The sequence below is a fragment of the Lipophrys pholis genome (genome assembly GCF_963383615.2).
Source record: "Lipophrys pholis genome assembly, chromosome: 12".
Classification (NCBI taxonomy): Eukaryota; Metazoa; Chordata; class Actinopteri; order Blenniiformes; family Blenniidae; genus Lipophrys; species Lipophrys pholis.
The window spans coordinates 17138289-17260504 of record NC_137641.1 but is presented as its reverse complement, the minus strand read 5'-3'; the positions used below and the strand labels follow the sequence as shown (position 1 = coordinate 17260504).

At 41.8% G+C, this 122216-nt stretch overlaps 4 protein-coding genes across 6 annotated transcripts in view; 3 read left to right on the top strand and 1 right to left on the bottom strand.

The window, feature by feature from the left end:
• Positions 1 to 17374: 17374 nt before the first annotated feature.
• On the top strand, positions 17375 to 86518 carry vldlr (very low density lipoprotein receptor). 2 transcript variants are annotated; one of them, XM_080477243.1, is made up of 20 exons: positions 17423 to 17878; positions 33135 to 33254; positions 38415 to 38537; positions 45937 to 46059; positions 47736 to 47944; positions 51951 to 52113; positions 52825 to 52947; positions 54132 to 54254; positions 57290 to 57409; positions 58876 to 59001; positions 60405 to 60576; positions 60696 to 60920; positions 61087 to 61205; positions 63956 to 64095; positions 66311 to 66452; positions 67711 to 67860; positions 79139 to 79183; positions 83644 to 83721; positions 83814 to 83983; positions 85437 to 86510. In XM_080477243.1, the coding sequence occupies exons 1-20, from the start codon at positions 17800 to 17802 to the stop codon at positions 85470 to 85472; spliced, it is 2586 nt and encodes an 861-aa protein (XP_080333369.1). In that variant the 5' UTR covers positions 17423 to 17799; the 3' UTR covers positions 85473 to 86510. The 2 variants fall into 2 exon arrangements, with proteins under 2 accessions (XP_080333370.1, XP_080333369.1); XM_080477244.1 differs by lacking the exon at positions 79139 to 79183 and having other exon boundaries at positions 17375 to 17878; positions 85437 to 86518.
• A 2017-nt stretch (positions 86519 to 88535) lies between these two features.
• Positions 88536 to 94351, top strand: kcnv2a (potassium channel, subfamily V, member 2a). Of its 2 annotated transcripts, none has more exons than XM_080476834.1 (9): positions 88536 to 88832; positions 89252 to 89389; positions 89839 to 90017; positions 90104 to 90287; positions 91864 to 92055; positions 92144 to 92398; positions 92494 to 92610; positions 92683 to 92808; positions 93737 to 94351. In XM_080476834.1, exons 1-9 carry the CDS (start codon positions 88707 to 88709, stop codon positions 93989 to 93991), a joined length of 1572 nt encoding a protein of 523 aa, XP_080332960.1. In that variant the 5' UTR covers positions 88536 to 88706; the 3' UTR covers positions 93992 to 94351. The 2 variants fall into 2 exon arrangements, with proteins under 2 accessions (XP_080332960.1, XP_080332961.1); XM_080476835.1 differs by having other exon boundaries at positions 88688 to 88832; positions 90146 to 90287; positions 93737 to 94163.
• On the bottom strand, positions 94342 to 103231 carry pum3 (pumilio RNA-binding family member 3). The gene is made up of 18 exons (XM_080476833.1): positions 103182 to 103231; positions 102290 to 102357; positions 101773 to 102123; positions 101375 to 101561; positions 101155 to 101230; positions 100856 to 100949; positions 100376 to 100442; positions 100042 to 100216; positions 99844 to 99947; positions 98802 to 98880; positions 98613 to 98711; positions 98023 to 98076; positions 97855 to 97935; positions 97602 to 97744; positions 96457 to 96679; positions 96298 to 96385; positions 96077 to 96167; positions 94342 to 95359 (listed from the first exon to the last, which is right to left on the bottom strand). Exons 2-18 carry the CDS (start codon positions 102354 to 102356, stop codon positions 95230 to 95232), a joined length of 2109 nt encoding a protein of 702 aa, XP_080332959.1. The 5' UTR covers position 102357; positions 103182 to 103231; the 3' UTR covers positions 94342 to 95229.
• A 2917-nt stretch (positions 103232 to 106148) lies between these two features.
• The window catches only part of cfap44 (cilia and flagella associated protein 44), a gene marked incomplete at its 3' end in the record, with an annotated part of 19236 nt that continues 3168 nt past the window's right edge, over positions 106149 to 122216 (top strand). The window contains exons 1-30 of the mRNA XM_080477615.1: positions 106149 to 106261; positions 106738 to 106900; positions 107026 to 107134; positions 107224 to 107440; positions 108200 to 108314; positions 109143 to 109307; positions 109905 to 110066; positions 110519 to 110566; positions 111101 to 111200; positions 111941 to 112035; positions 112199 to 112408; positions 112785 to 112895; positions 112974 to 113126; positions 113313 to 113486; positions 114409 to 114551; positions 114836 to 115115; positions 115579 to 115634; positions 116440 to 116602; positions 117046 to 117176; positions 117678 to 117877; positions 117953 to 118097; positions 118242 to 118395; positions 118628 to 118869; positions 119102 to 119207; positions 119332 to 119535; positions 119663 to 119855; positions 119942 to 120037; positions 120389 to 120519; positions 120614 to 120730; positions 120945 to 121146. Of these exons, the coding sequence (XP_080333741.1) occupies positions 106179 to 106261; positions 106738 to 106900; positions 107026 to 107134; positions 107224 to 107440; positions 108200 to 108314; positions 109143 to 109307; positions 109905 to 110066; positions 110519 to 110566; positions 111101 to 111200; positions 111941 to 112035; positions 112199 to 112408; positions 112785 to 112895; positions 112974 to 113126; positions 113313 to 113486; positions 114409 to 114551; positions 114836 to 115115; positions 115579 to 115634; positions 116440 to 116602; positions 117046 to 117176; positions 117678 to 117877; positions 117953 to 118097; positions 118242 to 118395; positions 118628 to 118869; positions 119102 to 119207; positions 119332 to 119535; positions 119663 to 119855; positions 119942 to 120037; positions 120389 to 120519; positions 120614 to 120730; positions 120945 to 121146 (4468 nt within the window). The 5' untranslated portion in view covers positions 106149 to 106178. The remainder of the gene's footprint in view (positions 106262 to 106737; positions 106901 to 107025; positions 107135 to 107223; positions 107441 to 108199; positions 108315 to 109142; positions 109308 to 109904; positions 110067 to 110518; positions 110567 to 111100; positions 111201 to 111940; positions 112036 to 112198; positions 112409 to 112784; positions 112896 to 112973; positions 113127 to 113312; positions 113487 to 114408; positions 114552 to 114835; positions 115116 to 115578; positions 115635 to 116439; positions 116603 to 117045; positions 117177 to 117677; positions 117878 to 117952; positions 118098 to 118241; positions 118396 to 118627; positions 118870 to 119101; positions 119208 to 119331; positions 119536 to 119662; positions 119856 to 119941; positions 120038 to 120388; positions 120520 to 120613; positions 120731 to 120944; positions 121147 to 122216) is intronic.

Sequence of the window (122216 nt, the reverse complement as noted above, 5' to 3'; positions counted from 1 at the left end):
CAGACTCCTCACAATGATGCTCCATGTCATTGTTGTGTGGAGGCGGCCTCGCCACATGACGTGGTGACCTTCGTATTTCGCTGTGGGGGAGGGGTTAGCAGATGCTGAGTCAGTTTAATGAAAAGTGAGAGCTGGCTGAAAGAAAATGGAGTGACGTGTAGTGTCATGGAAATTGTAATTTATCATCACACATTACTTTGACAAAACTTTTTATGCAGTAATGCTGTAGATTAGAAGTGACAAACATAAGGTTCATGGGCTCGGGCCGGTAACGCATTAATTACTAACGTGTCTCATCATATGACCACTTTTTCCACTAACAAGTAATCTAACGCGTTACTATTTCCAAAACCAGTAATCAGATTAAAGTTACTTATCCAAGTCACTGTGTTACTATTGTAGCGTGTAGAGTTTCTTGTCTGCAAAGCCGCTTTATTATTAAACAGAACCCGGTCGCTCCTCCGAACTGACAAGACACACCCAGTGCATGCCCGTTAACCTGACCCGCCCCCTTCCTCCACTCTCAGCCAATCACAGGCCAACTCACTCAACACAAAACACAAACAATGGGAACAAACTAAAATCATCAATAAAACTTAACGTTGCAATTACCCCCCTATTTTTCCAATCAATGGGGAAGGGGCATTTTAAAGGTCGTATAGAGCACTGAGTGCAAATAAATAGATAAATGGTGCAACAGCAGACTATAACTATATCTCCGGGTATATAAATATCAGTAATAGTAAAGGTCTTATAATAAAACCATCAATCAGTTTTAAATACAACAAAGAATGAAGGTCAAAGGTTAAATAAAGTGTCAGTAGGAGGCCAGGCAGTGATTTTTGGTCAAACCGGTAGTCATTTTTATGTTGACATGGTGGGGCGTGTTGTCGGCAGCTGCTGAAAGTAACTAAAAAGTTACTTGTAATCTCACTTTGTTACTTTTAAAAACATTTAATCAGTAAAGTAACTACGTTACTTTTTAAAGGAGTAACTAGTCATCGGTAATCAGATTGCTTTTTCAAGGTAACCGTGGCAACATGGCCCATGAAGAACTCAAGGCGTGGCTAAAATCCCAAGATGGAAGGTTGATGACATCACATGATGTGACCACAAACTTTGGCTTTCATGTTAACAGAGGGATCATAGTCACATCTTCACACTACCTGTACACAGTGGATCACTTTTTTTCTGTCTCTGTATAGAAATATCTCCAAAACCTTTGACTTCTAGGCGCTAGAAGTTACATTATCGTGGCACTATCCAATTGGAACTATTCCAGTAGTAGGTGGTGCAGCTTGGTGAAACGAGTAGAAGAGGAAGACGAGAAAGAATCACGTCAGTTATCAGAGACTATAAGAGAGGTAGGAAACAATGTAGATAGATAAAACAAAAAAAATAGATAAAAGGATGCAAACTGCCATTAAACCCAAAAGAAAAATAGTACGTCTCAAAATATGCAGCTTTTTTAAGACATTCGTGCTCTGTTGTAACTTTTCTACAATTTTTTTCCCCAATGTATATTTAAACTTTAAACTTCTTCATAGGTTTAAACTTTTTTTTTTAATATCTAAACTTTTTAAAATGATTTTTAACATTGAAGTGGATGGGAAAACCCTTCAACTTACCTTTAAACCCCTTGAACTTTGAACCACTACAGGTTCACCATACTTTCAGCTAGAGACTTCAATTAACTTTTAAAACGTTGCCACATCTGTCCACTATTCTGGTGACATTCTCAGTCGCAGTCCAGCAAAAAGCGAGGACCCTTTCAAAGCTGTTGCAGCTTTAATTTTAATATTAATATTAATATATTTTTTAGGGGCACTCAATGGCGCTTACATAAAGAAACACAAATAAAGGAAAAATAAAATGAAGAGTTTATGGAAAAGCCAACGATGTGACAATAGCTTGAATATGCTTCCATATACATAAATATAAAACAGTTTTTCTGTCCGTATTTCACTGAAAACGTCCCGGTACAGTTCTGCTAATGTTGGCAGCATTAACAAGAAGTTAGCTCATCTTCGCTGTGGAATTCATGTAGCTTAATGTGGTTTTATTCCTCCATAAGTCACGTCCAGGAGGAGTTACAAAACTTCTGTTTTTCTTTCAGACTAGCATCGGACGCAGTATTACTGTAAATTACCAGCTTCTGATTCACAGCTGCGCTTCAATGACATCCAGGATGGACAACACACAGTGGATCATCGTGGACAACCAGGTGACCTGATGCCGTTTCCCACCTTTACTCTGTGTCCCGTGTCATGTTGCTCTTTTCAGTGAGGCACACTCCCAAACACTGGCCTGTAAGATTCCTCATCTGGAAAAACCCAGAGCAGCCTCATAGATCACATCCACTAACTGATGAAACATCTAGAATGACTTGCCTCGCCAGTGTTCATAATGTTACAGCTGGTTTGTATATATTTATTAGTAACTGCGGCTGGAAATACATGTACAGGCTCTTTACTTTACATCACTTAACTCAGCTGGTCCCCATATATACAACAATGATCTCTAAACTGCAGACCTCAAGCATACCCACAAGTCTTTCTGTTTCTTTTGAGGTTTCTGATATTAACTATGTCACTTTTAAAAACTGTATAAAACATTAGTTTTCAAAGTTCACAGAGGTGCACTAAGATATCTGTCGCTGCGAGAATGATTAGATGCTGCTTTTAAACGAAGTCCTCCTTTCTTTCTCAGACTCTTAACGGTGTTTGGGTGAATGGAAGGCGTATACCTACGTCGGAAGATTTTCCGATTCAGGTTGGAGATTCGGTAGAGATTAGCGTGCCTGGGAATGGAAATGATCCGGAGTGTAACAACGGCCTCGCCCAGCAGCAACAACCTAACATATCGCTGACCGTAACGAGGCAGACGGCTGGCAGTCGTAATAACCTCAAGAGGGAGCGGACAACGGAGGACGATGAGCCGTCCACTTCGCAGCCAAAGCGCCCCCGCTGCTCCTTTGTAGATCGGCCCTGTCCCCTCACCGTGAAACGTCAACGGCTGATAAGACACCTGAAGCAGAAGGTGCAGGAGTTGGAGCAGCAAGATGGTGACCAAAACAACAGCCTCGCCCAGCAGCAACAAGCTAACATATTGCTGTCGGTAACGAGGCAGACGGCTGGCAGTCGTAATAACCTCAAGAGGGAGCGGACAACGGAGGACGATGAGCCGTCCACTTCGCAGCCGAAGCGCCCTCGCTGCTCCTTTGTAGATCGTCCCTGTCCGCTCCCCGTGAGACGTCGACGGCTGATGAGACACCTGAAGCAGAAGCTGCAGGAGTTGGAGCAGCAAGATGATGACCAATCTCACTGGGTTGGCAATGACACCCCCAACCTGCTGCAGATGTAAGCCACCTTTTTAAAAGGAAAAAAAACTCCTAACTATTCAACTGTGTTCATTTTTAACTAAATTTTTCATCGACTCTGAAAAGTTCATTTTGATGACAAAGATGTAGAGTTTAGTTTGAAATTGTGTTACAACTATGGTCAATAACACCAATGTAAAGATTAAGACAAGTTCCATTTGAAGGATTTTTCTCTGTGACTCCGGTCAAATAAGTGACTTAATGTTTTTAGCTTAACAGTTTTCCACATTATTAACGTAGATTATGGGGAAAATGCTGTTTTGTAAACAAATGTGGTGTTGGTGAAAGGTACCCATTCTAGTTTTGTTTGTTTCCAGGTTCAGTCAGGACATTGCGATGTTGAAACAGCAGGTCGCTTTGCTGGAAGGACGGCACAGCGTTCGAGGCCTCCATGCAGCAGATCAGGTCGCGGAGGAAAACGAGTTTCTGCAGATGGTCCATACCAGAATAGAGGAATTAGAGGAGTCTTTAAACAAACGTAAAGAACTGCTCGAGGTGAGATTTTGTTCGAGACAGACGTCTTTAAACAAGAAAGTAGAACTGGCTGCCATTAAGAAAGACAAGATTCATGTTACACACCAAATGTTGCCACCTCACATTGTTAAAGAGTTAAATTATTACAACTCTGCACGTTGTTGGTCTGAAGCAGTATATTTTAGAGTCATTGTGCTTCGTAAGAGCTTATCTAACAAACAGGTTCAACTTTGTTGTTTTTTTCACATCCAAATGTCACGTCTTCCATGTCCAGGAGCAGAAAAGGAAGCAGCGGGAGCAGATTCTGAAGCATCAGCTGCGAGACGCCTTACAAGAGGTATGAAGTATAAAACGATAGAGAAATACTTATGTAAAGAAACCTAACAGTTTAACAGGGCATTCAAGTATCCACACAAAAATATAATGTTTAATGTGCTAGGTTTCAAATGTTCATTTTGTGACGATAATTCTTTCTCATAAACTCTGATCGATTTAAAATACTGCTAACACTTCTATCTGATTAGATCGGCTCCGTTTGATTGAAATTACGATAGAATAAGAGGAGTCTCTGTGATCCTGTTTCTCATCCGATCAGAGTTCCGACCCTCTGTCACAGCTTCTTTGTTACGTAAAATGAAAAAACCGTCAATTGCATCTGCTCTTTTGCTTTTAATGCATCTTCAACGTCATCAGCAAAATAAGATGATGCAGGGAATCATCGGTTATCAACAAAGATTAGAAAATGTTGTGCTGGCCAAAAACCAAGAACTCAAGGTACAGTCAAAATGATTTGATTATTTTTATATTATACATTTTTAGCAGGTTGCTGATTTTCTTCTTCTTCTTTTTTAATAGAAACAGAAAGAAGAGGCGAAGGTGCAGATAGACCACATAGTGACACAAGTCACTGAAGTCTTGGAAGATGAACTGCTGTGTGTCTTCTGCATGGATTTTCTAATCGAGGTGAAGTTGGCTTTCTTCACAGTGTTTTTATAGAGAAGCTGAACTCGAGATGAGTCAGACTGAATGACAATTGTTCTGCGGGATGAACAAGTCAAACTATAATCTTGTGTTATTATTCCCTGCAGACCCGCGTCCTGAACTGTGGCCACAGTTTCTGCCACCAGTGCATCGATCAGTGGCGTGGCTTGTCCAACGACTGTCCCGTCTGTCGAACGGTCATCCGGTCTCTGACGCCATGCCGGGCGATGGACAATTGCATCGACAGCATGTTGGAGAAGCTGAGTCCAGATGTTAAGGCGAGACGGCAGGAGGTCATCAATGAGAGGAACGCCATCAGGTGCGTTCAATTCAGTGTCCTTTAGGAAATCCATGACTGCCACATGTTTTTGGTGATGTCGGGCAGATGGAAGCAATCTGCTGATTAGTCTGATCATGTTCTGTCTTGTTATGGTGGAAAGGGACTTTTTAATTCCACCATTAGTTTACTACTATTACTGTATTGTAGGAGCCTCAATGCACTTCATTGATGTTGGTTAAAAAGATAAATAATAATTTAAGTGATTTGATTTAGAAGGAATTAGGAGGATTATTTACAGGTATTTTCAGTTCATCTGTGCAATAATGTAATGAGTTCCAAATTTAAAATATTTGTGGTTAATCTAAGTGGATAAAAGGATCATTTATGTGATATTTGCACTGTTTGGAAATGGGGAACTGTTTGGTGTTTTCAACTAGCTGTGTACCTTTAATTGCTTAATTGAGGCTCAGGAGGGAAGAGTTATTGGGATTTACCTGAGGACAGGCAGTCAGACAGGCAGAGAGTGGAGCCACACCGTTCTCTCCCTCTTTTCTTCTCATTAATGATTCTTACCTGGATTTAACGGACTAACTTTATAACGTTGAACACCTTTGGACATCTTTTCTGTACCACCCCATTTTTTTGTGTGCATGTGTGTGTGTGTAAGTGAGCCTAAGTAAACTGTTATACTTTATCTAGGGATTTTATCGATATGGATCAATGAAGCTAAGGCTTCATTCAGTGGAAACGGCTCTGCACGGATTACTGGATTTTTGGAACGGCCTGACTGGAAAAGGATGCTGGAAGAAGGACTTTGCACGGACATTATGGAGGTTGTGGGAGGAGAAGATATCAAGCTGCAAGTTAGATCTTGGCTGGCTTTCACTAAGGATTATTAATAGAAGCCAGCTCACAAGCACATGGCAGCTCAGTGTGAGCGTCGCTTTAAAAAAAAGCACGAACTCACTCAACACTTCAGAAATACGGTCTTCAGAAATGTATTTTGAAATGTACTTTTTAAGAAGGGGGATCGGAGGGTGTGTTCCAACTACAGGGGGATCACACTCCTTTGGAGAAAGCGTTCGACCGTGTCCCTCGGGACGTCCTGTGGGGGGTGCTCCAGGAGTATGGAGTCCGGGGCCCTTTGTTAAGGGCTGTTCGGTCCCTGTACGCCCGGAGCAGGAGTTTGGTTCGCATTGCCGGCAGTAAGTCGGACCTGTTCCCAGTGCACGCTGGACTCCGGCAGGGCTGTCCTTTGTCTCTGTTCATAACTTTTATGGACAGAATTTCTAGGAACAGCCAGGGACCGGAGGGGGTCCAGTTTGGAGACCTGCTCTTTGCAGATGATGTGGTCCTGTTGGCTTCATCAAACCTGGACCTTCAGCGTGCACTGGCGCGGTTTGCAGCCGAGTGTGAAGCAACTGGGATGAGGATCAGCACCTCTAAATCCGAGGCCATGGTTCTCGACCGGAAAAAGGTGGCCTGCCCCCTTAGAGATAGGGTGAGGAGCTCAGTCACCAGGGAGGAGCTCGGAGTAGAGCCGCTGCTCCTCCACATCAAGAGGCGCCAGCTGAGGTGGCTCGGGCATCTGTTTCGGATGCCCCCCGGACGCCTCCCTAGGGAGGTGTTCCGGGCATGTCCCTCCGGTAGGAGGCCTCGGGGCAGACCTAGGACATGCTGGAGGGACTATGTCTCTCGGCTGGCCAGGGAACGCCTTGGAGTCCCACCGGAAGAGCTGGAGGAGGTGTCTGGAGTGAGGGAAGTCTGGGCATCCCTGCTTAGACTGCTGCCTCTGCGACTCGCAAAGAAGACCATTCTTCGTGAGAAACAAAGCTTCCGACAGGTCGTGCACCTGAACGCATCACTCAAAGCCGTCATCTATGAAGTGGAGTTTTAACTTTACGGCATTTTTGTTTTCAGATATACATTTCTGAAAACCGTATTTCTGAAGACCGTATCTGAGCCGGTACATGGCTTGCGCTCTGAGCAGCTGCCAATGTTTATGTATTTGTGTCAAATAAACTTGATATCTTATGTTTTTGTGTCAAATACACTTAATAATCCTCCCAAATATGTCAAATATACTTTGAAATCCAATCCTTCAAATCAATAATGCTGAAAAAAAATAAAAAATTGTTGTGGACGAGTTGTTCACCGATGCTCACAGCCACTGAGAGTTGCAATTATTCACTTAACGCTACATAATAGTGAATGACACTAAAGGACTAAATGACATTGAAAGCCCCACCACTCACACTCATGGTTCTAAAAACCCTGATCTCATAAATATATCTTCCGTTTAAATAATATTATAGCGACAATGTGGGGGACGATATGTGTGTGTGTATGTGGGGGGGGGGGGGGGGGGGGGGTGGAAGTCACTGACGGACCAGCACTTGATAGTCTATGTCAGGCCATCACTCAGCACTACATGGAAGACTTGGACAACACAGCTCATATAAAAGCACTGTCTAACAAGCTTCCTTATGAGCTCAAAGAAACTTGGGAGAAAGTCCGCCTGTGACCTACAAGAACAAACAAAGAAAAGAGCGAGGGTCAAGGATTTTGTCAACTTCGTCAACAAACAAGTCAAGTATATATTACAGCCGCTCTACGGAAACCTAAAAGAAACCAGCACAGGCACAAAAGACCAGTCCGACAGAAACCAACACTGCAATATGCAGAGACATTCAAGCCTAAGAAAGTATTCACAACTGCAGTTGTTCCCCCCAGAACCAAAAACAAAGTCAAGACGGAAACTGACAAACAAGCAACATCAAAAACACAACCTGTCTCAGTGGACGCCAACAGCAAGCCTTGTGTTTGTTGCAAAGGAGAGCAACGAGGAAAAGAGCAGATGATGTTAAGCTACCAGTGCAATAATCTGCCTTGAACAACTTTAAATAATCTAAAACTATGGAGATATTATTGGTGAAAAAGGTTTGTGTACTTGTAAAAGTGAATTTGTAGTTGTGTACCGTGGACTCAGGAGAGAGGATTTTGTCCCGCAGCCAATCAGAAGAGGGGATCAATCTCCGCCATCACTGGCTCTGCTTCCTGATCAGTTAAGGTCAGTTTCATTAATGTAATGCTGAATCATCTAGCGTCTCAGGGCATTTCTCATATGGAGCAGGTCTACATCTTACTCTTCATTATATTCAATATATTAATATGATCTATCCTGTGATCAGTCCCGCCTGCTTGGCGCTGCTGGATCTTGTTTCTGAGGAGCCAAAAGACAAAGTTTCCCAGTTATGTGGCGTTAATATAATATAATATTATATTTTATATAATATAATATAATAATTTTATATTGTATGCCAAAACACCACATAATTCATTGACTTGATAAATAACTGAACAGTGGTTTGGAGGCAAAGTTAAACACCTTACCCGTTCCATCGATATGTGTTGTTTCTAGCTGGTTTTAATGAGAAAGTTGCCAGTCTTAGCACATTTTGTTGCATCTGTTTCCAGGTTCTTTTTCATTTTCACCTTCTCTACTCCACCTTGTTCTTTCTATCCATCTGTCAAACCCACTGACCGAGTGCACGGACTTGTTACGTCATCAGGGTGCGTCTGCAAAAAAGACGCTGTTAGTGGACATGTATATGTCTATAATAAAGTTTATTTTAAAGAAAAGAAGCTGCCAGTGGAGGGAGGCGGAGGTGGTCCGGGAACAGCGGGAACAGCGGGAACCGCGTGTGATCAACCCAGAGCTGTGAAAGAAAAAAAAGAAAAAAGTGAACCCCGGTACTGGCGGCCCAAATATCAGACCGGCCGGGCCCACCGGTAATTGTCCCGGTCCTCCCGATTAGACACTCCGGGCCTGGTAGCAGACATATTTTTTAAGTGGTTATCATATAAACGTATCATAAAAAGATGTGTGTACCTTTATGTTGATGTTCAGTCTTTAATCTCAAAATAATAAAAAAGTCGTTCAGTGCTACCTACTGGTCATTCTTGGTATTGTAGCTGGAATATATTTAAAGCAGGGGTGTCAAATTTATTTCAATTCAGCGGCCACATTCAGCCCATTTTCATTTTGAGTGGGTAAAATACTGCCACAATAAGCTTTAAAATCAAACTTTCAAGTTTTCCTTTGTTGTGATGCAGAATACACATTATAAAAATGACAATATCTTTTTCAAATCTAAGCAATTATTACCAAAAATGATCACAATCTCAACATAGACACAATTTTAATGAAACTTTCTGGTCCAAATACAATGAACTATCGCAGAAATTTCTACCGCTGTTGCATTTTGCATGTTTTTACAAATTCACTGAAAGCATGGCTTTGAGGATAATACTAGTTTGCTCGCTTTCATAGCCACATCACCGACAGCTCAGCTAAGGTCTCAGTGTTTTGTTGTTTCTGCTACTCTTGGAAATTTGTTTTTATAAAATGCTTTTCCTTTCTTTTAATTTTTTTTATTTTTTTACCATTTGCTCAGTGGTTTGGCCAGTTTGAAGCCTCCTGCAGGCCGGATATGGCCCATCGGCATTTTCTTTGACACCCCTGATTTTAGAACCTTTATATTACGGAAACTAATGATAATGGAAGCTGTTCTGAATATCATTTGTACTTATATAACATTACTATAAACTAAATTAGATGAATTTAACTTAGTTGTTAGATAAACATGCTATTTCTATTTTGAACTCCTGTTATTAATGCATTTTTTTTAACCACACACAAAAGGAATACCCCTGGGAAATAATTGTATTTGTTGCCCCAGGAACAATTAATTAAGTTTTACTTGGTGACTCTTAATGTACCCAGACCACAGAGACAAAGACTACAGAGAAAGTGGATGTAAACATGTGTTTGTCGATACTTTTGATGCTGAAAGTTTAGCAATTTGTTTCTCATAGGTTTACCACGTAAATAAGTGTAGCTACTAGGGGATAAGGGGTAGGGCTATCTGCTGATAAATATCACAAATTATCTGATGAATGTCACTGTAACCACATATACTGAACGAAAATATAAATGCAACACTTTTGTCTTTGCTCTCAGTTTTCATGAGCTGAACTCAAAGATCTGAGACGTTTTCTATGTATGCAAAAGGCCTATTCCTCTCCTGTCTAAATCTGTTAGTGAGCACTTCTCCTATGCAGAGATAATCCATCCCACCTCACAGGTGCGGCATATCAAGATGCTGATTAGACAGCATGATTATTGTACAGGTGTGCCTTCGGGTGGCCACAATAAAAGGCCACTCTGAAATGTTTCAGTTCTGCTTTATTGGCATTGACACAGACACAGAATGGGTTCTTTGGGCTCTCAATAAAATGACCAAATGAACTGACACAGCCCAGAAACCGATGGAAAACAGATTGGAGGACACATCTCCACCTTCCTCCTGAAGTCAACTCCCCAACGCCAATGTCGTCCACACTGGCTCCACCAAGTCTGTCATTTAACTTCACCTCCTGATACCCCAATGAGAATAACGTTTTGGTTTTTTTTGCCATATGGAAGGTTGCACAGATGTACCAGTCGTAAATGAAGACGTCATTAGAAAGCTAACGCAGCACATTCGCTAGGTCAGAGGTTGCAGACAAACATCGTCAACAAAATACTGTCAGCCGACTCGGAGCCATTCTCCGAGAGGCCTCGCAGAACTTCAAAACACTACATTTCAAGATGTCTCATAATATCAACTACAAAACCCAAGCTGAGATATCGGTGAAGCTGCCATGAAAGCAAGCAAACTAGCATTAGCCTCAAAGTCATGAGTTTGTAAAAACATGCATAACGCAACAGTTAGAAGAGTTTTTCGGGGGGATATTTCACTGTATTTTGCACCAGAAGCTTAATTGAAATTGATGTCATGCTGAGATTGTAGTCATTTTAAGCAGTGATTGTTTGGTTTGTGAAAATATAGACATTTTCATCACGTATACTCAGTGCCACAATGAAGAAAAACTTGAAAGTTGAAATTTTAAAGTTATTCTGGTACTATTTCACTGGCCTAGCCCACACAAGATGAAATTGGGCTGCATGTTACCTGGATTAAGGTGTGTTTGACACCCCTGATCTCTATTATTGATATCAATGATGAAACCTGGGGTGTTCAGACTGCAGTGACAGCTTGGTAATGTTCCTAATGTGGCACCCTGTTAGCCACTTACAGCTTGCTGCTGCTGCTGAGAAAACATAGGGAAATCCATGTAATGGTAAAAACAATGTGACACCGACAAGACAGAAGATATCTTCTTTAAAAAAGTGGTGATGGATCTTTTCCCCAGTCAATACTTTGTCTGGACATGCTCCATTTTCCCCAGATGACATGTTGAATTAGAGGGGGTCCAAGGGTCCTCTTCCATCAGACCCCTAACAGCTGACATCCATGTGGATGTTATTTTGACAAGTAGCAGCTACCTAAATATTGTTGCAAACCATTTGTGTACATTCCTCTTTGGGTATTTAGGGGTAATCATCTGATTGCAGTGGGTTATTTCAGCACCCTGCAGGAAAGCTAATTTCTTCAGGAATGAATTACAAAAAACAAAACCACTCTGACGTGTTTATTTGGCCCCCAGATTTCATCAGATCTCAGTAAAAACAAGCCTCTGTGGTATGAACTGGACAAACAAGTGGCTCCAAGGAGCCCCCATCGCAAAATCACCATCATCGAGCAAGGTTCCATGGTTTGATGGATTTGGTACTTTGGCTGCAAAAGGAAGACAATATTATATAATGTTTTGGCTGATAAGAAATCTGTAATGAAATGAAATGTACCATGTGTTGTGCGTGTTCTGCGTGAGCCATGAACACTGTCGGATGAGAGGAAGCAGCTCTGACTTGTCGCTGTCTGTGGTGCTGAAGTTCACCTCAGGTCCACAGACACTAATGAAAGCGTTTTACAATCCTTGTTGTTTTCCCCTAGAATCCCTTTTAAAAACTGATAAATGTCGTCAAATGGGAAACTGTGAAATGTCAAATTGTGTTAGGCCACATTCTCTGGTAATTCATCAGCTTAAAGAAATTTACAACAAGCATTTATCTCACTCTGCATTAAATGTTCATTCTGCTGCAGCATTAACATCACAGCCTCCTCTTTGCTCTCTGTCAGCGACTCAAACTTGAAATCCTAAAGAGCACTCAGTTTTTCTCCCTCACAAAGAGATGAAGAGGCTCCCTCCCTTTGGCAACAAGCGTCTTCAGAAACCTGGCCCAGATACGGCCGTGATTAAATGTCTGCTTTCAGCCAGCGGTGAGCCCCTGCTGCTCCTGCTGAGACGAGGATAAAGCTGTTTGGTCTGCTGAGGTATTGATATCTGGAGGCTGCGTGCAACCCTCTGCTCTGGAAATGTCGCCTCTCAGCTGGATTGGAGCACACAGTGCAGGGTCGTATTTTTCCACGATAGGATGGATGATGGTTCCTTAAAAAAAAAAAAAAAAAATGAAATCCTTCTGGGGTCTGGTTTTTACCAAGCATCTGTTCCAGACGAGTCACCATTCTTAATGTTCCTGCTGCATGTCCAAACCTGCTCTGCTGCTGTGCTGCTGGACCTGACATTTCTCTTTGCAGTCCTTCCATAAGACACACAAAAAAACCACAAAACTATGTTTTTAAGTCTTTATATTGTTTTGTTTCTGTATAAAACCACCAAACAAGTGGATTCACAAAGGTTTACGTGTGTGCGTGCGCACACCTTTGTGTAGAATCTGGATGAATAGGTCAATTAATCAATCAGTCCTGAGGCATTCCTCAGGGTTCTCTTCTTGGCCCTTTCTAGTTCCCCTGATATCTGCTGCATCTCAGCTATCTCATCAGAAATTTCAAGATTTTTCCTTTAATGTCTTTGTTGGTGACATTCGGTTTTATGGCTCTTCTAAGCCTGACAGTATGTCAACATTATCTGCTTTGCTGGAGCTTGCAAACTGAAAGCTCAGACTAATCTTTATGGAGCAGTCAGGTCACACAACACCTATTCTAAAGTCGCTGAACTGGCTTCCAGTAGATTTCGGGGTCCAGTTTCAAATGTTGCTTGTAGAGCTCAAAGAGCCGCTGAAGCCTTGTGACTCCATGAGGACACTGAGCATTCCTGGACAGGATCTATCATTTGTTCCACAAATCAGACTGAAAACTGTCTGATTTGTGTCAAAGCTCCCAACTTGTAAGTGGGATTTTTTTTTCCAACTGGGAACTTGAGTTTGGAGCTTCAAGAACACACTATCTGCTACAAAGATTAAATTTTGTTATCTTGCGGTGTATTACCACTGACTTCACTCTAAATCCTCTATTAATGATGAGCGCAGAGTGGAGCAGGTTTCACTACATTAAATAAAATAAAAAAAAATAAAAAAAAGCACTTGAAGCAGGTCAGAGTTTTGTGTCAAAGCGAGACTTCATCCCTCCTAATGAAATAAGAGCAGAGATTGGATTTAGGCTTCAGCCGTCTGCCTCACTTTACACGTCCCCGATGGTTGGACCTGCAAATAGTGTTTCAAACGACAGGGTCGATTTCCATCCTTCAGATCTGTGTACGTTTGGAGAGACGTTTCCACTCACAGAAGGATACAGTGGTTTGTGTGCGTCTGTGTGTTTTCAGGAAGCGTAAAAATCTGGGACAGACCGAGCCTTGGGGTGCATCAGCCCTCGCTGTAGATGAGGCTCAATCCTGTGATAAGAGCTACGAGAGCGTATAAACCCTGGCAGCAGTCAGCCCGTGGGAAATACCAAAGGCTCGGTGATCAGAACGGGGAGAAATAGCATCAGACAGACGAATGGAAGGAAAACCTAACAGCTGAGTTTGGCTTCAGGACGTTAGGACTCACGTCTTCTTTTTGACGTCTGCTCACGCAAAGTGATTGACAATGAAACACTGAGCGCGTGTTGAAAGTTGTTCCAATCCCTAGCTGGTAAATTGAGGCTGAGTCATGTTGAACAATGAGGGACAAATAAAAATAGCCCCCTTGAATCAAAAAATTCAAAATACTGTTGCCAGATGAAGACGAGATTAATGTTTACGCACAATTGAAATTGTGCCTTGATCTGTCTTTCTGTAGATACGAGAATATTCATTCATCTTATATATCACTTAATCCAATTCATGGAAGCGGGGGGGGGGGGGGGGGGGGGGGGGGGGGGGGGGGCTGAAGCTGATCCCACCAGAGAACTCACTCACATTCACACCAACGTGCAGTTTTAGGTCCTGTTTATACAACATTTCCAAGTAAAAATGCAAAACTGTCCTTTTATTTTGGCGGTTAGTTTACATGACGACACTGCTGGGAATCATTGAAAATGCAACTTTTCTCGGGCTCCGTCTCCATGGAGACGACAGAAACACTGTTACTGCCCTACAAAGTAGTTTGACTCCTGCACATGTGGGAGTGGATGGACAACAGCAATAATGGCAGCCTCCAGAGTGGCAAGTCGTTCACACTTCAGTCGTTTCCATTGAAAATGGACATTGTTTTCAAAATGTTACAGTGTAAATACGAAACTTTTCTAAAATGTAAACACAAAAAAAAACTATGTGTTTTCACTTGAAACATTGTCAACTTGTAAACTGGACCTTAGAGTACCCTGATGACCTGAAAAACGTGTTTCTGGACTGCGAGAGGACGGATTACTCCAAAAAACTTGACCAGTGTGTATAGTAACCAAATGAACTGTGAGCATGAACATCAGGCAGAACGTTCATACACAGCCTCTCACAGGCTCTGCTGTGTGCATCTTCCTCTACCTGCCACCCGTGTGTCTGGGCGGCTCCACCCTTTACGGGAAGAGGGATGATCGGCTCTCAACGACCTGCAGCCGAGGCCAATCATCCCTCCTCCACTGCAAGGTTTCGACTTTACTTTGTACATCGATAACTCCAGATCTGGACTTACGTAGACCTGACAGAAATGTAATTCCAAACAAAGCTGAGGGACACGCTCGTTCTAATCGTCTCTCCTTACTGTTACCTAACATCAACACGTCAGGCTTCACACATACACACATACAAAATACCAGTGACAAAGTGACGACTGGTGGATTCACGAAACTGCTGCGCTCAACTGATTCTATTACCATGGTGAGAATGTTTCTCTCGTGTCTCAGATTCAAGGAAAATTTAATTAGTTCAATTAGTTAAGCTAATAAATTGTTCTTCAATACTTCCAGCCAAACCTGCATGCGGAATCATGTCACAAATATCACATTGCAAAGCATTATGGGATTGATCCACTGACTGAATGTGATTATATTCTGGGTGAATATGAACCCATACATCTATCTGATCTCTCAATCATGAAAAATGTAATCAGACTAACAAAAGACCACGTATATGAATTTGTGTCCATGGATTCTATTATTAAGAACAAGTTTGTAATTTAACATATTTTGAAACATATTCACCATCAAGAGTTTAAGTTTTTTTTTAAATTCTTTAGCAAACAATACGCAGGGAAATAATGGCTTATTTAAAAAATAGAATAAAATCTGTATGTATGCATTGTATTATTATTATTTTGAGGTTTTGTTTGGTTTTCATAGCAATATGTGTAATGACAAATAACTGTTTATTATATATAATAAAATTTGTACTTCTGTGGTTTATTCTGCTCTCAACTAGTAAGAAAAAGTCACTCTGACCTTTATTTATTTTCATTTTATTTTCAGACGTTTCGCTCTCTGTAAGCACTCAAATTTATGTGTTGCTGTATTGTTTTATTGTCCCATGAAGGTAGTGAATACTGAGCCAAAGACATCGTGAAGCCTTGAGGGATCACATAACTCAGAAAAACTGAGGAGCGTGTACACTCTTAAAAAATGAAATAAATCAAGACAAACTCTTTCATTGATTTGCTGACTCATTTGTGGCCCAAACAAATTCAAAAGGAGAAAAGTTTTGAAGTGGTCAAAGCTCTATAATCTGTACATTTCCCAGTTTACCCGACAGCTTTTACACTAAGCAGGATGTGAAGTTGTGATGTTTACATCAAACTGTCGCAAGCCACGCTGTGCAGTCAGAAATGATTTCAGCACCACTTACTGGGCGTACTGAAAACAATGTCCGTTTCCATAGCAACGGTAGAACCTGAACTTCCTCTAAATCTTTTGGTGCCCCATCCTGCCTGGTGCCCATGGGCACATGTCTGATGATGTTAACAGTAAAAATCCAGCCCTGTTTTATAAATTCTGGTATGTGTATTTTGGTGTTTGTGTGTCATGTACACACATAAAGTTTTCTATATTTTTAATTTACTGATATTCATAAGCACAAAAAATATGTGTTGCTTTGTACTAGTGAAGGGTTGAACGAAAGTTGGGGTGAAGGTTATGTTTTTGTCTGCATATAATTATTGTTACATATGTATGTATGTATGTATGTATGTATGTATGTATGTATGTATGTATGTATGTATGTATGTATGTATGTATGTATGTATGTATGTATGTACAGTGTGATGCCAACTTTTCGCTAAAACTATTGCCCTGAATAGCATGAAATCTTCAGGGATGACTTATCTTTATCCGAGGATGATTCCATTGACTATTGGGAGCGATTTGGACAAAGGTCAAAGCCTTGGTCTAGAAAAGGTCAAACACGTATTTTCATCATAACACGGTCAGTGTTAATCAGACTGATGTCAAACGAAGGTCAACATTTTCAGTTTTCAATTTCTTATCCTCTGATATGCCACATGATGCAGTGACATTATTTCCCTGGATAGAGGTTGGGGGTCAAAAGTCGTGGGGGGGGGGGGGGGGGGGGGGGGTTACATGGATATCATAAAATGTGTGTACATCTGTGTCAAACAGTCACGACATGCAGCAATTCAAATGACCAAGACAAATGATGGAAGGAGTGGTGTGGTGGATCAAATAACCTTGTAATACATTCGTGTTGGTGAAGGTATGCGATATATATAGATAGATAGATAGATAGATCGATATATATAGATAGATAGATAGATAGATAGATAGATAGATAGATAGATAGATAGATAGATAGATAGATAGATAGATAGATGGATAGATGGATAGATGGATAGATAGATAGATAGATATATAGATGGATAGATGGATAGATAGATAGATCTTGTGTTCATGGCAGTTCTGTTCATGTTCATAAACTCCCGTAAAATATGATTTTCTGTTATTTGTGGTGGAATAAACTTGTAAAAAGCATCCCATACACACATAATGTTCTTTATTTTTTTATTTTCATAAAAGTAATTGCGTGCGAGAGTAGGCGTCCATGTGTTGCTGTGATGTTTTAAGACGTGACGCAGGTAGTGAAGGGTTAACACTGATCCAAAGACGTAGTGAAGAAGAAAAAAAAAAAAGAGAAACGCTCCTCAGCTGTGACTGTGTGACGGGCTCCGAGCAGCTCCACGAACTCACCGGGCTCCGCTCGCGCTCTGCTCGTTACCGTCAATTTGAGGAAATGGATTTCAGCTCGAGCGGGGGGGACGGGCCGCGCGGCGCGTGGTTGTAGCGCGACATCAAAAGGCGCGGCGGCCGCTCCGGTTCGGACACTGTGACGCGTGCAGCCGCTGACGGAGGAAGCGGCCGTGTTGCTCTGCTGCCCCGTAGTGTGTGTGTGTGAGTGTGATTTGTGTGTGCGTAGTTTGCGCGTGAGCCGGCAGGAATTAAAAGGACCGAGCGAGTCCAGCGCGAGCCAGAGGCAATAACCCCACGAGCGCTCAGCTAGCACACCGCACACACCAGAGATGGTCACGTCCGCACCAGGGATCCTGCTCCTGCTGCCGGTGCTCATCTGTCTCCAGCACTGCGTTAATAACGTCCACGGTAAGTGTGTGTTTGTCTTAATGTGTGTGTGTGTGTGTGTGTTGTGTCGTACCGGTGAGCTTAGCTAACGCGAGCCGCGCTGCGCACACCTGTCCTGGCCGCTCCTTGAAGGAATGACCCGGCTGCACCTTCTGCTACAAAAACGCATAAAATAAATCTACTTCTGTTCAGTTTATCGTCGTAAATGTCTTAAAATCACTCATTAAATCTGTGTGGGTGTTTGTGGGAATTAAACGTGTGGGGGGGGGGGGGGGATAAAAAGGCCCAGCTTGGAACCCTTCATCGGTGGGCAATTAGCCGCGAGCAGGGCTCCTCTCTCCCGGACTCCTTGAGAGACAATCCCCGCTGTGTCTCCGGAGCGCCGTCGGCGTCCATTGCCTTCTCATTTACTTCCACTGTGGGATTCTCCCTCGTCATCTCCACCCCCAGCGAGGTCGCTAATTTATTTATATATTCCTGAAGTGGGGAGAGGGAGAGGGACGGCGGTGTGAAAAATGAAGACAATCATGTGGGGAAAGTGACAAAATAAAACCATATCTCTGTTAAAGGCGACCACTGTGGTCCAGGAGTGGCCAATTATCTCCCACAGTGCAATCAAATGAAGGCATGATCACGACCTGAGTGGCCTTGGTTAAGTTATTATTCCAATCTGGAGGTCCAGTACTTGTCGAGCAGAGGTGTCCCTCTTTCCTGTTGCGTGGCTTACAAGCTGCTTGGGTCCAACACACCTCATTTCACATGTTTGTTTATCACATGTGTCATTAAAGCTATTTAAATAAAGCAGCACTGCTGCAACCATCCTGGATCAGGATTCAACATTATTTTTCTACTCTTCAGTACAGAGAAATGTGCTTCAGTGTTCTACCAGAAAGGCTCCTGGAGGGTTTGTGTCCAGCCCCTCATTGAAATCTGTTATGTAACAGCAGGACCAGGGTTCAAGACCCCCTAGGCTACACAGTTCCTTCTCCCATCTGTTATCTGCAAAGGTAGAAATGCTAATTTAATGTCACGCTGCTCGCAAATGACGCATAAAACATGGAAGAAATCCACGAAAATCACCAAACACTTGGCATGCTCTATTAGTTCAATTTAACGAGATAAAATGATTTAACCTTCCATACTAGTACTTGTTTGGAATATAGATTCTTCAACTTATGAGCTGTTCCTTGAGACCCTGCCGGATTAACCCCGATCCAGAAATGTCATGCCGTCTTTTATCACATGAATGAAGTGAGCAACCTGGTTTGTATTGATTGTACACTGAAAAGATCTTTGGTTGTTGGCTTAAACTATAATTCATTTTGCACATCGATGATTACGTTAAGTCTTCATTCGTGTCATCACAGCTGGCTTTACGAGTTAAATGAAAAGGCTGACCCATATTTTGAACAGGTTTTTGATTTCAGTGAACTTTTTGATCGGCTATCAAACACATTTCAGCCACATAGAGACCAGTTTAATCTGGACTGAGTTAAATGGTGCCATAACCACCTTAAATTCAAACTTGCAAGTTTTTGTTTGCTGTGGCTCACAGTATACGTCAGGAAAATGTCTATTTTCAGAAAACCAAATAATTGCAACCAAAAATGACTACAGTCTCCCGATAAAGCCAATTTTGATAAAACCTTCTGGTGTGAAATGTCCAGAAAAACTTTCTCTCGCGGTTGAAATACATGTTTACAAACTCGCCCTGACAGGCTTTGAGTCTAATTCTGTATGCCTGCTTCTTATTTCTCACGCCGGATTTTAGGCACGTCGCCGCATCGTTGGGATCATTAACATTAAAAAGCATATTGAAACGTACAGGAAATCTGGGAGTAGTGTGCTGACTTTTAATATTTCCGCAAATTGTTTCTGCAGAAAACTGAAAAATTGGCCAGTTAAAGCTGATGGAATTTTGGTGAAAAACACACAATGGAGGGAATACTGGTCAGCAGCGAGTGGCAGGCACACACTAAACTTAAACTGGAATTCTCTCGTACTCGTTTCTTTCATCGCAGCATCACAGATCTCTCAGGTCTGGTCTCAGTGTTGTGTCCTACTCTGCTACTCTGAAGAAATTCCCTTTTTAAAATCCTTTTTTTTTTTTTTTTTTTTTTTAAGAAATGTTTACCGTTTGCTTGGTGGTTTGGCAGCTTGGATTGCAGCCTCCTACTTCGGCCCACGAGCCTGATGTTTGACAGCCCTGCTATAAAGTCGAAACGGCCATAAATTAGTGATTTTTTTAAATGTTTAAACAAAGCCGTTTGTTTTCCCATCACTCCCAATGTTGAGCCTTTTGTTAATATTATGGTTTTCAGACGGTTCTGCGAACATGGGTTGGATGGAGCTGCATTTGTTGAGTCCTTCAGCCCCGCGCATGCACGTGTAATTATAAATCAGCTCGGAGAGGCTGTTTGTCTACCCGTGCTGCACAGATCTGTGGCTTCTCTCTTGAAATCCCACCTACCGTGGAAAATCGCCTTTTGGGGGGGAAACGGTGAATCAAAAGCAGTGCTTGTAATGTGCACACACTCCACATAGCATGTAGCCACTGCTGCCTCCTTCTCAGCACCAAATCAAGCTCAAACACACACACAGATTGAGATTGTATGAGCCTGCTTGAACAAGAAGCAAATGAGTTCAGCGGCGAGAGCAGCAGCAGCAACAACACTGGCCTGATTAAAATGGATGTATTTTTTTTTTCTCCCCCTCCTCCGTGGTTACTGTGATACCATGCTAGACCCAGATCCTCTGCTACAGGAGGAGGGGGAGCTGCTATGTGGGGGTGCGCTTGATTCTTGGAGTGGGTGGGGTGGTGGACAGGAGGAGGAGGAGTAGAGCGCTGCAACCCTTTCTGTTACTGGGGAAAATTGCATTACCATGACCTCCAGTGTGACAGCAGTTATATAGCACACAATGATGCACTATTTAGGACGGGAGACGGCTCATTTCAGCTCCGTGCCTGTTGAATAGGTGCTCGCTAATGGGACTAGCAAGTCACTGAATATCATGAGAAACTGTTTTTAAAATAACAGGCTATTTAAGTTAATAATAGATACACCTTGCTGATACCCGAATCAGTTTCTATTTTGACATTCTGACATGTATCGGGACAAAAACATATTTTGGTAAAACAATAAAAGTGAGTGATAATTTAGAATAATAATGACTTTTTTTTTAATGCGGATTCACTGATGCCACTTTTTAAAGAACGAGTACTAACCTTCAGCTACTTGCTGATGCGAGTATTTGATTAAATGCCACGTTTGTTTCAGTTTAGATTTTGGCTTTCAGATGTCTTCTACACCACAAATGCCCTCTGAGTCTAGGCTGCTCTTCCCTTCTCATGGCTCTGAAAGCTTCTGTTAGTTCTGTGGTTTAGATGGTGTTTTTAATCATCTTTTTGGTGGTGGAAGATGTCATCAGATGACTCAGTAAAGCATCAGTTTCTTCCAGCTGTTTGTGCTTCCAGCAGCTTGTTTGGGCTGGAGATTGACCTGGTTTGGATACTTTTTCAGGCAGAAATGGAGTAAATGAGGTGATCGATTGAGAAAAGACAAGCAAGTTTCTAATTTTATGTTTATGGCTTTATTAGTTGTGTAGTCGTGTAAGAATTAAAATAAGTGGTGTAAGAAGATTCGAGGGAGAAATGGATTTGTTTGAGCTACCTCTGCTGAAAGACCTTGACTGCACAGGTTTTTTTTCCCCAGATGCCATAAAGGCTGTAATTCACTGAATTGGTGTGTAACAATGTGTTTCAGAAAGTCGTGTCTCGGTTGTGTGTCATCTTTAAAGATATGTTCAATTCATAGTACAATGTTGCCTTCTGAAAAGTTGGCTCAAGGTATGTGACGGAAAAAAACTTGAATCACTGATCATTTCAGTCCAGAATTTCAAAGCTGAGCCATTAAACAAGGTTTCATTGTGAATTCATGCAGAAGGGGTTTTCTTCTTGCTTTTGAAGTGAGTCTTTTAGTGTAGAATTGAAAATTAAAAGCTGGACCTCCCTCTGCAGTGATCACTTTACTTTGTAGTGTAACTTTGATCAGAGAGGACAAAGATGAGAATAATCAGCGGTGTTTAATACTGGATCTGACTAAACCTGAACATCTACTATTGTGGTGTTTTTCACAGCAGGTGCCCATTAATTATAATTTGTGTGTTTTTGATTATATTTGCTGATTCTTTGATATTTCCATTGGTAGTGAGGAGTAGCATTATTTTACCCGCTCCTAGGTTTTCAAGTGCAAATGGGAAAACTTTCATTGTGCTTCAAGTGTTTGTTTACAACGGTGCTCGGCGCCACTAAAAACAAAACTTTTTGAAAGCTGCTCCCAGGGTGGAGCATTTTGAAAATGCCCCGACTCTCTCTGTGGAAACAATATGAAAACACAACTTCACACCACGCATGAGCACCTCGGTCGTAGTAGATAGTTCTTCTGCACAAGTAAATCGACAGGAGCAACAATGGCGGTCTCCAGAGTGTTGTGACTCCCAGTCCATGTTCTGCTGGAACTCTTATAGTTGAAAGTCGCCAGAAACGGCAATCCAACTTTGTCTGTCTATGTGAATGTCTGTGTACCCGCCATTGTTAGTTTAGCTTATTGTTCTCTGCTTGTGTGTGAGGTTTCATTACAAAAATGAACAGTGTTTCTGTGTAAAGGGGCATGGTTTTTAAAAAAAAAAAGTTGCTGTCAATCTTTTCTGTAACAAAATGTTGAGTTTTAAACCTTTTGTGGACTTTTCTACAACATTGAACAGAAGTTTAATGTGTGCTGCTTTTTCCAGTTTTCTGTAGCGTCAAGATTTATTGTCGTGAAGTGCAAGTGTGTGACTTGTTGGAATGTGTTACACTCCTCCACTAAGCCTTGGTGACTAATGAAGTTTTACTTGTGAATCACAAAATGTAAGATTCATATTGAATGGATGAAGCATTTTGGAATGCACAACCATTTTGTTTATTTCCAACTAAAGGCTGTGAAATAAATCTGTCCTGAGAAGTTGAATAAATGAGTATGTAGAAATTAATCTTGAATTAATAATTGAGCAATTTTTCTTCTCCTTATGAAGCAGCGGGATTCTGTTCAAATATTCATTGGGTAATGGATGGATTGGTAAACCAAGTTAGCTACTGCAGCATTTGTATTAAAGGGAAACTTTGGGTGATTAAAAGGCTTAAAACAGTGAGTAGTTTCTGGAAGGGGTGGAACTGAATGTCTTTCCTTTCTGATGTGCAGATCTGACATTTCGGGCTGCTTTTTTACAAAAAAATAGGAAGATGAATGGCAGATTTTACAGCTGTAGTCTGTGTTGTAGGTGTAATTGGTTCCTCAAATATGAAAGTTGATTTCCCTCTGTTTATTAAAAAAAAAAAAAAAAAAAAAAAAACTTCCATCCACTTTTTTCTTCCGATTCCAGATTGTACTCATCATGTATAGTACTTGTTTGTTTTTTTGTTTTTTTCATCACATATACTCACAACAAAGAGTTTAAATTAAAAGGTTATGATGTCACTATTTTTACTGGTCCGGCCTGCTCGAGATGAAATTGGACAGAGTGGCTGCTGAACTAAAATGTGTTTGACACCGCTGCCTTACAGGGGGACGTTGTGAAAAGGCTGTTGCTTCTCAGTTTGCATGATTTCTGCACCCTTCGTCATGCATGTATTCACAAATCCACCTCATCATTTATGTTTCGGTGCTACTTTGTCAGCAGTTATTCTGTGACCGTAGCATGGCTGACCTCACGGCTCGTCTCTGTGTTGTTTATATCTGTGTGCATGTTCATTTTTATACGGAGCAAGGTCATCCATCAGGCAGAATTTTTGCCCCCGGCTGATTGTTTGCATCTACAGGAAAAGTGTTGCTGCCTCTGAAACTCCTATTAAAACTTTTGTGAAAACATCAGAAAGACACTTAAGTTGAAGTCAGCAGGAACAGTTGTGGTCTCTTAACTTTGCAGCCTGGAGCTTCCTCCTCTCTTCAGCTGTCTGCAAGATCAGAGTCTGACATTGCAAAGAAACGGTAGTAACTATACAAGTTGGTATACTCTCGGTTGCTGTGCTGATCGTGCAGCTGTGTGGTTTCCCACACGGCAGGTCGATGGGTTTCTGTGTAGATGCCTGACTTTCTCCTACAGGAGCCAAACACATAGCTGCCACTGGGTCTCAGTTACTCGATCTGTTCTGCTTGCTTTTGTGTTTTGTGTAGGATGTAGTTGGTGACAGTTCTAAATACTACTTTAAACTCATTACATAACGCCGGATACAGCTTTCAAATTGGTTTTCTCCTAATCTACTTTACCCCCTACAGATAATACGTCTCTGTGCTCCCTGAAAGCAGCCAGTGAATGTCGGTGTAATTTAAATTCCCGCACCCACGTTTTCACGGTCGCGTTATCAAAGAATCTGTTAATAAATAAGCAGCAGGCGGGAGCGAGCGTTGATAGATGGATCTGGATTCAGCAAAATGAATTGCTGGTATTCGCCTGCCGCACGGACGTTCTGCCGGCTTTGGTTTTCTCAGAGATTTGTTTTGATCAGCACGGTCATCGGGAGCCCCGGGCATTCTTCATTTCTACCCTTTTTTTTTTTTTTTTCTTCCTCTCCTCATCACCCCCTCGGCTCCAGCTCTGTCAGCGTCTTGCTGTGCGTCAGCAGCGATCAGCAGGTCAGGCCGATGTGATGAGTCTTGAGTTTTTCTGTTGACGTGAACCGTCGGCCTCTGGAGAGAACAGAAGTTCACAGGATCTTTTAGAATAGATCTTTTAAATGCTGATTCACATGTAATGACTCAAGCGACGACTGCAGCTGAGGAGGAATGTTTCTCACAGGTTACACTCCTGAATGAATTTTTGAGCAGAATGCAATGTTTTTATGGTTAGATTGTTGTGATGAGTGTTTTAAAAAACGAAAAAAGCAGAATTGACCAAGGAGCTCCACAGACATTAGAAAATTCAGTTTGCCCTTGAACAATTCACATCATGCATTGCAGTTGAATAAAGCTGCACCTGCTCTGTGTGTATTTTACTTTGAATCGGTTGTCTGCTCTCTGAAGGCCGTTGATGGAGCAGCTTCATCCATTGATGGGATTCACAGAACAGAATTAATGCCGAGCTACTTCAGCTGGTGTTGAGCTACCCGGTGACCTTTGGAGGCTGAACACTCAGGCATGAGAAATGAGCTTGTAAAGTTGTTTAGTTTCTGCATGTGCTCGCTGGACTGATGAATGCCGGTGAAGCCTTTTAATTGCAGCGTCTGTATGTGAGGGGACGCTGCAGAATAAAAGATGGTCACAGTCTGAAACCTCACATTTGTGCTGGATCCCTCTTATTACTGTAAGGCTCCTTGGGCCAAGACTGGCCCCCCAAGAGGTTTCAATCTGGCCCAGGAAACCCATCATTAAAATTGGCTTTAGGTTGAGACGGGAGTAGTTTTTGGTACAAATTACAAAACCTTCTGCTAAAATATACATTCCATCATGTACACTCTGTGCCACAACAAGACAAAACTTTCAAAATTAACTTTAAAGGTTATTGTGGCACTATTTTACCTGTCTGGCCCAATTAAGATTAACTAAAACCGCTTTGTACGATGGGCTGTGAGCATGAGTAATGTTTCGTCCTGAGGAGAAATGTAGAAGCCATAGAAAGAACTTTTCCTACCTTGAAAACGGCTTTTAAAATAAAGAGGGAAACAACACAACTGTGGTCACAGCCTGAAAATTTGCTTTGATTGGTTGGGTTTTTAACATCTAATGCTGTAATCATGTTGATGATCATTGCATTGCCCCCTCCCCCAATAGCTCATGGTGTGCTCCATTTTGGGAACCTTGGTATGAATAATGCGATTGCAACATGACATTCAATAAATGCCTAATGCATGATGTTGCCTTTGAGATGTGCTCCTTTTCTTGGTTCCAATTTTAACCAGATCAGCATAGAGGATTGAATATACATTTTGTGGCAGCATTCGGTCTTGTGTTGTACAAGAGCGACCTGCATTGGGAGAAGTTTGGCCACATGGTTAAAAATGCTAGCACAGTGCCTCGGGTGACATGAAACATTCGCATGCTGATCAGCTGTGATTAGTCGCCTGAAAGTACCGCAGTGAAAGGGCACTTGGTTGGACTGGTTCTTTAACTGGTCCAAAGTGATTGCGCCTCATTGTGAGCAGTTGTGGGGACGATTAAAGGTTTTCTGGAGAAGCCACTACTGCGACACAGCGTATAGATTTTCAGACAATTGACATGGAGCCGGCCAGAGAAGCACTCGAGAAGCAGCGAGACGGCAGGAGAAAGCGGCGACTCCACAGCTCAGTAACTTTGAGTTTCCCAGTCACGTTGGCAGGTGAGCCAAAAGGTTAATTCTGTTCCCTCCTGCTGGTGTGCATGTAAGCGCCCTCTGTGACTGACTGCTTTAATGTCAGGAGGGCGAATTTGCCTTTTGTTTCTTGGGAAATGGCAAATTTGAGCAGATGACTCCAGCGCTGCTAATTTTACATGCCGTTTGCAGTTTATTATTGGAGTAAATCCACTCGTGGTGGGATCAGGGCCCACGGAATCCAGCTGTGAATGAGAAGCTCATATGATAGCATCATTTTCTGATAAGATGTTCAGCTGTGCTAAGTTGTACTTTACACAAAATAATTGGCCAATCAACCCAAGCTGCTGGATGGGTCCCAGTTAGCATTAGCAGTGGGATACTCCTGTTAAACTGAACGTAACATCTGGTTTGACGATACTTTCTAAACATCAGTTGCTATTCATGCAGTGGTTCATATTAGCCGTTCAGTCTGTACATCTGAGCCTCAGAAGAGGCTTATGAAATGCATTGAGTCATCTGTCTGCTTCCTCTTCTTCAAGTAACTAAATATCAGTTATGTTTTTCTTTTCTCCTGACCTCATCAAAAAAAACATGTCCTGACGTAAATCAAGCTTGAAGATTCCCTTTTTTAAATTGTATCCTTCTTGTTAAATGTTCCTGCTTTTAAAAATGAGCTTAAATACCAGCCAGGCCCTCACACTCCTGCTTTAAGTATACCGTTACTGGACTGCTTCCAAACCTGTACATAATCATACAGCCCAGTGAAGTGTGCTGTATGGACAACAGGCAGCAAGTCATAAATCTCAGTTTGTCACCTCACAAAAAGCTGAATTATTGCTTGGGCAAAGTTAAAAGACTGAAAGGAGCAGAAAATATTAAGTGAAACTTCTGTGATTCCCTGTGAAGGGGAAGTACAACTAATCTCAAAGTAAATCTGCAGAAAATGGTGAATAAAACTGGGTAATAGTCCCCAAAAGTTGGTGTTGCAGAATGCAGTTTTTTTTTATTCTGGGTGACTCGTCTATAAAACTACCATTTTGGTCGTCTGTCCATACAAATGTCTGTGTACAAGAGTCTTTGAGTAAAATGTCTTTGAATGTTTGTAAAGAGACTTATCTGAAAAACAAAGATTGAAAAAATGATTCCCTTTTTGACCTCATTTCTAATGATATTGCCTTGGGACCCCCACCCCCCCCCTCCCATGTCTAACCTTGCCTGAATAGTAAGTTCTGAGTCACTGGATAGCAACCAGCCTTTCATCTTTTTCCAACAGTCTTGAATATTGCAGCAGCTGTACTGAAATTGGATGCATTGAAGAGCCCCCCCCCCCTATTTGAAATTACTATTTGTCCACTGTCTGTGGATGTGTCGGCTTCATTGCCGGGGGAAACAAAAGATTTCTCTCCCTCCATTGTATGTTGCTGCTAATTTGTCCGATGGGCCCATGTGCCAATGTGTTGTGATTAGGATGCGCCGTGATCTGCTCTGCCTTGATTGTGGCGATTGAAATGGTAATGTGAACAAAAGGTCAGCAGTCCGTATTCTGTAACCTGACTGTGGTTTTAAGTACAGCTGGTGCAGTGTGGTTGAATGGAAAGCTGCTGGCTCGCTGCGTTTGTGGAGGATGAATGAGGAAGGACCTTTCCTGTGAGGCTGGTGGATGTTGTTGGCTGCCTCGTTCATTCAGCAGAATAAGCTTGACTCCAAAAAAGACTTGCAAAGGTAAAAGGTACAAAGTTGTTTCTGGGACCTTCTTTGTTGGACTCTTACTGCTCACAAGATTAGTGCCTATTAAATACAGCTATTTCGACACTTCCTAGAATTAAAGCCAGACCTGGCAAACTGCCCATTGCCTTTCTTAGTGAAAGTCGGTGTGTCCACAAGGACTGCATGATATTTGGTTAACCTGATAATGTTGAGCATTATCAGGGTTACAAAACTCCAAGAATTTGGAGAATATATGGGAATTAATGGGGGGTTTCTCGGAATAAACCAAGAATTTATCAAATTGACGTTTGCCTCTTAATTTGTGAACTTGTTTGTGGAAAATGTATTAGTAGTCCTTACTAAAACTACCAGATTCCATGCAAGTACAGTTGAATATTTATGCCATTCTTCAATCACATGCAGGTAGCTCACAGCTCACTGCTGGGCTGTTGAGGCCACGCCCCCTATATGCACCATGCATTCCTCCATCACATGCACAGACCATTTCTACAATCCTGGATCACTTTTGAGCCCAGAACACAAACATCGAAGGAAGCCACACATTTGAACCTGTGAATTACAAAGTAAACTAAGTTTTGATATTATATGGTGATATATTTGTATTGCTAATGTTTAACTAAGGGGTATTGAATTTAATAATTCCTATGATGCATCACAAGGAGGACTAGGATAATTCTGCATTGACACGGCAACAAAACATAATTGATTATAACGCATATTTCCAAAATTCCCCAGCTTAACTTCCCATGGAAATTTACCGAACGTTTCCATTCTTTTGCAACCCCAATTATTACGTCATGATTTTGATCTGTGTATTGTGCATGTTGACGTCATATTAATAAGTTTGCAGTATGTTGTGCTGCCCTGGTGTTCACCAGTACTGTAGACTTTTGTTGAATCAGGGATCCAGTTGGAGCTCTGCAGCCTTGCTGAGACATGAAAGCCTCCAGGGGGAATAAAAAGCTAAATCAAAGTGGTGGAGTCAAAAAAACCTGAAAAATGTTTGAACTTGTCAAACACAACATTGAATCCAGTGGTTTAGTTTTACCAGTTCCCCAAAAGCAAGATGCTGGCTGAATCTGTGTACGGCCCATTATCTGATCTTTTTTTAATGCGATGTGTCCAGAGAGTGAATCTAATGTGAAATGTTTGTCCTTTATACCATAATGCAGTGTGTATGTTAAAACCAGGCTTAAATATTCAATCAGGTTCAAAATGCGATGAACTTATCTGAAATAACTGCTGCTTCTAACGATGCTCAACCTAATAAACCAGGATGGATATTTCTGCTGTTGAGCACGATTTATTTTCAGGAGTTTATTCACAGGACCCCTGTTAAGATGGAGTACTTTTCAATGACTGTAGATAATGTGACTGTAGATATTGTGTCAACGAACAATCTCCGCAGGAGATACTTGCCCTGAGATGAGTTTCATCTCCGCATTACAGTATTAGGTTTGACTGAAGTGTATTTCAAACACCCACGAGGCAAGAACTAAATGAAGCTGCTTCCCTGTGAATTTAGTAAAATGTTTTTGAGGCTGTAATAGAAAGGCAGGTCTCGCTCTTCTGATTGCACAAAAATAACATGCATTTCTAAAATTACATTGAAAACCGATTGTAGAAATGTCTCATTTAATGCATCACAATCTGGTCCAGCCATAGCCCAAAGTTAGATTTTCATTCAGCTCCTAAGCCTCCATCCTAAAATTACTTTTCTTTTTACGCAAATGAAATAAATGTAACTTGCAATTCCTATTTTTGAGTCTTGGAGATGGTGTAAGTTGACATCGTATAATCAACTTGTTACGAATTGACAAAACATTTTCTCCCAGAAGACAGAATCTGATTATCTTCATAAAAAAAAAAAAGTGCTAAATGTTTCTATTGTGTGGATTAATTGAATCGGGGGCTGTTGAGCCTCGGGCTCGATGGGTACATACAGATGCTACCACACCCTCTGAAGTGAAAGTGTTCATTAGGATTATCATTTTATTTCTGCTGATGGTTGTATCTGCCGACTTAACGAGATTATCAGTAAAATGTCAAAAATTACTTCAATCTAGATTTAGAGGTCTTAACGATTTGAGCTTTAATTTTGAGTTTTGAATATGTGGCTGCAAAGTGCTCATTTTGGTCACAGCTATTAACATGCAAGACAGCTTTGACATTATAACCTCTCTGAGCGAAGGCTAATATTTTTATAAGGAAAGGGTTGTTTTGCTTGATGGGAGTCATTTTCAGAGAAGACTTCTGTAATATTGGCAGAAAATCTAATGCTGTGCGTCTCTATATTTAAGGTACACTTGTAGTTGATTCATCAAGATTAGATTGTGTAATATGCCGCAACCTAAACAAAATACCGCCTTCCTCCTTTGGCATAAATCCAAAATAAGCCTTCAGCGGCGCTCCCCTGTTTATTTGTAAGCTGTTGACCAAAAATAGTTATAAAATCAGAGATTTAGTTGTAAAACTAGTTTGTTTTCCTTTTTCTGCAAGCGTTGCGAATGTTGCAAGGAATAGTCTGCGATTGATTGTCTTAATTCAGCAGCATGAAAAATGTCAGGAAATCCTGCTGTTTAGATATCTGAGGGTTTTCTGCATCCTTAGACTGGTGCTTGCTAACCGTTGTCTAAATGAGACCAGATAGTTGAATGTCTAAATGTCTATTCCCTGTGGCACGCTGGCGCTGCTCATTGAAATGCACACTGTCAAATTCTTAACTTTAAGGCTGTGTTGACACTTGTGCGGTTATCTGGTGAGAAGCAAAGCTGGGAAACGATAGAGAAAAAGGTCACGCTTGTCTGGTTTGCTTCGGGCTCACAGTGACTTTTCAGAAAAGAGACCAAAAGATGTAAACAAATGGCTGCTGTAATGTTTGTTTTTCTGTGGCTGGATTTTTTTGTTTTTGTTGAGAACTTGGCAATGGGATAAAAATGGATAAAAAAGTTATTTCTGTTTCTCAAGGGGGGGGGGGGGGGCGTACTGAATTATCACATGTGAGATTTTCATACTTGATAACTTGAGGTTAATGCTTGAAGCTAAAATATAAGATGTTAAAATGCTGGTTTTGATATACCGTATATCTGTTGAAAAATACAAAGCAGAAAAAAAGAAACGTCTCACTGGTGCGCAAGAACATTTGTTTTTCCATGTCCAGATGTACCTGCATTAAGACACCCAGCAGCTCCTGAATCAGAACCTCCAACTTTTAGTCCGCGATGAGCCGTCTTTGTCTTCATTACCGTAACTGTTTCTCTCCCTGTCTCTTATCATGTGTTTCTCACTCTGAACTGCTCCGTTTCTGTTTTTAATGCAGACGTTATAAGTTTTACTTTAAAATCTGCTGTGGAGCTTTTTCTTTTTCCTCTGTCTGGTAAATACGGTAGTAATTGGGTTTTTCTGTGGTATTGTAGCGGCATTCTCTGGCCATGCAGTGAAATCTCGTGGTCACAGTTGGTGTATATACCAGTATAGTAAGAACCTACTTGTACAAAATATAATTGGCACCACCCCAGCCAAACATAACATTTTTTTGTGAAAACGTAATTTCCACCCTTTTCATGATATTCTTGATCCATGAAACCTCACATAGGATATTACGGTTAGAATGTTTACCACTATTAAGCCAATCTACTTTTTTTAAAATGTTTTATTACTTGTAGAAATTCCATTTTGTTTCCCATTAGTGTGTTTTTCAGCATTTTGACTGACAGATGGGGCAAATAAAGTGTAGCGTGATCTCTGGCAATGAGAGTTTTTACTCTGAGGCGGTGGAACATTTCTAATGATGGTGCAGAATAATTTCAGTGGCTTATGATTGCAATCAGTTGATGATGTAGTGATGCTGACATTTTCTCACGGTACACTCTGTGCTGCTCCTTTAAATACTGCGGAGTGCACCAGGCTGTTTATAGAGCGGGCCTTCACTTACAGCTGCATTAGCTTATCAGACATCAGAAGGTGAGGCCGACCTGGACCTTCACATAAAGTGTGTGAGACGCTCTCCTGCAGCGTTTCAGTCGCGTGTTGCTGCTTCATTTAAGAGCCTGAAGCTCTTCAGGTTGAATGAAATCGGTGAGATGTTGCACTCTGGAGGAGCTGCTGACCCACTTTGAACAGCTTCCCTCTCAATGCTCTTTGAGGAGTGGAAAGCTTTTGTAAACGACTGCTGTGAAATGTAGTCCACTGATCTAATCGGTGTGTTTTATTTCCCACCTAGACGGACCACAGAGTCCTCGGCACAACATCAAGGTCACACAGTGTTATTTTGAGACTTGGAGTCGTTGCAGCCCCCAGGACGACAAGCTGCTCTGCCCCCACAACCTTTTACTCCCTGGAAAATCTGGACTCTGAGTGGATCTGGAAATGCTGCACAATATATTTATTTATTTATTTAATCAAAATGACACGATTGTGATTATGAAAGGAAGGTTCACAAAAATACTTTAACACTTTCAGACAGAGTTCTACTGATATGATTCTCTACAATTAAAGGGGGCAGATTTTCCTTCCAAAAGGCGTTGGAAGTTTCAAAAGGGATTCGTGAAATGAATGGTTCATGTTGCAATCTTTACCCTTAGAGACTTTCAGCACTTTTATGGCCGTGACCTTTCGACTGTTTCTGCACTTTGTCACATCTTGAGGAGTTTGTTCAACACTTCAATAGCTCTGACATGGGATAAAACTCATTATAGGACTCTGTTGATTTTCAGGAAAAAACTGTGAAAGACTCAGTTTTCATCCACTGGTCCATCGCTGCTCCTCCTGGGGCCTCGGCATTAATTATTGGGAGTACTTGGAGAAAAAGTTGCATGACATTTTCTCATATTTAACCTTCACATTTGAATATGAAACTGCTATTGAGTTTTCTGTGATTGATCACAATAGTAGTTTTTCTCAGTCTTTCTGTGGTTGGTAGAATTCAGCGCAGACATTAAACAGTCCTCACTTGTCCCGATCTATAAATGCTGGGATTTACTGTTTTATAGTCTGTGGATTCCAGGTGTTTTGGTCACGGCACTTTATGTGAAACAATTGTCTGAATGACTCTGGAAATCCAGCTAAATCGAGTGGCAGCATGTGGGTTCATTGAAACGGAAATTACAGGGAAATACTACTCTGGCTCCAAACAAAGGACGATGGTGGAAAATGAAATCTACACAACTGCACATGCTCAGATGTGAACTCTGAACCATTTCCATGTGTGTGTTTCCCCATGCAGGTACCAAGACGGAATGTGAAGCCAGTCAGTTTCAGTGTGGGAACGGCCGCTGCATCCCCTCCGTGTGGCAGTGCGACGGCGACGAGGACTGCACTGACGGCAGCGATGAGAACTCCTGCGGTGAGTCGATGAAAACACACAGGACTGGGGAGGGGAAAACCGTGAAAGGTTTGGACACGAATGGAATGAAATGAAATAAAATACTATATACAGCCCTGGGGTCCAGAGAGAAAGTGGGGCCCAACTGGGCAGGCATCGGAGGATGAGAGGGGGACAGGGCAAACTCCCCCCAGACCTACCCCACCCCCTATTACACCTTTTTATATATATTTTTTTTAATTCATCTCCCTGTCCAGGCCTTCTTGCAAGCTCTGGGCAGCCCACATATCTTTTCTCAATTAAAGCATTATTCTCTTTCACATAGTCGGAACATCAAATTATCAGTTCAGTCTGTAAAGATGACGGAGCAACAGAAACCACACATACAACCGTTTTGGTATTTGGTTAATGTAAAAACTGTCAGGAGTAAAGCTGTGGTGAATTCATGTCATCTGGATTTTATAACCACTTTTAAAATGCACTAATTCAAAGCTGGATAAATGGATACTGCTTTATTGTCATTCATACATTTTCATTGTAGGCGCACACACAAAACTTTTATCTGCAGAAAGCTCAACTTAGGCTTTTAAAAAGTGTCTATAAAAACACATTTAAAGCAATGAATACTATTGTTTTTGTAAAGTGCCAACGCTGCATAAGGTGACAGTTATTGCTCTGGATTATTGCATCATCCTCAAGACCAAAAGACTTATTTGCAGTTCAAGAGTCTTATGGCCTGAGGAATGAAGCTGTTGCAGAACCGGGTTGTTCTGCATTTCAGGCTGCGGTTCCTCCTGCCAGAGGCCAGCAGAGAGAAGTGTCCGTGGTGTGGGAGTGTGCAGGCAAACATTCAAAAACATCGTGAGACTGCAGAGTGTCATGACTCCCACATTCTCCGAGGACTTGGTAGTTATGTTCCTGTCCAATGAGTTCCCAGCCGATTGAACTAAAACCATCACAATCTGTCAACCATGAGATCTGATGCAGACTAATATGGTGGCTAATGTTCAAACATTCCGCCAAATAATCGCACCCGTCAGTGGAAAACAGGCTAGTACACGGTTAGCGTTGGTGTTTTTCTTAAATAAAAAGTGCTTTGAGCTTTACTTCTCTTCCAAAATGGCCAAAAGAAATCCCTTCCTCCACTTGATGACCTGCTACAAGTCCTGCCTGTCTGTTTGCTTCTCCTGGGATCAGTCGCCATTTCATTTTCAGTTGTGTGTTGCCACAGCCGGGCTGGAAATGCATTATTTACACGGCGAGCATGGCCTTTGATGGAGTGTAGGCGAGCTGAGGACGATCCATCTCCGTTTCAATTAAACTGTTTTTTCCTGCCAAAGTGAACAATATGGAGATGAAGCTGTGAAAGGAGTCAGAGCTGTATCTGGAACGTTTACCTGGCAGGGTGGCATATTTCATTTTGACACTGTAAGACGAGTTTAACACAAACTCTGCTGTTAGTTCTCACTTCTACTTTGGTATTAAATATGATTACACTTTAAATGAAGCACCACAGAATCCAGAGGTTGATTCTCTCCTCAGTCAGATTTCCTTTGAGATATTATCTGCTGTACATTCACCTCAAAACATGTGAGTGATGTGGAGGTGTAACGCAGAGATAAATACAGCTGCACTTGGCTGTGACGCCTCTGCACCGCTGACCTGGAAAAGTTTGATCCATTTATGGCTCCTCAGACTTTCTGTCCCCCTCGAGCTGCAGATGACAGTCATTTAGCGTGCTCACCATCCTTTTATGCTTCCTATTCCTCTTCAGGTTATTGCAACAGCTTATGTGTGAAACCAAGAAATTCCAGCTCTCAGATCGTTATTTGAATCTGATTGTGGTCACATTAAAACCCTGCTTCAAGTGGAAATGCATTGTTTTTGTCTTTTCGTTTCAGAAAAGTTTTGCGTTTATACGGCAACGTTTTGAAAATGATGTCCGTTTCCACGGAAATCGCAAAAATTTAAAAAATGTAGCCACTAGTTGGGGCTGTTTCTTTGTAATGAAACCACATATAAAATTTGCTCTAAACAAAAACGATGGCGAGTACAGGGACATTCATATGAACAGACGATGGCGTTGGATTGCTACTCCGGGTGACTCAACTGTAAATCTACCAAGTCCCAGGAGAATATGAACTGGGAGTCTACCTGTTCGAGCGTCTACTACAGCCCTGGTGTGCATGGGCAGTATTTCCGCCGGCTCCAAGGAGATGAAGCCTGAGGGTTTCCAGAAAGTTGCATTTTCCTCGTTCAACTCTTTGTTTAGAGTGTTTTCAAAAAGTTTCACTTTGGGGGCACTTTTCAAAAAACTGCATTTTCTGTTACTATACCCGCCATCGTCACGACCCACAAAATATAGTTTTGCAATTTTGCCAAGTCACAATTTTTAGTTGTATAGTTGCATACAGGCATGCCTACTTTCATTCAGGAGTAGATGGTTTCTGTTCTCACTGTTTCATACACGCGACATTCAGAAATCACCGTCTCAGCAACGCTCCACCATGAGTCCTCCCAGCGTCCCCCGGGACAGGATGACCTGGCGATGGGAAGGTGGCCCATAGAGCAGAACTATTTATAGATCCCGTACTATGTGTGCGAGTCCAATACTGCGATCTATCTGGGTCAGATGGTGGTGTCGGGAGAGATGGAAGAACAAGTGAAAGGAAAAGAAAGCAGAGGGAATAGAAGAGCTGATTTTTACTACAGGGCAGGAAAAAACCTATGCAAAAGAAAGTGGATTAAGGATGCGTTCACACTCATCAGAGTCCGTTTTTGTTGTGGATGTGGAAGCACTATCTTCAGTGAAACTGTGGATCAAACTCGTGCATTTATAAAAAGACATTGAGGCGTTTCAGCTTAAAGTTTTGGCATAAATGCAAACTATCCACAACACACAAGAATAGTGTTCAGTAAACACCTCATGGAGCTGTGAGCTCAAGTGAAAACTCAAAACTTCCTGTGGGTTTTATTGGTCCATTTATATGATAACGGCGGTTTGAGCTACTCAAAATGCAACTTTTTAAAAACTGCCCCCAAGATGGAACTTTTATGAAAATACTCTGACACGATCTCCGCAGAAACTGCAGATATGCTACCAAATGCGCACCACATCCTTGGTATATAGTTATCCTGCACATGTGCGAGTAGCTGGACAATGATGGGTGCCAGTGTCTCATGACTTCCAGTCAATATTCTCCTTGGTCTTGGTGGTTTCATAGTTGTCACCCATAGCAATCCAACTTGTTCATCTGTCTCTGTGAATGTTATGTGTACTCACCATTGTTAATGTTTATAACTTATTGTTCTATGTGTGTGTGGTTTTTATTACAAAAACAAACTGCACCCACTAGTGGCCTAACATGAAACATGCATTTCTGTAGAAACTGACATCATTTTCAAAACGTAGTGTTTCCTGAAACGTAATCGCCAAAACGATGCACTTTCACTTCAAATGTTACGTAAATCGTGTCTCAATCACTCAATCTAACAATGCAGCAAAGAAATTTGTGATCCAAATATAAACTGAATTTGGCAAGTTAACCAAGTAACCCCGACTTATCCTGTCCTGTAGTACCGCTCTGAACCAGAAGATGGAGTTTTGAGTCTTTTAGCTTCTTAAGCAGTTGTAAGAATAAATTATCTGGATAAAGCTGGACTGATGGCAAACTGAACACTACACAGACACATTGATGCAGAAATTCTGTCTTTTAAGACGTTAACATTTTGAACATGTGATCTCACTGGCTGCTGATAAGTTCATATGCAGATCAGGGATGAACAGTAGAGTTTCTTGATGGCCCTCCACGTTCCCGAGCAGCCAGCACTTTTGATTCTGTCTGGCGTCCGGTCACTGCGAGATCAGCCTGTTTAACTTTCAGCCCAGACCGAACCGAGGCGCGTGCATATGGGAATTCTGAGACTCTAAATTTAATTAATAAAAGGAAAGAGAGAACGGCAGGTTGGTAATGAGCCCCACAGCGGCTGGAGCTTGAAGGAGGGATTTGTATTCTGGTCAGAGAAGCTTTAACAGCCTCCAGTGTCTTTCACTCATACATGCCGCTGTATACCAACGGCTCAGGAAGACGATCCGGGTATTTGTTCTCTTGAATAACCTTTCTAAGGATCTTTGACCTTGTGGATTTTTCTTATCAAACTGCATCATAGTGGATGAATGATTGCAGGAGAAACATGGACAAAGGTTGAAACCATTAAAGTGTGGGTGCCTATTAAGTCTTACTCCAGAGCTGGACAGGTTGAACAACTTTTGACATTTTCCCTGTTTGGAAAAAGTCAAAATGTAGCTGAGACCAGGAATTTCCTCAACTTTAGAGGTCTGGAGTTGTATTGGCCCCATTGCACAACATTTTCAAGTGAAAATGTAAAACTTTTTGGGCATCTGTTTGCATGGCAATGGTGCTTGAGACAATGAACAACTCAGAGCTGGTCTCCACTCTTTTTTTCTTTTTTTTTTTTTTCTTTTTAATTTCTCAAATAATTTAAGTTTCCAATTTACTTGATGGTTTTGTGAGCTGGATTGGAGCCTCCTTACAGGCTGTTTTTGGCCTATGGGCCTTATGTTTGACACCCTTGCTCTAAAGACTTTTCTTCTATCTGTTGAACAGCTGTGAACACTGGAAATTGTTGCCATCTGATTACTATTGACAGCCAAACCAGCCAAGTTTCACACTTAAACCTCTGCATACTTATTGACACTTGGAAAGCTGTCCAAAGTAACAATTTCTCAGGGTAGCGGTCTTGCTATCAGTTCAGAATGTTCTGTAATGATCCTGCTGGATTAAAAATGTACCACACATACAGGATGAGTGCCCTGTGTGTTTGTAAAAATGTTCCAGTATGGATAATAATGCCACAGGTTGAGAAGAAATGGTGTTTTGACTCATAAGACCAAGCTCCTAAGAGAATTAAAAAACCATGAGCCTGGATCGTGAACTAATGAACTAATTATAAATGTTTGAGCTGCAGGATGTGAAGCGTAGCTATTATTAACTCAGAGTAATTTTGTGCTGCATACAGAGGATGGCACCACAGTTGGACAATGAATGAGTCACATCAGTTAACACAATGCAATACTTTGTTTTCCATGAACAGATATTTTGATCAGTGTGTTTGAGATGTTTGTTTATTGTGCATGACGATTTTTGTTTTGTCTTCCAGTGAAGAAGACGTGTGCCGACGTGGACTTTGTGTGTCAGAATGGTCAGTGCGTCCCGAAGCGGTGGCACTGCGACGGGGAGCCAGACTGCGAGGACGGGTCCGACGAGAGCTTAGAAATCTGCCGTAAGTACAAGTTTGGCCTCCCGTGTGTGAGGATGTGTTGGCGGGCTGCTCGCTATAGAGCCACGTCCACTGTCGGCACCTTGTGTGAAACCATAAAGGTGCTAATGCATGAAATATGGATCAGGTAATTAACCTACATCCCACGCACGGTCAGCATGAACCCCACCGCTGCTTTTAATGCAGAGTAAATGTGTTTCATGATGATTGATTGTTCCTACTGGATGTGCATGTGGAGAGAAGACTGCAGCACAGGTCAGCTGCTCCTGCTCTTTGTAAAGGACTTTAAAGAAACACATTCACTTTCAGGATTAACAACAAGGGGAGATCTAAGGAGCACTGATGTGTCACGGGTTTGTATACATGTGTCACACGAAGTCTTAATTACTGCAGACGTTCAGTGAAGTACCAAAACGACGAGGTTGAACTGACCCAGAAACACATTCCTCCAACCTACTCAGACTCTTTGACCGAGACGCTAGGCCTCACTTTTGCCAATGGTAACCGAGAAGTCGTACATCTGACTGCTGTCAAAGTCGGACCTTCACATTAGGAAAGTCTGTTGGAGCTCAGAAGCAAATGTGGTGTTGCTTGACAAATGTACTTCAGACTTTTGACGTTTTTGGTTTTTCAGCAGCAATAATTTAGGTCCAACACAAACTCTATCAACCTGTCCAATTAATTAGCCTAGCCCCTATAATTTACCAGCCACGACTTGGCAAACTAGATAGGCTCGGTTAACTATGAATTGTTTTGCACTGTTTACCTGATTAGCCTCCCATCTTGCAATTTACTTATACCAGCTAATCGACCAGCTTATGAATGGAGCTTGGTGCTTTTATTCATCCTAAAATAACTACCGCATCAAGAGCAGTTATAACTGGAATGCTACAACTGGGTTTCTTCCGAAAACCTGCAGCTTCCTGAATTAGGAATTCTAGCATTCTAAGAAAAGAAGACGCCACAATAATTTAATATTTAAAGCAGTGATGTAGCTTTGCCTGCTGTTTGTGCCGGCGTGACATAATGAGCCTAGCCTTGGTAATTCACCAGCTCTGAACAGAAAAGGTTGAAGTCGGTGGTGTGAAACAAATTTTAGTTCAGGGGCCACGTGCAGGCAAATATCGTCTGGAGTAGGTCGGACCGATAACCTAGTGCCATAATAACCTTTAAATTTTGACTTTAAACTTTCTTTGTAGCGCAGAGTATATGATAGTAATTGTTTGGTTTTGTGAAAAGATTTGTGCAATCTCAACATGAAGCCAATTTTAATCAAATGTGCAAAAAAACCTTGTAGAATTGTTGCATTATGCATGTTTTTACGAATTCTCCCTGATAGCATCACTTTGAGACTATCTTGTCATCAAACTAGATGACTTTCATGGCAGCATCACTTATACCTCGACTCGGGTCTGTGTTGTCTGCTACTTTCAACATGAATTTCTAAAATAAAATTCTTTTCATTGAAATCTTTACAATTTGCTTGGTGGTTTGGCTGGATTGGAGCCTTTTACAGGCCGGTTTTGGATCCCCTGGCTTGCTCAGTCACTTGTCACAGAAATGCTTCCTCCTATCACACCATCAGAAATTTGTTTGTGTTGGGCAAACCTGTTTTTTGTAATCAAAATCTTCAGACTAAAAATGGTAGACAAGTTCAGATTTTCAATCTCTTGAAACTAACAGATTAACAAATTAACAGCGTGACTCCCACCCTGCTGAAAACTTGCTTAGAAACTATCATTTCTGCTAAAAGTCCCCATTTAACAAGCTTTTTCTATTCCGGTTAAATGTTGCAGATGAAATTGAGACATGATGGGATATTTCTTTGCTGATTTGAAGTTTTGATTGCTGGACTTTTCTCCATTATGTAGTAAACATCTTTCCGCCAGTTGCCTTTGGGATTATTACCTTTCAAGTCGGCATGGCAAACAACATTCTTGACTATCAAAGTGCATGAAGGAGACGTCCTGCTGTTCCAAGCACAGCAGGAATTCAGCGGGGCACTTAAAAGCAGGGGGCAGGGGCAGCCCCATCAAATAAATAAGTTGTTTAAAAGGAAGTAAGAAAGGCTACTGTGCTTTAAATGGCATCGCTGCGACAGTGAGGTCTGGAATGGATGCTGATCGGAATCAAAGAGATGAATAATGATGGCAGGTGTTTTTGTACTACGCTGTGTTTTAATGAGTCTCTCTTCCGGTCGGCTCAGAGATAAATGAACTGTGTCATGAACACAAGGGGAGGATAAAGACCCCTCATCAAACAGCCGCAGGCTCCACACACCACAGCAAAGTCTGGAAGTTTCTCAAAGTACAACAGAGTATGCTCTGTAAGAATATCGGGAGGTGTTGAGAGACAGAATATGATGATAGGTGATAACAGCCAGGGCTGCGCGATAGAACGATAAAGTAGGATTTTATAGTTTTTAAAAAGTGCTTTGTACTTATTGCATGAATAAATTGATCAGACTTTTGCCATAACATTCACCATGAAAGTTTACAATGTAACAAAAAATGGGATTCATTTCAAATTGTAATGGACAAAATGATTTCTTATCTGGTCAGACATCGTTGAAATCTGGGGGCAAGAGAAAGAACACTGTGAATTCAAAGAACAAATCTCAAAGCACAAACTTATCAACACCAGCAACTTAAGTGTTGTTGATAATCATGTTATACAAGATAATTGTAGATTCACCTAATATCACTTCTCCATTTTTATCAAAATACCAAGACACACCGAGTTACCAGAAGACAAACCCGATGTTTCACTGCTCTTCGTCTTTAAAGCTGCAAAACTTCAGACGAAGTCGCTGAATCAGTGAAGAACTCCTTTAGAAACTTAAGACTTTCAACTTAACTCTGGTTTAACGTCACAAGACCTAAAATGCTCTTTCGATGAATCAATAATAACCCTCATACAAAAACATCAGAACATCCATCAGCTCAACTATCAGACGCCTGTAGCACTGGTCTACCGTCAGACATCGGTCTTCATGAGAAGAATCTTGACGATAAAGTTAAACCTCTTTAATGGAAACAAGTATGATCAGTACTGGTCCTTCCTGAAACCAAAACCTTGCCATATTGGAGATATTACTCATTTTCATGCACAGATATCACATTAAGGTTATATAATCTGCTCGCTGCTGCTGCTCTGGTAACGTTTAATTCATTGTAAATCATTAAAGACTCACTTTGAATGTGCACAGACCTGCAACAAACCGTTACCTTATAGTTCAGTCGTCATCCGTAGTGAATTTATGACTTTAGCACAACCTTTATCTGAGGTGAATAAAACTTCTCCAGTACAAGCTGCAGAAAGTTTCTAATCACTACAGAAAGCCCTACTTGATTCAATATACATCTATCAGCCACAACTTTATGACCACTGATGGGATAAGTGAAGACCATTAATCATTTTTGTGTGTGAACTCCAATGGGCAGGAAGGGAACATCTTGTCCTCTCCATTGTGTTATAAGAAGGAAATTTGGCAAGTTTAAGGATGGAGGATTTGTGAATCTCCAGACCACTAACCGCCCACAACAGCTGCAGTTTTGAAGTGGTCCAAGGAAGGAAAATAGAGCCGATTGTGAAATAATAGTGAACGGTTCTCATGTCTTTCAGTAAATTATGAAGTTCGGTCTTTTCCAGGAATACCGTTGCATATAAAATCCTTTAAACTTCCCCTTTTTAATGCTATTTTGTTGCACAAAATGAGTTCAGCGTGTCCTGTAGAACCTGTTGAACTTTTAAAATATTCAGATAATTCACCGTTTTGCCTTTTACATTTTTTTTCTGCTGCACATTTGAAACCCAATTTTGGATCTTTGCATTATTTAATTGCCGGCTGCGAACTTGACTGATTCAAAGTGCTGCTGAGCCATTTGATCTTCTCCTCTTGTAAACTTTGATGGTCTGTGTGTGTGCGCGCGTGCCGGTCAAATGAAGGTCTTGAACTACATTCCACTTTTGTAGTCATGAGTGTGTGTGTGTGTGTTAATGGTGTGAAGTTCCAGTCATAGCTGCTGTGGCGGACGTGCCAGTCAGCTTCTATCGCCGTTATGTCACTGTGCCGTTTGACCAGCTGTTACACGCACACACGCACACACACACACACACGCACACGCACACACACACACACACACGCACACACACACACCAGGTCTTGTTTCTCTCTGCAAGCACACTTCTGCACATTTTTTCCATGAATGACCCCGCACTCTGATGCTTGGGTCTTTTTTTTTTTTTTTCTCGTATCTCTGAGAAGTGCAGTCGGTCGTTTGAGCTTCTTGCCGACAGGTTTCTCATAACGATCAAACACATGTCAACCTTTAACCTTCAACATTAGCGTTTGGATTACAGGTTCAACACAACTGCTGTCATGAGCTTTATCGTAGGTGTTTCAGGACCCGTTTACACAACGTTTTCAAATGAAAATGGAAAACGTTTGTTGCTTTCTGGGGGGCCATTTACACCGCAACGGTGCTTAACGCAACCAACAGTGCAACTTTTTGGAAACTGCTTCCAAGATGGAACTTTTGGAAAATGCTCTGAATTTGTGGCTTTTTGAAAACGTTGCTACTGTGAACTTCTCACCATGGCCGAAGTAAATGGTTCTTCTGCACGTGTGCAAGTTGATGGGACAATAACAATGGTGACTTCCTTTGTCATGACTCCCAGTCCATATTATCCTGGGACTTTGTTTTTGTAAGTAAACGACACACATGACCTAACCCTATAAAACTACCAACGGTGACCCCACATGAAAACGGTTTACAGGTGAATGGACCTCATTTTGAAAATGTTGTCTTGTAAACGCGAACATTTTTGAAAGGAAACCGTAAAATCGATGCATTTTCACTTGAAACAAAGTGATGTGCCCGTCTGCTTTCGCCCCAACAGCGTTACGTAATATGAGACTGGTGTCAGATTACAAGCTCTGGTTGCAGTTAAGCATGTTTCAGCGCTGCTGAAAGTTGGAGGATGAAAGTAGAAGGAATAATCATTGAATTGGGTTTCATTTAGCACCAAGACGTTTGACCCCAACCCTTAAAAGAACGCATTTGAGGAAAAACACTTGATCATTCTAATAACGTTGTCGAGTACTGCAGTAATATTGGAGTCTCATGGAAAGCACTAAGTGGCGCTTCATGTTTTTCTCCTGCTCCATTTCTTTAGTTGGACCAGAGACTTCTGGATCCAACATTACATTTATTGCTGCTCAGCCAGGTGTTTCTTTGAGCTTTCCACATTCGGGGCACAAGTGTTCCGGCTTCTCCACATTGTAAGTGGACCCCATTTATACAAGCCAACAGTCGATTTTTAAAGTTATGTTTACCGACTCAAAAAAAACTGGGAACAGGAGTCTTTCATGCGTTGATGCCGTCAGTTGAATGACAAGAAATGTACTATGAAAATACTACAAATTGGACCTTGTGTTTTCTGTAGGATACTCATACATGATGCAGTCATTTAGTTATAATGAATAAGCACATTATTAAATCAGTGCTCTTCATGGTTTCACGATGTCTGAAAATGGTCTTTAAAACTCCTACATTTGACTTTAACAAGTGTGCAGCTGCTTGTTTCTTGAGCTGCGTGTGCGTGCCATCGACACAATGTCAACAATTCCCATTTGATATCCAGGAAGCTAATTATGCAATTAGCAGCCTGCTGTAATTGATGACTTTTAAATCATCTCAGGTAGTCAACATTTCTCCGTGAAATCATAAATTATACAGCGGAAGTCATGGTAAAGGCCGACTCATACTCCATAAGAAGTTCGGCACTGCGGGGTCCTACCGAACAAAATTACGTAATTTCCTTTGGCCAGCTCCCTCTGGCTGAAGAAATTTGGTTCAGCTGTGCCAACCGTCCTGGCCGAACTATGTTGGTACCGCACTGCCGTGTGCTGCGCATGTTGCGCATGCCTGTTCCAGCTCGCTAATGACTATCAGTGATAATTTAATCATATTTAACCTGTAACCTCACTACTGTATGAGCCCTGCAGCTCGTTAAAATGTCAGAGGGCAGGCTTACGTGATGCACCTGAGCGCATCACTAAAAGCTGTCAGCGCCTGCAGTTAAAACTGGACCAACATCACGGCACGGACAAAAACTCTCTAATTACTGAAACAGTTCAGAGAAATGTATTTCTGAAAGCATTGGAGGCGAGAAATAACCTGTGCAGTTAAAACGCCACTTCAGACGTGTGGCTGCTCTGAGGGGGCGTGGCCTGCGAGTTCCTCAGTGTATGAACAGTCCTGTCGAAAAAGCTTTTTCGCTGCCGTATGTTCTTTTTCTTATGGCTTAAAAAAGGGAGTATGCAGGGGCCTTAATAGCACAACATGGCTTCTGTCCCAGCAGACTGGATTGAGGAAGTCCAGCGTAGCAGTGCATCACCTGGCCTATCAGTAAAAACTATAATTCAATAATTCATCCATCGGTAGGAGCCACTTTTCAATTCATCTTCTGCCCCAGCGAGCAGCTCTTATCGCAGCACAGCCAGTATCCACGCAGCCCGCCGCTGCTTGTTATCTCCTCCCACGGTGGAATATCGCAGCGATAAGAGGCAATGCACATCTGCAGGCTGAAATATGATAGAAGAGGAGTGCTGTATGTATGCTCAGTGGAAAACCCTCAGTATGTAGGAGGATCAGGAGGTAGGTTTCATGCTCCTGCAGCAGGATGCATCAGATATGTTGTCAGTTATTTAGACCATTTTTTTTTCCCAAGATACAGAACCAATAAATGGCTCAAACTATGCACATCACCAATAAAAACCGATCATGGGAATTTACTATGATGGGAAAATATAACAGTGTACTGCCACAAGGTTTCTATGTTTGCACCTTGTTGCTTAACCGTGGCGTTTTTGAGCAATTTGGAGGGTAGTAGGCTGAAAAGAAAACATGTTCCGGCTTCAAGGAGAAAGTCAGTGATGAATTGATAGTTTGTCTGCATTCTGTAACAAAACAGAGCAACATGTGCTAAATTTAGCCTCCAGGAAGAACATCAAACTCTCCAACAATTAAAAGATGAGTGTTTCACAGTAGAATATTTTAATGTCCTTATACTTCACTTTAGAGTCTGATCTTTGATGGAAGCATATGGGTCTAAACTAATGGATTTATGATATTTGAAAACGAGGCATTGACGTATTTTTACACACATAGAGACACTTATTTAACTCTATAGTTGCACCTCCAGTCAGGGTATGTGAGTACTTCATAATTCGGTTAACTGTGTTTGCCCAAAAGTAAAAGAAAATTAAATTTTTTGAAAGAGTTTTTGTTGAACTGGGAAAAAAGACACAAAACATGTGACATTGCTGTGCCGATGGACTGGAGGTATAAACGATGCAGTGATGGTTTTATTTACTCGTTGTTGTTTGTGTTTGCAGACATGCGGACGTGTCGTGTGAACGAGTTCAGCTGCGGAGCGGGCTCCACCCAGTGCATCCCCGTCTTCTGGAAATGTGACGGCGAGAAGGACTGCGACAGCGGAGAGGACGAGATCAACTGTGGTGGGTGGACGTCCCCTTTATTTTCACACGACTTTGGATTTGGCGCCACAGCATGAACATGATGTATTTGGGGAGAATTTGGATTGAGCTGGCATGTTTTCCTGACCCAGTGACCTTGAGATAAATTCAAGAATCCCGTAAGTTGTTGTGCTCATGCCAAGTCCTTATAGTGAGTAGGAGTAGTTAAATCGAGTACATAGTACTCACAGTAGGACTAACACTGTTGCCTACTTGAGCTTTATTGAGGCTGTAGGTGTCCTGAAGAGTTAATCACTGATCTAAACCCTTCACAACCACTGTGTGTTGTGAATAGATTTGATGCTAAAACGATGTTCACACCCAGTCAGGTCCAGTTTTTGGAGAGCCATGAGGAGTAGTTGGTGGAGTTTTGGCTGTGATGGAGCAACAGAACGGGATGTTTATTTTCTGCTGATGGATGAGCGCTCCAGGCCAGATGTCGATATTGTCTGCCGTGGTCACTGGATATTTTCTGGCTCCCTCCTCCCATGGATTCCCGAAAAGGGCTGTAAAACGTCTGAATACCACTGTGGATTATCAGAAAGCTGATGTGGACAGAAAACGCTGTCCAGCTGCAGCGCTTCAGTTCGCTCTCCTCCCTCATTACCGCTGCGCTTTTACACAAGCTAACAAGCCTGTTGGAGTTTTTCAGCAGCTCTGGCTTATTAAGCGTGGCAGCTGGTGTCCTGTATGAATGCCTCTATCAGTTACCCCTCCTCCAGCTGTTTATTCACAACACGTCGGAGGGTAAACACACTGGCAGCGTTTTCCTGTGCGGACATTCCCAGATAACAAGATGTGAGCGTGAAGTGCCGCCGCAACATGCCGCTTCATACTAATGAGTGAACGCAGGAGATTTGTGCAGAAGGGAAGGTTGGTCCGCAAGCGACTTGATGATTGATGGGTTTGCACAGTCGACGTTTGTGCCGAGAGTGAAGGATGTTATTGAAACATGGCGATATTGAGTGTGTAGCGCGGTGTGCGTCTGTGCAGCTGGAGTCTGGTTAAAGAAACCTCCCGTGGTGGTTCACACTAAATCTGCAGCTCTGTTGTCCTTGAATGACGTCTCGCTGTGATTTGCTGCAGTGCACGTGATCAGGCCGTGAAACGTAGGAGTACATTACATGGCAGGAGCCAGTCGGTGTGGCAGTCCATCTGTTCAGTCTCTTAGATTAAATACTAAACTGGACTTTACCTAAAAACCTGTTACAGGGAAGAGAAGCAACTCGGTCTTTACAATATTAGTATTGTGGTTAATCCAAACATTTAACTATATATATATATATATATATATATATATATATGATGATGTTTATGCTGAGATTTTAACTTGTTCCAATTTCTTGAAGAGAACAAGCACCAATTCTTCACATTACAATAATGGACAAACTTGAATACTTTGTTTTCCACCAACAAATTTCCTTTATTGATTTTCTATAATAAAAATTACAAACTCATTAACGTAGAGATTGCAAACGGTCACCAGCCAACATGCTTGCACTCATTTTGTCAGACTTTCCAATGGCAAAGTCCTTCCTGTCAAAACGTCATAAAGCTGTGCAGAAAGTCTGACGGAAGACGCCGCCGCTGTGTTGAATAATCAGGTTTTGTTTTGACTGAGCTGTTGAACGCCGCTCCTCCCCTCTCTCTCCCTCTAGGAAACATCACCTGCGCTCCTAACGAGTTCACGTGCGCCAGCAGCCGCTGCATCTCCCGTAACTTTGTGTGCAACGGCGAGGACGACTGTGGCGACGGCTCGGACGAGCTGGAGTGCGCCCCGTCCTCCTGCTCGCCCAGTGAGTTCCAGTGCGGGAACTCGTCGTGCATCCCGGCCAGCTGGGTGTGCGACGACGACGTGGACTGCCAGGTAAGAGCGCAAACACACGCCATCGAGAAGAGGAGAATCTGTAAACACAGTTACTCAGCAAGGAGCTGTGAGCTCAATCACACTGTTAACAAGCAGATTTGGTGAATGAAGTTCCTGTTTACATTAGAAGTGCATGACGACAGGAGTCGGTGACAAAGGTTTGTACAAAGCAAACGTTAATGGATGCACTTGAATGGTCTTTGTTGTATTTGATGACACTAGGGTGTTTAACATTTAATTGCTGATGGGTGGATGACCTGTGACAACATGTGAGAATGGCTTCATCATGAAGATTACTGCTTTGAAAGGAGAAGCGTGTCATCCTGGCTCATTTAGGCTCAGTTTTTAAGAGGAAATAAATAATGTATATTACGGGCATCAAACATGTTTTAGTTCAGCGGCCACAAACGGCCCAGTTTTACCTTGAGTGGGCCGGACCGACAATAGTGCATTAATAACTTTACGGCACAACAAAGAAAACCTTTAAAGTTTAAAGTGTACACATTGAAAAGGTCTATTTTCATAAAACCAAACAATTACTACAATCCCAACATAAATAAAGTTTAACTGAAGCCTTCCGATGGAAAAATACAGTGAAAACTCCCCCTGACATGGCTTTCATGCTAATTTGATTGCAATGAGGTAGCTAGCTAGCTTTCATGGCAGCATCGCTGATATCTCAGCTCAGGTCTCAGTGTCGTGTTGTGTCTGCAACTCTATAAAATTGTGTTGAAAAAACAATGCTTCTTTCAAGTTTTTCCAATTTGTATGGTGGTCTGACGACCCAGATTGGAAAGTCTTGCTGGCCAATTTTGGCCCACTGACTTTGTTTCACACCCCTGCTATGCATCTTCAAGAAATATTTTTAGACTTTTGGGTGTGTTATGTATGTTTTGAGTTGTTTTATTTAAATGCACATTTGTTTAGTTTTACTTCCCTTTGATGATCCAGTTTTTTTACAACCAAAACGTCCCTACTTTTTTACGTTTTAATGGTTTTAATTTTCTATTCATTCCTGACTTGTCATCACTGCTTTTTTTTTTTCCATTTTTGCCTCGCCAGTCATGTTTGAATAGAATTAACCTGCCTGGAAGGTGCTGTTCAAATCTAGTGTAATGCTCTCATTGGTAAAAGGTGTGTTTGTGTTGGCTTTAATCCTAACTCAATGGGAGTCACTGTACGCTGATTAAAGTCGACTTTTGCTCAGCTTGATGCTTGGAAAGTTTTTCAAGCTGTATTACATATTGAAATTGACAAAGCTGCAGGTTGGGTGTGTGTCTTTAATTTTTTTGAAATCCTTACATAATTTTCCATACAGACTCGCACTTCCCTGTATTGAAGTGCCCAGTTTCTTTTCCCCAGGTTTGCAGACAGACGTGTGGCCACACTGGTTCTGCAAGTTCAGCAGCCTCTAGTCGTGATCGACCTGCCTCATTTGTACATGCACACACACACACACACACACACACACACACACACACACACACACACACAGACACGTGGCAGAACAAGCTCCACACTATTTCCTGAGCATGTATTGATGTAATTTTCATGAATGGGTGCTTGGACGTGCTCCCGCCCACAAAGTCACAGATCAGGTCATCTTCATTCCTTCCTCCTCCTCCCGTCTCACACCCAGCAGCAGCACACCCACCTTCTCGCTCTTAAAAACCGGCTCGCAAATGATTCATTGACTGTGTGAGCTGATGAAAGAGTGAGAAACTCTTTCCTGCTGCTCGGCCTGCTCCCACTCTGTCCAGTTGTTTTATTCCAATTAACAACTCAGTCACTTCAGACTGAAACACTCGCAGCCATGACGGATACCACATCACGCGTCAACCTCAACATCTTCTCTGAAATTGTATCCTTGTCCCAAATTAGCCTTCACGTCAACTTCATTTTTTGGGGGGGATCTGAGCTTTAAGAAGAAGCGTCGCTGTACACAGCAGCTTATCAAGATATTTGATGAATGCCCTTTATACTAAAATCCATTCTTGCGACCAAACATCTTTTATTAGATTGAACTTTTTCAGACGGGTGGTGAATGCATTACTTGACCTTTTCATGTCCTTGATACTGAAGAAATTATCCAGATGATGCAGTGTTTCACTCATCAGCTTTTGTAATGAAGTTGGTTAGTAGATTTTCTGCAGGTGTCAAATATTTCTCAAATATAGTGTGCAGTGGTGCAGCAGTATAGACGGCAGGGATAAACGGATTAAAATGTGCTGCAAATTTCATGTTCTTGGTTGATTCCTGCATGTAAATAATGCAGTGTAGATTCAGACCCTGATCACATGGCATTCTCAAGTGAAAATGCATCGTTTTTTCATTTAGTTTCTGAAAATTTTTTCATTTACATATCAACGTCGAACGCTGAAAACGACGGTGCTGTTGTGTTATGACACACATGCGTGCAGAGAACAATACACAGACATTCATATGGACAGACGACATTGTTTATTGCAAAGTTGGATTCTACTTACATTTGACTGTCAAAGGAAAATGTTCTTGTCCATCTAAACGTACTACTCATTACGGCCATACTACTGTGTGCGTGTCACAATATTAGCGTTTCCGCCGTTTACACGGAAATAGAGCCCGAGCATTTTCAGGAAGTTTGTTTCTCCTCATTTAAGTGGAGAATAAACTGGAACCTTGTCAAAAAAGTTCCACCTTTGGATCCGTTTACAGAAAGTTGTTTCAGTGACTCAGAGCACTGTTGTCATGGAAACAGGCCGCATTTACACGACAGTTTTCAAGTGAAAACGCAAAGCTTTTGTTGCATTTTGAGTGTCAAAGGTTGCTCTATTTAGGCCAGATTTACGAAATGTGATAAATTTACAAAATGTTGTAAATGTTCCAAAGCTTTCTACAGCTCAGAAAACAATAGTGCTGATTGGAGTAGAGAAACATTGATGTTTTTATTAGCATATCATTTTGGTAATTTCATGTTTTACTAAAGGAGACTTGCATATCAATCAGTGGATATAGCCCCGGGGTAACTGAGTCTTCAGTACCTAAGGTCCATTACATAACCGATTTACTTCCCAGTCAGTGTGTTTGGCTGTTTGATCTTTTGTGGTCTTGCATGCTAGCAGTTTTTAAATTGAAAATTGCATTTCAAGAAGTCCTGCCCACACTGGTTTCTATCTGTAGAACCCGCTCTTGATCATCCAGCTGTGTAACATACAAACATCAAGAGCCACCATGTGCAGGAAACGATGTCACTGGTTTGACAAATGTTCTCTAATGATCGGAGGGATTACTTTGCTTTCTTTACTGAGGCGTTCCATTGTGAACGGCTTCCAGAGTGCAAGTGCAAGTGATTATGCTACCATTTACTACACAATCATCTGGATCAGAGGAGCTATTATTTTACGTAAAATTTTAGATGTCAGGCCGCATAAATGCAACGACATGCACAAACAGTATCATGTAAATTAGTAGCATGTCTGTGCAATTACTGTCAAGACGTTGGCATAGCTTTTGAAATTGAACAATACCGTTTATAGCAGATTGTTCTTGTACCATCAGGAACTAAAGCAGAAAAAGGTGATCGGTCAGGAATACAGGAGCGTAGCATCGAAACAGTCGTTCAGCCTTCATAGCTGCCATTTAGCATCCTGATTGGTGTGTTTGACCACTGATCAATCAGAAGAGGTGCTCATTGATTGCTGCTTTCTTTGTTTGTATGGTCCAGATTCCAGTGTGTGTATGTGGGACAATAAAGTCATGTGATATGATTTGTTTGAGGCACGTCTGTGCAGATGAGGCTTTGGACTGGGTTGGTGTCAGTTTGCTTCCTTGATTCTTCTTTGTTTAATGTGTACGTTGCGTGTTGTGGAAAACTACAAGGACTGAACATTTTTTTTCCTAATAGTCTTTTCAATCTAATTCATGTTTGTGGTTGCCTTCCTTTAACGTGCTGGATCCTGACTGGTTTTTAAAGAAGTCTGTATTCTCCCTGATCCTCAGTAAATTGGTGACCTCTCTCCCACCACAGGACCAGTCAGATGAGTCTCCAGCTCGCTGTGGCCGTCACCCAACACCGCCAGCCAAGTGTTCGTCCAGTGAGATGCAGTGCCGCTCCGGAGAGTGCATCCACAAGAAGTGGAGATGTGACGGAGACTCAGACTGCAAGGACGGCAGCGACGAGGCCAACTGTCGTACGTAGACACTCACCCACTCCTACCGATCTCCTCTACCTGGAACCATTTGGATTGGAGCTGTCAAACACTTTGAGAGAAAAACTCAATGAACAATAGTGACTGCATGTGGTCCCTCAACTACAGAGGTCTGAGCAGACTGAGGTCTGCGTCTCATTTTTATTAAGACAGATTTTCTGAGTATAAACCAGCAGGAAAAGTTTGGCTCCAATGAAATGTTTTTGATGGTCCTTTTGACCTCTCCCCCAAATGTTTTAAATTTCCTACAATGCCACAGACGATCAATGCTCCTTTAGCTTCTGTGCATTTTGGGCTTATCTGGTATGTTTTTGTGATATTTATTCATCCCTCTCAAGTCTGTTTTTTCATTATCTGTGTAATGCAGAGTGACCTGCAGCACGCTGAAGAAATATTAGTCTGATTTACTCCATTCTGGGGCCGTTATCGTGTTTGCCTGGAGGGATTCAAAGTCTGTCAGTGTTAATGTTTGCTGTGCGAAAAGACATTTTCTTAATATATACAGAGCACACAGTGAAGTTGGGAGTGATTTCAGCTGTGAACTCATTTCCAGTAAAATCTCAATTTGGAAATTCAATAAAATGTAACAGTCGACAGGAACTAGGTTATTGCCACATTTCGTCTCGTATATTCTTATGCCTCAATTTTGATCCTCGATAGTTATTAGTCTGTGTGTGCCTGTGTGTTCTGCAGCTGTGCGTACTTGTGGGGCTGATCAGTTCAAATGTGACGATGGAAGCTGCATCCTGGGCAGCAGACAGTGTAACGGTCTCAGAGACTGTGCGGACGGATCTGATGAAACCAACTGCAAAAACAGTATGTGACATTTTTTTTGTGTGTGTGTGCACAGCTTTCTATACAAATGTCTGCTTTCAGTTGTCCCCCGAGGGCATCGTCGAGCAGTATTTAAATGCATTTTCCTCCAAGGTGCGACTCTCTGTTTTTCGTATTTTCCCTCTGGCTGTCCTGAGGTGCAAACTGTCTGTGGGAAATCTTTCTTCCTCACACAAGATGTTAAAGTACGAGTGTTTGGGACACTGATGCTGTCATTGCTGCATCATGTCTTTGTTTGGAGCTGACATCACCGTCTGTCACATTGTGAATTGTAATTATCGTATCGCACTAACTCACCTGATTGAGAAGGAAGTTCTGTTTTTAGCTTCAATACTGAGGCTTAAACTTTATTGGCCCTGAAGAAAACAGACTTTGCATTTTTTTTGCAGGGGTACAGGTATTAAGGCTAATTTTCATCTGTAAAAGTTTGACTTGTGTTAACACTTCTTAGGCCCTGTTTACAAGACATTTTCAAGTGAAAACTGTAAACTTTGTTTGGGAATCAGTTTCTCAGAGCCACTGAAAACCCAACTTTTTAAAAACAGCTCCCAATTCTTCAGAAACATTCCGTCTCCATAGAAACCATGGGGAAAAACGCAGCTTTTTGAAAACTGCTACTGCTTATGCCCACCAGTCGTATTAAACAGTTCTTCTGCACATGCAATAGTCGAACACGAAACAACAATGGCAGCCTCCAGAGTGGCATCACTAAACCGTACCAACTCGTTACCCAACATCGTTTTCAGCATTTGTATTTTCTGTGGAAACGGACATCGTTTTCAAAAACGTCTCAGAGTAAACATGAAACTTTTCTGAAACGAAAACGCTTACGCAATGCGTTTTACACTTATGTAAATGGGGTGTTATTGCTTTCCAACTGAATACATGAAGTCAAGGGTATAAACTTGTCACAAGTTATCAGAATTGACCATCGTATAAAAATTTTAGTTTTCAAGCGGTTTCTAACCATAGAACTCTCTTTGACTTGAAGGTGCAGGAATTTCTCGGCAGTGGCGTAACGCGCCCACATTCGGTCTATAACTGTTGCAGTTTTGTAAAAGTTCTATCTTGGTTAGTTTAGGTTTAGTGAACTCACGTTTTTATGTCATTCTTAGTTTCTACTCAATTCCTTTTCTTTAACTACAATTATCTTGTTCACCTCACAGTGTCTCAGTGCAACGGGCCCGAGAAGTTCAAGTGTCGCAGCGGCGAGTGCATCGAGATGACCAAAGTGTGCAACAAGGTCCGGGACTGTCCCGACTGGAGCGACGAGCCCATCAAGGAGTGCAGTGAGTGTCGAAACAAACACACTTCCTAAAACACAAAACCATTCTGCTGCGTTACTGTACATTATTCTCCTTTTACGCTAGAGTACAGTGTGGAGTGTAGTTATTCTACTGTAAACTTGGTCATCACACTATAATAGGGTTCCAACCGGTCTCTCAAATTCGTATTCTGGGTAGTAATGATGGAACCTCTTGCTCTTCCTAGTTACCAAGAAAACTATGGAATCTACCAAAACCATGTCTGGAGGAGACAGACCAGCATAGCAGGAAATCCCAATGGGACTGGGACAAGCTTTTTCTTTCTTGTTTATGGCTCTGCCCTCCAACATAATGATTTTTCCATCATTTATGTTCCAATGGATGACTATAGTTACCTTGGTTTATGTTTCTTCCTCAAAGTGCTCTTGGCTCCCTCCTGGAGAGTCACGCCCTGCTGTTGAAAACCTCTGTTTTAAACCAAATCAAAAAAGCCGATCTCTGATATTGGAAACATTGCAGACTGTTGCCCTTCAAGTAAGTTCAGACGTCTTCTCTGGTGGACAGAGTCTTGGAGTTTAAATTGGGCGAGAAGGGTAAACGTTGATTCACAATGATACGATGTGGACTGCCTCAAGCGCTCTACGCTTCACCTCTAAATAATTCTCTTTCATGGATCACAGAACTCACCCTAAAAAGTGATTATTCTGCTTCGCACAATCAGAATGCTAAATACAGAGCGGATCACACCGCGGCCCAGCCAGATGAGAAGTCCCGTCAGTAATCCTGTTTCACTCATAGAAATGCTCTGCTACATGAAGAACCATCTACTCTGGCTGTTTGTCGAGCGCAGAGAGAATTATGACTTGATGAATAGAATTTTTAGTGGATTAGGAAAAGTCTGAATCTGTTGAAGTGATTCCTATGAGAGCAGATAGACGAGCAGAAGCTCATTTATATGACCGTTTTCAAGTGAAAACCTAAAACCGTTTTGGGTGTTTGTTTATGCGACTACGGGGCTTGAAAACACAACTTTCTGAAAACGGCCATGGCAATAGTAAATACTTCTCCTGCACATGTACAAGTAGATGGACAATAACAACAACGGTGGTATCCAGACTGTCATTACTTCGTCCATATTCTCCTGGTGTTAGTAATCCAACTTCATCGTCTGTCCATGCAAAGGCGCTGCGTTTTCACTTGAAATATTGCCGTATAAACGGTGTCTTAATCATTCAGATACAAGCAGAGGACACAAAAATGAAGACATGCGCTTCAGAAGAAATTCTCCAGTTTGAGTCTGAGGGTGCACTCATCAACCATAACATTATGAACACCTGTTTGATACTGCGTCAGCCTCCTTTGGGAACAAGCTGTGATGAGCTATGATTTCGTTCCATCATAGCCAACATTAACTTCTGCTCAGTTACAGTAGTTGGTCCTGCTGCAGTTTGAGTTCCAGTAGCTGGATTATACCGCATGGCCCAGCCTTCACTGCCTACCTGCATCAATGAGCCATGGCCAGTCATGACTTGACCACAGCCTTTTCAGTCTCCCTTCTCAACCTCATATACAGAGCTCGTTTAAAAACAGATGGAAACTTGATGGAAAAATGTGCTCACTTATGTTGTACACCATCTCAGTGATGTAGCTGGTGCTAGACCTAGACGTGCTTTAAAATTTTATAAGTAGCATTTTGAAATCTGTTCTGAAATGGAGAGGTATCCAATGCAGAGGGGCTCTGACTGGAGTGATGTGAAGACGAGCTGCTGGTTTCTGAACCAGTTTTTCATTCAAACCCGTGGGGGTGGATTACAGTAGCTGAAGTGGGAGAACATGAATACATTTATGACTTGGTCGGGTTTGGATTGTATGGCTTTAACTGTGAAGCTGAATGAAATATGAGGATTTAATGTGAGGATGGAATCGAAAATGAGAACAAGGTATCTTACTCTTTAATGGGAGTCATCTATTCAGGTGGTGAGTTTTGTGGGAACGGTGACAGGGTTGTCATACATATTGACCACTGCAGACCAAGGCTCCAACTAGGCCACACACAATGGGAACAGTGCCACATGTCGCCTACTGCAACTTGTCATACAGCAGGAATTGATGAATGAGGCCCAAACTTAACTGGGGTTCTAAAGATTTATCGTCACTGCAATGTACATATCATTAAAGACCGAATGGACTTCAATAAATTATGTTTCCATGCTCTGACCCATTTACATACAGGGTGTAAATGTACAATCGGCGTGTGAGAGATCGTATTTCACTTCATTATTTCAACATTGCATCATACCTGGTTGCAACAGGCCAGAAGTCAGAAGCATAAAAGCTAAAAAAATGAAAGAAAAACAACTAACTGGACAACTGCTGCGCTTCTCAAGCACTGCTGGTAGAAACTGCAGAGGCGCGTGTGATTTGAAATGAGATAAAGAAGTGCAGTGTATTCATCTTGGTAAAATTGGATCTAAGAAGCGGAAGATTTGTAATTCAAAGACATCACATTCTTATGTGTTGAATCACAAGTCATATTGCAATCTAAAAACTCAATATTATTGCAAGTTTTACTAATATTGACTTAACCTTGTAACCTTAATAAATGGCACTAAATGTGTACATGGATCATGGATGTGTACATCAGCATTGTGCAGTGAAACTTAATGTACAAGATCCTTGTCTGACCGTGCAATCTGTAAAATATAAAAGTATTGAAGATGGCCTGCATCATACAGCCTGCAGGTTTCCATTGATTCCTGGAGCTATGAACACCCCAAGGACCTGCCTCTTGCAGAGTTTGGTCCAAATGAGAAAAAAGGAAGTTGGGATTTCTGTACTTGAGGGAAGCTGGGATCTCTCGAAGGATTAGCTTTCTTGTTTGTTCTCTCGGTTAGACTGCATTGTGTCCACAGATCCTCAGGAGTGCTATATTATTGACAATACTGCACGACTTATTACTGTATTCCCACATGAGCAGAAGAGCATTATGTGTACATGTTGACCTTCGTGCATGCGAGTTCAGCTAATAATGAGATCAACTTTCTGTTTCCTGCCTCCAGATTTCAACGAGTGTCTCCTGAACAACGGTGGCTGCTCCCACATCTGCAAAGACATGGTGATCGGCTTCGAGTGCGACTGCACGCCTGGACTGCAGCTCATCGACCACAAGACCTGTGGAGGTACTGAACCATTCTGCTCCGCTAATCAACAGCTTTCAGTTAATCTTTACCCAGTGACTTCTGCATTCTTCCCCTATAACATTCAAAATATAATGTTCAGTAAACAAATTGAACATGGCTCTGATTTTAAAAATTCCTGCTTTTGAATGTTGGTGAGAACAGGCATCTCTGATTATTTCGTTTGTTTGAAAGAAACTGCTCAAACAATACTAACAAACAGTGAGAAGATTTCTTTTTTTTTTTTTTTAATGGTCTTTGCATGTCTGTCAAAGTAGTATAACTTATTAAATCACAACTTTTCTCTGTAAATTCACAGTAATTACTTTGAATATTTTCATGTGTACCTACCTATATGCTACGCAAGTGAAAAAGTGATATGTTCATTTATGTAGTGTGTGAAAATATTTGTACAGTTTAAACTTTTTGCGTTAGAACTTTCATCTGTTCTCCAGTTTCACACCACAAACTGGGGGAAAAAAATATGCTTCTTATTGAAGTCTTGAAGCTAAAATTTCTCAAATTAAAACCCTTTCACCGCATACATTTTGATTACCAGGGATACAACTATCTGAATAGATGAGTAGGAGTACTGCCCTTTAACTACTTGCTGATACAGAATACTGATAAGAGTACTCATTGAATGCCATTAAACTTGATTTCTAGTTATGTGCTGTACAGCATCGATCAATGAAACCCTTGTGCCTCTAGAACAACCAACGAAACTCCTTTTGAAGAACAATTCAAAGCTTCAAACATGAGAGCAGACAAAATGAGTCCCGTCAGTCCTCAACAGCTTTGTACCTGATTGAAAGGAAAACAAGAAGACAACTGCGGACGCTCTTTGTTGTGCGTCATCATAATCTGGTTCGATCGGAGCTGAAGAACTAACCCCGTGTCCCCCAGAAACCACTAATCCATCAGGGCGGTTCAGACGCAGCAGGCCGCTTCACGCTCGTATTGTGCACTTCCCGCCCCTGACGGCCTCGGTGTGAAATGTGATTAATCTGCTCTCCTCAAAGCCTCAGTTATTTTCCCGAGGCAGCGGTCCCACACAGGTTTTGTTAGTTGGCCTGAAACTCTGCCTGGGTTGTTGGTAAATATGTGTAATCCCGTCTGGAATGAACCCACTGGTTGCACGGAGGCGCTTAATCTACTCCCAGATGTAAAATTCCCTCACTAAACGCTCCTGAAAGCGTTCTCACATTTCCATCGGAGTCGAGTGAGTGCCGCTCTGGCAAAACGTCAACAGCAATTAAAGCTTTTGATTAGCATTTAGTGCAACCAGAAATCAAATCACTGTACAGTCTCATGCAAGGAGAATCAGGGAGAGTTTATTTTCCAAAGGCAAGGTGTAATTTCATTTTGAAATAAAAACCTGTGGAGAAATGGGCGAACAGTGAAATCAAAGCTTTTATCAGGCTGGATGAGTCGAACTCTGCAGCTGTCGTGTTTCTCTCCTCTCGCAGACATCGACGAGTGCGTCAACCCGGGCATCTGCAGTCAGATCTGCATCAACCTGAAGGGGGGCTACAAGTGCGAATGCCACAACGGCTACCAGATGGATCCGTCCAGCGGCGTCTGCAAGGCTGTCGGTGAGTCCGCCGCCAAGACATGAACTTAACAAACCTGTTTTACAGCTTCTTTCTTTTTCCTCCTTCAGCGCGTCAGTCACAGACGTGTCAATGTGAGGTTCTGTTATGTCTTGTGACTGCACAGTTTGATTAAACACAATAATTCTGGGGAGAGTAATGGCTTAAAAGGCAGAAAACAAATGGAAAATCAACTTTATGGTTCTCCAGAAAATGCTCTATAATCTGGATGTTGGCACTTTATCTTATTAAGCCAGTTAAGTCTTTACTCATATTTATAATGACCTCGCAAAAAGGCAAAACCCTTTGGAGGAGAAGGTGAAGGAACTTAAAAAAAATTTTTTTTTAAAAAGCCTATAAATGGGTTATATTCAAGAAAGGACGGGAGACTTTCTGAATTTTATCTTTTATTCTTAGTTTTTTTTTTTTCCCCACTTGTTGCACTTTGAGATTGTTTTTTTAAATGGAAAGTGAGTGACAAATGGAATGCATTATTATCATATGTACAAGTTAATTTCTAAAATAATACCAAAATCGGGCAATGTACAGAATGTCTGAAAAGTCCAGTAGCAGCAACTTGGTGTGTCAGGAAGCACTTTTATGTTTTGGTAAGTATATTCACTATGGAGATCTTGATTTCGATTTTTAATTGAGTTAGTTCAGCATTAAAGGACTGAACAGTAGTTTAATGACATCGCTGCATTTTAATACATCTTTTTGTGCCAAATGTTACCAACAGGCACCAGTGATACAGAATGAGTGCGAAATAGTTTGACAAATGACAAGCTCGAAGAAACATACTGTAACATTGTGAATACTAATCACTAGCATGTTGCATTTTAACGTGTTATTCCCCACACTGTTCATATGTACGCTCATCTCAAATAATCCAATACAGTTGGGACTTCATCTGGTCATAAAAATGTATTGAAAATGAGAATCACCTCAGTTAAAAAAGGCAATGTTTTAAAATATTTTTGTATCTGATGAACCAACTATACAAACTGAGCTCATTTGTTTATTTCAACATCTTCCTGATTCAGGCACAAAAGTCTAGGGAGTTGTGGTTCAGTTGGGATTTTCCTCTCTGGAGTAGAAAAGCATTATTGTGCTGGTTGTTATCAAAGACGGTCTTTATTTCCTGCAGCCTGACTCTGGTTTGTTTTTGCCAGCAGCTCATAGAAAGCTGTGGTCTGATCTAATGGTTGTGTATCTGCATTGTATATTATGTTTATCGATGTAAATTAAATCTTAAGGGTTGTTGAAGAATGATTTACATTAAATCAAAATGACAAGCGTTTTTTAAAGTTCTTTAATCAAAGATGCTCTTGAGATTCGATTATGTCGGAAGACTTGTTAAAGAGATGAGTGAGTCTCGGTCTTTAACAGTCTCATCCGGTTCTCAGGCAAAGAGCCCTGCCTGATCTTCACTAACCGCCGTGATATCCGCCGCCTGGGCCTGGAGAGGAAGGAGTACACTCAGATCGTGGAGCAGCAGAGGAACACAGTGGCTCTTGATGCAGATTTCGACCAGCAGCTGATATTCTGGGCCGATCTGGGACGGAGAGGAATATACAGGTAGATTAGTCACAGTTTTAGATTGATTCCCAAGCCGTTGATGGGTGCCAGAGGTGGTTCATCCTTTGATAGTATCTGGAACATCTTCATATGTTGGAATCTTCTCTTTGTCCTCTCAGTACGGTGCTGGACAAACGTGGCGAGTTGGGCGCCCACAAGAAGGTGATAGACAACGTCCAGACTCCGGTGGGAATCGCTGTGGACTGGATCTACAAGAGCCTGTACTGGTCCGACCTGGGCAGCAAAACCATCTCCGTGTCCAACTTCAACGGAACCAAGCAGAAGGTCCTGTTCAACCGAGGCCTCAAAGAGCCGGCCTCCATCGCTGTGGATCCACTGTCCGGGTGAGTGAAGGGGCTTTATCGGTGATGTGTTACTGTGGGTGCAAGACGCCACCATTTACTACTGAAGTACTCAGTTCTAGCATTCTGAGTGCTTCCTTCAAACTGTAAAGCTTTCATCTCTGAAAGACCACGAACATCTCCTGTCCATGTTTGTTTCGTCCTGTAGGTTTCTGTACTGGTCCGACAGGGGCGAGCCAGCCAAGATCGAGAAGTCTGGTATGAACGGTGTGGACAGACAGGTGCTGGTGGCCACGGACATCCAGTGGCCTCATGGAATCACACTGGGTAAGAACACACAGACTCATAGACGGAGAGAGAGAGAGACACAATAACCCATTTCAGCTGGGCTATGCAATTTACCAAAAATGTATCATTCCTGTGATGCAAAATCGAAATGACTGCACTTTTTTGTCACATTCAAAATTCTGTCTTTTGTGATTAATTGTCCAAGATATTTTGGTTGAAGGCCCAAATTATTTCATTTCTGTTGAGCACAGGGCAGAAGCACAAAAGTAATTTTATTTGTTTTTTTAAAAAGACCAAAAACATCAAGCTTCTGAACCACTGCTTGTTAGAACTGCAGATGTGACGATGGTGAGGGGAAAAATTAAACAAAAACACATTCCAGTTACAGCTGGTGTGAATTGGAGGCAAGAGAAAAAGCACTGTTACTTGCAAAAGCAAATCTCAAAACACAAAGGCACGACGGCACGACCTGAAATCTCGCAGCCTTAATGTCCACTGGATCCACACTGTCGCATCACTGTCTTCAGTCATCTTGTGTCGTTGGTAGTTTGAGCAAAGAGCTCACCTTCTTGTCGTGATGCTTGTGGTGTTGCTATTTAAATGCGTCAAATGTTAAGAGGAAATTTCCAGGTCGCCCTTCAACCAGTGTGGGCAGTCAGGTCTGGTTATATGGTGTAGATCACAAGTGTCAAACATTGAACATCAGAATGCATAAAATCTGCACACTTGAGGGTTAATCTGTCCTCGTAGATGACAAAGACATTTACTGTGACATTTCTAGATTAGTGAGACATTGAGACCCGAGCTTAATAGATGAATGATGAAATCTGTCTGCCTTATTGACAAAGTGGCATCAAACCCGCAGAGTGAGATTGAATCTGAATAAACATACAAGCTGAACACTGAAGGTGCTTTGATTTGTGGACATTTTGCTGGAGGCAAGTTAAAAATTGCATAATATTTTTTGTATTATGTTCAATTCAAGTTTTTTTTATAACACAATACTAAATAATACATAACTTTTTAAATAACTAAATTTAAAGGACACAATATGGCATGTCCTAAAAGCATATGAAGGTTATTCAGCCGCTGGTTCGAGGAGCCAGCTGGTCAAAGGAGTTTTGCTAAAATATGAGGTTTTGGCTTGTTTGTTATTCTGATGCAGCAGGTATTTATCACAGGACGCACGTTCCCTTTTCATAAGTTCTCCCTCACAAGGTCAAAGCAGATTTTGTACTTTTCTTCATGGCAGGTGAGGCGTCACAGTAGTTGTCTTGTGCTGCATCACAGCTTTTAGTTCATGCATAATCAAGTGTTTCTGCTCTATAAAAGGGGGGAAAAAAAGCCTTTTTTTAATACTGTAAAACATATCATTTATCTTTAAAGTGACATATAATGGTGTCATCACGAAAGGCTCTTTTTATTTAACCAAATAGATTACAAATACTCATAATACTGTGAAGTTTAGTATTTTGTACATTAAGCAAGATATACACCTTATACTCTATTTTATTTAAGTCTGACGCAATTTATTTCTATATTTTTGATCTGCATTATTTGTTTATTCTAATGAAGGAAAAAAAAGTTGTGCCTCATCTCTACATTTACTCACAATTTAATTTCCTTAATTTGTTCCAAAAAATACAGATTGTGTACACACACACTTTTCTTTTTGTATTCATATGTTCAAATATACTATATATTTTCAGTTTGTGAGGTTAATGTGCAATAAACATGGATTTAATGTTCAAAAGGTGAATTATACTCATATTTTAGTTTGTACAAGTATAATGCAGTCAATGTAATTGGACAAAATAAAGAATCCATAGGTGGAAAAAGTACTGAAGATTTGTACTGAATTATAACCAAACAATTCTTCCTTATTGTAGAATAGTAGTATTTTGAAGTCGGGAAGCTTTTTATGTTTTTTGTATTTGATAAAAGCCTGAAGAAAATATAGTTGTTTGTGTATTTGCGAAAAGAAAAAAGCTGCTTAAATGTGGCTTTTGAATGCATTGTGTGTGTGAAAATAAACTAACCTCCACTATTTGACAGTCCTGCTTTTCAATTCTAGTAACAAATGCATGTTTAACCATTTGCACAATACTTACAAGTTCTAGAAATCCTGCACAAGCTCTCGATGTCCAGTAAGACTTATATTTATATTTGTTGGTGTTGGAGATTTGTCTCTGAACACTCCCGCACTGCTGTCGTGTTAAAAGTGTTTTTTGGGAGCACAAATGGAGCGGAGTGTGAAAATGTTTTAAATTGACTTCAGGTCAGGGATCCTCTCATGAGCGCAAGCTCCGCCTTCAACTTGAATGTGTTTCAGTCTTTATGCTGCTGACACATTTAACCCTGCGCTGACACTGACGCTCTCTCTCTTCCCTCCTTAACTCTGCCATCAGTTTTTACTTTCCCCCTCTTATCTGACGGTTATATATTATTCAGTGCCTCTGCTTTTACCCGCTACTCTAACTGCTGCCAGGACCTTTCCACTCACGTTTTTCTGCCACTCAGAAAATTTTGAACGCTTAAATATTTCAAATCCAAGAGAAATGCGAGCAGGAGAAACCACCTGTTGCAGCTTTTCCATTGATCTGTTCTTGTATCACTAACTAATGAAAGCAGGCGTCTTCTGTGCAGAGTGTCTTTGTAGCAATTGATTCGTCCTTTTTAATGAAATATTGAATTGATTTGTGCCTCTTTAATTCCTGTCTTGTGTGTTTCTGTCCTCTGCGCTCTCTTCTTCATTCCTCCTCTCGTCTCCTCACGTTTTCTCCTCTCAGATCTGATCAAAGGCCGGCTGTACTGGGTGGACTCCAAGCTGCACATGCTGTGCAGCGTCGACCTGAACGGAGACAACAGGAAGAAAGTGCTCCAGTCGTCAGACTACCTGGCTCACCCCTTCGCTCTCACGGTCTTCGAGGTACATCGCACACATTCAATCCAGTTTAACTTTGCCTGTATAGCTACTGATCGAGCAAATGTAGACAGACTGAGAGATGTTTCCCCTTCAGTCAGCATCATCCTTCCTCTAAATCAGGGGTGTCCAACCTCGGTCCTCGAGGCCCCTGTCCTGCATGTTTTAGCTCTCTCCCAGTTGCAACACACCTGATTGCAATTAGGGGCTCGTTATTGGGCTTTTTTTACAACCTTCGTGATGACATCATCATTAGACTCTGGCCACATTTACACGTACCCGGGTATTTGAAAAAACTGATACATCTCTGTGTTTAGGCCATGCATTTACACGTAAACACAGCTACGACTCACCACAAACAATGATTCCTGAAATCTCCGGCCACAGTGGGGATCTGGATAAAATCTGTGTCTCCGGATGCATCTAAAGGGAGGTAGGCGGAGATTTATTCGTGACGTGGTGTTTTTTCCCAGGATTCTGATTGGCTATCATGGCTTCACGCTTCTCGCTACACTGCCCCCTACAGGTTTGGTATGCTCATAGCAGCTCTAAACCAGGTGTATATGCGGGTTGTGTAAATGAATAAAACATTTTTTTTAAAGGTCGAGAGGGAAATGTCCCCCCCTTTTTTTTTTTTTTTTTTTAAACCCAGATATGTGTAAACGTGGCCTCGAGGACCAGGATTGGACACCCCTGCGCTAAATGATTACTTGAATCCCACAAATACCTGTCCAATAGGCTCGCCTCAGAGTTATGGTGGCCTGAAACACACATTTCCTCACGCAAGGAAAGTAGGATAAAGGGAAAAACGATATACAATCTGCAAAGCGAGAGAAATAGTTTTATTTTGAAAATACACTTTTAAATTTTCGCAAGTCTGCATTGAGATTTACTTTGCAAAATGTTTCACTTCTGTCAGCGTACACTTAACACGCTTGATTCTATAAGATTTGTTTCATACATCATTAATCGTCATACACCGTCCTGTTGGTTGGCTAAAAATATTAAACTCTGAAGAGTGATCCTCTGGCCCTCCAGGATGGGGGTTGGGCGGTGCCAAAAACCTGCTCCCATAAAATCTTCCTATTAAAGAAACCGAAACTGGCATTGCCACTGTGCCCACTGTAACTCACTGTGCTAAAGAGATGCAGACGTATAGTGTCAGCATTCTGGTGGCGACTGAAATATTATGGAACTCCTGTGGGGAGATGCTGCCGGCCTCTAGAGAAACTGTTGTACTCTGAAATGGATGAAGGTGAAAACTGTGAAAGAGGAGTTGCTTAATCCAGTCCAAGTCTGATCGGCCACTTGCTACGAAGGCCAGATGAAGAAGTGGCCATGAGGGCCATTGAGTAGAACCCACAAGAGAGAATGTGAGCATTGGAGGAGAGAGGTCTAACGTGGTGTGAGGCAAAAGATTCTGCACAATATAGGATCAGATGGCGAATGCATCCAAGCTTTGGCAGCTAAGTTTCTACATTTTACATGGATATTCTCAGTTTTGGTTTTCCCCCGTTGTCTGTAATGTGAAGTACAAATGGCCACAACAGAGGCCAGGCTAATGTAAATCCTGGAACCATTGTTTTAAATGTGTGTGTTGGAGTTCATATTAAGCACTAACGGTGCAGTCTGTCATTTATTTGGACAGACTTTCACATGTGATCCTTCTGGGTCACAGAATCAGACATGTTGTGCTCCTTCCTTCTCGCACACCCACTCATGCAGCTGTTGCCACGCTCTCGCTCCAACACTGCTGTTCACATGTAAATGCTTCGCTCCATGATTCATGTCTGTACGACTTTAACCTGAAGTGGTTTTTGCAGATGTTCAACTCGTTCAAGATTTCAGATATGCAACCCACGTAGGAAACAATGTTTGTACCGTTTACATAAATAAACTCGTTAACGTGAGCAAAATGTGCCACTGATGTTGGAATAAAGCGAAGCTCCATCAGCAGGAGCCTCCAGCTGAGCTGTGACTCAGGAAATCTCAGAAAATGTAGGTTCAAATGATATTTATAGGGAAAACTCTCGAACATCTTGACTAGATCTCTTTCACTCAGACCTTCACATCCAAGCATCTCAATGTCTTTGTGCTATGACAGTTTGTTTTACTGCTGATTTCTCCAGTGTGGCCTCCCCAGCCTGCTGTAATGAATTGAAAAATGTCACAAACGGTTGAGGAATTTCAGTTTCGCTGTATTTTCTTTTGCTTGATGCAGGATCGGGTCTTCTGGACGGACGGGGAAAACGAAGCCATCTTCGGCGCCAACAAGTTCACCGGGTCCGACGTGGTGACGCTGGCCAACAACCTGAATGACCCGCAGGACATCATCGTGTACCACGAGCTGATTCAGCTGTCAGGTGAGGGCCGGTGGGGGAGCGGAGGAGGCGGAAGCGAGCAGACGGGCCAACAGCGAAGCCCGCTGAGGTGGAAAATGTTCTTCCTCATCGGAGTCCTTCAGGCCCAGAGGCGTCATCCAATCACAGCTGAGTCTGTTTAATACAGCAGCTGGTGTTGAAAGTTCATAGAAGATAATAAAGAGAATCAATCAAAAGTTCTCATTACTCACCATGGAGGTTCAGGGAATAATAAGTGCTTCCTGTAGTCATGGTGCCATCTTTACACAGAGTTCTTAATGCAACAGAGCTTTATTGAAGGAATTGAAACGTCAAACATGCTTTCTTTCATTTTAAAATTCAAAACCATCAGTTTCCTCTTGCATCCCCTTTTCATTGGAACCAGTCAACTGGCTGTATAATAAATGTTCCCTTTGTTTTAGTCCCCATTTACAACGTTTTCAAGTGAGGTCACATCCCGCCTGGTGATGTGAGAGTATGAATGAATTGTTCAGTTATGTTTAAAAAGTTACTAGATTTCTTTTCTCTGTAATGTCTTCTTTCAGACGGTGTTTCACACCCCTGCTTTACAGGAATGACCAGCTTGTTTTACAACTATATCACATGGTCATTTAAAGGCTCTTTAATCATCCTGAAAGAATAATCTCAGGACTCAGGGTCATAGAATTGTTCTTAACTGAGTTAAAGTTAACATGTGCATACATTTGACTTAATTGGTTAGTCAAATGTTAATCAAATCAGGAACACGCAGCCTGTAACAACCAATAAGGTAATACATGGTGGGTGGAAGAAATGTAAAACATTAAATACTTTCAAAATGTAGTAATTGCACCAATAATGGAAAAAGTAAGACAATTTTTCTTGTAAAAGCCGCCTCTTTTTGCAGGTGTTGTGCAGTTTGCTTGTAAGATTAGATATAATGGATGAGATGGTCATATTCATTATTTGAGGATACAGACTATGCAGCACTACTTACATTATTAGTTGTTACCATGTCTAACCCAAAAAGAAAAATCATAAATGTGAAGAACCGGATATAAATCACACTTGTTTCCAAGATCTTCAGTTCCAACATTCAGTGACATATTTCATTTTTCTCACTTTAAATTTCTTAATGGTACATAGACAACATACACACATTTACACCTCTGTAGGCCGAGTGATGAGAAGATCAAATCAAACTTTATTCATATAGCACTTTTCGTACATTTGTAGCACAAAGTGCTTCGCATACTATCAGACCTGTTGACTCTTCCTGCAGGTACCAACTGGTGCACGGAAAAAGGTGAAAACGGAGGCTGCAGCTACATGTGTTTACCTGCACCGCAAATCAACAAACACTCCCCCAAGTACACCTGCGTGTGTCCCGATGGCCAGGAGCTGGCGGCAGACAGCTTCCGCTGCAGACCCGGTGAGTCGCAGCAGATTCTTTTTTCGTTTTGACATAAAAAATACAGATAAAACCACCAAAAACAAACCGGACTGGAAGCAAGGACAATAACTTTTATAGTAATAGACTTAAGATTTGTGGTTGTAGAAATGTGTTCAATATAGATTAACACTATGAAGTGACTTTTTAATGGTGGAAAATGATGGTGAGATTTCTCAAATTCTAACATTTCACCTTTTCATGCTAAATGTTGTTTTTTATTTGTATGGCAACGAGTGGGGAAAGAACAGCTGGAGGGGCAATTTGTTGTTGGATTACATAGAAATATTAGTGTTTTCAGATATTTAGAGAGGGAGTCTCTGAGGTTAAACGTTCTGTGCCTCTAACTTTGGAACTGGGATTGAAAATCAGTTAAAAGTTCCATAATAAGAAGCCTGCGAGTCTGCTATAAGAGTACAGTAAAACCTCTGATGTAGGAACACCCTAAAATCCAAGGGGCAAGTGTCCCCTGAAGGCAGGTGTCCTCTCTTCAGAGGGACTGGTCACAAGGACAAATTGTAGGACCAGTTGATATTGAACGATCCAAACATCTAATATGCTATGGTTATTTAAAAGCACATAACTGAACCAATAGAGGATGTATACAATATAAATATGTATATAAGATGTATACAAGATAACTATTAAATAAGATTTAATTTACTTCAGGGACCACATACAGCTTGGTGGGACCAGATTGGAGCCTCTTGGTCGGTTTTGGCCCACAGGCCTTATGTTCTCTGCTGTTAAGAGGAAGTGAAACTTTAGAGTACGCATGACGTCAAAATCGTCATCCACTCTGTGCACTGGGGTCCGCTCCCAACCTCTGCGGTCGACCGTTTGATCTGTGCGCGCCGACTGCGCATGCGCCAGGGCCTACTGGATGCTTGTGTGAGGAGATCCTGTGGGTCTTTATTTGCTTTTAAATTGTGATTGTTCAGACGAGGAGACAGACGGCTCAGAACTGCTGAAGTGAAACATAAACTACTTCAGGAAAGGGAGAGAACACCGGGCAGCAGAAGTGGAGATATTTTTGGGATCGTTATATTATTGAACGTTAAGGAAGTGAGTCCAGAGTGGAGTATGGATGCAATAGTGTCTCACCCGCCGCCTGAATATTCTAATAAACAGGTCCAGCCCAAGTATTTTGGTCGTTTCACTGTCGCCCGGCTTGAAATTTGCCAGGAAAACCTGTCCGTTGTCCTCGTTCGGCAGGTTGTCCAGTCATTACGCCGTCTTAACAGTTAAATATGTGTCCGTGCACAGTGACGTGTCCGTCCAGTACAGGGTGTCTGCTCTTACCAGGTCCACTTGTCAGAGTTTCTACTGTATTTGAACTGAGGGCTGCACATTCGCATCAATCCATGTGGAATCTTCACATTCTCAAGTATCTTTTTGTCTCAATCGTCTTGGATTTGCTTCATCTTTTACCAGAATAAAGAAAAAACATATGGACTGAAAACCATTGACATTCGTACTCGCGGCTTCAAAGTTTGAGATTTAAAAAGAGGACGTCTCAGTTTTACAGTAGATACCAGTTTGCTGATATTACAGATCATTTAAATAAAAGTAATTAAAACCCACATGTGAAGCTTTAACTGGACTCCACGTTTTTCTACCTTATTCAGCATGAAATACTGGCCGGGAGACATTCTCTTTCTTTTCATACTTTAATTCCACTTTGACTCATTTCCCACCTCCTGCAAGTTTTGAAAAGTACAGAAATACTTGCTTTTTTTTTAAGTTTGATATAAAACACAACTCATGTTGCTCAATGTCCCATTATCAGACAGAAATACACAACTTTTTTGAAAGATTGAGGAAATTTCAAGAATCTAGTGTTTGCATAGAAATGGTAATGACCATTGCTTGTTTTGAGTTTCAAAATGAAAGATTCCAGCTCCGGATTTGTCTCATTAGCTCCTGAGTACAGAAGTATGAATGAAATCCCTGCTGGTCAGTCAGAAGGCCTCTGATTTTAAGATGAGCTCATTACTCTGTAAAATCAAAGCGTTGCTTCTTGTTTGCTGTCATCGTTGCTTTAAACGTAGCTCGTCTCATTGCTCCCCACGTTGCATCAGCAGCTCGCCACGTTCCGCCGCGTGATAAAATATGCAAATGCAGTGTGGGCAGACTGTTGAGAGGACGATACAGTGACGTAGAAATTAATCTATAATTCTCATCATCCATGTAAGCAATGTTGCCCTGAGGAGCTGTAGTGAGGGTTTTATACATTAGTGAACCCTAATTTTAAACACGATACATTTTCAAGAAGTGCACAGGTCATTCTGAGCTTTTTGAGGTTTCAATGCTGCATTGAGCTGCTTTCAGCTATAATTTGAATCAGAAGGTAACTCTTTCAGAGACAGAGTTGTTGTATAGACATCAGGCGCATGTGAGGGTGTTGGAAGAGTAACTTGGTTCATATCCTGAAAGCTTTTATAAGAGAAGAGAGGGGGAAAGTGTGTGGTGAGATAGATGTAGAGTACTATTTGAGCTGCAGGGACTGAATGAAAGCTTCAACACATGAAAACTTGAGTCCAGTTTACATGGCAAAGTGAAAATGCATTGTGTTTTGCATCTTCATTTCAGAAGTTTCACATTTACAATGACAAACACTGAAAACTCAAGTTTTCATGTTGGTTTTGGCCCACCGGCCTTATGTTTAATAGCCCCAATTCATTCTCCTATTTAATCTCTGTTGCTAGTTTTATCTTTCATACTAACCCATTTAGCCTCCTGACTCGGCAGTTGTAGTAAAAACTGTATGGCTTGATGTGCTGCCGTAGTTATTCCCCATTCATCAGCTGTTCTCTCTGGCTTTTGGCAGCAGAAAACAGAAACATTCAGCACAACATTGTCGCCTCTTGAAAACGTAGCTCATTCCTCCAAACCATTCTGTATTTACAGATATTTAACTTATAAGCTTTAACCTCCACCTTAAGATGGGATTTTTCAGATCTCCTTCTAGTTAAAAGCTTGTCCAAGAGATTGTTTTGCTTCTTTACGTAAACGTCAGTTGGTGTGCTGAAGATGCCAAGAACAGTGTTCTCCGAGATTCATGTTTGTTCTGCTGCAGTTCACTGTTCTGAGTAGTTACATCCAACATAATGTGATGAATATTGGATGAACTGGATAGACTGAGAACCCTTGAGTGAAATAGTACCTGGTTAAAGTAGGCCTTTCTGGATGTTTCAGGTTTTTTGGAGACCCGGAACCACACTGCTGCTCAAATTGTCCCCAGTTAATAATCCACACAGAAGATGCTTGTCTGTTAAGTCGATGATGGCTTTGTGATTCAACTCTGAAAATTTTCATCTGACTACACTGCCAGTTTTAAATGTCTCCTCTTATAGAACGTGTTGAAATGAGTTGTGATCAGAATGAATCGAGTGTTTTCCTCCAGGCTCAGCTGGCTTTCAGGAGTTTCATCCCTCTGCCTCCTTCTCCTCAGCAGTGTGTGTGTGTGTTCCCTCGGAGTCTGTATCCACAGAACCAGCTGTCTGTGTTCGTTACAAGTCTGACAGCCAAACAGTAGCTGAGTCAGTCAGTGGTGCCATGCAGTTTTTCTGCGCCTCTCTGGCAAGTCTCGACACTGTCCTCCTTCACATCTCAGCCACAGCTCCTCCTCCTCCTCCTCCTCCACCTCCTCCTCCGTCTCATCTCTGCAGCGATTGAGGTCGAGCCTTCTCTCACTCATCAGAGCTCAAACCTCTGGCTCATGTTCTCCTGCCGAGTCGAAGCTCTCGTCTGAGCCGTCTTTAGCTGACAGGCCTCCGAGTTGGATTTGACTGTTCACAGGGCGACAGCTGCACTGCCGCCACATCCGTATGTGTCTGTTGTGTCATCTCAAGTCCATGTGCATGAATCTGCTGCCAGAATAGAGGGAATAGAGTCTAATTGAAGTGAGCGCTTTGGGAAGCATCGTTGCATTCCCTTGCATCAGGTTCAAAAGATTGTTCGTACGTAGTATACAATTAAAGCCCCATTTACACAACGTTTTCAAGTGAAAACTCAAAAGCTTTGTTGCGTTTTGAGTGTCTGTTTGCACAACAACGGTGCTCGGAACCACTGGAAACAACTTTTTTGAAACCCTGCTGCGGAAGCACACTACAGCTGTAGCATGGCATGGTTCGTCATGTAGCAGTTTGTGTCGAGCACAGAGAGAATTATGACTCTGTGAATAGAATTTTTAGTGGGTTAGGAAAAGTCTGAAATACTCTGAGAAGTAATTCCTATGAGAGCAGAAGCTCATTTAGGGCTCATTTATATGACAATATTTTCAAGTGAAAACCCAAAACTTTTGTTGCGTTTTGGGTGTCTGTTTGCACGACGACAGAACTCGCAATCTTCTGAAAACACAACTTTTTGAAATGGCCATGGCAGTAGCAAATACTTCTGCTCATGTACAAGTAGATGGTCAATAACAATGGCGGCCTCCAGAGTGTCATGACTCCCAGTCCACGTTCTCCTGGGACTTGGTAGTTTTATAGTTGAGAATTACCTGTAATAGCAATCCAGCTTAGTCTGTCTATATACTCTTCATTGTTTATGTTTATGACGTATTGTTCTCTGCAGGCTGGTGTGTAGTTTCATTATGAAGAGTGGACATCCAGTTATCTAATCGGCAGATAAATCCACAAGGTGTCTTTGTCTCATAAGGGCTGATCTGAGGCTTCCTGCTTGGACATACCGGGTTCTGATGATTCCCAGCTGAGCTCGCTGGGAGAAGGTGCCTGATGTTGAGACTTGAAGCAGCTTATTATGCATTCACCAGACACTTTTAATGAAGAACAGAGCCTACTATGTGCTCAAATGAAGTAAAAATGTGATATTTCTAGCTCTGACACTAAAATTGATGAGTTTCTCTCTGGATCTCTAAATAACTTTGCCTATATACTATTGAGCACCATTGCCTTATCATATATTGTATCCAAGGTCTTAATGGTCAGACAGTCACTTGCACCAGTTTTATGTACACAGCTCAGAATATGTTATTTATGCCTGTTATTTTAAATTAAAACTTACTTTAACATCTCAAACATTATCAATTATCAAAGCAAAAGGCCAAAACACAAGCAGCTCCCATGTTTAATATGACTTCATAATCATGTTTTCTTTAATTTGATCAGTTAAAAGAACGTCTCAATCTCTTCAGAATACAATCTACTAGATTCCAGGGCTCCAAAGCAAATATCTTCCACACTGTTTTTGCCGTATTGGATTCCAGTGAAGCTGACAAGCACCAGAGGTGACAAAATGAGGTGTTTTATGTAATTGAACTGGTTAAACTGCAGTGCTACTCTTTTTTTTTTTTTTTTTTCTTTTCTTTTTTTTCCTCCCCACTTTACAGGGAAAAAGGTTGCTTAGTAACTCCGTCCTCTCTTTTACAGTATTTTTCTTTTTTTTTTCTCGAATCCTTTTGTCTTTAGTTGTCCGGCTCCTTTCCAGACGCTCCCATAGATTGGGCTTTTCATACCAGAAGCAGCAGCATCACATAGGAGCTCGACAGCTGAATTCTGCACACATTCTCCTCTAATTGGGCTCAAGCTGTAGAGCGAGACACTGGTGTACACAAAGTACCAGAGCCATCTCCCTGACAACTCTCTGCACCCAAAGTCTTCCTAGTTAGTTTGTTCACTTTCTTAAAGCCCTCTCTTCTTTTAAGTCAGTTTTGACACTTTATGAAACTGCTTTTATCTCGTTCCCACAATTCAGTTTCTTGCTGTACATCACTGACGTTTGTCGACTTCTTTCAGTGTCTTCCTAGTTGTGGTTGCAGCTCAAAGAAACAAGGTCAAGACTTCAAACTTTCCCCGTTTCTCATCAGCGCTATATTTGTACGGCTTTGACTGAAGCAATTTGCGATTATAATCACAAACTAGATTTGAATTTCTGAAGATGAGCTGAGTTATCTGTAATGCTTCTGTTAAAGTGAACTACCTCTTTGCAAAAATGCAAACTAGCTTCAAAGCCATGCTGTCAAGATGAGACTGTGTAAACATGCCTAATGCAACAGCTGCAGGAGAAGTGTTATGGACATTTCACTGTATTTTGCACCAGAAGGTTTCATTAAAATTGACTTCATGTTGAGTTTGTAGTCACTTTCGGTACCAATTGTTCGGTTTTTGAAAAAATAGACCTTTTCATCACATATACTCTACGTCGCATGAAAAAAGATTAATTTAAAGAGTTTTTAAGTATTTCTCCGGTACAGCCCACTCGGGATGAAATTCTGCTGTATGGTGTCCCCTAAACTGAAATATGTTTGACGCCCCTGGTCTAAATGTGGCCTTTACCCTCATTTTCCTTCAATCCTGAAGTCCTCGGTCTGGGTCCTTTTCAATGTTCACCAGGTGCTGGAGCCAATCACAGGGCAGGGGACAGGGGAGGGCGCTGTTGCTTGATTTTAGAATGAAACCACACAGATGTGTGCAGAGAACAATACGCTATAAACGTGAAGAACATGGAGAGAACCCGACGTCTGTATGGACTGATGACACATCGGATGCTATCAACTATAAAACTACTGATCTGGACGATAAAACTAGAATAAGGACCGCGAGTCATGCCACTACGAGTCCACCATGTTTGTTTGCATGAGCAGAAGGAAGGGGAGGGAGGGGGAGAGATGCACATGCGCAGTAAAAGCGCTCATAGCCTTCAGCAATGTCTGCAGGAGAGAATTGCGACCGTGAAAGAATCTTTCCACCTTGGAAGCTGGTATAAAAACTTCATGGATACAGTGGATCCGCACACTGGTGTTGTGTAAACTGACCCCCCAAAAGTGAAGGTTTTGCAGATACACTCTTATTTATTGTCGTGCAAACGGGGCATGAAAGTGCAACTATTTGAAAACTCTAACCAAGGTGGAACTTTTTGAAAACACTCAGGCTCTGTGTAGGTGCATCACAGACATAGTAAGTAGTTCTGCATTTTGGATATTCTCTTGGGACTTGGTGGTGTTAAAGTTGAGTCATCTGTCTTCTTTCTATACGAATGTCTAAGTGCTCCTGCTGTTTGTAGCAAATTGTTCTCAACACACACGAGGCCCAACATGAAAACTACATTGTTTTCAGCATTTCTGCCATATCTCTGTAAACTAACAGTGTTTTTGAAAAGTTGCTCTGTAAATGCAAAACTTTTTTGAACAAACGCAGAAACGATGCGCTTATATAATTGGTGCCAAAACTGAGGATTGAGTTCAGTGTGCTCGAGGCTGTCCACATACAGAGAAGTGTTTCTAGTTTCGTGAAACGACAAACGGCAGTGTAGCTGTCTGGAAACATCGATGAAAAACGTTAAAACCCCTGCTTTCATTCCCCTTTCTTTGTTTTTTTTTTTTTTTTACAAAAGTCTAAATTTTCCATCACAATAGAGCAGAACAGCTTTTTTTTTTTTTTTCCACACAGCAGCACTGAAGCTGATTGGAGTTCTATCATATTGTAAATCAGGGTGAGACCAACTGTGGCAGCACATTTTCCTCCCTGCCTGCTCCTCCATCGCCCCTGCAGCCTGACTCACCACCTCGCAGGCTGTTTAGGAGTCTGCATTTGCCTCTGGGCTCTTTACAGCCACAGCAGTGAACACAGCAGACTGCCAAGATGTCTGTTTTTGTTCTTTCCTGCTGCAGATACTTTAAAGTAGCCTGTTAGAGTACATGCAGTAGAGTCCTGAGCATGACAATACATAAATGAAAGTTTTTGTGCGCACGTTGTCCTGGGAGTGTCTTTGTGCGCTCCCATGCCCGTCTGTGTCGTGGTCGAGCTAAAAGCAGTGAGAATGGAGTGGGAGGAGTTAAAGAGGGAGGCCTGTCACTCATTGAATGCTCCTCACCTTCCTCTTACTTGGTCTGAAGCCAAAGCCCTCGTTGCTCTTTACTAAACCACCAGCTAACATATTTATCCCATTTTCCAGCCGCCACGGCCGGGCTGAATGGGAACTGTAGAGCATTGTGCGGTTGCAGCTTTGACCGGCCCTAATCTTGTTAGCGAGGAGAAAGTATTAAGCAATGCCCATCACATCAGGCAGGAACCTCAAACTAGCACCGAGGGATTCATCGAGCTGCCTTCAGACGCAGCCGGCGAGGGTTCTCCTTCAGGCGGAACAATTTCAGACTGAAACAGAGCCGGTTTCAGGGGTTTTCTCGCTCTGTCGCGGCTCCGCTCAGTTTTTTTAAAGTTATCGTTCATCCTCATCTCCAACAAGAATACAGTTTTAGCTCGAGGGTAGGCTCAGACTGTATCCTAGTTAAAGTCTGAAGTAGACTTGCCAATAAGGATTAAAATCACTTCAGTCCTTTGAGTATACAGCATTTAAATTTTGTGCCGTTCTTAAGGTAATTAAGAGTTTAAATAAAATCCTACGTCTCTCCAGGATAATCACAGGAGTAGGTAATTTGTAACATTTGGTATTAGAGAAAACTCTCAATCTGCATTTTCCTTTTTTCTAAGAAGATGGCGGTACACTGATGTACATGGTCAGGAGTTTTTGTCGATACGTTTGATTTCTTCATCGGACAGAATTCAGATTGTCCCATTTACATGAAGACTAATTGAAGTGATCAGATTGATGCTTTTCATGCACAGTGAATATAATCTGATTCAGTCAGCGGATCAAGCCCATAATGTTTTGCTTTATGACATGATCCCACATCCAGATTTACCTGGAAGCAAAGATAAAGAAGTTATGAGCTTGACTATTCAAGTAGTTTCTTTTGAAGCACTGAAAATCTGTACAGACTCTGTTAATAGCAAGACTATCATAATTTGCCTGAGGAAAGATAATTTAATGCCACTGTCTTTCCATTCCCAATATATAAATATAGCTCCTGTAATTTATGAAGGAAGTTGACATTTCTGATTCAAATTAAGCCTCTTTGGGGGATATTTGCTCTCAATACATTGTTGTGGGGTTTTTTCCACTCTTATTCTACATAAATACATGTCTCAGAGCCACTGAAAACTCAACTTTTGGAAAACACTTCAACTCTATTGTGTAAATGGAAGAAAATGCAACCGTCTGAATGCTATATAATTGCATCGTTTTCAGCATTTCTGCAATTTCCGTGTAAATTGACATTGTTTTCGACACCTTTCTGAAACAAAAACAAACATTGTGTAAACGGGGTCAAGTTGGTATAGAAGTCTTGGGAAAGAAAAACAAAATTTCTTTTTGTGATTCTAAGTAATGCATCAGACATTGGTTGTCCTATGTGCTTGATTTCCCCCCCCAACAACACAAATGGTATGAAGTTTGCAGCCACCTCAGCTCACGTCTTTTGTTTTTGCTGGGGAAATATCTCCCATCCGTCCTCCCTGCAAACCGTACCACATCAATTTATTGGCTGCTGCTGGATTAATGACGGCGACTCATAAAATTTAACCATCAACCCTAAACTCTGGTTGATTTCAAGTTTTCAAATCTTCAGTCAAGTGATGGTGAGACACAGTCAGCAAATGGGAAGCTCAATTATTTTGCAGTAGGGCTCCAAAGTCTGCATTTATTTTCTGCATGTCAACATATTTGCACAGCTGGATCTCTAGGGAGAAGTGTGTGTGAGGTTGCAAAGCGCGTGTAGAGATTAGTGATCATTGTGATGTTTGCTCCTATGATAACTGTGTTTTCAGTCACCTAAAATGGCACGTAAACTAATCCCGAAGTGTTCAGTCCGAAGTTACTAGCACATGTTCACCAGTTTTTCTGAAACACTGTAAATAAACTGTGCCATCTTGTGGGACTGCAGGAACCACCCAACAAACAAATCTCCCACATCACCTACTAAAATCAGGGGTTGTCAAACACATTTTAGTTCAGAGGCCCCGTTCAGCCAAATTTCATCTCTAGTGGGCCGGGCCGGTAAAATAGTGCCATAATAACTTCTACGTGATAAAAATGTCTATTTTCACAAAACCAAATAACTACTAAAATTGCTATAATTTTAACATAGTCAATTTTAATGAAACCTTCTGGTGCAGATTATTGTGAAATATCCAGAAAATTCTCCTTTAGACGTTGCATTATGTTTTTACAAGCTCAGTCTGACAGCATGGCTTTGAGGCTAACGCTAGTTTGTTAGCTTTCATGGCAGCATCACTGAGATCTCAGCTCGGGTCTCGGTGTTCTCTGCTACTCTCAAGAATAACATTCATAGAAATCAATGTTTACGATTGTCTTGGTGGTTTTGGCTGGATTGGAGCCGGTTTAGGCCCACAAGCCTTATGTTCAACACGCCTGTCTCAAATGCTTATATTCATCGCAAATCGTATCGTTATGTGATAACCGATGAGTACTGTGACGTCACATTAATATCACCGAGCCCTGATTTGCAAACGTATTGTAGAAAATACCTCAAAAGTTGTCCAACTGCTTGTGTCATTTCAGGTTTAAAAACTGCAAGATGGAAATATTCATAATGAGAATGAAATTGGTTGTGAAGAATAAGACGGTTTAAACTGATAAAATAATTACTTGAATGTTATTTCTGTAGCGCCACTTTTACAGAGAAAAGAACCCCAACAATTCCACATGAGAAAGTACAGGAGACAGTTGAAAGGGGAAAAACTCCCTTTTTAACGGGAGGAAACCTGCAGAACCAGACTTGAAGTTGGACAGTTTCTGCTGCTGGAGGTTAGAGGACGGTGACGAAAAGCAACAGACAAAAGATGCTTCTAGTAAACTTGCCTGAATCCGCTGAGAGCGTCTTCGTGGTACCTTGTGAAGAGTCTGCGTTACTTATGAAATGAGTCTGTGTTAAAAGGCTGCAGAGATCGATGAGGTAAACGGTGATTGTGTGTGAAGGTGCTTTTGTCTGCTGGTTTGTTAGACTCTCATTCATCAGCTCCAACACTCCCTGGCTAATCAGGCCTGCATCGACCCCCACTCCCCGCTGTAAGGATTTTCTCTTCCCGCTGCCGAACTGATGGTGACGTCCCGATCAATGCAGCTTCTGATCTGTTCGGAGCGGCGACACAGAGAAATGTCGTCCGGCTTGTACGTGCCTTGCAGCAGCACAACAGTTCGAATCGTGTGACGATGCATCGCGGCTGCAGTTTCTGCATTACGCTCCTTTCCTCTCGTCTTCCTTCTCGTCTGACGGCGGCTTTCATCCGCCCCTTTGTTTGCGCCGCTCGTCTCCCGAGATGTGGTCTACATTCAAAGAAGGCCCTGCTCGAATATGCGCCTTCAGAAAAAAAAGTAGGACGACACGTGATGTTTCTGTTGTTAAAAAGTATGACTCCGAGCTCTCTCTGTTCCAAAGGTCCCTCAAAGGATGCTGGGAAACTGCTAGTACAGCCGCCCTCAGGTAAAAACTTGTGTTTGGGAGCGTCGCTCAAAAAATAACTGTTGTTTCTAATAACTAATCCAAATACTCCTCGGCTGCTTTCTTTTCACAATACTCCCATCATTGCCAACTTTGTGGAGAATTTTTAGCATCTTTCGGCAAATCTTCGGCTCCATCTGTACTGCTGACTTCTGTCTGCTTTCCTCTTAACTCAGCCACTACTTTTAATTCAAAGGCATTTAAATAACTCGGCCTACGCAGCAATGAGCAGCTGAAATCTTTTTAAAATCTTGCAATTGGGATGTAATAACTTGCAGGTAAATAAGATTAATAAACTGTCACTGACGCAAAGCAGCTCTTTCACCCAGTTCATATTCAAATGGTGCCTTAAAATTAATAAACTTCATTTATTATAATTATATGAAATAAAAACTGCTCCAATGTAATACCGATCTAGAATGTGTTTTACCCCTGGCTTATAGAATAAAGTTAATGTTAAACATGACAATACAAGTGTGAAGACTGATGCAGAACAAGCTGAAGTTTTAATAAAAATGAGTGGAAGAGGCAGGTTTGAGCTGTGCGCCTTCTCTTAGTCGTAAAAATAAAGTGATTTGGTGTCATTGTAGGTCGGCCGTGAATCCTTATGTTCTGTTATGGGAATTAGTCCACATTCAGAATGAGGCCACTTGTACAGCACGCCGTGTGAATGTGGAGCAAAGAGTGATCTCAGACTGAGTCCTGTCAAACCACACCAGAGAGGAAAAGGGGAAAAAACCTGACAATTTGATGAATATACTTCATTTCAAATGTTCACATTCTGCAAAAGAGGGCAGTATTCTGAACGAACATTTGAAATTAACTTTATCTGCTTTTAACCACGAGTTTATATCTGTTCACTATTCCATCCTTCATGTTGCTCTGATTCAGTCCCTTCCTGCGGCATTAGTTTAGTGTTGAACCGTGAGAATTTAACAGTGATCTGTTCGCTACAAGCTAAGCACAGGTCTTTACTTTCTCCCTCAATTGATCAGTACTTCCTCATCTGGTTTTCAAATTGAGAAAATTCTGGGTTTATGCATTGTACTCCATCACTAATGACATTTTCCCCAAAGTTTTCTCAGTCAAGACTTTCGGTACAGATACGACTGCAGGCATTATGAGCATTAAAGAAATAAAACAAAGTATTTCTGGCATCATTCGCACCATCAAGCGTCCCATAAATAGCTTGCACACTAAACATTGCCCATGTCTGCTCTCGACCTGTGAATCCAGAAGTTTCAGTGAGGAAGAAAAAAATCATTTTATAATGATTTCTCCCCCGAACAAGAAGTGAAGGCAACATTCTTCAAAGTGCACAAGAAGCATCTCTTGTTTTAAGTGTAAAATGATGGAGAAAGGCTGTAAAACTTTCACGTCAATCAATATTTTAAATCACACTTTCTTTTTGCTTGTCTGGCCTCGTTTGATTTCCAATAAGTTGTTTTTGTTTGCGTCTTATTCTTTGCTCGGCCTCCTGCTGAATTGTTTTTCAGGATTCAAAGGTTGCTTTGTGTTTCAGCCTTGTGGGCCTACATGTAGCAGAGGCTTTAGCCTCAGTGGGGTCTTTGTCGCAGGTTTAATGTTTGTCACGCTGCAGGAATGTGATCAAATCTAAGAAACGATTTCGTCTGATTTTAGGACAGTGTGTTCTTTTTGTCTGTAGGTCAAACATTCGTCTCGGTGAGTTAGAGTTCAGCTGCTAAATGAATGAAGCAGTGCCGCTGATGAGAAGCATGAGGACTGATGATGAGCTCCTGCTTGTTGTTTCTGTATCTTTTCTTCATCCTATTTGACCTTTGGTTTTGTTTTTAAGATCAGAAATCTCTCAGATCATCCTTCCCTCTTGCACATCAGTTCTTTTTTAAAGTCTGGATGCATCATGCTTGATGTTTCTGCAGATTCACACCCAGTTCATGTGACTACATGGCTTGAGAGCAGCCCCTAGTGGCAGAAAGCAGGAAGTTCCCTAAACTGTAGGAGCCCCTCTGTTCACCTCCAGCTCATTTTACTAACTGAACAAACTAATTGTGGCAACCGTCAGGAAACACAAGAGAAAAAATCGGACATGAGGCTGAACTGTAGTGGCAGAATTGTGGAAGTCTGAAAGGAAACAAGCTGCGGTCTGACAATGTTTAAATCCAACAAAGGGTTGAGCTCGCCAACAATCTGGACTGAGCAGAGAAAGTGCTATTGTTGAAAGACACTGTTGCTCTGTGTTCTCACATGTTCCCTCATTAACATAAACACACAGCATTGTGAAAGCACGTCATCAAAGCTTTTAAACTTATGATGGAAGGAAAAGAAAAAAAACTACAAAAGATTACTAATTCATTATGCAAACATCACAAAGACGAATTAAAAATCTTTCAGAAAAGCCGTTTGATGCAAGTTTCTTCTCAATTTGGCTTTTTTGTAGAATGTCATTTCAAATCAGTGACACCCAATCACAGCAAACTTGCGTATTGTAGATTAGACTTGTGTAGTTTGAAATCTTTAATGGTCTGGTTTCTAAAAAGTGTAAAAAAATAAATAAAAAAAAGGCATTGTCTTGACGTGAACAAAAGTGAAATATACTAAATGAAGAGATGAAAGTATCAAACTGACATTGAAATGTCGATAAAGTAACACAAATAAAGGCGAAAGGAAGCTGGTAAAATGGTTCTGTGGTGGGAATCCAGTTTAAAAATGTCCTATAGTGTTTGTGATGGAAAACTGGTTGGACCATGTGCAGCCTGTGTCTCCTTAAGGCCTGCAAGACCCAAGAAATAGTGATGTAAGAGAGTCAATTCACCACATTTGATCTCAGTTGTATTTTAATGCTTAAATAATCAATGTGCACTTTGATTCAGTGTCTCACAAAGCAACTTAACACTGCTTTTGTTTTTAATTCTTATAAATGTGTCAAGTAATGCAGAGGTGAGTGTGGTGATGTGTAAACTGCTGGTGGTGTCATTTTGATAGATGATGATTGGACATTTAGCACATAAGCTTCAAACAGTTAGAGGAGCTGAGGATCCCCCCCCCCCCCCCCCCAACCCCCCAGGACGAATACAGACTGTTGTGACAGACACGTCTGCTTGTTGCTGTGATGTTTGTGGGAAAGATGTGGACTTCATGTTGCTCACAGAGCAGCAGACTGTCTGAACAAACGGAGTCTTGTTGGCAGTTTGTCTCTTTGTCTCCGTCGCTGCTTTGAGCCGAGCTGCTTGTCAGTCGTGTCACTCACTCTGGTCTGAGGCTCCAGCGGCGCCGCAAACCCCTCGGGACAAAGCCTCCCTCTTGGAAAGTTAGAAACTTGAATGTCTCTTTGTAAGATGGTGTACTTGGTTAGTTCAGCATCAGTGATCCTTCATTTATAGTTATTAGCATTCGCATGTATCCACATCAATTGTAATACATTGCAACATTATGAGATGTGTTGGTGGTTCTAATTAAGTGTTGACGTTATAGAGCAGAGGTGTCGAACATGACGCCCTGAGCCAAACCGACACACACGAGGCTCCAATCCGGCCCCAGAAACGACAAATCAAGTTGAAAAATTGCAATTAAACCATCAACTTTTTAACCCAGTTTTCTTAAGAGTAGCAGACACAACACTGAAACTCGAGCTGAGGTATCAGTGATGATGCCATGAAGGTTTGCCACCTTGTTGATATGAAACCAGCCTGAAAGCCAAGCTGTCGGGGGCGGTTTGAAAACCGGCATCCTGCCACAACGACAGTCGTTTTGGGGGCATTTCACTATTCTGCACCAGAGTTTCATTAAAATTGGCTTCATGTTGTAATTTTCCATAGTAATTATTTGATTTTGTGAAAATGTAGACATTTCATTATATATAATATCCACCACAACAAACAAAAGCTTAAAGTCTAAATTCGAAGATTATTTTACTGGTCCAGCACACAACATGAAACGGGGCCATGAAATAAAATGTGTTTAGATAAAAAAATGTTTCTCTGCTCGTGTCTGAGTTGCTGTTCGCTACGCTGGTTTTGGTTCACGGGCCTCATGTTCAACACCCCTGCTTTACCTCATCTTTGTGCAAATTATACTACAATCCAATGGGCTAAATATCAAAACACAACTTATTATACACTTTCTGTCGCAGTAACTAGTTTTCTGTTTTGTGTAAGTCTCTGACTTGTCTGTCTATATAACACACCTACTGAGGAAAATGGCCATATGGAGTAGAAAGTTTAGCTTTTCCTCAACATTCATGGTTTCCTCTTGAAGTTCAACAGTTTTTTCTTTGTCTGACCGGCAACAAGCGTTATTTCCTGTGTCCGTTTGGATTCTTTTCCATGAACTTAAAGGAGACGAGATGTATTTCCACCACTTGATTTTGACGTTATCGTCTGATGTGCTGCAGTGAAAAGTGACTCTCTATATTGTTTTTAGGGTGGCGCTCGTTCTGAGATTAGTCTTGTTTTGTCTTCCAGAAGCCAACGTGAGCACGTCGATCCAGGTGGACTCCACAGCCCGGGGCTCTACAGCTGCCTGGGCCATCCTGCCCGTCTGTAAGGACAAACCGCAGCGTCGCTGCAGCACTTTGTAAGTGGAGTTTGTTGGACTTTCTGGAGGAGTTACTGTGTCTTTGTCTCCTGCTCAGTGCTGCTGGCGATGGCTGCGGCGGGCGGATACCTGATGTGGAGAAACTGGCAGCTGAAGAACCAGAAGAGCATGAACTTCGACAATCCCGTCTACCTGAAGACCACAGAGGAAGACCTCAACATCGACATCACGCGGCACGGCGCCAACGTGGGACACACCTACCCCGCTGTGAGTGACCAGATAGACACTGCACATCTCAACGCACTTCAGTTCCTTCAAGTGGAAAATACAATTACTGCAACTGTAAATATGAAAGCAGCGTCTGGTCTGACCGACCTGTAAAGATGATTATTAAAATAGAAATGAATGCATGTTTATTGGCTGCAGTTATATTATTTAAAATCTGCTTAGTTACTTTACCAGTAAAAATCTTTAAAATGTGTCATTTCTGCAGAGACTAAACTAAAACAAGACCATTTCCACTCATTTTCAACCCGCGAATCATGGCAGGTCTTTGACCTTGTTGCTAAGAAACCGTTCTCACATGCAAAACGTCAAGGAAGTGAATATTTTAGCAGAAGCTGTGAGGTTGAAATATCTGTCCAAATTCCACACGTCTGAAATCTTTTCTACTCCAAAAGCAAAACGACTGAATATAAAAGCTCAAATTGAGTAACGGTTTCAAAAGTGTTTCCTTCAGCTTGTACGACAGCAGCTTTTTAAATCCCCCTCCTGTCGCACGAGATGATTCCTTTCAGGGGAAATGGAAAACAAATCCAAGCAAGGTCATTTGGAAAATGGATAAGATGAGTTGGCCGGACATGGAAGTGGGAAGAAGTTTCTGAGTGGCAGCAGCTGCTGGATGCAGAAACTCTGAGACTCGTAAACAAAACGTCGCCGAGCGGCTCCAGTCATTTCTCCCTGTTGCAAGAGGTGAAGGTCTTCACGTTGATGATCTCCGCTCGCAGGCCGACCTCTCGACCTCCACTAATCCTCCCTACGTTGTCAGACGTGCTCAGATTAAACAGATTAACCTAAAACCCCGGCAGAGATGGACACAAACCTCTGGCTCCGCCTGACGGCTGCAGCAGACGTCTTCCTGCCGGCAAAGGCTGGGAAAAGACCTGCACACTCCTCTAGAGTCACATTAAAAGTACGACATGCTGAAAAGTTAAAACAAACTGGATTAAATGGGGTTAATTTTGCCAACTTGATTTAAAATTGAGTCTTAAGTCTATTTTTAACATTTCCATACTATTTGGGTCAGATTGACTCTTGACATCTGGCAGCAGTAAAGACGGCTAAAATGAAATTATTTCACCTTGAAATTTGATGTCGTCCGTGAAAGTGCCACAGAATGACAGAGTTTAGTGTCCAAACGGTCCCGTTGCCGCTGTCCTGCTGTGGACGGACTTGAGCTCCAGCAGTGTGAGAAAAGATGCTTCAGCTGAGCTCAGATCTCAATCTGCTGTTAGATTAATTTCTGATGTAGAACAGATGTTTCGTTATCAAATCTAAAAGGAGTAATCGTTTGTTTTTTGTCTGGCTGGTTGGTGTGAATAAATGTTGTGAACAATGAGTTTCCTCTGAGGTGAGCAGAGTGCATTATGGGAGCAGTTGGGTTCTTCTCATTGTGTACGTCTAACTAATAGAAATCCCTCCCTCCTCTCTCTGCCTCCAGATCTCCATCGTGAGCACAGACGACGATTTATCCTGATCAAGTTGGTTGTGGAGTTAGTTTTTTTTTTTCTTCTCTTTATCCGTCCCGCGGCAGCTGACGGCGTCACGTGGCGCCCCCTGGCGGTCCGCGGCAGCAGCTGCAGCCCTCACGGTCCGACCACATGCCTTCTGAAGTGCATTACGTCCTTTATCTGTGGCCAAGACTGACCTTTATTTATTATGTGAATACTCCAATTCCAAAGTGTCAAAGACTTGTTTCCTTTTCTGTTTGTTGTTTATTTCTGGGCCACAGACCCACTTCCTGCCATTTCTTTGCCCCGCCCTCTTAAAGGAGCCCGTTTCCTTCCTCCCGTGACACTGGAGACGGATTCCCACAGTGGGACGGGGGAGGCACGGGGTCTCTCTGGACACAGACTCACTTTGCCGGTCAGCATTTTGAAACTGGATCGGAGCTCTCAGGAACCGACACGGTAAATGTCTGCAGGCGGCCGGAGACTCGTGAGGAAATGACGCCCAAACATTTGATTTCTCTCCAACTCCTTCCTCTGAACCAACATGTGAATACATTTCTGTATGATTTGGGCCATGATGCCGAAGCCGTTTTCTCTAATTTATGAAGTTTTTCCACAAGTTTCTCAGTCAGTATTATTATTGGAGATATGTAAAAAATCACCATGGTTACAGCGTTTGTAAAGGATGTACATATTTAGCCATCAATGCCAGAGACATGAGCGTCAATCAGGACTCTTCAATGCACTTTGATCAAATGTTGCTTCTGTAAATAAGATTGTATACATTTGACTTGAAATCAATCTTTTGCTATGGTCGGGTGTTGTACCCGGGTTAGAGCTCACATGTATTTAAGAAGAAAAAAGAAAAGAAAAAAAAACCTTGCAACAAAAAAGAATTTGGTAAAACTATTTTGTATGTTTGTGTGCTGTTGCTGTGAACTTTTTCTAGCCTTGTACAGTGGGGGTGGGAGGGCAGGGGGGGCGGCACAATTAAGATCTTACAAGCTCTGTATCTGTGAAGAAACTGATTCGCAAAACCCACTTCGATTAAAAACCTAATCCACAACACTGTTCAGAACGCAGCGTCATTTCTTCCTGTTGTCTGAGATTCCCAATAAACACACACCTGAACAGAGGAAGAGAAGATCATCTTTGTTCAATTTTTTTTAAAAATTTTCCCAAAATTGTGTATCTCAAACAGTCGCACTTGACTTTCAGATCAAACCTCCGATGCTCCTGGTCACATGATCAGACGTACGGCTCCCCAGTCTCTCAAACTGCGGTCTGCCCGTCAGACAGTGGCGTATGCCCTCTGCAGCAGATGTGTGATTTCATCATCACCACCAATGTTGAGCTGATCTGCAAACAGCAGAAGGTCTTGTGATGAGCACACTCGTGGTCCGAGGTGTGCCAGGACCTTCATTATGAGTGGTCCGTGCTATTGGCCTGTTGTAGATGGAACAAGTTTGGATCCATAGGCAATAAAAAGCAGAACTTTATTTTAATTGAAATCTGCTTTATAGTTTGCAACATTGATGAATCGTACTAGAACTTATTTTAACAGCTAATTTAATCGTTTGACTTTATGGAAGAGGATTTAATTATTTTTTTTATTTATATACAGTATATAGTCATTTCAAGGAACTTTTACAGAGAAAAACAAACGGTTCCACATGAGGAAGCAGAGGAGATGCAGAAAAGGGAAAAACTCAGTTTCCAAAGAAGAAACTTACAGAATCAGGTGGAGACTTTTTTTTTTTCTAAAGAGAGAAGTAATGAGACATAGGACTGAGAAAAGAAACTGAGTATAGGTCCTCCGGCAGTCTTGACATATAGCAGCTTCACTAGAAAATGGTCCAGGTTGGCCGAACTGTGAGCTTTAGTAAATGGAAAAGTCGAGACTGTGTCAGCCTCCCTCACTGAAAGTAGGATCTGGTTCCACGAGCCTGAAAGCTAAAAGCTCTGCCTTCTAATCTACTTTTAGAAAGCTCAGCACCCTGAGAACCAACTGTTCTTCTGGGCTGATGTGGTTCTTTAAAATATGATGGCACCTTGTTGTTAGAACTTTATACGTTAAAAAGATTTTAAAGTTTGTTGTAGATTTAACAGTCAATAAAAAGACAATGATTCATATGAATATGCACACTCACTCTAATGTTAGTATTGTAATATTAGATATGCAAAAAAATGCTCCAAAAAAACCAAATCCACGGTGAAGCTGTAAATTCAGTCGTAGCAGAAATCCATCATCTCATCCGGACGGAGGCGTGTCCAGGGTTTAGTGCAGCCTGAGAAAAGTGGGTCAAGACGGTGAGATAAGTAGTTTTTTGTTTTTTTTATTTGGCATGAGTCTGTCCATTCATTATCCCTCCATGTTAAACTGTGTGCAGGATTAATAATCCCCACCTCTCTGTGAGTGGGACTAAGTATGTCAGGCGTTACCTTGGATTAAGGTTTGAACCACACAGGAATCAAAGTTTCCAGACCTGTCAAAGTTCCTCATGTTCTTGGCTGTTCTGAAGGGAAATAACTTCAATAATTCGATTTTTCATCTGCAGCCTCCTGCAAAAAGCCTTTTCCATCATGGTCATCCATTCCATCGTCTGCATGTGCAGTAGCAGCGTTTCCGCCCTCGACTTTGTGTTGGAGCGTTTTCAAAAAGTCGCTTTGTCTGCCTGTTTACACGAACACGATGTCAGAGTGTTACTGTGAAGTGCCGTTTTCAAAAGGTTGAGTTTTCAGTGACTCGGGGCTGAAATCGTGGAGATAGACCCCAAAAACACAGCAGGAGTTTTATGTTTCTCACTTGAAAATGCGTCCTGGGATTGAAAGTCACTGCAGAGAAGCTTTACACACGTTTGTACGCAGATGAGTGAGAAACGACCGGATGAGATTCGTTCCGCTGTACTGAGAGCTACAAATCCTTTTCACAGCAGAAGAGTGAGTCGGTAATATTCCCATCATGTGTAAACGCTTTTACAAGAACGTACTATAAAACCTCAGATGGAACGAGAGAGAGAGAGAGAGAGAGAGAGAGAGAGAGAGAGAAGGATAATGGTATTTAAAACTTTAAGCACCTACATCATCTCAGTCAGCAGCCGCATTAGACCACCACGCTCATTTAATACCTGTTATCTGTGTGTGTGTGTGGGTGTGGGTGTGGGTGTGGGTGTGGGTGTGTGTGTGTGTGTGTGTCTGGAGCTGCTGGGATCTTCCTCCCAGCTGTTTGCCTGGAGTCGGCTTGCGGACCTGCAGCAGGGATGCTGAGCCACCTCCGAGCTCGCAGCAGGAGTCTGTTCTCCAGCTACAAGCCTGAAGCCGTCAGAGACCCCCTGGACCCCCTGGATTTAATCAACGCTTTTGTGAAGCCATGGAACTCCATGCAGGTCAGACACTTTTATTTATTTATTATTTTGTCACATTAAATCAAAGACATTTGTTCATATCATGGACTAAACTGTGAGAAGAAAATCAGAATTCTTTAATAATCATAGGTTATTTGTGATATATGTGCTTTGTGTTTCATCTTGAGTGGCTGGTCTCGTAAAATAGTGGCATAATAACCTTTACATTTAAACTTTTAAACGTTTTCTTTGTCGTATATGTGAGGAAAATGTCTATATTTTCACAAAACCAAACAGTCACTGTGGAAAATGACCAAATCTCAACATTAAACCAATTTAAATGAAAACCGTTGAGCAGGAGCGACAGAAGCATCTGCTCATGTCTCATATGTAAAAACTGCCACATCGTGAATCTGTCATAAGCAGTTTTGGCGTCGTGTTGTTGTGACGTGTTATTAAAGGACCTGAGCAGAGACATCTACGACCTCTACGCGGAGTATGAAGACGAGGAGGTGGAGGATCGCTTGCCCGTGTCTCCCTCTCGCCTCCTCCTCTCGCCAACCAAACACTTCACGCTCAACATCAACGTTGGCGGAACGGTAACGTCCAGCGATTCATTTCAGAATGTGGAATCTGTCCAAATGGATTGTAAATCCTCTTTTCTTCTCGTGCTGAACTTCTCAGATGTGACTGAACTTCCTGATTTGTTGAGGAAAACCTCTCAAAAAGACTTCAGCTCTCTTTACATATTGACTGCAGGAGGTTTTGCCAGGAAGCTGTTCAGACATTAGGAAATACCTGGAACCAGAGATGTTGAAGGGCTCGAATATCTTCTTCATATTTAACACACAATTCTTATCACTCTAACAGGACTTATTGAATTTTGATCGTCGGACTCGTCGAAGTCGTTTTCTGAATCACGAGTGACTTTTCGTATTAGTGTAACTTGTCTTACCCGAAATTCATAATGCTGCATTAACAGATGATAGAAAGAGGAGTTCAGGACAGGGTGTGAACGCCTTGATCTTTTCCCTTCCGGTTCCTCCAGGTGTACCACCTGCCCTACAGGTTAGCGGCCAGATATCCAAAGACACGCATCGGCCGGTTGGCCACGTACACGGACCACAGCAGGAAGCTGGACCTGTGTGACGACTACGTGGTCCAAAGCAACGAGTTCTTCTTCGATCGGGACCCGCAGATCTTCCACAACATCTTCAACTTCTACAGGTGCGGCTCAGATCCCCCCTGATGAGAGACTCTCCTTTGTCTTTATGTCGTCTTGGAATCATTGTTGTGCCTCTCCCGTCCATCAGAACCGGAGTGTTGTGGATTAAAGACGAGCTGTGTCCTCGCAGCTTCCTGGAGGAGATCAACTACTGGGGCGTCAGGATCAAGAACTGCCAGCGCTGCTGCCGCATCTCCTTCGAGGAGCGTCAGGACGAGCTGAGCGACCAGCTGAAGATCCAGAGGCAGCTGCTGGTGGAGGTCGGCCCGCTGGTGGGTCTCCTTTTTTACTTCTTTGTTCTTTTTACTCCAACTTGAAAGCAAGGATGGATAAGAATGGATTCTGACATCCTTGATTCGTCCCTCTTTTTATGTATATTGACATTTTCACTGTTTCAAAAGTGTAAATCACTCGGGACAAGTCTGAGGAGCCACAACATTTTGGGGTTTCTGGTGATCTGATTTATTCTTTATATCATTATTATTATTATTATTATTATTATTATTATTATTATTAAGCACAATTTCAAGTCCTGTGACGAATTCAGGGGGAAACATATCACCAGTAGAGGCAGTTGACTCAGCGTTTTCAAATACTTCCACATTAGGAGCCTTTTCAAAAAAGTTGTTGTGTAAACGGCAGTGTTGCCACAGTTAGCTTGAAAAAGTAATTACTGCTTACTTGTTTTTGAAAGTAACTAAGTTAGATTACAAGCTACTTTTTTAGTTACGTTCAGCAGCTGTCGACAACACCCCCCCCCCCCCCATCATCTCAACATGAAAATGAAAAAACTGCCGACCAATTATTTTCAAAAAGGGTAAACACTGCTGGACACTGATAGAAAAACTGTTTCCTGTTCTAAACTACTGATGAAATACAGTGAATACGGGGAAACTTAACAACTGTACAGGCTGTGTTATCTTCAGTTTAAAGGTTAAACAAGTTTGGGGGTTTTTTTTGTCTCCAGATGAATTTTATTTGGTGCAAAGTGGCAAAAACAGCTGCTTTGGTCATAAACATGCAGAACTGTGTTATACACGGTTTACAAATTGAGTAAAAACAGCAGCAGGATTTCCTCCAGTATTATGCACATAGATTAGGATAAACCGTAACAACATTTTATAAGAAACCGATCAGTAAAATGATCTTTACCCGCCGTCCTCCATGTATCATAACGTGCTGCATGAAGCCAGCAGGATCAGATCAGATCAGATCAGATCAGATCAGATCAGATCAGACCGGTCCAGCAGTGTGTGTGTTCGGACCTGAGATTCCTGCCAGTAATCTGCAGCTGCCTCAGAGTCCGTCTGACCCACATTAGAAATGACAGATGGAGAAGAAGCTTTTCCTCCTTGGCACAGATTCAGGCAGATGTCTCCCACACTGCCTCAATCAGTCTCCGGTGCCAGTTGTGAGTCTTGCCTGTTGGAGTTGTTTTGGCGGTTCGATCTGCGCTCATCTTTATTTGAAAACGACGTTCCCAGAAAATTCATTGCAAGTGACGTCCTCAGTTCTAAAAGGTTGAAACATCAGGATGTGAGACGAGCAAGCATCAATATGGGTGAGGATTGTGATAAAGGATGTTTAGATCTTTGAGCTTTTGTTTCTTCAGAATAAACTAATTGAAGTATTTAAGTTTGGTCAACATCTTCAGTGTCTGTTTACAGGACGACGGAGTCAGAAAATACACAACTTTTTGGGAACAAAAACAAACAGCAGTGCCCACTAGTGGCCCTTCATGCTAACTACATTGTGATTGTGTAGTTCTTGTGTAAATGGACATCGTTCTATAAACATTGCTGTGTTAACGCAGGTTGTGGTGTAAACGGGTGTCTTACACTTGTCCAGGTGGAGAAGGAGGAGAACGCGGCCGTGTTCCACAACATGCTCTACGGGCCGCTCCGGAGAAAGATCTGGAACCTGATGGAGAAGCCCTTCTCCTCCATCCCCGCCAAGCTGATGGCCGTGGCCTCCTCCATGTTCGTGCTGGTGTCTCTGGTTGCCATGACGCTCAACACCGTGGACGAGATGCAGTACAAGGTTGTGTGTTCTTTACCCTCTGACTCGCCGTCGGTCGGTCAAGGTCGGTGAAGCCCAGAGTCCAGATGTCCTGAACTGTTTGTTGCAGACGGCGTCGGGCCAGCCAAGCGGCAGGTTCTACGGCGAGTTCGTGGAGAGCTTCTGCATCACCTTCTTCACCGCGGAGTACCTCCTGCGCCTGGTTTCCACCCCGGACATCAGGTGTTTCGGACGCAGCGTGCTGAACACGGTGGACCTGATCGCCATCCTGCCGCACTACCTGCAGATGGTCCTGGAATGCTTCGAGGACGAGGACATCCACCCCAACTCTGGAGACATCGAGACTGTCGGCCGCGTGGGAAAGGTCGTGATCGGGGGGGGGGGGGGGGGGGGGGGGAACCAGAATCCTCCAGATTTAAACTCCAGGTCTGCTCAAGTCCTTTATCCGTCCCTCTCTAGGTGGGTCAGGTTTTAAGGATCATGCGTCTGATGAGGATCTTCCGGATCTTGAAGTTGGCTCGTCACTCGACAGGTCTGCGAGCGTTCGGCTTCACTCTGAGGCAGTGCTACCAGCAGGTCAGGCTCTGCTGTGAAAGCTTCTTCGTCTCCATATGGACTTATTAAAAAGGGTGTAAATCTCTGCTGCAGGTGGGCTGCTTGCTGCTCTTCATCGGAATGGGCATCTTCATGTTCTCAGCCATGGTGTACACCGTGGAGCACGACGTCTACAACACCAACTTCACCTCCATGCCCAACGCCTGGTGGTGGGCCGCTGTGAGTAGACGCACGTAATTACTTGTTTTATTTGTCAGCAAATAATACCATTTTACTAATACTAATCAATCATCAAATGGAAGGTTGAAAGATAATAACAACCTTATTTTATCTGCTTCTTGAACGTTGATGTAAAACATCGATTGATACTATTATTGATATAGAAAGTGATAATTATTATAATGTAATGTGTAAGTTATTTTACTTAAATCATATTATATATATCTTTTTTTTTTCAAGGATTTTTTTATAAGCTTCTAAAAGGTTAACATCCATTATGTCATTAAATTTAAATGACTAGAACAGATAATGAATTTAAGCTGTAATCTGTTAGTAAGAGCCAGTAAACAGAAATGACAGTTCTGAACTGATCATTTCTCACTCCTGATAGATATTAACTCAATAGTTTCACACTTGTTTTAGTTCAGGGGGTCAAAAGAAAACATAAAACACAAAATCCTGGAGTAGAGACACACGTGCATGTCGACTGGAAATAGAAGTAGGCCTGATGTAGAACCCCGTGGAATCCCCGAAGAAGTAAAATACTCTGATACATTGAGCCACACCAGTACAACCTCTCCCAGTGACATCAAATTATAAAAACACCCAGTACATTTCATATAGATAATAAACTTCATTCAGTCTTTACCTCTTAAATTATCACTCACAGTTAAGATGCGCCGATATAAAGTACATTATCTGAGCTAAAACTGCTTTATTCTGACATTGTGGTGTGTTAAAACCCATTTTCTGTTAGTTTTCTTTCCCTCTATTAAGATTTTGCATATTAATGTCTTCAGTTAGCTTTATGTACTTTCCTATTAAAATAAATGTGAACCTGACGTCTTCCCAGGATAAAACACAATCCAAGTGAAAAAAGGTGGAGATCAATTAAAAGTCTCACTGACATTCTGTGTTTCCTCGTCAGGTGAGTATTTCCACCGTGGGCTACGGCGACATGTTCCCAGAAACCAACCTGGGTCGCCTCTTCGCCTTCGCCTGCATCGCCTTCGGCGTCATCCTCAACGGCATGCCCATCTCCGTCCTCTACAACAAGTTCTCGGACTACTACACCAAGCTGAAGGCTCACGAGTACATGGCCGTCACCAAGGCCCGCGGGAAGGTGCACTTTGCCAAGAGGGCGGCCAAGAGATTCACGGAGTACTGTGACGACGTCGGTTAGCGGGGAGAACGTTACCGTGAGAAGATCGGAGATCCTGAGAGACTTTCTGCCCGAACCACTGACGAGTCAAAGTGAAGCTTCACGGTTCTGTTGGAGTCACCTCCACCCAGACAGTTTGGACTTTACTTCACTTTAACTGTGACTCCGGAAATAAAGAGCAGCTTCTCTTTCTACCTCTTTTTGGACTTTTCCTGTCCATGACATCGTAAGATCACTAATATATATGAACCGCAGTACTTCTACGTCTCTTTAAACAGCTTTGTCGAAGAGGAAAATTATGGATTCGTAATCCTGGAAAAGCTTTGATGTATCAAACGTGTATATTCACAAAGCTTGATTGTACAACTGAGCATACGTATTGTACGATAATCTTTATTTTTTTAGCTCTTTAGCAAAAACAGTTCATTTACAGAAAAAGCTTAGAAAAACCTTTTGGAACAAGACGAGTCAGAATCTTCTCTCACTCAGAACAAAGAGAATCACTTCATAAAGATCCTTTAAATAATACCAGTTATTCTATGTGAGCTCCAGGTAAACCCTCAGTTCGATCTCCTCGGCTAGTTTCTTATTTATTGAAATCTCCATTTAAATTGACCATTAATTTGATACGTTTAGTTTTCTGTTTCACCGTTTTATTTTCTTGTGTTGGAGCAAGTCAGTTCTTCAATGATACCACTGGGTGGCAGCAGAGAATCATTGTTCCACACAGGTTTGGGACTTTGCTGTTAGTTGTGACAATTCGAGCAAATTTCTTGTGTCCAAATCTGTTTTTAGTGGTAGTTACTCATGACACCACCTTGTGGTAAAAAGCGGTATTACAAAACTGATCAAAACACAGCAAGTTTGTTAAATGAGGTCAAATTACTCAGCATGTGATCAATGATTATTTCTAAGTTTCAGTGGACCGTGTCTGACTCAGACTACTGCACACTGTACAAAAACGCAGAAATAAACCTCCACCCAGCTTGTGTCTCTGCAGGAACCATCCAGAGTTTACAGCGGTCAAGATCTGATGAAAAATTCTGAAATAAAATACAAGTGAGCTTTTAATTAACAGAACCGACACGCAACGTTATTCAGTGACAAAGTTTTGTGTTTCCAGGGCGGATAGTGCTCCTGAGGAAGAGTACAGCTGATCGACACGGTGCCTGACGTGACTTCCTCTTTCGTTTCCTCCAAACGAATCAGGTGTCGTTGTCTTGTGCCGTCAGATGAGTGACACTGGATTTTTAAAAAGTCTACTTGTTCAGGTTCTCCAGCAGGATTTCCACTCCTTTGATGTTGCTGATCTTCTGCAGCTCCGATGTGATGGACTTCAGTGCCTCCTTCACCTCCGCAGACACGGACTTATCGCAGCTGTTCAGGAGGCTGCAGGTATAAAAACAAAGGCTCAGCTCATCCAAACTTTTACTAACAACTTCCAGTCAACAGGAGTGAAAATGGTGCAACCCGCCTTGAGAAAGCAGGTTTTCACCAGCGAGGCGCGAGCTGGCCCTAATCAGTGTATCATGAGGAACAATAGTTTTGCACATTCAAAATAAAAAGCAGATGTTGATTGTGATCAAAGGGTTAAAAATGCTTCCGATATGTACATTATATTCAGGGGCGATGTTAGTAATACCCAACGAGAAATTTAGCTAAATTGTGTACAATGTTTTTAGAGCCAATAAGATGAGACTTTATTCAGTTCTCACATCGGCTCCACATTGCACCAAACATATTGAAATAGGAATATTAAAGAATAAATATTAAAATATTAGGACTGTGGAGTGGAATACTCTAAGCAAAGGCTTATGTGAAAACACATCTTTTTTGTTTCAGAAAGGTTTCGTGTTTACACAGCAACGTTTTGAAAACAATATACTCGGTAGCACTGACAACAATGTTGTTATTGTCCATCTACTCGCTCGTGTGCAGAAGAACACTTTACTATGGTAAACATGCACAAATATGCCACTGTAAAATGTTTTCCGACTTCGATTAGTTAGAAGTTCCCACAGCGAGTACTAATATATGAAACGTTGTCCTAACATGGGTCCTGGATGGAAGTGCTCTGCTCTGAGGTGATGGAGCGGTGACACAGACCTGCAGAGCACCATGGCTCCTCTGTTGACGCGAACCCAGCTCTTCATGGTTTCTGTGCCCACCGTGTCCACCAGGATCCTGCCGAAGCGCTCTGAGAGGACGAGACGTCTACGTCAACACGGAGAAGGAAAAAGAAACCTCCGCAGGATGACATTGGGAGTGTGTGTGTTTGTGTGTGTGTGTGTGTGTGTGTGTGTGTGTGTGTGTGTGTGTGTCTTCACCTTCCTTGCCGGCCTCTGCCAGCATGACGTCCTGCTCGATGAGCCATTTGAGCACCAGGTGTCCTGCTGGATGCTCGGCCATGTGCAGCTGTGGAGGAAACATCATGTTAATTTAAATATTAATATAAACAAGTAGAGACGTCTAAATCCGCCGCTCACCTGTCCCGCCACCCCTCCCGGCACCAGCTCGTGATTGGCCATCTGTGCCACGGCTGTCATGGCGGGCCGCAGGTCCCCGCAGGCCGACGCCAGGATGTCGCTGATGGTGACGCTGGTCGCCTTGTCGATGACCATCTGGGGGGCGTTGCAACAGAGATACTCCAACAGTGGAGGAGAGACCACCTCCAGCAGCTCCTTCCTCCTCACAGCCGTGTCCTTTTTACTGGTCAGAGCAAAACCACACAACAGACGCTTATCTACATGGAGCGGCTGTATTTTTTTTTTGGGCGGTTTTTGTAACTTTCCCAAAAATATTTTGAACCAGCTGATATTCTTATACCTACTATCGCTCTATCAGCATGTGATTTATGTGAAAACTGGGAGATTTTTCAAAAGAGGAAGTAAAGTCTGAATGAGAAAAGGTCCAGTTTTGGATTGAAAATGAAAAATCTAATCTAGAGCTTCAGTTGATCCATGAACCAGAGGAGGAGTTTGTGTTGATTGACTGCATTTGCAGTAGCAGCGTTTCCGCCGTCTTCTTGAAGACGAAGCGTTAACACAAACCCTGCAGGTCTTTGTCTTCAGTTTTATATTTCAAATATGAAATACAGCTACGATTCAATCAACGATAATACAAACATATTAAAAGCTGAGCAGGAATAAGAACAAATTTATTGAAGTTATTGGGAAAATATTTGTTTCACTTCCATGTCAAACAACAATAAATCTATTATTAATACAATAAATAGCTATTTGTGTAAATATAACGCCTGCAAACAGTGAACCTGCTGTTTTATCCATGTAATTACAAAATACATCTTAATACCGTTAAAAAAAAAAAAAGAAGTTTTATATTTGACATTTGGTTTGTTTGTTGATCCTTTCTAAACCTGTTTGATTTACATACATGGAGCAATGAAAGAATAAATAGTTTGGCGTTTTGTTGAGACTTATCTGACTTTCAACCAAATATGACTCATTTTTATGACAATTTAGATTCCATATTTGACTATTGTACTATATTTGTAAGTAGTTAGCCTCCGATGTTAGAGTCACATAAACATGAGGGGAGTGTCTGAAGGAGGAAAACACGTCTGACGTTTGATGCAGGATGGAGGTGAAGCGTGGCCCCGCCTCCAGCTTACCTGTGTGTGTTTCCGTCTCCCAGCTCCAACACCTTGATGATCTCTGGCAGCAGGTGAGCCGGGTCTCGTGGGCTCAGCAGGTACAACATCACCTTTTTCCCATATTTGTTCCCCATGACGTCCGTGAGAGACGACAGGACCTCCTGGACGGCGGGGAAAGAGAGGAGACGGTCACTGACGCGGGTCTTACACGGTTTATCCTCTTCCTAAATCTTCAGAGGATTTCTGAACATGTGAGTCTCTGCAGACGTACGGAGAGCACAGCTTGTTTGACCAGCTTGGTGTCGTCCACACTGTCGAATATGGCCAGAAGAACCAAATGACCAAACTCCCCCTGTGGAAGAACAAAAACAGTCAAAGCTTCAAAAACCTCATGAAAACACGAAACACTGTCGTCTTTCTTCTGTAGGGACAAACTCACCGTGGCAAACTTCACCATGTACGTCTTCATTGTTTTGATGATGACTTTTCTGTCCTTAAACATGAAAAAACAACAACATTATGATGCAGATTAACATGATAGTTTTTACCCATCACTGAGGTCATTGTGAATAACCGTAAACATGAGGGACGCAGGGACACCAGGATCTGGTAAAGCAGCATTTAGCAGTCGATTATGTCCTGGTTGTTATTTTTGTTTGAGCAGATTTGAAGCATTTTAAATTACATGCTAAACACACTCAAGTCCAATTAGCCTCACAAGTAGAATTGATGACATATTTTCATGAACAGCACCAAGATTTTGATTCACAAATGCCATCACCAACCGATGATCTGCTGCTGTTGATATGAATGGTTCTGCTGATTTTACACATTTTATTTTGCAATTCTTACGGCCCATCTTCTAAAGTTACAAGTATAATACAGAGTTGACCTACAAAATCCCCTTGACAGATTGCATAAATATAAATGTATGCTACACATGTAATTTGTGGACATTGGGAGACGTCATCCAAAGAGGTTTTTTTCTCCACTACCCAGAGTGCCCAGTGTGTGCGTGCGTAAACACACCTTGGCCGTGCCGTGCCACAGGCAGTGCATCGCCACCCGGGCTCCGTCGTGTGTGTGCGCCATGTAGACGACCGACTCCCTGATGGACTCGATCATTTCCTGCTCACATCCAGAGAGGAAGCGTTTCAACGCGCCGCTCAGAGGAACATGCAGCCACACAGATAAAACATGAGTCACAGATCTGCTCACCGTTCTCTGTTTTTCAGGCGCCAGCAGGAAGAAATCCAGGAACACTTTGTGGACCAGCGAGTGTTTGATCACCTGCTCTCTGAAACAAACGACAGAAGCGAAGGTTTGTCGAGGAAACGACTAAGAAAAGAGCGTAAAAGCAACAAATGGATGATCAAAGTTTCTTTCCTGTTTTTGTTCCCTGTGAATCACGTCAGAGAGTCTCACATGGACCACTTAAATGGATTATGTTTTATTTCTTTTATCCTTTCAAATGTGTTCGTCTAAATAACAGTGCTCTCCATCACGTGTGTCTTTAACTTCACCAGCAGGATTTCAAAAGCAAAGCAGTTTAACTTGGTTTTGTTTTGATCATATTTAAATGATTGTTTTGCTTTGGACCTCTGCTCTGTGGCCACCAGGCAAAAAAAAAAAAAAAAAATTATTAACAAAGTTAAATACGACCTCTTTCCTCACAGACATCCGTATCTATTGCAGTTAGATGGGTCACATATGTTACAGAGAATAAATGCAGTGATCAATCAGTCTTTCGCGAGATAAACACTGTGCACGTTGATATTGCAACGCTGATAAATTAGCGATATATTGTACAGCTTTAGTCAGAAGATAGAAAAGAGGGAAGCCCAAGGAGCTTAATGAGTTGAATCTGACATGTGTGAAAGTTTTCCCTCCACTTCTCCGGCCAGTGTGACTTAATACAACTGTTGAAAATCTTTGCTGTTTTTCTGGATCCAAACATTATTTTTCACAGAAACAATAAAGTGTCCAATCTACAGATTAACTGATTAACAAAACAATGATTAGTTACAGCCCACACATTTTTCCTTCATGTTTACTGCAAAAGGAAAGGAAACATTCAGAGTTGTTGTTATTTTATGGTTATAATTTCACTGGTTTTTATGTTTTCACCAATGATTTAACTTTTGAATGGGAGCTGTTGTGTAATATAAATGACTTGAAATATTTGGGAAATCTAATCTGGTCGGTTGGTAAACTTCTGTTGTGATATTTTTCACTATCTTCCTGGGTTCGCTGCTCTTACTTCTGTGCCATGGGTGTGAGGATCTGCTTCATCTCGTCGATGATGCCCTTCAGCTTGTCGGGATTCGCCTCCACCACCTTCTCGAAGGTGCTGCACACCGACGTCTGAACACAGACGGAAAAATGTTCCTTACAATCCTGTAGAGGCCCTAAAGCAGCTGTAATATGCTGTTGCGGGGACAGAGGGAGGTGTGTGTACCTTGCAGACGGCGTAAGTGTTCCCATAGAGATCGTCTGTGAGCAGGAGCCTCTGAGCCAGCACCGCTTTGTCGTTGTAGGCGTACTCGATGATGGAGGAGGCGGCGGTGTGGCGGAGCATCGGACGCACGTGACCTTTGAATGTCTGAATGACAGACCCCACCAGCTCCTTGTTCCTGAGGAAAGAGCCATTACAATATTCATCCAGCCACATGGAACCAACAGTAAACCAGTCTGATACGACAGGTATGGAGGAAATGACCCTCCACAAAGACCAGAACGCTGCTTTGGTGTTCATGTCACTAGTTTGCAGGATGTTGATCATCATGACTCACCCATACATCAGCATCTTTTTCACCACATGTCGGCCATATTGAGACTTGCACAGAGCGATGATGTCCTCTGCAGAAGAGAGGGGGAAAAACACGGGTTCAACATTGGGCCTGGGCCATTATTTTCTGGAGCGGAGGTTGCAGTGGAGTACGACTCGCACTTTCACAAGAATACAAGACAAGAACATGTTATCAAACAGCTTTAAAACTGCAAAGTCATTCACACAACATACACATTTTAGAAGTGAATCTGGTTCCACACACACAAAAGTTGTGTGGTTACCCGTCCTCACCAGAGCAGCACTTTAAATAGGTTAAAGTGCTACAATATGTTTCCACTAAGAATGTTACCGTGTAAACGGGGCCTAAATATGCAGACTCATGCAGATGGAGCATTTTGTCCTCTGCCTTCAGTACATGTGTAATTTGGTTGACAAGAGGCCAGACAGTAATAACAGTGGAGGATCAGTATCGTCAGTTCACCTTTGAGGTCCTCAAAAACTTCCCGTCTCTGCTCGTGGTTGCCGAACTGGATGAAACACTGCAGCACTCGCACCGCGTCGTGAGCAAACGCCATCTGCAGGAAGAACAGTAGGGTCACGTGACAGCCAGCACGGTTCCATAAAGCGTCACATCACGGCTGAACCCGGTCTGGATAAAATACAGTTAGCCCTCAAAGATTTACAAAAAAAAAAAAAAAAGTTGGAAGTAATTGTCCTTTCGTATGTTGAGTGGTGGTGATGATTTACGGTTCACTGAAGTTGACACAATGTGACACAAACCTGTTTGACTTTCCCGCGGATCAGATCGTGAAGCTCCTTCATCAACTTTTTCTTCAACTCCTCATCGCACTTTTTTCTGTTGACAGAGACATGATGTGTGTATGAGCAAGCTGTGTGTGTGTGTGTGTGTGTGTGTGTGTGTGTGTGTGTGTGTGTGTGTGTGTGTGTGTGTGTGTGTGTGTGTGTGTGTGTGTGTGTGTGTGTGTGTGTGTGTGTGTACCTCCTGAGCTCTCCCCACACTCTCTTTGACTGACAGATGATCTCGAACATGTCCTTCCTCTCGGCCTCCTGCCTGCTCTTCTTCAGCTCTTTCTTCCTCTGCTGCCGGTTCTGCTTCAGCTCCTCCTTTCCCAGCGCTCCTTTCCCACCGGCCTTCAGCTCACCTTTCACCTTCTTGGCTGCAGGACCTGATCATAAAAATCCAGACAGACATTAGAAAGGAAATACAAGGTTTTCTATTGAGTGGCGGGACGTGAACAAGACCAAAGATATTTCCTCTCCTGTCAATTTTTGCTGTGTTTCATTTCGATGTGTTAAAGCTTGAAGATGAGCACGAGGTGCCGCTAAATCTTTGCAGAGTTGATATGAAAGCTTCGACAGAAACAGAAATGTTCTCACCTTCACCCTCCTCTCCGACCTCTGGCAGTTTTCTCTTCCCCAACTTCTCTTTTCCACCTTTGGAGAAAGCAAACTTCCCTCCATCTTTGGCTTTCCCGGGTCTGCCCTTCTTCTCTGTGTTGTCATAGGCTTTGAAGGGCTTTTTGCCTCCTGGCCTCCCGGCTGGCTTTCCACCCGGCTTTCCACCCAGCTTCCCGGCTGGCTTTCCACCCGGCTTTCCACCCAGCTTCCCGGCTGGCTTTCCACCCAGCTTCCCGGCTGGCTTTCCACCCGGCTTTCCACCCAGCTTCCCGGCTGGCTTTCCACCCGGCTTTCCACCCGGCTTTCCACCAAATTTGGTCCCGAAGGAATCTGAATGATATGACGTGTGTGAGGAATCTCATTTGATCATACACTTCACTAATTAAAGAAAAACACTCAAGATGTCATTAAATTGTATCCTCTACTGCAACACAATGTACGTATGGCAACTTTAAAGTGTATACAGGCAACAGGCTTATGTGAAACATGATTTTACCTTTTCCTTTCAGATTGTTGCTCTTTCGATCTTTCGGAGAAAATGGCTTTTTGGATTTGGCCTCCATCCTATCATGCGATCCCATGGAGGAGGAAAGAAAAACTTAGTTTAAGTCCGATGTAATCAGTGCTGCTTTGTGAAAAGTAACTCGACTACAACAACCACCACACACCTCTTCCACAGACGTTTGAGATTATTGTCGGGCGGTCGTCAATAAAGGTTTAATATAAGCACAAAGCTAGAAAGGGACCCACCACTGTGGGTCCCTGAGTAAGATACTAGAACCTCATCAGCTCCCCAGAGTCTTTTAATGTCAGCCTTGTTCTTTAGATTATTTATTTTTTTGTTTGTGGTCTTTTTGTGTCATTAGAAGCAATAAATAGTTCCACAATCGATTATCCTCACAATCTTGTTTCCGCTTCCTAAACCTATATTTTTAACCTTAACTTTAGTGTTACATGTATAAAACAGTCTCATAAATACAGATTGTGGAGGATGAGTTCAACTTGAACTTGTTATTAATGATTTTCATTGGTTATTTAGAATTCTTCAAACACATGCAGGGGAAATGTTCACACAATGTTTATATCTGCTAATTTTGCCATCGGGTTGATTGATTCAGTCCGACTGCAATGTCTCAAGAATTATCGCCCAGCATATGTAGTCACGTAATCAAAAGTGTCTTTTTGCTTTTAATGAAACGCTAAATTTTACATTTTGAAACATGTTTTAAAGCGCCACATCGTCAGTTTCCTTGCACTAAAGAGCTTTCCTCGAGCATGTTAAGCTTAAAGCATAAACCCCGAATCGCATGTCCTGTTAACACACAAATATAGACGGTACTAAGACTTTAGATAAACAAATACGTGTAATATTTGATTAATTCACTCACTTTTCAAACACGCTTAAATCCACATGCGTTTTGGCATCAACACGGTTTACGGTAGGAATATTAACCAATCACACGAGACCTTCAGTGTCGTAAAACGTAGATCTTTACGACGTTCGTCGCGTATTACAACAGTATGCACAAACTATCATTAAATTGACACTCTTCAGCATTTTCAAAAGGTTACGCTACCTTAAAATAGCGATAAAACAGCACATTTTATATTTCTGAGGGTATATTACATTATTTAGGCGCTCCAATTTAATTAAGAATAGAACGAAAAGCTCTTCGAATTTGATGTCACTTCTGTGGTGTTTGGTTTATTTTGAGCAACTTATACTTACATATACTCATAAATTATATATAAGTAATCAATACTTGAAGATTTGGCGATTTTAACAGTGTTTTTGAGCCAAAAGTTCTAAAAACTTCATTAACCAGAGTTCTTTGCGGTGAACTGCGCTCCTTGTTGCTTAGCAACAGTCTAAACGGACTGAAGAGTGAATCGAGCGCCGCCATGTATGGTGCTATTAATGCTGATTTTGAGGCCATGGTTCGTACTCTCAAAATCAAATGTTAAATTCCTTTGTGATGCATACAAACTCCAAACTCTTTACTTTAAAAAAAATTAAGAGGAATATAATTCCTATTGAGTTGTGATATTGATATCACCAAAATACCATTAAGTTTATCTGAATTCCACAAGCAAATACTTTTTTTTTGGGAAATGATCCAACCATAATTTTCACCTCATAATTCCACTCTGTAGGAACAATAGAACACTTTTGTCTGGTAGGAAATCAATATTCACGCAAGACTGGTTTAATAAAATATTATATTTCTGAAGGATTTATTGAATGACAATGGACTTTTTTTTTTATTTGATTTATCATTCTTTGTCGACAAATATGACAAACTGTGAAAGCAACGTTTTTGATAAGAACGATCAATTCCACTGTCACTGACTCAGTTGAATTAAAATACACTTCTCAACTGAGTCACGTGGCACCCTGAGCAGACAGCCATTTCTAACACCATCTGAGAAAATAGCTCATATTTGAGGTTAAAAGTTTTCTACAAGCTGACATGTTTACAATGTTCAAACAAACATTCATGAAGCCTTTCCTATATTGATTGTGATCTTCCTTTATTTGTTTGTAATGGTTCATATAAATTATTAATAATAATAATAATAATAATAATAATAATAATAATAATAATAATAATAATAATAATAATAATAATAATAATAATAATAATAAACTCATACTTACGTCGGGTCGAAAGATTACGTAACTTCCGGTGTTAAGAGAGAAATGGCGGCGCTCTTAAATTCGCTGACCACTCGCTCTCCGTTCCTAGGCAACAGCCCCAAACAGACTGGAATAAATGAGGGTGAGGTGAAATCGACCGTGTATGGTATTCTGGTATTCATTTCAACAAAAGAGGCACATGATATACACAGCGGTGTTCAGGAAGGAAGTCAAAATACCTCCGTTACAGAAATTTTTTTTTTTAACCACAAAGAGAATAAAAGCCAATGACTGAGAAGCAGCAACAGGCGAGTTCAGCAGGAAGCTGATTCCAGGTCTGTGGTCCTTCTGTCTGAAGGTAAAGTGTACAAACTCTGTTATCTCGGTGTTGTATATGATGGTGCTGAAGACGAGATCGGACCATTCTTTTCACACTGTGAAGGTCATGCATGTGTGTGGTGTCATTGCTTAGTTTGTAGTACTTCAGAGGTTATTTTGCACATGTTGATATGGACCCCACCCCACCCCACCCCCCCCCCCCCCCCCCCTCCACCCTCCCCTCCCAAAACAAAAGCCTATGAGAGAAAAACATATTTCTTGCAGGGTTTTTTTTGTCTTTTTGTACAAATGAGGTACTTTAAGACTTTTACTTAAGGAATGATGTTATGGGTGACTTTCACTTTTACCGGAGTAGATTTCATTCATAGTGTCTTTACATTTACTCAAGTATGGCTTTCAATTACTTTTTCCAGCACTGGATATACAAAAGAAGAAAATGTCTGAAGAAAATACATCCTGTGCCAGCAGACAGACTGAGAAGTCACTGGAAAACTCCACAGGTAATGTAAAAGAGCATAGTTGCAGCAGTAAAGTTGATCTCCAGTGATCAGACTGGTTAAGATAAGCTAAATAAGAGATGTTCAGTGTTATTGTATTGTTATTTTCGATTATATCTCTATTTTGTTTTTTCTAACCATTTGAGATCAACACAACAAACCCTGCTGTCTATCTCTCCCTACTGGTTAAAATGGTTATAGCCTGCCAATTTGGTCCCTTTTAATGATTTCATTGTAATATTAAAATTATGTTTAAATAATGATATTTAGAACAATATCTCTTATCAATACATTAACAGGTGTTTCAAATTTGTAAAAGTGTTCATCCTACTTTATCTATGAATGACTAGTAACAATGTGCAAGTCTTGTTTTCCTGATTCCAACAACTGTCTTTCAATATAGTTCCAGCTTCAGTCTATAATTTCATCATATATCGTATTGAAAGTGCTTCAATGTCCCATTGTCCAGCGATTGCCATCATTACACATTTGGAGAAAGTTTGGTAGGTTGATAGTTGAGAGTCACCGTAATGCAGTCCAACTTCATGATCTGTCTCGAAGAATGTGTACTCATGTATTGCTCTCAGCACGCATGTGTGTGGTTTCTTTGTAAAAACAACCAACAGCACCCACTAGTGGCACAACATGAATACAGTGTTTTCAGTGTCTGGACCATTTCAGTGTAAACGGACATCGTTTTCAAATGTTGCCGTGTAAATGTGAAACTTACCTGAAAGGAAAACATAAAACTGATGACTTTTCACTTGAAACGTTGTCTTAAAGAGACCAACAACACAGTAAATCACCAGCCACTGGTCTCCTACATTTCCTCTCCCACAGAAAATGATCCTGCAGACCCTGCGAGTCGGTCAGAAGGTGAGGAGGTTTCAAAGAAGCAGCTCCCTGCAGACATGTACTATAACTATGAAGACCTTCACTCCCGACCGATCATCACTCCAGGATGTGAAATCCCAGCAAACCTCCTGCAGCTCTCGTATCTTTCTTCTAAACGCTGAGAAACCAGCGAGAAGAAGCGAGAGCCAAGGTTGAGCAGGGCATTTGGCTGTTTCTGTATATCAAACTACCGATTTAGATCAGATAGAAAAAGTTCAAACAGAAAGACAATTGTCGAGACAAAACAAAGTTGATGCTACAAATTCAACAAGATAAAATGTTAGAATTAATAGCGAGTGACATAAAATGAATAAAAAAAAAATGTATCTTAGAAAAACACATTCAACTGAATTTTAAACAAATTTTAATAAACTAAATTTCTAAAGCTAAGAATAATACAAGAAAACAAAAATCTAATTAAGCTTAAGCTTTATTTTTGCAACAGGAATCATTGAAAAGGATTTTCATGTTGCACATTTCACTGTCCCAGCCCACCCGAGCCTTTTCTTACCTCTAAACTTCAATGACTTTGAAATCCCAGCGTCAGCTTTTCATCCTTAACGGTTCGGCCTTCAGACACTCGTTTGGCTACGACAGTAAACGCAGGTCCAACCTGAAGCTGCTGGACGACAGAATCCTGCTGTTTATAGCAGGAAACCTGCTGGTGCTGCTGGATGTTCCCACCAAGGAGCAGAGGTACCTGCGATCCTGCAGTGGAGGAGGAATCGGAGCCGTCACGGTGAGCGGGCAGACAAACTGAGACAAAAACAAAATCTCACTCAAATTGAAATACAAGTACAATGAATACAAATGTGTGTAAAATATGAACATCTTTCAATGTGTGTGTGCGTCTGTGTGTAAAAGGTCCACCCGAGCGGAGGCTACTTTGTTGTAGCAGAGAAAGGAAACCAGCCTGACATTGTCGTCTATGAATATCCCACATTACGACCGTACCGCATCCTCAGAGGCAAGTGTGAGACTGAACCTCACTCAGTATCACTTTATTGTGTTTAATTGTTTCACATTGTAAGACTGATGGGTTAATGTGTAAAATATGTGCAGGTGGCACGGAGCGGGAGTACAGCTTTGTGGACTTTAACAGTGATGGGAGCGTGCTGGCCAGCGTGGGCGGGGCGCCCGACTACATGCTGACACTGTGGGACTGGAGGCAGGAGGAAGTGATGATCAGCTGCAAGGCCGTTTCTCAAGAGGTTTATCGAGTCACTTTCTCCCCACACGACCCGGGCCTGCTCACAACATCGGGATCCGGACATATCAAGTAAAGGACATACCCAGCTTAAGATTTTATATCAGGAAAAAGAAACGTGTGAATGGTTCAGATTGAAATTAGATCATTATCTGGCACACTAAGTTCCTGGCGATATGAAGGTGTGGAGAAGATAAAGGAGATTAGTTCAAACAGCTGTGTTCAAATCGTATTCATTGAGGGCCATATCCAGAAGAATATCTGAATCGCAGGGCCTCTCACTCAAGGTGACGGATCTAATGGAGATTTTCTGCATTTGCTTGCAATCAAGAATTCTTTGTTTCTACTACTTGTGGTCACCAGCAGCCTCTTTCTGTGATCAGCCTCGTATTGTTCAGGGGTGTGGAGCCACATGGGGCTTTTCAGCTCCTCTGTAGCGTTTCCCTGAACCTTCCAGTGTATTATTGTAAATGGATGTTTTGTTTTGTTTTGTTTTTGTTTTATTTGCATTCCACACTGAAAAAAACTGGTCTCCTCTCCAGGCTGAAAACAGATAAATTAAGTAAAACAGCTACAACTGCCGGATTAGATTGATATACTAAAAACAGAAAAGAAATAGGTAAACCTACTAAAATAAGTTATACTGGACGAACAGTCGAACTAAAATGATTAAAATTGGTAGTATAGCTTTTTTATTCACGAAGAGAAAAGAGAAAGAGAAAGAAAGAAAGAAAGAAAGAAAGAAAAAGGGAACTGCTGGATAAAGACCAAGTAAAAAAATAAGTAAGACGGGAAAATGATTGGAATCAATGTTTTCCTTTCCACTTTCAGGTTCTGGAAAATGATCTCCACATTCACGGGGCTGAAACTGCGAGGCGTTATGGGACATTTTGGGAAAACTGCTGCAACTGATATCGAGGGTTATGTGGAACTTCCTGATGGAAAGGTTTGTATTCAGCTCTTGTAAGGTTTTTAGCTTCTCACACAAACGTCTCCCTGACATGCCAGAGTCGCGTTCAGAGCTAAACGCTAACGCCAGAGTACTCACGTGAGGAACTGCAATAAAATGTTACAGAAACCAAACAAATCCCCTGTGAGGAAGCAACATTGTGTAAGCTCATCCATGCTTCTTAGCTGATTGGCTTTTCTTATGTTGCACCAAAAACAAGCCAATGAATAATTGAACATTTTAAAAATAAGTGTATTCTTTTTAAATATGTGCCAGAGTTTAAATATCCATTAGTTTTATGGCAATATGAAAATTGGAGCTGCAGAAATGTGATATTTGAACCATGAAACAAAAAGGCTTAATACCAACAGCTTTTTTGAAGTTTATTCAATGTTTGTCAATGAAATCTTATTTACTGGGGGATTTTACACAGACCTCATTAGGTCCTTAAATGGATCTCTTTACACATTAGGTGAGAGTAAACAAGTTTGTGAAGATTTTCTTTCTTCATGTGTGTTGATTCGGTCCCAACACGGTGCTATAGTTGTGTTTCATTCCTTCGCACTATGTGTTATTATTTCTTATTATTATATTTTAATCTTGATCTAAATCATGCAATATCCAGGTAATTTCCACATATAGAATTTGGGGGTGTTTTAATCTTCTTTTTTTTTTCACAAAATGGAAAATGCATCGCAGTGAACATGTCCAAAGAAATGCAACTTTATTAACATCAACAAGATTATGTTGCTAATAATGTTTCTATTACTTAATCAAAATCCTGTATAAGAAAACAATAACCTCTCACTCCACCCCCTCCATTAGGTGCTGTCAGGCACAGAGTGGGGCAACTTGCTGCTGTGGGACGGGAACACTATCAAAGCAGAGATCTGTCGGAAGGTAGGACAGACCTGCCACGTCGGGACAGTCCAGCCGTTTGCCTTGGAAGACGGACAGCTGCTGACGATTGGCTCTGATGGAGTGGTTCGGGTGAGGTCATATTATCCAGCTTATCAACACTTTCACATTGGTCTCATTGGTCCAAAAACATTGTATTCAAAGTTTATTGCCCCAAATCCAGCTTTACCTTGATCCTCCATTTGAATATTGGATCATAGGAGCTGCATTCAGAATCTGCTGTGTCTGTGTGAGCTGGACTGGCTCCGCCCACACATGCCCATCTTGGGAAGAGGAGGAAGTACTTCCTCTCATGGTGCCATGTGCCAGAGCAGAGCTGCCTAATTATAGGAGGGTCAAAGGAAGGGCCTACCTTGATTGTGATTGGCTAAACCACCGATGACACTATATAGGGTTTGATTTCTGATTAGCCCCAAACCATTTCTGCCGAGTAAACATCTTTCTAATCTTTATCCTTCTGCATTCACATAGTTGACCTTGAGCGAACCTTTGTGGAACATTAAGAAATAGTACTTCTGTTAAGCTCTACTGTCAGTTGGCAAATTCACATACATTTCCAATTTCAAACACAACACAGGAAAAGATCAAGACATTGGCTTGGTCAACTTGCAAATGCAGTTGCTTTTTCACGAAAAAACATCAAGTATGATTTTGTAACTTTCTCTCAAGGGTTGGGACTTTGATCGGATCAACGAGGCCAAGAGCGCCAGCGACAGCGCCAGCAGTAGGTTTGAGTTGGCGCCCATCAATGAGCTGATGATTGGACACAACGTCTGCCTGTCCTCTATGGTCCGGAGCTCCCTGCCCGACTCCTTCCTTTGGTTTGCTCAGGTCAGCAGGCAAATGCCAATAATTCAAAGTATTTGTTATACATAGCTCAAAAACCTGGTTTCACTGGACTATTTTAAAAAGTTGGAAGCGACTTGGAGACGGACACATCTGTCTGCAGAAGTTTCAAATGATGTACTTTAATTCTAATTTGATTTTGATTCTAATTTATTCTAATTTATATATATATATATATATATATAAATTTGCATATTTTTAATGTATTGACATTTTTCTATGTTTTATGTACTGCTGCTTGTCTTGGTCAGAGAAAAAAAAAGAGATTGAAGAAGAGATTTTTAATCTCAAAGAGGATTTTTATCGTAAAATAAAGGTTAAATTAAAAAAATAAATAAATAAATAAATATATATATATATATATATATATATATATATATATATATAGAGATTGTTTAATCTCACTGTCGCCGTCTTTCTACTGGTTAATGTTATAGGATTCCAATGGAGCCATATGGAAACTGGATCTCTCGTTCACCAACACGGTGAGTTTACGACACAAGATAATATGCCTTTTGTATTCAACATAACACAGCTTCTAGATGCAACATTTTCTGAACACTCTGCTCTCTGCCTCCACGCGAACAGGGAAAACACAACTGTTGTGAAGTGCTGAGTACAGCACATGCACACGAGAGTCATAGTAAATAGTTCTAGAAGATTCCGCGGCTAACACAATCATTTTCAAAACTTCTCTGAAAAGAAAACACCTAAACAAGGCTTCCCCCCCACCCAGTCAATCGTTGTCATGTAAACAGGGCCTCAGACAAAACTGCTTTGATTTCAAAGTTTCCTGCTTCTGTATGTTGGTAAGAGTGTGTAACCATTTGCATTGGGCTTCACTGTGATGTTTTGTCATAAGAGAGGGGGTCCGCAGCCTGTAAACAATCCTTGCATCATTGTTTTCATTGAAATGTGATAGTTTATTGTGCTGTATATGCTGTATTTTTTTATTCCTAAGAGGAAACAAAAACTGTGTTATACATGAATTAATGTTTATGCTTCACTTCTGTGTGCAGACCCCTGATCCTGAGTGTTTGTTTTCCTTCCACGCGGGTGTGATCCAGGGCCTGGACGTCTCAAAGAAATCCCACCTTGTGGCCACGACCACTCTGGACCGTGAGTTCATGGGTGCTCTCAGAGCCATCTGTAATCAGAAAGCAGCTTAAGAGACAACTGATGGCTCAACTAGGCTAATTAGACTAGACATAGTCATTTATTTTTGTCATGGAATTTTAAGGATTTGATTTACTGTTTTCATTTTCTAATTTACTTATGTTCAAAACCATGAGATTCTCTCCGTTTCCCCCAGCTTGCTGATACAAGAACACCTTCTGTTCTTGTATCTCTTGGACATTTCAAACAGAATAGAGGGAGGTTTTTTTGGGGGGGGGGGTTCTCTTCATTTCTCTACAAACACAAGGCTTCATCAGTTCATGCTGCTCCTTGACAAGGCAGGAATTGATGAAGCCTCTTGGACAATTGGCAAAAATGACAACTGTATAACCAAGTCCAGTTGAGGAGATTCATTTGCCTTTAGAGAAGCATTAACCAACCGTCTGTGTTCAATATTTTTTTCTCATGTTATCCTGGAGGTTTTAGTATTTAGGGTTGGTGTACAATATCACATGACCCCAATACCAAGTAAAGATTAGTGTCTGGTGAATCACAGTATTGAAGCCCCGTTGATGATAACTTATTTTTACTCTGGACTAACTGGATTGGTGTCAACCAGATCAACTTTTCATGTACTTTGTTAGGTATCGTCTGCACGGGTCTCAGATTCTGAGTTTGGCAATCATGCTTTCTGAAGTAGAGGCCTGCATGCACACACTATAACAAATGTTCATGCTCTCCAGGTTCAGTCAAGGTATTTGACTTCCTGGCAAAACAAGATTTGACCACCAGCCACTTCAATCAGGGAGGAACTGCTCTCATCTGGGCTCCACCTTTGGTACGCATACAGTTACTCATTTAATTTACGATGCCACAGTCATATAATCAGAATGTTATATTTTCTTTATCATCTGATATATGTCTTTTAAATCCTTACCTTTAACACCAAATACATCACCCAATAGGACACAAATGTTTGCATGTGATTTGTTTATCCTCAGGTGAACCAGAGTGGAGGTTTGCTGGTGACAGGCTTTGAGGACGGGGTGGTCCGTATACTGGAGCTGTACAACCCTCAAAGTCTGCATGAATTGACCGGGCGCAAACCTGGAGGAGATGCTAAGTTGCGCTTGAAACAGGCCCTCAAACCTCATAACACCTCCGTCACAGCGGTGGCGTATGAACGAAATGGAGAGATCCTCGCCACAGGGGTAATTATGTCTCTCTGCTTGTTGGACCCAGATCATCTAATTCCAAACGTAAGGCCCACGGGTAAAACCTGGCACACAAGAGGCTCCGGTTTTCATGTCACTATTTAACTGGTTCAGCCCATTCAACATGAAATTGGGCTGAATGTGTTCCCTGAACTAAAATGTGTTCGACACTCTTGATCTAATGTCATCACACAGTTTGAGCTTTGGAGTTTTACTTTTTATGTGATGCATGACGCTGTCATGTTACATTTCTAATGTTAGCTATTGTTGCAGAGCCATCCAGCTGAGATGTTTGGCAAGTTTCTGTCGATTCAGTTCACATTTTGATTTCTGCTTTGGTCTCCTCTTTCCCATATTTGTTCACAATGCTCAGAGCACAGATTGCACCGTGTTTTTCTTTGTCGTCGGGGAAAAATACCGCCCAGTCGGCTTTATCCAGGTTCCTGGTCCAGTACAATCCCTGGAGTGGTCACCTCATTCCCATGTGAGTCTCGTGCTCTTAGACTGTCACTGCGGCTCATATGCTCAGACCAACCCTGCTCTCAAACACACTTCTACACAGAGCGACAACAGGCTGCTGGTCCTGTGTCAGAACGGTCACGTGGTGGAAGTGCACAGTCCTGATCCAAAGGCCCACAAGTCCGACAAAACCTTCCTGATGGCTGAGCTGCCCAGGAGATCCTTCAGGTTCATGAGCATCAAATCTCACCTCAAGGTCTGAATCAAGACTGCTCTATGAAATCAACTCATTACATAACCGTGTCACTCAATAGATACTTTGTTGGAATCTTCGAAATGTCATATTTCTTGTCTTCTCCATCTCTTTCAACATTTCCACAAAGAGGCTTAAACAAGATCTGTTTCCTATCAGATGTTTACTGTCCTAATGTGTGGATTTCAGTGGCAGGAGGAACTCACAAGGGGTGGAGTAGAGAAGGATACCAAGAGGATGGAGAGAGAGAAGCAGTTAAATGACGATAAAGAGGAAGATTTACCGCCAATCTATATTCCAGATCCTCCAAGTCCTCTCTACTGTGGCTTCTACTCACAGCCTGGCCAGTTCTGGCTCTCCATGGTACGAACACAGACACACATTGAAGAGTTTCTACCAGCTAAATGGCAGACTATGCTTTTTATGTTTAGTTTGTATTGCATAGAATTTGGCATGCATACACTTATTACTTCTAAAGTCGAATGTACGAGTGCATTTAGTTGTGTCCAAGTCTACTTTTGCTTATTGAGTGGCAGGTAGCCTCTACAGAAAGTTTGGCTTTGATGATCATTATGAACTTTGCTATTATGAGGGAGATTTTACCAAGCAGCTGTGATTTATTACTGAAGAAAGCTTTTTGTGGGACGTCACGTCTCTAATAGAGAAAACATCACATCTTATCTGCTGTGACTGCAATGCAACACCATTATTGGGCCAGAGCATCATTGACTTTGTGGCCAAGAGGCATCAGTAAAAGCTGAATGGCTTGGAAACCAGCAAAGATGAGTGTGCTGCTGGGCTTGGCACCACTTTGTGCAGCGTGTAAGATAAAGTCACAACAGGGGTTCAGTTGAGTTGTAATGTAGTTGATTCTCTATTTGAATCGATTTTTCAAAGAAAAAAATGAAAAGAAATCTGTTGTGAAGTGTGAAAGTTGGCAAACAGATAAGAGAAACATGCATGATAATCTACATTTCAAAAATGTGTCTCAAAACAAAAGTATCCTATTACTGTCAGTGGAGCTGGGTCAGATTTTCTTGTAATCCATGTTTTGATGGAGGTATTTTAGATGTATTAAGAGGTATTTTAGATGTACTATATAACTCACTTGGCACTTCAAGTAACATCAAAATCTAAAATATACAGACATCTCCTTCTAAGGGTTAAAAGGTTTGTTTGGTATCCGAAGATACAAGAAGACGACATCTTACTTCTGGAATCTAAGATCTGATCATGTAAAATCTCTTTCCTGGTGATTAATTCACACTCTCTCTCTCTCCTGCAGGGAGGCTTTGACTCAGGCTACTTGTATCACTGTAAATTCTCTGAGAATCAGGATGAGGATCCAGACAAGCGACGGGATAAACCTTTTGATTTCCTGCCCATCCATAATGCAGACGAAGACCCTATTCGATCAATCACCTTCAGGTAAAGATAAAGCCATGACCTGAAGTGAAGGAAGTGATGAACATTAAGCTTGAGGAGTTAATGTCTAGTTGCTAAAAGTTACAGTTAGAAAAGCTGTTTCTGAGAGATCCAGTGAGGATCAAAATATTTTTTAAGTTGGTCTCGAGTCACCTCATCATAGGAATATTTATCAGCTTTGTTTTTGTAGGTTTCTGCCTTTAGTATTCAAAAAGTAATGTGCAGTAACAAATCAAACCGTGTAATCAATCAAGAATGGAGTCTGAAGTGTCTGTGGTGTTTTCTAGCTCTGACAGGAAACTGCTCTACTGTGGCATGCACTCAGGCGCCATCAGGGTTTATCCTCTGGAGCCGCATGACCACAACCTCACCTCCATGCAGGCCTACTGGTCGCTCAACATCCACGACAACCATTATGGACACCTGCGACACATCCGCTGCAGCTATGATGACCTGTTTGTGCTGACTGCGGGAGACGACGGGAATATCTTCTCCTTCAGCCTGCTCTCTCCAGAGGAGCTCCAGAAGAACCTGCAGAGGGAGAGGGCTGAAATCCCTTCGCCCAGGGTCAGTCCACTGTGCAACTTTTTGAAAACGCTCCGACTCTGTTGTCATGCAAATGGTAAAAATGCTGCTACTGGTGTCAAGCTCACTGTAAAACAAAAACGCTGTGTGGTTTGAGACGTTGGACTTTTATTGAAGTTCATTGTAGCGATCATGTTGATCATCACATCATTGAGCTGCTGTTCCGTTAATAAGCTGTGCGTCACCAAAAGGGTAGAAACACAACACCGCACCACTGTTGGAGCAGGTTTTACGTATTACGTGAAAGTTGGGGTTCTCGAAGCCACCCAGTTTAAGGGAGGTTTTTTAATTACTTCCATTCTGCAACAGCTCAGACTTCCAATCCCAGAGGCTACTGGAAAGAGCGATGCTCTGCTAATGCTGTTCTAGTGTCTTCTTTTTAATTAACATGTAGATGTTTCAAATGAAGCCATAATGTCAAATTACAATACTGTTGTCCTGACAGGCGGGTCTTGAAAGTGAAACACTGTCTCTTGACATTGAGGACCCAGCAGCCTACAGGTGGGTTGAAAGCATATATTGAACTACAGTACATTTATTTCCTCGTAATACTCTTTGTTTTTGTATTCTTCTAGGTTACAGTCACAGGTGAGAAGCACTAGAGCTTTAGTTGAGCTTTTCTGACACCCATCTGTACCTTCTTATTTTTTTGCTGTTTCACTTTCAAACAACTTTGCTTTAATTGTGGTAATGGATGAAACAAGCAGAGAAAGAGTCACATAATTGGCACAGTGAAATCAGAGCTTGAAGTGATCTTTGAAAGTTGATTGAACAAAAAAATAACTGAATGAATCTCAACATCCAAATATATTCAAGACTAAGGGCAGCAAATAATAATAATGATAATAAGGAAGCAAACTTTAACAGAACTGAACAGCTTCACTGACAGGAGAATGAAACAGTGGTGAAAACGAAAGGAAGAGCTGGCACACTGTTCGTGTTTATTTCACTTCTTCTCTAAAATCCAATAGAAACAACTGATAACTATACAAACTACTTTCCACATAGTATAAAAAGCAAATAATCCACACAGGTGGAGCACTGGCCCACAAACTAACGAGTAGTAAAGAAAAGCCAGAACAAAAGCAAGAGAGAACTTAAAATAAGACCATTTTAAAGTTTTGGGGATCATTCTTGCTCATGGTGAATTGTTGAGTTTTATCTCAATATTTTATGTGACACTAAAGGTCAAAGCAGCATCTAACTATCCACCCTTCTGGTGAATTATTATGTCTGACACTGTTGGCCACACAGATCTGTTCTGTTCCCTCTAACATTTTCTAATGCCTGCCTCGCCACCATCCAGCATAGAGATGGCCAAGAAGAAGCTGGAAAACGACCAGCTGCGTCGGGAGGCTGAGCTGAGGGTTGCGGAAAAGCAGAGAAAGCTGGCCGGACTCCAGAAAAGATTTAAACAAGTTCTAAATGACAACGAGAGTCTGCCCGAGCACGTTCGCCTGAAACCTGAGGTACGTCTGTAACTGTGATATCCAGACACATTTCATACATGTCGCTTTTAATTACAATACAGTTTTCAATACATTTTCCCACAAAAACATCAAAAATGTCAGCAAGGCTTTTGACACTCTATTATCTACTATTTACCAAACAATGAATGGCATACCTGCTCTCTGCAAGATTTAAACGCAGCCAAGAACCCTCAAAATGAAAGCAATGGGGAGTTTCCACTCAACAGCGCACAAAGTTTTAAATGATGGTTTTCTTCAAAATGTGCAAGTCTAATTTCTTATAATCTCCTGGCAAAATAAAAAGCCTCAGGTTTCATGTCACCAACTAGTAGGTCCTCAAGTTGGGGAAAGCTTGAGTTTGAGGTGTGTGTGTGTGTGTGTGTGTGTGTGTGTGTGTGTGTGTGTGTGTGTGTGTGTGTGTGTGTGTGTGTGTGTGTGTGTAGGAGCTGCAATTGGATAGCCACTTTTATGAACAGGCAGAAAAGCTGAAAGCCGAGAAGATGATGGAGGTCCGAAGGCAGTTTGCCTGGGAGCAGGAACGCATTAGTATAGCTCTCAGAAAACTACAGAACGGGTATTTATGAACACACACACACACACACACACACACACACACACACACACACACACACACACACACACACACACACACACACACACACACACACACACACACACACACGACTGTAGAGATAGATTTTCTTCATCAGATTCGTGTTACATGCTTACAGGAACACCATGCGATATTTCTGGTCTAAATCATTTAGAATTAATTTAGAATGATACACCTGCTCAGGATGATATTGGGCCGTGTCTGTCCCTTGAACTAAAATGTGTTTGACACCCCTGTTCTAAACACTTTATCCAACTCTAGACTTCGTAAAGATGATCCCAGTCTTCTCACAGTGCCGCCCACTGGTTCTGTTTTTACTGAATGAAAATGAAATCACCAGACGCATTAGTTCAGCAGAGTTCCTTAACATTGACAACGACAGAAGCAGTTTGACATCGTCTGGCTTGTTCTACAACAGTTTTGCTCTGCTCTCCAAAGCAAATCAAACCTTTCAACTTCCAGGTTCAAGGACTCTCTCGGGGCCACCGTGGTCACCGTGGTTGCAATTCGCTCCAACCACAGAGTCTCTACCTACAGTGTAGCCTTGTTTGCCCAGCCTCGAAGTGGAGATGGACCTGGAAGCCTACCCAGCCAGCCCAGTGGAGAGAGAGACTGCAAAAAACCCAAAGCTGAGCCTCCAAGAGAAGGCAACAAAGTCGAGAGTAAGAAAATATTTGCGTGTCACTCAACTTTAAAAAAAAACTAAACCAGGTTGACATACGTTGTGTCTTCTCCAGAGAAAGACATCTTTCGCCCCACACTGACTCGCCCAAAAAGGGTTAAGCTGGGAGATCGGCAGGAGGAGAGACTCAGAAAGGCTGCACAGAGAGCCAAGTTAGCTCAAGCCAAAATAGAGAAGAGAAAGGAGGAATGGGCCCAAATGTGAGTTGATCTTATTCTGCTCCAATGTGATCATCCAATAACCTAAAAAAAAACAAAATAAATAAAGTTATTATTGTTATTATTACTATTAAATCAGTCTGTCTAACCATCCGCTTACTGGAAAATGTGTTTGTTGCTTTCTAGCTATGCAGAGAAGCCAAAGGAGGACTACGAGGATCCGCAGGACCTCCAGGCCATCCGAGAAGCCAGAGAAAACATTGTAGACTACCTAGTGGTGAAAGCCCAGAGGGTGACCACTGAGATGAAGAAAGAAGAGCTGCTTGCTTTGGAGAAAAATGTACAGACACACATCTGCTAATTCTACTCTTTTGTCTCTTTTCAGGTTACTGTACTCCAGTATTGTGTTTGACCATTCTGGGGAGTCTTCTGTCATCAGTAGTAGCTTGAGTGATCAATAGGGATTTATTAATCAACATATCTTGAGTAACTATTCAACCAAATAAAAACAAGTAACACTGGAATATATGAACCTCTGCAAATTGACTACATGACTTCCTCCCTCCCACCAGAACCGGGAAAAGCAGGTTGAGATCAACGGACGGATTTGGTCATTGCGGGACTCCAAGGTTCGCCTGGTGTCTTCACTCCACGCTCAGGTTCAGCAGCTGCAGAAGGTCCAGCAGCGTCTGGCAGCCCATCTCCACCGCCCCACTCCTACCCTACCCACCATGCTACCAGAGGAAACACCGGAAGAGAGGCTGCAGTGCAGTCCTGCCACCTTGGAGCGATATAGAGTACTGAGGGATCACAGGTACGCAGGATTCAGACCGAAGCATACCATGGATACTCAGCTGAGTGGGTTATTTTCTTTAAAGGACCCCATCTTATTCTTCCAATAGGTTAAAGATGCTGGGAGAAGAGGGACGGGAGGATGAGGAGGAAACTGTGAGCTTGTTGGAGCAGCTGGAGAGAGAAATGGAGAATGAAGAAGAGAAGAGAGGAGATGAAGCGACTCTGACCGTGTCTGCTCCAGCGATAACCAGAGAAGAAGAAGAGTTTGAAGTGGCAGAGCTGAGCGAGGTTGAAGAGGAGCTTCAGAGGGAGGAGGAGACCAGGCTGCTGCGTGAGCAGGACTCTCTGCTGGAGCAGGTCGTCATCAGCAAAGATTTAAGTTCTGTTCTGGAGAGCAGAGCAGTTGAATGTAATAAGTCATTATAACCAGAAACTCCTGTGGACTTTTACAGGCTGTTGTTTTCATTTTCTTTACCTTCAGATGGAGAGTTTGGTTCAACAGTTTGACACGGAGCTCAAGCAGTTGCATAGCCAGAAGTTGCGTCTGGACTACCAGCTGAAGCTCGCCGACCTCCGAGTACTGACGGTCCGCCAGGAGATTCTGCTCCTCAAGCAGTCTGACGGGCGGAAGGAAGCAGTGCAGGAGAAGCTCAATGAGTGTGTGGAGGAGGAGAGCAGCATCACGGTGGGAGAAGTGAAATCATGCACTCATGAAGGGTTGAAAATCGGAATATTTTAGACCGACATTATTGTTCTCCTCAGAGTTTTTCCAATACATGTGTGTAGTGACTTGAATGTCCCGTTCCTGCCAGTCTAAGCTGGAGGAGTGCAATCAACAGCTGGAGCTGAAGATGGGAGAAGTAATCGAGCTGGAGAGGAGAGAGAAATCTCTGGCCGCTGAGTTTCAGGCGTCTCTGGGAGAAAACAACAAGTTTGAAGAGTTCCTGACCAAAGTCTTCAGGAAAAAAGTCAAACGTGTGAAGAAAGACCAGACCACGAATGAAGGTGAAAGGAGGAGAACCCTGTGTCTCTGTATCCTGCGTGTAAATCTGTCCTCGCAAATGTTACGATCCAAATGTGTGTCTTTGCAGAAGATGACAGTGAGGAAGAGTCCGATGACGAGTGGGATGACAGTTTTGACAGCGATACGGAGCAAGATGTTCTTGATGACAGCGTTTGCCCTGCAGGTCATGCAGCAGTTCACAACACATGTGCAGGAAATACGGTGCACGTTGTTTGAAAAACAATGGAAACACTGACATTTTTATGAATTCTACTAATATAAAACTGGCTAAAGCAGGAGAATTTAGGGATTGAAGAAAGTAGGGTTTTTTTAAAGCAGAACTTTAATCAACTCTGAGAAATATAATGAAACACCACTGAAATGAGGCATCCATTAGATATTCCCTGCAACTTTGTTACTCTGTGTTGTGTGATAACACATTTTAAACTGCAGCATCCCACTTGCTCAGCTGAAAACAGTCTGTGTCCTGAGTTAATTTGAATTTTAAGTCGAACTGTGTGTTTGTGTGTTTCAGGATGTGAGCCTGAGTTGTTTGAGAACACGTTGCAACTGCGTGAGAGTCGGCTGGACTTGGAGGAACTGATGGTGGAGGAGAAAAATAGGATTGAAGCTTTGAAGCGGGAGATCGACGCCCTCATCAAGAAGGTGGACCTTCCTTTTTTTTTTTTTTTGGGGGGGGGGGTTTGTTTTAACATCTGATGTTTCGTTGTTATCGTTGTAATTTCGACACTCCATTTAGGAGAAATTGGCAAAGAGCAATCGGAAGGCCGCAGAAGACGACCTGGAGATAATCAACAAAGAGACACAGCAGAAACTGAATCAACTGGATGTGATGGTTCCTCTCAGACTGCACCAGGTAAACACACTACACAGTTTTTTTGTTTTTTTTTGCAGGACCCACTCCCACTATGTGAGCATAGACCAGATCTGGTGATTTTTCATCCTCGCAAAGCTTTTTGAACATTTAAATGTTGCTGTTTGGTTCATGACACCGTGTGATATCACAAACTTTAGAGACAGAGTTATCATGGCTTTAACTTGAGTTTACTCAAACGGTCTCCCTCGGATAGATCGAGTTTGTCGTTAACGGCGCGGTGCCGTCGGACCTGAGTGAGGCGCTGGTGCTGAAAGACACGGAGCTGAACAGGCTGCAGGACTGCATCCAGCAGCTGCAGGAGGAAAAGCTCCATGAGAAGGATCTGTACCGTCAGGCGAAACAGCAACACGCCAAGCTCATCTGCGACTGCAGGGACATGACAGCCAAGATCCAGGGTGAGACACAACACGCTTTATCCCCCGGGTTAAGAATAACAACATCACCAAGAGTTAGTACCTGCATTTTGACTTGAAATTAGAGTGATCAGATCACGTGTGGTGAGCTTTGATGCAGACTGTTTACACTTGACCGTATTGTGCATTTCGGGTACTTGAGTTCAGATTGTCCTCCTACGTCAACGTTACTTCCACTAACAGGTCAAAGGGGCCGGCGAGCAGTTATTACCTCAGTCTTTCCCCACATAAAGGCGAAGATGGGATCTGCTGCCCAGGCCGCTATAAAGCACCGTGTTTCTGCAGAACCCCTAGACATTGATATCCATGTTCTTTAAAATAGTTTCTTTTGAAAGTTAGAAAGACTGAAACTCACACCAGCAGTGCTGATGTTTCGGCATTGTGGCACCGACTTGGGCCAGGATGTTTGGCACAGCTGAATCAAATTTCTTCAACCAGAAGGAGCTGGCCGAAGAAAATGATGCCATTTTGTTCTGCAAGACCCCGGTGTGCCGAACATTCTTCTTGTTCTTATAGGGTATGAATTTTTAAAAAATACAATTATAAAATAGAACATATAATTTTCGATTAATACATTATTTTTTAATAATTTATTAACTTTAAATAATTAATCAATTACTTTCAGAGTTCTTAATGAGTAAATGGCAGTTTAATAATTTATCCCTTCCATTTAATACATTTTTCATAAATTACTTCCGGTGATTTATTACTTTCAGTAATCTATTTCTTATGGTAATTTAATGCAAATGACCAAACATAAATCCCAACAACCTGAATTCCTGCTACGCCGCTGTCCTGTAGTTCACACGACAAAGCCTATGTGGCCAGACGCGGCCCAGACCACCTCGGGAAGTGGCTTAAGTGAATTTATACATTGCTACCAGCAGTGATGACCACTTTTTTTGGTAGCGAGTAATCTAATGCTTTACAATTTCCAAACCAGTAATCAGATTAAAGTTACTTATCCAAGTTGCTGTGCATTACTGTTGTAGCGTCGTATTGTAGAGTTTCTTGTAAGCCGCTTTATTACTGAACAGAACAGACAAAGATTA

Excerpts from the sequence above, each read along its gene's own strand:
- vldlr (XM_080477243.1), top strand. The coding sequence starts at position 17,800 with ATGGTCACGTCCGCACCAGGGATCCTGCTCCTGCTGCCGGTGCTCATC. Across the intron at positions 33,255-38,414 it reads CAGCGATGAGAACTCCTGCG|TGAAGAAGACGTGTGCCGAC; the intron begins GTGAGTCGATGA and ends TTTGTCTTCCAG. Across the intron at positions 83,722-83,813 it reads CTGGGCCATCCTGCCCGTCT|TGCTGCTGGCGATGGCTGCG; the intron begins GTAAGGACAAAC and ends TCTCCTGCTCAG.
- kcnv2a (XM_080476834.1), top strand. The coding sequence starts at position 88,707 with ATGCTGAGCCACCTCCGAGCTCGCAGCAGGAGTCTGTTCTCCAGCTAC. Across the intron at positions 89,390-89,838 it reads ACATCAACGTTGGCGGAACG|GTGTACCACCTGCCCTACAG; the intron begins GTAACGTCCAGC and ends CGGTTCCTCCAG. Across the intron at positions 92,809-93,736 it reads ACGCCTGGTGGTGGGCCGCT|GTGAGTATTTCCACCGTGGG; the intron begins GTGAGTAGACGC and ends TTTCCTCGTCAG.
- pum3 (XM_080476833.1), bottom strand. The coding sequence starts at position 102,356 with ATGGAGGCCAAATCCAAAAAGCCATTTTCTCCGAAAGATCGAAAGAGC. Across the intron at positions 101,231-101,374 it reads GTGTGGGGAGAGCTCAGGAG|AAAAAAGTGCGATGAGGAGT; the intron begins GTACACACACAC and ends CTCTGTCAACAG. Across the intron at positions 96,680-97,601 it reads GGAGACGGAAACACACACAG|TAAAAAGGACACGGCTGTGA; the intron begins GTAAGCTGGAGG and ends TGCTCTGACCAG.